The sequence below is a fragment of the Pelophylax lessonae genome (assembly GCF_965119305.1).
Source record: "Pelophylax lessonae genome assembly, chromosome: 10".
NCBI lineage: Eukaryota > Metazoa > Chordata > Amphibia > Anura > Ranidae > Pelophylax > Pelophylax lessonae.
In genome coordinates this window covers 226,433,675-226,577,853 of record NC_138777.1, presented here as the reverse complement: position 1 = coordinate 226,577,853, position 144,179 = coordinate 226,433,675, and the positions used below count along the sequence as shown (strand labels likewise).

Below are 144,179 nucleotides of genomic sequence, written 5' to 3'. Positions count from 1 at the left end.
CCCAACACCTTGCTGAATCTATGGCAAGAAGAATGAAGGCAATTCTGAAGGCTAAAGGGGGTCCAACCCAGGTACTAGCAAGGTGTACCTAATAAAGTGGCCGGTGAGGCCGGTATATCTCACTCATATCACCAAATATTCTTTGAAATTCCTCTTCTTCTGTTCCTCTGACGTTTTCTTGCTCTGCATTCATTGAACCTTTTTCTTTCCTCACTTGATCTTACTCTTTCTTTCCTATAATTTACACCTCACCAATAAATGTTTAAAGTGTGCTAAGTGCTTCACTCATTGAACCGAGACGTGTTAGGTGCCGCCCTGCGGACCCTTTTTTTTGACACTTTTAAGTTCGATGGATGAAGCACTTAGCGCACTTCAAACATTTATTGGTGAGGTGTAAATTATATGGAATTTACAAAAGATGATTGTCCATCTGGCTTCATTTATGTCAAGAGTAAGTTACTGAAGGCAGCGCACAGCTCACACTACTTGCAGCTAGGGGGCAGTAAAAACACACGTGGTTGGGCAATGTCTTTAGGGCTCCACCTAAGCTACAAAGGCAGCCGTACACGGGGTGTTCACATACAATTATACACAAAAAGTATCCCTGCTGTTGCCCCTGGGTGGGCAATAATGAACAGGACCCATTCAAGCGAATGGGAGCCGCAGCGCAACTGCCCTGCAACCGCATGCATTGCACTGCGCAGTGGTGTGGACTTTAACCACTTGCCGACCACTTGCTGCAGATATACTGCGGCAGGCTGGCTCGGTTGCGCAAATTTACATACCTATACGTTGGTTCGCGGGAGCGCTCCTGGGCCGTGCCTGGCCCCCCCATTAGGCAGCGGGGAAGCAGATCCACAGGGCCAGCTGTCGCGATTACCGCCGGGCACCCGCGATCGCTCCCCGCTGAGAGAGAACGTTCTTCTCGCTGGAAAGAACACAGAGAGCCTGTGATCCTTCTATTTAGGATCACAGGTCTCTGTGTTCATTTCACAAGCCCATCCCCCATACAGTTAGAAAACACCCCATAGGCCAGGGATGGCGAACCTTGGCACCCCAGATGTTTTGGAACTACATTTCCCATGATGCTCATGCACTCTGCAGTGTAGTTGAGTATCATGGGAAATATAGTTCCAAAACATCTGGGGTGCCAAGGTTCAGCATCACTGCCCTAGGCTCACATTTAACCCTTTGATCACCCCTGGGTTAACCCCTTCCCTGCCAGTGTCATTAGTACAGTAACAGTGCATATTTTTAGCACTGATTACTGTAGTAATGTCACTGGTACCCCCAAAAGTGTCAAAAAAGTCAGTTAGGGGTCCGATCTGTCCGCCGCAATGTCGCAGTCCCGCAAAAAATCGCAGATCGCCGCCATTACTAGTAAAAATAGTAAAAAAATAAAAATGAAATAAATCTTTCCCCTAGTTTGTAGACGCGATAACTTTTATGCAAACCAATTAAAATACACCTATTGCGATTTTTTTTACCAAAAATATCTAGCAGAAAACAAATTGGCTTAAAATGTTTTTTTTTTAGAATGTTATATAGCAGAAAGTGAAAAATATTATTATTTTTTTTTTTTCCGAATCGTCGCTCTTTTTTTGTTTAACCACTTGCCGACTGCCTAACGACAATTTACGTCGGCAGTCAGCCCCTCACAGGCAAAGTGACGTAGATCTACGTCGCTAGCCTGTGACTGAGGGTCTAGGGAGCGAGCGTGCGCCCCCGGAGGCGCGCTCCCGCGTGGTCACGGACCCCCCCCCCCCGCGCATGTGACCGGCGGACCTGATGTCCGCCGGTCACTCTGCGATCACCGCTGCAGAGGGAGAAAGGCAGGCAGCTGATGTAAACAAGCCGCCTGTCATTCTCCCCTGTGTAGGAATGGTGATCACACGGTTCTACTATGTAGGACCATTGATCACTGTTCCTACAGCCCAAGCCACAGCCAATCACAGTTAAAATCCCGCCCCTAGGGACACACACAGCCCGTCCCTCTCAAAAAAAGTTAACCCCTTCACTGCCAGTGTAATTTTAGAGTAACAGTGCATATGTATAGCACTGATTACTGCAGTAATGTCACTGGTAACCCCAAAAGTGTCAAAAATGTCAGTCAAGGGTCCGATCTGTCCGCCCCAATGTCGCAGTCCCGCAAAAAAAATCGCAGATCGCCGCCAATACGCGTTAAAAAAAAAAACAACAAAAATGACAAAAATCTTTCCCTTTGTTAGTAAACGCGATAACTTTTGCGCAAACCAATCAAAATACGCTTTTTGCCATTTTTTTTTTACCAAACATATATAGCATAAAACAAATTGGCCGAAAATGTAAAAAAATTTAGATTTTTACATTTTTTGGGGGGGAATTTCATATAAAAAAAAGTGAAAAATATTGTTATTTTTGCAAAATTTAGGTTCTTTTTTTGTTTATAGCGCATGATCAAAAAATCGCACAGGTGATCAAATACCACCAAAAGAAAGCTCTGTTTGTGGGAAAAAAGGACGTCAAATTTGTTTAGGTACAGCGTCGCACGACCGCGCAATTGTCCGTTAAAGTCACGCAGTGCCGAATCGCAAAATACCCCCTGGTCAGGAAGGGGGTAAAATCTTCCGGGGCTTAAGTGGTTAAAGTGCAAAAAATAAAAATCGCACAGGTGATAAAATACCACCAAAAAAAGCTCTATTTGTGGGAAAAAAAAGGACATCAATTTTATTTGGGTACAGCGTCGCACGACGCACAATTGTCCGTTGCCTGGTCATTAAGGGAGAACATCTTCCAGTCAGAATTGGTTAATTTTGTTATTATTTTATTTAAAAAATATATATTTTTACACTGTCTATTTTTTTTTTTTATTATTATTATTTATTTATTTTTTGTATTGATATTGCAAGGGATTAACAAGATCCCCTGTGATAGCATGGGGTATGACAGGTCCCCTTTATAAAGAAATTTGAGATTTTATTTTATTAAAGAAAAAAAAAAAATATATATATATATATATATATATATATATATATACAGTCTATTTTTTTTTTATTCATTTAATTTTAATTTTTGATTGTTATCACAAGAGATGGACATCATCCCGTGTGATAGGATGGCATGGGACACATGACTTTATGAAGAGATTTTGGGTTTTATTTAAAAAAAAAAAAAAAAAAAAAACTATATTTACACTGTGTTTTATTTTACTTTTTAATTGCTATCACAAGGGATGAACATCATTCCTTGTGATAGCATGGGGAATGCCAGGTCCTCTTTATGAAGAGATTTGGGGTCTTTAATTTTGTTTAAAAAAAATTATATATATATATATATATATATATATATATATACTGTCTCTCTCTCTCTTTTTTTATAATTTTTTTTTATTTTATCAATTTTATTTATATTTTTTATTGCTATATTACAAGGAATGAACAACATCCCTTGTGATAGCATGGCGTCTGACAGGTCCTCTTTATGAAGAGATTTGGGGCCTTTTTTATTTTAAAAAATGTATATTTTAACACTGTTTCTCAATTTTTATTTTTTCTATTTTATTATTTTATTTATTTAATCATTTTATTGCTATCACAAGTGATAAACAAAATCCCTTGTGATAGCATGGGGTCTGACAGGTCCTCTTTATGAAGAGATTTGGGATCTTTTAGTTTATTTAAAAAAATTTATAATTTTACACTGTTTCTCATTTTTTTTTTCTTAATTTTATTTATTTATTTATTTATTTATTTATTTATTATATTGCAATCACAAGTGATAAACAGCATCCCCTGTGATAGCATGGGGTCTGACAGGTCCTCTTTATGAAGTGATTTGGGGTCTTTTATTTTATTTTCAAAAATGTATATTTTTACACTGTTTCTCAATTGTTTTTTTTTTTTTTATTAATTGTATTTATTGTTTTATTATATTGTAATCACAAGTGATAAACAACACCCCTTGTGATAGCATGGGGCATGACAGGTCCTCTTTATGGACAGATCTTTTAGACCCCAGATTTCTCCTCTGCCCTCCAAAGCATCTGATCAAACACCCAACGTGTTTCGAGAAAGTTCCTTTACCCTCTTCCTCAGGGGTGTGTAGAAAATAATGGGTCTCAAATAAAGCTACTTAATGGGAAGCCGGTGTTCTGCCGAAAACTCCAACTTGCCGAGATCTCCAACGGCGTTACTTCCGGTGAGTGTACTCCCGGAATAATTGGAGATTTCAACCACTTGGTGTTTTCACACAACACCGGCAGCCTATACACTCCGGTAGATGCGGGCATGTTTTTGGTTACTAGCGGGCGGACTAACAATCTGCACTAATTATAACATGTACCGGAATGTAAAGGCTGCCGGTGTTGGGTGAAAACACCAAGTGGTCAAAATCTCCAATTATTCCGGGTGTACACTCACTGGAATTAACGCCGTTGGAGATCTCATCAAGTTGGAGTTTTTGGCAGAACACCGGGGTGGGCAGAAAGGGGTTAAGCCTTGGAAACACTTCCCAAAATCTTGTTGTACGCATGGCTCTTATTCAAGTGGAAGAACAAAGCCCAGAACAAAACAAAAAAACGTTCTGTGTCGAGTGGGCCGAGGTAAAATGAGATCCAGCTCCCTATTGTGGAGGACATCCCTTTGTAGGCAATCCTATCTTCTCTGTATCTTCGTACTCCATTGACATGCAATATGGATGAGACAGATTTTCCATCACCGTGTCATTTCCCGAACAATCGCAGAACGCGCTAATGACAGCGGCGATATGGAGATGTATACAAACGCCTGCCAATCCCATTGCCGTGTATCCTGGCACTCGCTGGCAGAGCCGCGTTCCTTTCAGAGATTTGGACGGATTCTCGAGAAAATAATCATCGGAGATGAAAGGCTCCTGGTGAAGGGTTGGGATGCCTTTCCGGAACATGAACATACGGGTTCATTCATAAATCTTGGAGCCACGCAGGAGCCTTCCGTGTCACGTCACTCCGCCATGGCTGGGAAGCCCAATTTTCCAAAAGAAAGCCTCTGCAGCTAAAAAGCAAAAGACTTCTCCGAGAACTTCATTGTCAGAAGATAGACTGGACCTTTACCTTGTTATAACCATGAAAAGGGCTCTGAGCAGTTCCGGGATGTGCACATGGCAAAACCTCAACAAACCCTCCATACACCACCGGAACATTGGTGCCAATGGTTTTCTGTGCAGAGCTCCCAGTGCAGAGGGCAATGCCCACCATAAGGTCCCCTCACATCAACCTTCCTTTGTGACCCTCCCTGTTACCCATGTATAATTCCCTGTAACCCTAACACTAACAACAACCTTCACACTAGTCCTCCTAAGAGAAACCCTTTCTATAGTCCCAATCCTAGCAGTAGCTCTTAGAAAAATGATTCCTGTAACTCTAACACTGTCTTATTGTAACCCTAACACTAACCCCAAGACCAACCCTCCCTGTAATCCTAAAATCACCCCTAACACTAACCCCAAAACCAACCCTCTCCGTAATCCTAACATCACCCCTAACACTAACCCCAAGACCAACCCTCCCTGTAATCCTAACATCACCCCTAACACTAACCCCAAAACCAACCCTCCCCGTAATCCGAACATCACCCCTAACACTAACCCCAAAACCAACCCCCCCCCCGTAATCCTAACATCACCCCTAACACTAACCCCAAAACCAACCCTCCCTATAATTCTAACATTACCCCTAACACTAACCCCAAAACCAACCCCCCCCCCGTAATCCTAACATCACCCCTAACACTAACCCCAAAACCAACCCTCTCCGTAATCCTAACATCATCCCTAACACTAACCCCAAGACCAACCCTCCCTGTAATCCTAACATCACCCCTAACACTAACCCCAAGGCCAACCCTCCCTGTAATCCTAACATCACCCCTAACACTAACCCTAAAACCAACCCTTTCCGTAATCCTAACATCACCCCTAACACTAACCCCAAGACCAACCCTCCCTGTAATCCTAACATCACCCCTAACACTAACCCCAAAACCAACCCTCCCCGTAATCCGAACATCACCCCTAACACTAACCCCAAAACCAACCCCCCCCCGTAATCCTAACATCACCCCTAACACTAACCCCAAAACCAACCCCCCCGTAATCCTAACATCACCCCTAACACTAACCCCAAAACCAACCCCCCCCCGTAATCCGAACATCACCCCTAACACTAACCCCAAAACCAACCCTCTCCATAATCCTAACATCACCCCTAACACTAACCCCAAAGCCAACCCTCCCATAATCCTAACATCACCCCTAACACTAACCCCAAAACCAACCCTCCCTATTATTCTAACATCAACCCTAATACCAACCCCCCCTGTAATTCTAACACCACCCCTAACATTAACCCCCCTGTAATCCTAACACCACCCCTAACATTAGCCCCCCTGCAATCCTAACATCACCCCTAACACTAACACTCCCTGTAATCCTAACACCACCCCTAACACTAACCCCAAAACCAACCCTCCCCGTAATCCGAACATCACCCCTAACACTAACCCCAAAACCAACCCTCTCTGTAATCCTAACCTCACCCCTAACACTAACACTCCCCGTAATACTAACATCACCCCTAACACTAACCCCAAGACCAACCCTCCCTGTAATCCTAACCTCACCTCTAACACTAACACTCCTTGTAATCCTAACCTCACCCCAACACTAACCCCAAAACCAACCCTCCCTGTAATCCTAACATCAACCCCAACACTAACCCCAAGACCAACCCTCCCTGTAATCCTAACATCACCCTTTGTGATAGCATGGGGTCTGACAGGTCCTCTTTATGAAGAGATTTGGGATCTTTTAGTTTATTTAAAAACATTTATAATTTTACACTGTTTCTCATTTTTTTTTCTTAATTTTATTTATTTATTTATTTATTTATTTATTTATTATATTGCAATCACAAGTGATAAACAGCATCCCCTGTGATAGCATGGGGTCTGACAGGTCCTCTTTATGAAGTGATTTGGGGTCTTTTATTTTATTTTCAAAAATGTATATTTTTACACTGTTTCTCAATTGTTTGTTTTTTTTTTTTTTTTATTAATTGTATTTATTGTTTTATTATATTGTAATCACAAGTGATAAACAACACCCCTTGTGATAGCATGGGGCATGACAGGTCCTCCCCTAACACTAACCCCAAGACCAACCCCCCCTGTAATCCTAACATCACCACTAACACTAACCCCCCCTGTAATCCTAACACCGCCCCTAACACAAACCCTCTCTTATTTAGAAGTATGTACCCCTAATGTCCCCCCTTTCTGACACCAGTGGACCATGCCTGTGTAATGTGTTGTAAATCAGCCACTTGTAGCCTCCATTAGAAGGTCATGTGACCGGATTGCAGATGGGAGACAGGAACAGAGTGATGTCATCCTTCAATGGGAAGTTCCTGAACGATGACCCTTATGGCAGGATCACCGAGAATTCCTTTAGTGAATGCTGCACATTTTACAGTATTACCATCACTTTCACACAATGAAATTACTTTGACATGTTAAAGCTTTTATGAGATAATATATTGGATTTGTATATCCATACAGCCTTTTGTGTTGGGGTGTATATTGGGGTGTATGGTGGGGTGTATATTGGGGTGTATGATGGGGGTGTATATTGGGGTGTATGGTGGGGGTGTATGGTGGGGTGTATAGTGGGGGTGTATGATGCGGGTGTATGGTGGGGGTGTATATTGGGGTGTATAGTGGGGTGTATGGTTGGGTGTATGGTGGGGGTATGGAGGGGTGTATTGTGGTGGTGTATATTGGGGTGTATGGTGGGCTGTATATTGGGGTGTATGGTGGGGGTGTATATTGGGGTGTATGATGGGGTGTATATTGGGGTGTATTGTGGGGGTGTATATTGGGGTGTATGGTGGGGGTGTATATTGGGTTGTTTGGTGGGGGTGTATGGTGGGGGTGTATGGTGGGGTATATGATGGGGTGTATAGTGGGGGTGAATGATGGGGGTGTATGGTGGGGGTGTATAGTGGGGGTGTATGATGGGGGTGTATGGTGGGGGTGTATGGTAGGCGTGTATGGTGGGGGTGTATATTGGGGTGTATAGTGGGGTGTATGGTGGGGGTGTATGGTGGGGTGTATATTGGGGTGTATGGTGGGGTGTATATTGGGGTGTATGGTGGGGGTGTATGGTGGGGGTGTATGGTTGGGTGTATGGTGGGGTGTAAATTGGGGTGTATGGTGGGGTGTAAATTGGGGTGTATATTGGGGTATATGGCGGGTTGTATGGTGGGGGTGTATGGTGGGGTGTATATTGGGCTGTATGGTGGGGTGTATATTGGGGTGTATGGTGGGGGTGTATGGTGGGGTGTATGGTGGGGTGTAAATTGGGGTGTATGGTGGGGTGTAAATTGGGGTGTATATTGGGGTATATGGCGGGGTGTATGGTGGGGGTGTATGGTGGGGTGTATATTGGGCTGTATGGTGGGGTGTATATTGGGGTGTATAGTGGGGGTGTATGGTGGGGGTGTATGGTGGGGTGTATGGTGGGGTGTAAATTGGGGTGTATGGTGGGGTTTAAATTGGGGTGTATATTGGGGTATATGGCGGGGTGTATGGTGGGGTGTATATTGGGCTGTATGGTGGGATGGATACATAAAAGCCAATAATCCCTTCCAGCCTCTCCATGCTCTGGGTGCAATCTCAGCACACGGCATGGGGGAAGCTCGGCAGGGCTGGACATGAATTAATATTGATCATTGGGTGTCAGATTAATGATTCAGCCTGGAGACTCTTCGCAGATTGATAGGCCGGGTTAGCGGTGTTAGCGTGTGATTGAAAATAAATAATGACACCCGTGTAGTCATTGGCGGGGGATTCTCCGGGAACTCTCTGGGGACGCAGTCACTCCGCAGCTTTCATAATGAGCTGACTGCTCTTCTATTGATATTGATATGTTAAAGATGTGACGGCCGCGGCCCTCATCCACCGCGCTGCGTTGGCTGCTACACATTGGGGGCCTTGTAGACACAGTTAATGATAATCAAGATTTTTTATCAATGACAGCCAATGAGAATTAAAAATAACAGTCACATGGCTGAAAATAATGATCACTAAGTAAATATTTGTGTTGTAGAGAAGGGAATGGAGCCCGATGTGTTTTATGTAACATTGACCTTTCATTACCACTTCTGGACCGGAAGGATTTGCCCCCCTAATGACCAGGTCATATTTTGCGATTCAGCACTGCGTTATTTTAACGGACAATTGCGCGGTCGTGCGACGCTGTAGCTAAATAAAATTGATGTCCTTTTTTCCCACAAACAGAGCTTTCTTTTGGTGGTATTTGATCACCTGTGCGATTTTTATTTGTTGCGCTGTAAACAAAAAAAAAGCGACAATTCTGGAAAAAAAAAAAAATATATATATATATATATATATATATATATATATATATTTTTTTTTTTTCACTTTCTGCTATATAATATTCCCCCAAAAAAAATTAAAAATCAAATTTTTTCATCATTTTATGCTAAATATTTTTGGTAAAAAAAATCCCAATAAGCGTATTTTGATTGGTTTGCGCAAAAGTTATCACGTCTACAAACTAGGGAAAGGATTTATGTAATTTTTATTTATTTATTTTTTACTAGCAATGGCGACAATCAGCGATTTTTAGCTGGACTGCGACATTGCGGGGACAGATCGGACCTGCCATTTTTGACACTTTTGGGGGGACCAGCGACATTACTATAGCAATCAGTGCTAAAAATATGCACTGTTACTGTAATAATGACACCGGCAGGAAAGGGGTTAACACCAGGGGCCATTTAAAGGGTTAAATGTGAGCCTAGGGGGTGTTTTCTAAATGTGAGGGGGGTGGGCTTGTGAAATCAGTACAGAGACCTGTGAGCCTAAATAGGAGGAACACAGGAGCTCTGTGTTGATGGCTGAGAGAACAACGGTCTGCTGTGTTTACAACAACAGACTGAACTGTGACTCCTCAAGTAACTGAGTACCCATAGACATGCCAGGTACCCTAGTTACCCCATGCAGTGCAGATTCCCACTGCTGCCCAGGACCCTCCCCCCCATGATACTTTGACTTTAATACTATTGTCAGAACTAGAAGAGCCTGGAAGTCCTGGAAGCTTCCCTCCTTCATGCACATCCCTGTGACAGGCTGTGGGTGAGTACCAGTAGGTGTCGAAGCCTCCATCCCTGGGTGAGTGAGCTCACCATCCACTGTCTGTGACTGAAGACTCTCCCCTCTCTCCTGCGAGTGAGCACACTAAGGTAAGTGGGACTCGGATATAAGGGGTGCTCTGCAGACTCTGATGTAAGGGGGAATTGGGAACCCTGATTTAAAGGGAGGATGCTGGGAACTATAATGTTTGTGGGGGCTTTGGTAAGCAGAATCCCCCTTACACCAGGGTCCACAGCATTCCCAGCATTGTCACAACTAGAAGAGCCTGGAAGTCCTGGAAGCTTCCCTCCTTCATGCACATCCCTCTAAAAGGCTGTGGGCAAGTACCAGTATGTACTAATCGCCAAAGCCTCCGTCCTGGGTTAGTGAGCTCACCATTCACTGTCTGTGATTGAAGTCCCCCCCCCCCCTCCCCTCTCTCCTGCGAGTGAGCACATTAAGGTAAGGGGGACTCAGATATAAGGGGTGCTCTGCAGACTCTGATATAAGGGGGGCATTGGGAACCCCTGATTTAAAGGGAGGATGCTGGGAGCTCTGATATATGTGGGGGCTTTGGTGAGCAGAGTCCACAGCATTTCCCTTTACAAAAAAAAAAAGAAATTGCAGTGCGCCGCTAAAGTGTTTGACAACCCTAGGGGGAGTGCTGTGATCTTTGTGGGAGTTAATATTTGCTCTGCATGTGTTACAATGACATATTACTAAGTATGATACACCGGGTGTATTTACTAATGTTGTTTTAATGGAATGGGTATTAAAGCGATCTCATTCTGAGCATGCTCCTGCCCCCCCCCCCCCCCCGGAGCACGGTGATAGTGCTCACATACCATTATCATTCACTGAAAGCATCTGCACACAATGCTCCCCGCCAATAATGAGGGGAAATCTGGCTTCATAAATATGGATGCTGTCGAGGTCACCTAAACTCCCAGCTGCTGGCTGCTCTGCGATTTAATATATGTATGTAAACAGTGAATACGCGGCATTTCAATCCTCTGTGTCCTGTTAACAGCTGAAATATGGGATGCACGGAGAACGGGGGGAGCGCCGGCTGTGTGTAATAAAATAGGGATTAAAACGTAATGTCAAGGGTGACGCTGGGGACCACATGGTGCTGCGATTTAACCCCCTGCCTGCTGTAAAGTTACAAACATAGGAGGAAATTGGTAAAATCAGGGGATTTAAATAAAACAGGTGTAAAAGGTTTTTGTCCCAGGACTACCAGGGCAGAGGGCCCGCTATTGCCACCTGTAGACATGAGATCTCATTACATTGACTTCAGTGACTTTTATACCATATGAATTTTTAAAGAGTAAGTATATTAATTGGATATTTAAGTGATTCGTTGGATATGATGTGCTTATGGTCAGCCCTGAAGAAGGGGATGCGGATCAATAAAACGTGTCGGGTTAAAAGAAATTCTACATGATTAAAGTGGATATAGTATCAGATAGGCCGAATCTACCTGTAGACCTTTCATGATATTGACTTCAATGACAGGTATATAAATTTTTAAAGGGTAAGTATAACGTGTTTCCCAGTTATTTGGATATAATATATTTATAGTTAGCCCTAAAGGAAGGGGGTGCAGATCATTAAAACGTGTCGGATAAAAAAAAAAAATATATATATATATACATTTTTTACTGGCTGTAGCCTTACATTTGATCACTCTAAAGTTACACATGTAGGAAGATATTAGAAAATCAGGGCATTTAAATAAAACTGGTTTAAAGGGCCTTTGTCCCTGGACTACCAGGGCAGAGTGCCCGCTATTGCTACCTGTAGACATGAGATCTCATAAACGTGTCGGGTTAAAGGAAATTTTACATGATTAAAGTGTATATAGTATCAGATATGCCGAGTCTACCTGTAGACCTTTCATGATATTGACTTCAATGACAGGTATATGAATTTTTAAAGGGTAAGTATAATGTGTTTCCTGATGAATTTAATATAATATATTGATGGTCTGCCCTGAGGAAGGGGATGCAGATCATTAAAACGTGTCGGGTAAAAAAATAGAAATAAACATTTTTTTATCTGGCTGTAGCCTTACATATGATCGCTCTAAAGTTACACCTGTAAGAGGAAATTGGAAAATCAGGGCATTTAAAACACAGGTTTAAAGGGCCTTTGTCCCAGGACTACCAGGACAGAGGGCCCGCTATTGCCACCTGTAGACATGAGATCTCATTAGATTGACTTCAGTGACTTTTATATGAATTTTTAAAGGTTAAGTATATTAATTGGATATGGTTAAGTGATTCATTGGATATGATGTGTTTATGGTCAGGCCTGAGGAAGGGGATGCTGATCAATAAAACGTGTCGGGTTAAAAGAAATTCTACATGATTAAAGTGGATATAGTATCAGATATGCCGAATCTACCTGTAGACCTTTCATGATATTGACTTCAATGACAGGTATATGAATTTTTAAAGGGTAAGTATACTGTGTGTTTCCTGATGCATTTAATATAATATATTTATAGTTAGCCCTGAGGAAGGGGATGCAGATCATTCAAACGCGTCGTGTAAAAAAAATAAAAAAAATAAAAAAAATGTTTAACTGGAGACATGAGATTTCAGACATACATAAGATTTCATAAAGGGTAAGTATAACGTGTTTCTCAGTTATTTGGATATATTATATTTATAGTTAGCCCTGAGGAAGGGAGTGCAAATCATTAAAACGTGGTGGGTAAAAAAAAACAACACATTTTTTAACTGGCTGTAGCCTTACATATGACCACTCTAAAGTTACACCTGTAGGAGGAAATTGGAAAACCAGGGCATTTAAAACACAGGTTTAAAGGGTTTTTGTCCCAGGACTACCAGGGCAGAGGGCCCGCTATTGCTACCTGTAGATATGACATCTCATTACATTGACTTCAGTGACTTTTATATGAATTTTTAAACGGTAAGTATATTAAGTGGATATGATTAACTGATACATTGGATATGATGTGTTTATGGTCAGCCCTGAGGAAGGGGGTGCAGATCAATAAAACGTGTCGGCTTAAAAGACATTCTACATGATTAAAGTGTATATAGTATCAGATATGCCGAATCTACCTGTAGAACTTTCATGATATTGACTTCAATGACAGATATATGAATTTTTAAAGGGTAAGTATACCGTGTGTTTCCTGATGAGTTGAATATTCTGTAATATGTTTATGGCGACATTCTCTCCCATACCGTACCCCCTTAGTACCCTCCTGAAAGTTGTGTCTGGAGTTGGATAGGGGTGAGAGGGATGGAGATAGAGAATGAACAGTTGTCCCTCCCTCCACCCTACCCTTCCCATACTCCCCCCCCCCCCCACGTCACCCCCTACCCCCCCCCTTTTTTTTTTTTACTTTTTTTCTCTTTCTTTTCCCAACCCTGGTTGAATAATTATGAGTTACTAGAGCTTCCTATTAAAATCTTGACCTCTAATTGAAAGTCTAGCTGTTGTCGATAGCTGTTTCAAGGATTTAACTAACTGATGTTACTACTAAGCTTGTTGTAAGTTCCCTGCTTCTTTACCATGTTCTCATAAACTGTATGCAAGCATGCAATGGATGTTCGTATGCTTTTGTTATTGTCTTAACATATATACCTAATAAAACTTGTTTGGAAAAAAAAAAATAATATGTTTATGGTTAGCCCTGAGGAAGGGGATGCAGATCATTAAAATGTGTAGGGTAAAAAAAAAAAAAAATCCAATTTTTTTAACTGTTGACATGAGATTTCAGACATATAAAATAATTCATAAAGGGTAAGTATAATGTGTTTCTCAGTTATTTGGATATAATATATTTATAATTAGCCCTGAGGAAGGGGGTGTAGATCATTAAGATGTGTCGGGTAAAAAAAAAATATATATATATATATATATATTTTAACTGGCTGTAGCCTTACAGATGACCGCTCTAAAGTTACACATGTGCACATGTAGGAAGAAATTGGTTTAATCAGGGCATTTAAATAAAACAGGCTTGAAGAGCCTTTGTCCCAGGACTACCAGGGCAGAGGCCCACTATTGCCACCTGTAAACATGAGATCTCATTACATTGACTTCAGTGACTTTATATGAATTTTTAAATGTTAAGTATATTAATTGGATTTAATTAGGTGATTCATTGGATATGATGTGTTTAGGGTCAGCCCTGTAGAAGGGGATGCAGATCAATTAAACGTGTCGGGTTAAAAGAAATTCTACATGATTAAAGTGTATATAGTATCACATATGCCGAACCTACCTGAAGAAATTTGATTTGACTTCAATAACAGGTTTTTTTTCTTTTTTCTTTGTATGTTTTCGAGCTTCTATGGGCTTTTTTGAGCTTTTTTACACTTTTTCGAACGTTTTTGTACTTTTTGGGCATCTTTTCTGCTTGAAAGCTCCTTTCAAAAATTAGTTTGGTGTTTTGTTTTTTTTTTTTGGCTTTAAGACCATAGGCCTGTAAACTGAAAAAGCCATAGTGTGCATGTACACATTGGCTAACATAGAGGGGAGTTTCTAGGCAGAAAAAAATGAGAGCTCAAAAAAGTTTAAAAGCCCGTAGGAGCCACTTATTTGAGATGCAGAGTGCATCAGCCCAAAGGGTAAGTATAACATGTTTCAAAAATACCTCCATATAATATGTTTATGTTTAACCCTGAGGAAGGGGATGCAAATCATTAAAATGTGTCGGGTAAAAAAAAAAAAAAAAATGAGCTGTAGACATAAGATTTCATAACAATGACGTCAACGACATATATATGAATTTTAAAAGGATAAGTATAATTTTTTTCTCAATTACCTGGATATAATATGTTCATGGTTAGCCCTAAGGAAGGGGATTCAGGTCATTAAAACGTGTCGGGTAACAAAAAAAAATCTAAATTTTTTTAAAGAGGAAGTAAACCCTCCTCTGACACTTGTACCTATAGGTAAGCCTATAATAAGGCTTACCTATAGGTACTGTAAATATCTCCTAAACATGTACCGTTTAGGAGATATTTACCTTAGATGCATCCAGTGACGTCACTGGCGCATGTGCTCTGAAGGAACGGCCGCTGGTGCCGTTTCTTCAGAGCCCCGTGCCGTGACTGTCGGCTCCCGCGCGTGTGCGCGGGAGTGACGTCCCTGCGGCTCCGGCCAATCAGATGGCCGGATGCCGCGATCCTGGAAGACGGGCGACTGGACATGTCGCCCGTCATCCAGCTAAGCGGGCGGCACGGCGGGGGCTTGTTCTAAGGTAAGTATTTCATGCGATGCATACTAGATCATTATGTGTTTCTCTTGCAGGGTGAAAAAGAAAAAAAAAAAAAAAAAGGGTTTACAACCTCTTTAACGACATCAATATAATTTATATGAATTTTAAAGGGTAAGTATAATGTGTTTTCTCAATTATTTGGATATAATACGTTTTTGGTTAAGCCCTGAGGAAGAGAATGCAGAATATTAAAACGTGTCGGGTTATAAAAAGAGAAATCGACATTTTTGATATGGATATAGCATCACATATGCCCGCTCTAAAGTTAGGATTAGGATTAGTAGGATTAATTTGGTAACATCGAGTGCATTTAAAAAAAAAAACATAACAAAACAAAACAGGTTTAAATGGCATTTGCCTCCAAGGCAGAGGACCCACTATTGCTACCTGTAGACATGAGATCTCATGACATTGGCTTCACTGAATTTTATATAAAATTTTGAGTGGTGTGTATATTAATTGGATTTAATTAAGTGATTTTTACAATTATATGAATTAGGTATAACTTGTTTTCTGATTAACTGGATATAATTATTATTTTTTTTTAATATCTTTATGGTTAGCCTAGAGGAAGGGAATGCAGATCAAAATGTGTCGGGTTTACATTTTTTCTTTTTTTTGTACATGATTAAAATGCATATAGCATCAGGTATGTCCAATTAAAAGTTCTCCATGCAAGAAATTCTATTCTATAACGGATAAATACGGGGTTTAGTGACATGTTTACTCATTACATAAAATATCAAAAGGGTAAGCATGACATATGCAAGGATTAATTGGATATAAGATGTTTATAGGGGTAAGGGAAGCAGATCATTAAATAAAAATATATTCGACATGTTTAAAGTGGATATAGCATCACATATGTGCGCTCTAAAGTTACACATGTAGGAAGAAATTGGTATCATTGAAGCATTGAAATAAAAATGCTTAAAAGGTGTTTGATCCGGAAACCACCAGGGCAGAAGGCCCATTAAAGTGATTGTACACGATCACCTTATAAAACAACAAATTTATTTAAAAATAAAAGGCAAAACATTCAATTATATAGATTAAAAAAAAAACCTTTATAAATACCTTTTTCCTCTTTTTTTTTAACCACTTCTGGACCGGAAGGATTTGCCCCCTTAATGACCAGGCCATTTTTTGCGATTCGGCACTGCGTTATTTTAACGGACAATTGCACGGTCGTGCGACGTTGTACCCAAATAAATTTGATGTCCTTTTTTTCTCACAAATAGAGCTTTTTTTGGGGGGTATTTGATCACCTGTGCGATTTTTTTTTTTTGCGCTATAAACAAAAAAAGAGCGACAATTCTGAAAATATATATATATTTTTTTTTTCACATTCTGCTGTATAACATCCCAAAAAAAAAAAAATTAAAAATCAAAATTTTTAACATTTTAGGCAAATTTACTTTCTGCTACATATTTTTGGTAAAAAAAAAAAATCGCAATAAGCTTATTTTGATTGGTTTGCGCAAAAGTTATCGCGTCTACTAACTACGGGAAAGATTTATGTTATTTTTATTGTTTTGTTTTTTTTACTAGTAATGGCGGCGATATGTGATTTTTTGCGGGACTGCGACATTTTCGGCGGACAGATCAGACCCCTAACTGACATTTTTGACACTTTTGGGGGGACCAGTGACATTACTACAGTAACCAGTGCTAAAAATATGCACTGTCACTGGTCATTACACTGGCAGGGAAGGGGTTAACACTGTGGGTGATCAAGGGGTTGAGCCTAGGGGAGTGATTCTAACTGTGGGGGGGGGGGCGTGGCTTGTGAAATGATCATAGAGACCTGAGATCCTATATAGAAGGATCACATGGGCTCTATGATCATTCCAGGGAGAAGAACGGTCGGCTGTGTTTACAACAGCTGACCGTTCTTCTCTCTCAGCGGGAATGATCGCGGGTGTCAGGCGGCAATCGAAGCTGCCTGCCCTGTGCATCGGCTTCCCCGTTGACGAGCGGGGGCGGGAGCACACCACCGGCGGCGCGCGCTCACCCCCTAGCTGCCTGCGTGCGACGTATGTATACCTATGGCGGGCGATCGTAAAGTGGTTTAAAAAAAAAACGTTATAAATACCTTTTTCCGCTTTTTTTTTTTTTTTTTAAGCGATCACTTAACTTATGTTCTCAGCTGCATAAGAGCTGGGGGTGGGGAGAAGCAGCAGTGCACTGAGCTTCCCAGTGAATGGCTGTGCAGCGGGGGCATGTCTGATCACTGGAGGAGAGCACACTCACACTGAGTTCCCAGTATAGCTAGAGAACTAACCACGAGGTGCTCATCTGCTTAGCGTGGTCAGTTTTTATTAGGAAAGTAGAGGGAGTGGCAGGAACACCAGGGATTTCACATAAAAGAAGCAATACAAAGAGAACAGGCACACGTTAGGAATTTGAAATGTTGGGGTAACAAACACTTTAATGCAACCTAAATAAATATAAGATATAGGTAGGTTGGGACTTTGTGTATATACCCCCAGAAGTAAAAGCTTATATATTTTATAAAAGATCAAATTTTATTCTAGTATCAAAAAGACAACAAATACACAAAGACATTGTTTTTTTTTTTTTTTTTAAAACAACCCGGCTGTTAGTCATAAATCACATGCATGTATTCAATCACAATAGTCTAGAGATCCTTCCTAGAAATTTCCACTCAAGGTGTCCCAGATACATAAAAGGTGAGGTTGACACGTTTCGCGGGAATACCGCTTCCTCAGGACCTTAAAGGCTGTGAATACCTAGGTATATTGGATGTTTTATTTTTAATAAATTTGCAAAGATTTCGAAGAATCTTCTTTCACGTTCATTATGGGGGGATTGTTTGTAGAATTTTGAGAACAATAATGAATTTAATCCATTTTGGAATAAGGCTGTAACATAACATGTGGAAATAGTGAAGCGCTTTGAATACTTTCTGGATGCACTGTATATATAAATATGAGAGTTAATGTCTTTGACTTCAGTTACAATTTTATTCACTCCTTTTATGGATTATGAAAGGGTAAGCATGACATATGTTTCTCATTCTGTGTTTCTCTATTAGATGTATATATTATGTTTATGGTCAGCCCTGAGAAAGGGGATGCAGATCCCCAAAACGCGTTGGCTTAATAAATATATATATATATTCTACAAAAGTGGAAAAAGCATTTCAGGGATAAAGGGAAATTGAAAAAGAATAACAAGGACAGGAGTCCTTCTAATGCTACCCAATAACCATGAAACTTCATGAAATTGACTTTAATGACATTTATAGTCACTAGCTGTGTGCTTCTATACTGGCAGCCGCAAAACTTTAATTAGTGCAGTCTGCTTTAACCTTTGGTAAATATTACTGACTCATCTGACTAATGTTTAAAGCTGTAGTAACCGTTGAAAAAAAAAAAAAACTCTCCTTTCAAGGTAAAGGCATAATGTGCTAGTATGCATAGCATACTAGCACATTGTAAAAGACTTACACTGTTGCTGTCACTGTTGCAGAGGGTTCTATCTTCACCTGGTCTTCCTTCCGGGTTCACAGGCTGTGCCCCCTTGAATGGCTGAGCCGCAATGGCATTACGGCCGCGCCCAGAGCTCTGAAGGAATGGCACGGGTATGCTGTTTCCTAGAAGTGCATGCGCTGATGACATCACTGGCTGCTGCTCATTAGACTATCTGCTAAATGGTGCATGTTTAGGCGATTTTCATCTATCCTACTGCTGTACTTTATTATAAGCTTAACTGTAGGCAAAAATAAAAATAATGAGTTTTCTACCTCTTTAAGAGCTGTCACTTAGGAACCTAAACTGGAGGTAACATTTTTATAAGTCCAGAACACAAATGTGAGGTTTCCTCCAGAACTGATAATCTCCTGAAATTGTTGATTGCCTGACTGTTATCCTGGTCCTCCTAGGACCTAGTTCATTATTTTCTGGGTCCCTGTCTTGCAACTAGCATGCAGATCAGGAAAGTCAGAACAGAAGTCCTCATCTGCCTACTTGATGCAGGTCAGTGACCTAAAATATTTATGTTCAGCCAAGAATCTAGCATTTTCAGCTAGAGGACAGCAGCAACAACCTCTATCAATAGTTGTTTTTTTTTTTTTCAGATTAGGCTCTTTAAAGGCATCCCTGGCTGAAATGCAATCAGTGATCTTTCCCCATCTGGTAGGCTTGCCGACTCTCTCTTCACAGGTTGCTCTAGGGCGGTGCTGAGAAGGCAGCTCTTGACTTACCCTGCCTGGAAGGAGTGCTGGCTTTCTCTCTGGTAGGCAGTGGCGTAGCGTGGGTTGTCAGCACCCGGGGCAAGGCAAGTAATTTGCGCCTCCTAACCCGCGGGATTTTAGCACTCGAGTCTCTTCCACTAGATTAGTTAAAGAAACCCTTACCCCCTAAGCACATGTATTATTTGTTATGAAAATACTGATGTAATTAAAGTAAAATGCATCTAAATACAAGTTTGAATAACAAGCGTGCCCCCTTTCAATGCAGAGAGACCAGCGTGCCCCCCTTCAATGCAGAATGACCAGCGTGCCCCCATTCAATGCAGAATGACCAGCGTGCCCCCTTTCAATGCAGAATAACCAGCGTGCCCCCTTTCAATGCAGAGAGATCATCGTGCCCCCTTTCAATGCAGACAGACCAGCGTGCCCCCCTTCAATGCAGAGAGACCAGCGTGCCCCCTTTCATTGCAGAGAGACTTACCTGCAGCGGGGGCTTCTCCTCAGTTCCCCACATCTTCTCGAGTCCTCCGTGTCTCCTCGAGTCCTTCCGCCTCCTCCAGTCCTCCCGCCTCCTCCTCGGCCAATGGCATGAGTTCGCCTTTCGGCCAGTCAGGAAGCGGGTCTTGGACCCGCTTCCTTATTGGCCAGGAGGAGGATCCGTGTGACAATAGCCAATTTCCATTCGCTATTGTCACACAATGGGTGGGCTCGGGGTGCACTGCTCTGCGCCCTGGGTCCACCCTTTTTTGAAGCCTATTAGAGCCTCTGGCTCTAATCAGGCGATTAAAAAAAAAACCCACTCTGTGACAGCGCCAGGCTGCTGACTCACTGCTAAACTGACTGAGCAGTGAGGAGAGGGGGCATAGGTGGGGCTTGGCTTGCAACGCCACCCCACCCTACACAAATGGACAGGTGAGGCACAGTCCAGCCCCGTCCCGACCTGCCATTTTCATCCATAGGGCGGCCGCACTGGACATTTCCCAGCCTAAAGTTGCAGGCAGCCGCAGACAGTGTGTGAACTGTGTATGTCCGAGTCAGACAGACAGAGTGACACTGCGGATGCGCCCCCCCAGATGTTGCGCCCGGTGCGGCTGGCCCCCCCTGCACCCCCCATGCTACGCCACTGCTGAAAGGTGATGCTAAAAAGACAGCTCCTCTTTTGCCAGCTTGATATTAGTGCTGGCTCTCTTTTTGCAGGCTGCTCTGGGGTGGAACCGAAGGAACATCTTCTTTCTTACCTCCTCTGGTATAATGATTGCTTTCTGTCTGCAGGTTGCTCTGGGCAGTGGTACCGAAGGGGCATCTCCTTTTTTATACCCCGCCTGGAAGGAGTGTCGCCTCGACTCTGCAGGCTGCTCAGGGGCAGTGCTGAGATGGCAGCTTTTGTCTTCCCCCACCTGGTAGGCCTGCCGCATCTCTCTCTGCAGGTTGCTCTGGGGAGGTGCTGAGAAAGCAGCTCTTGTCTCACCCTGCCTGGAAGGAGTGCAGGCCCCCCCCCCAAGGCTGCTCTGAGGCGGTACTGAGAGGGCAGCTATTGTCTCACCCAGCCTGGAAGGAGTGCCGGCTCTCTCTAAAGGCTGCTCTCTGGCAGTGCCGAGCACAGCTCTTATCTTACCCCGCCTGGAAGGAGGGCCGGCTCTATCCGCAGGTTGCTCTGGGTGGTGCTGAGAGGACAGCTGTTAGCTTACGCTGACTGGAAGGAGTGCTGGCTCTCTCGGAAGGCTTCTCTGGGGCGGTACTGAGTGGGCAGCTCTTATCTTACCTCGCCTGGATGGAGTACTGGCTCTCTCAGGAGGCTGCTCTGTGTGGTGGTACTGAAAAGGACGGCTCCTTTCTTACCTCCTCTGGTATAATGCTTGATTTCTGTCTGCATGTTGCTCTGGGGCAGTGCTGAGAGGGCAGCTCTTATCTTACCCTGGCCTGGAAGGAGTTGCGGCTCTCTCCAAAGGCTGCTCTGAGGAGTTGCTGAGAGGGCAGCTCTTGTCTTAAGACTTTTAACCCGCCTAGAAGGAATGCTGGCTCTCTCCAAAGGCTGCTCTGTGTGGTTCTACTCCTTTCTTACCTAGTCTTGTATAATGCTTGTTTTCTGTCTACAGGTTGCTCTGGGGCGGTGCTAAAAGCACAGCTAGTCTTTTACCCAGGCTGGCAGCTCTTGTCTTCCCCCACCTGGTAGGCCTGCTGCATCTCTCTCCGCAGGTTGCTCCGGAGTGGTGCTGAGAAGGCAGCTCTTGTCTCACCCCGCCTGGAAGGAGTGTCGGCTCTCTCAGAAGGCTGCTCTTGGGCGGTGCAGAGAGGGCAGCTCTTATCTTACCCCGCCTATGAGGAGTGCCAGCTCTCTCCGAAGGCTTCTCTGGGGCGGTACTGAGTGGGCAACTCTTATCTTACCCTACCTGGATGGAGTGCTGGCTCTCTCAGGAGGCTGCTCTGTGTGGCGGTACTGAAAGGACGGCTCCTTTCTTACCTCGTCTGGTATAATGCTTGTTTTCTGTCTGCAGGTTGCTCTGGGGTGGTGCAGAGAGGGCAGCTCTTATCTTACTCTGGCCTGGAAGGAGTGGCGGCTCTCTCCGAAGGTTGCTCTGGGGTGTTGTTGAGAGGGCAGCTCTTGTCTTAACTCGCCTGGAAGGAGTGCTGTCTCTCTCACCCTGCCTGGAAGTAGTGCAGTCTCTCTCCACAGGCTGCTCTGGGGTGGTGCTGAGAGGGCAGCTCTTGTCCCATCCCGCCTGGAAGGAGAGCAGGCTCTCTCCACAGGCTGCTCCGGGCGGTGCTGAGAGGGCAGCTCTTGTCTTCCCTTGCCTGGAAGGAGTGCAGGCTCTCTCCACAGGCTGCTCCGGGGCGGTGCTGAGAGGGCAGCTCTTGTCCCATCCCGCCTGGAAGGAGTGCCGGCTCTCGCCACAGGCTGCTCTGGGGCGGTGCTGAGAGGAAAGCTCTTGTCCTATCCTGTCTGGAAGGAGAGCAGGCTCTCTCCACAGGCTGCTCCAGGGCGGTGCTGAGAGGACAGCTCTTGTCCTATCCCTGTCTGGAAGGAGAGCAGGCTGCTCCGGGGCAGTGCTGAGAGGGCAGCTCTTGTCCTATCCCATCTGGAAGGAGAGCAGGCTCTCTCCACAGGCTGCTCCGGGGCGGTGCTGAGAGGGCAGCTCTTGTCCCATCCTGGAAGGAGTGCAGGCTCTCTCCACAGGCTGCTCCGGGGCGGTGCTGAGAGGGCAGCTCTTGTCCCATCCCGCCTGGAAGGAGAGCAGGCTCTCTCCACAGGCTGCTCTGGGGCGGTGCTGAGAGGGAAGCTCTTGTCCTATCCCATCTGGAAGGAGAGCAGGCTCTCTCCACAGGCTGCTCCGGGGCGTTGCTGAGAGAGGGCAGCTCTTGTCTTCCCCCGCCTGGAAGGAGTGCCGGCTCTCTGAAGGCTTTCCTGGGTGGTGGTGCTGAAAGGACAGCTTCTGCTTGCTGCTAGAGGGAGAGACGTCTCATATAGACTTTCTACACCAATACTCTCCCTTTACAGAGAACAATTGCTCCTCTAAGAGGGATGATGGGAGTAAAGCATGATTGCTGTGTGGTGGCAGTAAAGGGGTTAAATAAAAGCAATCCCATATCCTACTTAACGCAATGCTATAAGTGCTATATATATATATATATATATATATATATATATATATATATATATATATATATATATAGTGCTGTGGCAGGGAAGGCAATGGAAGAAATGTATACCAGAGATATACCTGTGCTGTGGCACTGAGCCCCCATGTGCTGAATGGTGCAGTGCCAGGCGTGCATTGCCCATATACTGTACTGTGCCAGCACAAGGGTTAATGTGACCACAGGCATTCATGGCCTTTTGTGCTCTGTAATGGACAGTGAAGGGTTATTATGGGCTGGTTGTTAGTCCAGGTTCTCTCCCTGCATGCTACTGAAGCTTTGGGAGAATAATGAACGTATTTAAAGGAAAACTCCATACACAGTGCTGTTGCACTGAACGGGTTAATATATTTATCTTGCTTAGAGTTCAGTGCTGTACACATAGAATGGGTTAAAGCTCTGGTAGGATGTTTGGTGCACAGCTCACCTCTAAGATTGAATGGGTTACATTTTAGCAGAGCTGGGGATGGATGATAGTCATTGTATAGGATATTCCCCTGATAATGTGTTACAGTATGCTACATTCCTTTTTTGGAATCGCACAGATTAATCAACAGATGCAGATGAACTCCCTATAAACTGCTTCTCTCTGACAGTGAACAGGTTAATAGTCTCATGGAATGCATGTGTGATATATTTTGGCATATAGGACATGGAGCTTATTCTTATTTGCACAGCAAACAGTTAAAACCAGATGTACACCAATTCCACATAGTGTGTTATGGATTTGTCGTCCCTGGCAGTGAAAGGGTCAATGGGATATGGATGATATATGTGTCCCCCTGACCTGTGCTCACAATTTAAAGGGATACAGTCTATGTGTTGGTGTGTGTTTGTATAGCTATGCTGTACTAGTGAGGGATGGAAGGGAAGCAGTTAATTTAAGGAGTCAGTGCAGATGCTGAAATAAAAGATGTAGAAGAAGAAGAAGAAGAAGAAGGAGAGAGAGAGAGAGAGAGAGAGAGAGAGAGAGAGAGAGAGAGAGAGAGAGAGAGAGAGAGAGAGAGAAGAGGATGAAAGAACAGACACTGGAAGGAGAGAAAGAGAGAGAAAGGACAGTCTGGACAGACGCAGTGGATGGAGAAAAATAGAGAGAGAGAAGAAGAGGATAAAAAATAGGAAGAGAGAGAGAGAGACAAGGAAGGACAGACACTGGAAGGCGAAAAGGAAGGAAGGAAAGGCACTGGAAAGAGAAAAAGTGAGAGAAGGAAAGACAGACACTGGAGGGAGAGAAAGTCGGATAAAATGGACGAGTAGACACTGGAAAGAGAGAAATAGAAGGAATGAAGGACAGACACTGGAAGGAAAGAGAGAGAGAGAAAAGAGGATGAAAGAACAGACACTAAAAGAGGGAGTAAAATAAAGAATGGAAGAACAGACACTGGAAGGAGAGAGAGAGAGAGAGAGAGAAGGAGGGAGAGAAAGAGAGAAAGCGAGAGAGAGGATGCAAGAACAGACACTGGAAGGAGAGAGAGAGAGAGGAGGATGATAAAAAACACACTGGAAGAAGAAAATGAGAGAGAGAGAGAGAGAGAGAGAGAGAGAGAGAGAAAGAGAAAAGGAGGGAGAGAAAGAAAGAAAGAGAGAGAAGGAGGGAGAGAGAGAGAGAGAGAGAGAGAGAGTGAGAGAAAAGGAGGGAGAGAGAGAAAGAAAGAGAGAGAGAAGGAGGGAGAGAGAGAGAGAGAGAGAGAGAGAAGAGGATGAAAGAACAGACACTGGAAGGAGAGAAAGAGAGAAAAAGGACAGTCTGGACAGATGCACTGGATGGAGAAAAAGAGAGAGAGAGAGAAGAAGAGGATAAAAAATAGGAAGAGAGAGAGAGAGACAAGGAAGGACAGACACTGGAAGGCGAAAAGGAAGGAAGGAAAGGCACTGGAAAGAGAAAAAGTGAGAGAAGGAAAGACAGACACTGGAGGGAGAGAAAGTCGGATAAAATGGAAGAATAGACACTGGAAAGAGAGAAATAGAAGGAATGAAGGACAGACAGATACTGGAAGGAAAGAGAGAGAGAGAGAGAAAAGAGAAAAGAGAAAAGAGGATGAAAGAACAGACACTAAAAGGGGGAGTAAAATAAAGAATGGAAGAACAGACACTGGAAGGAGAGAGAGAGAAGGAGGGAGAGAAAGAGAGAAAGCGAGAGAGAGGATGCAAGAACAGACACTGGAAGGAGAGAGAGAGAGAGAGGAGGATGATAAAAAAGACACTGGAAGAAGAAAATGAGAGAGAGAAAGAGAGAGAGAGAGAGAGAGAGAAAGAGAAAAGGAGGGAGAGAAAGAAAGAAAGAGAGAGAAGGAGGGAGAGAGAGAGAGAGAGAGAGAGAGTGAGAGAAAAGGAGGGAGAGAGAGAGAAAGAAAGAGAGAGAGAGAGAGGATGAAAAAACAGACACTGGAAGGAGAGAAATAGAGAGAATGAAGGACAGACTCACTGGATGGAAAAAAAAAGAGAGAGAAAAGAGGATAAAAAAAAAAACATTGGAAGGAGAAAGAGAGAGAGAAAAGGAGGGAGAGAAAGAAAGAGAGAGAGAAGGAAGGACAGACAGACACTGGAAGGAGAGAGAGAGAGAGAGAGAGGGGGGGGGGGGTGAAAGAAAAAACAGTTGAGGGAAAGAAAGGGAGGTGTTGAAGGAAGGACAGACAGTCGGACACTGGAAGTAGAAGGAAAGATGCAGAAGATGGAAACACAGGAATTGTATATAGACAGAGAAAAAGTGGATAGGACAGACAGACATTGGAAAGGAGAGACAGACTAATACAGATGGGAGGACTAATACAAGGGTTGAGAAAGATACAGACAGACAGACACAATGTATATAACGATGGACAAACACAATGAGGAAAACTACAGACAAATGACGGACACCTTGGGTAGAAGAAAGGACAGACAGACACTGCGAGGAGGGACAGATGCTGGATGGAGGGAAGGATATTTGTAGGGACAGACACTGGATTAGGACAGAGTTTATTGTACAATAATGGTGATGAATACAGTAAAGTTTGTGGGTAAAGATAATTGGGGGGATGGATAGAAAAGTCCTGTACAGGACAGAGGGTGAGATATTGCAGTCTTCATTCACGAACAGAACACACACTGTGTGGAGGACAGAGGGGTTCTGAAAAGACATGTTGGATGGATGGATAGATAGATAGAAGGATGGATAGAAGGATGGATAGGAGGATGGATAGGAGGATGGATAGGAGGATGGATAGGAGGATGGATGGATGGTTTGATAGAAGGATGGATAAGAGGATGGATGGGAGGATGGATAGGAGAATGGATGGATAGAAGGATGGATAAGAGGATGGATAGGAGAATGGATGGATAGGAGAACGGATGGATAGGAGAATGGATAGGAGGATGGATAGGAGGATGGATAGGAGAATGGATGGATAAGAGGATGGATAGGAGGATGGATAGGAGAATGGATGGATAGGAGGATGGATAAAAAGATGGATAGGAGGATGGATGGATGGTTTGATAGAAGGATGGATAGGAGGATGGATACGAGGATGGATGGATGGGAGGACGGATAGGAGAATGGCTGGGAGGATGGATGGATGGAAAGGAGGATGGAAGGATGGATAGGAGGGTGGAAGGATGGGAGGATGGATAGATAGGAGGATGGAAGGATGAATGGGAGGATGGATGGATGGATGGATGGATGGATGGATGGGAGGATGGAAAAACAGTAGGATGGAAGAATGGATAGGAGAATGGAAGGATGGATGGGAGGATGTATGGGATGGATGGATGGATAGGAGGATGGATAGATCGGAGGATGGAAGGATGGATAGAATAGGAGGATGGAAGGATGGATGAAGGATGGATAGGAGGGTGGAAGGATGGATGGGAGGATGGATGGATGGATGGGAGGATAGATGGATAGGAGGATGGATGGATAGGAGGGTGGAAGGATAGGGGGTGGAAGGATGGGAGGATGGATGGATAGATAGGAGGATGGATGGGAGGATGGGAGGATGGATGGATAGGAGGATGGATATGAGGGTGGAAGGATAGGGGGCTGGAAGGATGGGAGGATGGATAGATAGGAGGATGGATAGGAGAATAGAAGGATGGATGGGAGGATGTATGGGATGGATGGATAGAAGGATGGATGGAATGGATGGATAGGAGGATAGAAGGATGGATGGGATGGATGGATAGGAGGATAGAAGGATGGATAGGATGGATGGATAGGAGGGTGGAAGGATAGGGGGGTGGAATGATGGGAGGATGGGAGAATAAAAGGATGGATGGGATGGATGGATGGATAGGAGGACAGACATCTCCATAGGAGGCTGAGCAGCTGTGAGTGGCTCCGCTGGATGGAGAGTTGGGAGGGCGCATGCGCAGTGGCAGCTCCTCCAGCTTCTCATCCTAAATGAGGCACATTTGTTGGCAACTCTTCATTAAGCCGCCAGCTCCAGTCTCCTGCACCCCCTCCTCCTACCCTGGACATCCTTCTTCCTCCCCCGCCAAGGATGGCAGCCCAGCATCGCCCCCCAGGACACAGCTGAGAGGGGGCACCCAGGGGGGGTCACCCTGATGGATTTGGGTACCTGTGGGCAGTGGTGTGAAGTGCTGCCAGGGCTGCAGATCTCCAGCACAGAGCCCCCCCTCTGCCCAGGGCTGCTGGTACTCTTCAGGGGTTGTGGCACCCGGAGACTCTGAGCACACAGGACCCCCCCCACCCCCCCCTTCCTGGAGACCCATGGGGGGACCTGGCATGGAATGCCCTCTGGCTGTGGATTTCTGACCTGCCACTGGGGCACCACAAACCTCATCTGACATTTGGATTATAAGAGGCTTCACCATGGCACTGGAGAAAGTCTACTTTATCCTAGAAGGTATGGATCCGGGGGGGGGGGGGGGGGGGGCACCGGGGGGCACCCTCATCCTACATACACTCCCCATCCTACATAAACCCCTCATTCTACATACACACCCCCCACCCTACATACACCCCCTATCCTCCATAAACCCCCCATCATACATACACCCCCCATCCTACATACACCCCCCTCCTCCATACACCCCCCACCCTACATACACCCCCCATCCTACTTACACCCCATATCCTACATACACCCCCCACCCTACATACACCCCCTATCCTATATACACCCCCCTCCTCCATACACCCCCCCTCCCATCCTACATACACCCCCCACCCACCCTATTACACCCCCCAAACCTACATACAACCCCATCCTATATACACCCCAACCCTACATACACCCCCATCCTATATACACCCCCCATTCTACATTCACCCACATTTACACACCACACTGCCATGCATTGACATGACAATTGATAGTAGGTGTCATTATGGGATGTAAGCTGCTTAGGACTGAGATGATCAGGCATTGCACTGTGATGCCAGGCAGTGGGGTTTCTGTGCCCTGCTCAGGCACACAGGCTGTGACATCGATGCACCCAGGTTGGTGCTGTATAATGCCATATACAGGTATTACTCCCCATACCAGTCCCTAAAACATTGCTATTCGGTCTTTGACTGCCCTCTAGTGGACAAAAAAATCCACCTCTAACTGATAAGGTGTATAATAGATCAATAAAATAAAGGATCAGCAAAATGAGAAACATATCAACAGCGATCTACAGGGACCCCTAGCACCTTAGCTACTGTTTCTATACCCATGGCATGCACAGTATTGGGTGCTCTATACATAATACATGTTGTACTCATTTATTGATCTGGGCTAGCACCATGTGCAAAGTCAATGCTCAGTGTACAAAACAACAACTCAGGCTTAGTAACACTGGAAACATTACCATAACTATATATCCAACTACATGAACCCCTGGCACCTTACCTACTGTTTCTAAACCCATGGCGTGCACAATATTGGGTGCCCCATGGGTAATACATGTATTCCACATTGGGCTAGCACCATGTGCAAAGTCAATGCTCACAGTGCAATAACCTACAGCAACCAGGGCTTAGTAACACTAGAAACATACCTATAGCCAGCTACAGGAACCCCCTGCACCCTAGCTGCTGTTTCTAAACCTGTGGCATGCACAATATTGGGTGCTCTATACATAATACATGTTTTACACATTTATTAGTCTGGGCTAGCACCATGTGCAAAGGTAATACAGTGCAATAACCTACAGCAACCAGGGCTTAGTAACACTAGAAACATAACTATATAGCCAGCTACAGGAACCCCAGCACCCTAGCTGCTGTTTCTAAACCCATGGCATGTACAATATTGGGCGCTCCATAGCTAATACATGTATTACACATTTATTAAATTGGGCTAGTACCATGTGCAAAGGCAATGCTAAGAGTGCAACAATCAACAGCAACCAGGGATTAGTAAATCTATATATATATATATACAGGAACTTCTGGAACTTCAGCTGCTCTTTCTAAACCCATGGCATGCATAATAGTGGGTGCTCTATAATTAATACATGTATTACACATTGGGCTAGCACCATGTGCAAAGTCAGTGTTCACAGTACAGTAACCTACAGCAACCAGGGCTTAGTAAATCTGGAAACATACCTATAGCCACCTGCAGGAACCCCTGAAACTTTAGCTGCCATTTCTGGTTCCTGGTCCCATGGCACACACAGTGTCCCAACTCAATATTGGGTGCTCCATAACTAATACATTATTAAATTGGGCTAGCACCATGTGCAAAGGCAATGCTCACAGTGCAATAACCTACAACAGCTCAGTTACACTAGAAACATACCTATATAGCCAGCTACAGGGACCCCTGGCACCTTAGCTACTGTTTCTATACCCATGGCATGCACAGTATTGGGTGCTCTATACATAATATATGTTGTACTCATTTATTGATCTGGGCTAGCACCATGTGCAAAGACAATGCTCACTGTACAAAACAACAACTCAGGCTTAGTAACACTGGAAACATTACCATACCTATATATCCAACTACATGAACCCCTGGCACCTTAGCTACTGTTTCTTAACCTGTGGCATGCACAATATTGGGTGCCCCATGGGTAATACACGTATTACACATTGGGCTAGCACCATGTGCAAAGTCAATGCTCTCAGTGAAATAACCTACAGCAACCAGGGCTCGGTAACACTAGAAACATATCTATATAGCCAGCTACAGGAACCCCCTGCACCCTAGCTGCTGTTTCTAAACCTGTGGCATGCACAATATTGGGTGCTCTATAAGTAATACATGCATTACACATTTATTAGTCTGGGTTAGCACCATGTGCAAAGGTAATACTCACAGTGCAATAACCTACCGCAACCAGGGCTTAGTAACACTGGAAACATATCTATATGCCAGCTACAGAAACCCCCTGCGCCCTAGCTGCTGTTTATAAACCTGTGGCATGTACAATATTGGGCGCTCCATAGCTAATACATGTATTACACATTTATTAAATTGGGCTAGCACCATGTGCAAAGGCAATGCTCACAGTTCAATAACCTACAGCAACCAGGACTTAGTAAATCTAGAAGCATACCTATATATATATATATATCTACAGGAACTCCTGGAACTTCAGCTGCTGTTTATAAACCCATGGCATCCATAATATTGGGTGCTCCATAATTAATACATGTATTACACATTGGGCTAGCACCATGTGCAAAGTCAGTGTTCAAAGTACTGTAACCTACAGCAACCAGGGCTTAGTAAATCTGGAAACATACCTATAGCCATCTGCAGGAACCCCTGGCACTTTAGCTGCCGTTACTTGTTCCTGGTCCCATGGCACACACAGTGTCCCAACTCAATATTGGGTGCTCCATAACTAATACATGTATTACACATTTATTAAATTGGGCTAGCACCATGTGCAAAGGCAATGCTCACAGTGCAATAACCTACAGCAACCAGGGCTCAGTAAAAACTCGAAACATACCTATGTAGCCAGCTACAGGAACCCCTGGCACCCTAGCTGCTGTTTCTAAACCCATGCGATGCACAATATTGGAGGCTCCAAATATAATACATGTTGTACACATTTATTAAGTTGGGCTAACACCTTGTGCTAAGCCAGTGCTCACAGTGCAGTAACCTACAGCAACCAGGGCTTAGTAACACTAGAAACATACATATAGCCATCTGCAGGAACCCCCTGGCACGTTAGCCTCTGTATCTAATCTCATGGCATGCACAATATTGGGTACTCCATAGCGAATAAAGGGATTACACATTGGGCTAGCACCATGTGCAAAGTCAGTGTTCACAGTGCAGTAACCTACAGCAACCAGGGCTCAGTAAATCTGGAAACATACCTATAGCCATCTGCAGGAACCCCCTAGCACTTTAGCCTCTGTGTCTAGACCCATGGCATGTACAATATTGGGTACTCCATAGCTAATAAAGGGATTACACATTGGGCTAGCACCATGTGCAATGTTCGTGTTTACAGTGCAGTAGCCTACAGCAACCAGGGCTTATTAAATCTGGAAACATACCTATAGCCATCTGCAGGAACCCCCTGGCACTTCAGCTTCTGTATCTAATCCCATGGCATGCACAATATTGGGTACTCCATAGCTAATAAAGGGATTACACATTGGGCTAGCACCATGTGCAATGTCAGAGTTCACAGTGCAGTAAACTACAGCAACCAGGGCTTAGAAGATCTAGAAACATACCTATAGCCATCTGCAGGAACCCCCTGGCACTTCAGCTTCTGTTTCTAAACCCAGGGCATGTACAATATTGGGTACTCCATAGCTAATACACGTATTACGCATTGGGCTAGCACCATGTACAATGTCAGTGTTCACAGTGCAGTAACCTACAGCAACCAGGGCTTAGTAAATCTGGAAACATACCTATAGCCATCTGCAGGAACCCCCTGGCACTTCAGCCTCTGTTTCTAATCCCATGGCATGCACAATATTGGGTACTCCATAGCTAATACATGTATTACACATTGGGCTAGCACCATGTGCAAAGTCAGTGTTCATCACAGTGCAGTAACCTACAGCAACCAGGGCTCAGTAAATCTGGAAACATACCTATAGCCATCTGCAGGAACCCCCTGGCGCTTTAGGTGCTGTTTTTAGTCCCTTGGCACACAGTGCCCCAACCCAATATTGGGTGCTGCATAATTAATACATGTATTACACATTTTTTTTTCAAATTCTTTATTTATAAAGTCACTCGTATAGTACAGATAGTTAAGACATTTGTACAGGATTGTGAGATAGCAAGCAAGAGTCAGGAGAACACAAGTCTGCATATATTGTCATCCATGAATGGACCAGAAACCACACATTTTAATGAATTGGGCTGGCACCATGTGCAGCCAGTGTGTTTGGTGTAGTAACCTACAGAAATCGGGGCTCAGTCAAACTGGAAACAGATCTTGAGCCGTCCATAGGACCCCCCGACACTTTAGCTGCTGTTTCCAATCCCATGGCACCAACAGTGTCTCAGCCTAATATTGGTAAACCATACAGTAACTCATATCTGTATTACACATGCAATAAAATGGGCTAGTGCCATGTGCAAAGCTAAGGTGCACAGTCAGTGCAATAACCTACAGCAACCAGGGCTCATAAATCTGAAAACAGATCTTGAGCCATCTACTGGAACCCCTGACATTTTAGTTGTTTATAAATCCATGGCATGCACAGTGTCCCAGCCCAATATTGGATACCCCATAACTAACATCTGTATTACATTTGATAAATTGGACTAGCGCCATGTGCAAAACCAGTATTCACAGTGCAGTAACCTACAGCAACCAGGGTTGAGGTAATGTCATTAGTTTATTAAATTGGGCTAGCAGCATGGGCAAAGCCAACGTGCACAGCACAATCCCCTACAGCCAACAGGGCTCATAAACAAATGGAATCATATAGAGAACCATCTATAGGAGCCCCTGGCACTTTATCTGTTTCTAAACCCATGGCATACATAGTGTTACAGCCCAGTAATGGGTGCCTCAGAACTAATACCAGTATTACACATTTATTAAACTGGGCTAGCACCATGTGCAAAGCCAACGTCCTCAATGCAATAACCTACAGCAACCAGGGCTCAGTAAATCTGGAAACAGATCTTGAGTCATCCACAGGAACCCCTGGCACTTTGACTGTTGTTTCTAATTCCATGGCACACCCCATGTCCCAGGCCAATATCAGTTACTCCATAACTAATACCAGTATTACACATTTATTAAACTGGGCTAGCACCATGTGCAAAGCCAACGTCCTCAATGCAATAACCTACAGCAACCAGAGCTCAGTAAAACTGGAAACAGATGTTGAGTCATCCACAAGACCCCCTGGCACTTTGACTGTTGTTTCTTATTCCATGGTACACCCCATGTCCCAGGCCAATATCAGTTACTCCATAACTAATACCAGTATTACACATTTATTAAACTGGGCTAGCACCATGTGCAAAGCCAACGTCCTCAATGCAATAACCTACAGCAACCAGGGCTCAGTAAAACTGGAAACAGATCTTGAGTCATCCACAACACCCCCTGGCACTTTGACTGTTGTTTCTAATTCCATGGTACACCCCGTGTCCCAGGCCAATATCAGTTACCCCATAACTAATACCAGTATTTCACATGGATTAAATTGGGCCGGCACCATATGCAAATCCAATGTGCACAGTGTAGTAGCCTACAGCAATCAGGGCTCAGTAAATCTGGAAATAGATCTTATACCATCTACAGGACCCCCTGGCACTTTAGCTGCTGTTTCTAAACCCATGCCATGCACAGTGCCCCAGACCAATATTGGTTGTTACTCAATACTTAACACCCACATTACAGATTTATTAAATTGGGCTAGCACCATGTACAAAGCCAGTCTGCTCAGTGTAGTAGCCTACAGCAACCAGGGCTCAGGAATCTACAGGACCCCCTGGCATTTAAAGCTGGTGTTTATAACCCCATGACATGTACAGTGTCCCAGCCTAATATTGTATACCCCATAACTAACATCTGTATTACATTTGATAAATTGGACTAGCACCATATGCAAAGCCAATTTTCACAGTGCAGTAACCTACAGCAACCAGGGTTCAGGTAATGTCATTCGTTTATTAAATTGGGCTAGCGGCATGGGCAAAGCCAGCATGCACAGCACAATCCCATACAGCCAACAGGGCTCATAAACAACTGGAATCATATCTAGAACCATCTATAGGAGCCCCTGGCACTTTATCTGTTTCTAATCCCATGGCACACACACAGTGTTACAGACCAGCAATGGGTGCCTCAGAACTAATACCAGTATTGCACATTTATTAAACTGGGCTAGCACCATGTGCAAAGCCAATGTCCTCAATGCAATAACCTACAGCAACCAGGGCTCAGTAAATCTGGAAACAGATCTTGAGTCATCCACAGGACCCCCTGGAACTTTGACTGTTGTTTCTAATTCCATGGTACACCCCGTGTCCCAGGCCAATATCAGTTACCCCATAACTAATACCAGTATTTCACGTATTAAATTGGGCCAGCACTACAGTATATGCAAATCCAGTGTGCACAGTGTAGTAACCAACAGCAACCAGAGCATAGTAAATCTGGGAACAGATCTCAAGCAATCTACAGGACCCCCTGGCACTTTAGCTGCTGTTTCTAAACCCATAGCATGCACAGTGCCCCAGACCAATATTGGTTGTTACTTAATAATTAACACCTAAATTACAGATTTATTAAACTGTTCTAGCACCATGTGCAAAGCCAGTCTGCTCAGTGTAGAAACCTACAGCAACCAGGGCTCAGTGAATCTGGAAACAGATCTCATACCATCTACATGACTCCCTGGCGTTTTAGCTGTTGTGTCTAGCCCCACGGCATGCACAGTGTCCCAGCCCAATATTGGATACCCCATAACTAACATCTGTATTACAATTGATAAATTGGTCTAGTACCATGTGCAAAGCCAGTTTTCACAGTGCAGTTACCCACAGCAACCAGGGTTCAGTTAATGTCATTAGTTTATTAAATTGGGCTAGCGGCATGGGCAAAGCCAACGTGCACAGCACAATCCCCTACAGCCAACAGGGCTCATAAACAACTGGAATCATATCTAGAACCATCTATAGGAGCCCCTGGCACTTTATCTGTTTCTAAACCCATGGCACACGCACAGCGTAGCAATTATTTTTTTTCTACTCATAAGGCTTCATGTACGCGGGACGTTTGAAAACCTCTCCCGAACGCTGGAACTTGACAGCTAGTAACCGGCGGTTAAAAACTTCAGTTTTGCCACGTTTGCTTTTAGAAGCGTTCTCAAATTGTAAAATGGTCAGAAATGTATCTCCAATGAAAACACCTGTAAACAAAATGCTTATAAACGCGAGTTACCATGTTTAGACCTGTTTGCACGCTGTTACGATGCCAATAAACTTCCGTCTGAACGCATTTTTTTTGCTTTCTAAAAAATGCCACTAAACTCAACTCCCTCTAAACTCCTATAAAGGTGGCAGTGTACATGGAGAGATAACATGGAGGGGAGTTCAGGGGCTGCTGAAAAAGAACGCCCAACTGCTCCCAAACGTCCGTTTATCAGCAGCAGTATACATGAGGCCTAAAAGCTTTTGGAATATTTAATATTGTGGATTCTTTTTTGTGAGCACTCAGGTTATTGTTTCTTGTGGGGTAGCCCAACTGTGTTTGAAAAAAATAAATAAAAAACATATATATATATATATATATATATATATATATGACTATATTGTCAAAAGTATTGGGACACCTACCTTTACATGCACATGAACTTTAATGGCATCCCAGACTAAAGCCCCGTACACACGATCAGATTATCGGACAAATTTTCGTCCGTTTTTTGTTGCATGTTAGTCTCATATGGAAAGTGAAGAGGTTACTTTCATACGAAAATTCTTGTACATCAGAATTCAACTTCACAAGAGGTGTCATGTGTTGAATTGTTTTGTTGTCATGTGTTGGATTGTTTTGTTGTCATGTGTTGGATTGTTTTGTTGTCATGTGTTGAATTGTTTTGTTGTCATGTGTTGGATTGTTTTGTATGTGTTCTTTCGTTTCTGAGCATGCCTAGTCTTGCTCTTGTGATTTTTTGGGGACGAAAACTGTACTAATTAAACGAAAATTGGACGTTGTATTCACATACGATAATATTTTTATAGCCTGCACATCCAGTTCTGAAAATTTAAAAATTAAAAGTCAGCAGCCACAAATATCTGTCCAAGGACCCAGTTGCATCCTCACCCGGGCCGGTTCTTCGCTGGTCTTTGGGTCCCAGCGCCGGCATTTTTAGAGTGGGCTTCCCACTGCACATGCACAAGCTGTGCTGCGCTGTGTGAATAATTCTGCAGCCTCCTGGAACCCGTGTCCCAAGAGGCTGCGGGCCGGGTGGAACTTCCATTGTATTCACCTCGTGATCGGACCAGAAGTGGGTTGTGAGTACCTACCAAAACTAGGTGCCCACTAACCCCCATAAGTGATCCCCCTTGGTATCCCCTATAACTGATCCCCCATGTTACCCCTATACTTGATCCCCCATAGTACTCCCATAACTGATCCCCCATAGTACTCCCATAACTGATCCCCCATAGTACTCCCATAACTGATCCCCCATAGTGCTCCCATAACTGATCCCCCATAGTGCTCCCATAACTGATCCCCCATGGTGCTCCCATAATTGATCCCCCATGGTGCTCCCATAACTGATCCCCCATGGTGCCCCCATAACTGATCCCCCATGGTGCTCCCATAACTGATCCCCCATGGTGCCCCCATAACTGATCCCCCATAGTACGCCCATAACTGATCCCCCATGGTGCCCCCATAACTGATCTTCCATGATGCCCTCGTAACTGATCCCACATGGTGTATCCATAACTGATCCCTTATGCTGCCCCCATAACTGTTTCTAAGGGTGTCCACATTACTGATTCCCCATAGTGCCCCCATAACTGATCCCTAATGCTGCTCCCATAACTGATCCCCAATAATGCATTATTACTGATCGCCAATGGAGCCCCCATTACTGATCCCCCAAGGTTCCCCTATAACTGATCCCCCATGGTGCCCGTATAACTGATCCCCCATGGTGCCCCCCATAACTGATTTCTCATGCTGTCCCCCTAACTGATCCCCAATGGTGCCCCCATTACTGATCCCCAATGGTGCCCCCATTGCTGATCTACCATAGTGCCCCTATTACTGTTCCCCAGTGGTGCCGCTATAACTGATCCCCAATGGTTCCCGTATAACTGATCCCCCGTGGTGCCCCCATAACTGATTTCTCATGCTGCCCCCCTAACTGATCCCCAATGGTGCCCCCATTACTGATCCCCAATGGTGCCCCCATTACTGATCCCCAATGGTGCCCCCATTACTGATCCCCAATGGTGCCCCCATTACTGATCCCCAATGGTGCCCCCATTACTGATCCCCAATGGTGCCCCCATTGCTGATCTACCATAGTGCCCCTATTACTGTTCCCCAGTGGTGCCGCTATAACTGATCCCCAATGGTTCCCGTATAACTGATCCCCCGTGGTGCCCCCATAACTGATTTCTCATGCTGCCCCCCTAACTGATCCCCAATGGTGCCCCCATTACTGATCTACCATAGTGCCCCCATTACTGATCCCCCATGCTGCCGCTATAACTGATCCCCAATGGTGCCCGTATAACTGATCCCCAATGGTGCCCGTATAACTGAGCCCCCATGGTGCCTGTACAACTGATCCCCCCATGGTGCCCGTATAACTGAGCCCCCATGGTGCCCCCATAACTGATCCCCAATGGTGCCCCCATTACTGATCTACCATAGTGCCCCTTTTACTGATCCCCCATGTACACGCGCACCCAGAAGCAGGCAGAGGCATACAGGCGGTTCACATGTGGTTAAATATCAATGACCTTAGTTTATAATAGGAGTTTTTGTCATATTTGAGAATGTCAGTAAAAAATGTGCTCCGTCAGTAAACTTTTCATTTTTTGTCAGTAAAAAAAAAAAAAAAAAAAGGGGGGGGGGGGCGCGGGGGCCTGTTGGCAACACTGTTGCTAACTTATAACATACTCGAGGCTTGATTGAAGTCCGGGGTGGTTTGGTACAGAATACAACAGCTATAACTCTATCCTCAGTATTATCAGCTCTGCTGGACTACAGAACACCTCCCTCTTATGTTATGGTAGTTAGAGGTGGGGGGTTCTCTTGGCCACCAGGGCAGAACAGAGACAGGACTGGCAACACTGCTGCGTCAGCTCACGATTTCTGGCAGATCAACAGGTATTTCCTGTACTTAGTGTTCTTAAAGAGACAAAACATTGGACAATGCATGTGTACTGCAGAGATGTACTGCAGAGATGTGCTGCAGAGATGTGCTGCAGAGATGTGCTGCAGAGGTTTTTTTTTTTTTTTTTTTAAATCTAGCTCAGACATACACTTTAACCACTTCAACACCGGGCATTCTCACCCCCTTCCTGCCCAGGCCAATTTTCAGCGCTGACACACTTTGTATGACAGTGCACGGTCATGCAACACTATACCCATATGAAATGTTTAGCATTTTCCTCACACAAATAGAGCTTTCTTTTGATAGTATTTAATCAGTGCTGGGTTTTTTATTATTTTGCTAAAAAAAATGAAAAAAGACCACAGATTTCGAAAAAAAAAAAAGTTTTTCTTGGTTTATATCAGAAAATTTCGTAAAAAAAGTAATTTTTCTCCTTCTCTGATGTGCACTGATGAGGCGGCACTGATGGGCACTGATGAGGTGGCACTGATGGTAACTGATGAGGCAGCACTGATGGAAACTGATGAGGCAGCAGTCATGGGCACTGATGAGGCGGCGCTGATGGGAACTGATGAGGCAGCAGTCATGGGCACTGATGAGGCGGCACTGATGGGAACTGATGAGGCGGCACTGATGGGAACTGATGAGGCGGCACTGAAGGGCAGTGATAGGTGGCATTGATGGGCACTGATAGGTGGCACTGATGGGAACTGATGAGGCAGCACTCATGGGCACTGATGAGGCGGCACTGATGGGAACTGATGAGGCAGCACTGATGGGAACTGATGAGGCGGCACTGAAGGGCAATGATAGGTGGCATTGATGGGCACTGATAGGTGGCACTGATGGGAGCTGATAAGGCGGCACTGTTAGATGGCACTGAAGGGCACTGATAGGTGGCATTGATGGGCACTGCTAGGTGGCACTGATGGGAACTGATGAGGGGGCACTGAACAGCACTAATAGGTGGCACTAATAGGAACTGATGAGGTGGCACGAAAGGGCACTGATAGGTGGCATTGATGGGCACTGATAGGTGGCATTGATGGGCACTGATGGGGTGGCACTAATATGCAACACTGATGGGCACTGATAGGTGGCACTGATATGCAGCACTGAAGAGCACTGATAGGCAGCACTGATGGGCACTGATATGCGGCTCTCACGGGCAATGATAAATGGCACTGATGGGTGGCACTGATGGGCACTGATAGGCGGCACTGATATGCGGCTCTTGAGGGCAATGATAGGTGGCACTGATGGGTGGAACTAATGGGCAGGCACTGATGTGCACTGAAAGGCAGCATTGATTGGCATAACTGATGGGCACAGACTGGTGCCACTGATGGGCACTGTTGGGGCTACATTGTAATCAGGACACTGGTGATCAGCGCCCTGATTACCTTTACACATATTCTCTGTTAAGAGATGCCGCTGATCAGCTCTCCTCATCTCACACTCTGTCAGTATGAGAGAGGAAAAGCCGATAAACAGCCCTTCCTTGTTTACATGTAAACGGCTGTGATTGGACACAGCCGATCACATGGGTAAAGATCGGGGGGCGCGGCTCTTTGCCGAGATCGGCTGAGTCATATAACGTCATCCCAGAACGAGAGCCGCTCCACCGTCATTTGTCGGGTTGCAGAAAGTGGTTGTAAACCTTTCCATGTTCCCAGTGAAGTGACTTGTCCCAAGCGATACACAGAGATTAAACAAATCCTCCTACATAAGTTGTACCCTTTTATCTGCAGTATTCTCTTCTCTACATCCATTCAAAGTCCAGAATGTATACAGCTTGTCTGAGCTGTCAGAAAAAATGGGGCGGGGAGCTGAAGTTACACACTGCAGAGCTGATTGAGGAGAGGTCTGAGAGCTGATTGGAGGAAAGGGACATCCCCCCCCCCTCTTCACAGAGCTCATGGGAACAGAGCTGAGGCTGTCAATCACAGGCTGTGTGCTGGAGATCCCTCCCCTGTCACCTTTTTTCTCTTGGTGTCAGGAAAACTTGTCAGAAGTGACTCATGCTGATAGCAGAGGAAGGAGGCAGCAGACAGAAATGACACTTAGTGCTCTGGATTGAGACAAGTGCACACTATAGAGGGCTATGCTTTGTTCAGATTTCATGTCTGAGATTTACAACCACTCTAACTCCTCTGTGCAGTTGTTTTGGGCCGGTTTCCATATTAGCATTCCCTGGTTGTGTAGAACAAATGTGCAGAGCTCTGTGTTTCCAGATGTTGTTCAGTTTTATTCATCAATTCACATTAATGTCAGAAGTGTTCAATTCCACCCAGACATCCCATTCACCAATCCTTTCCTGACACCAGAGATTTTCCCCGCCCCCAACGCATACGCACTAAATAACCATAAATATTCCATACTGCCCTACTGCCTAAGTGGGAGATATCTCAGTAAAGCAGATGGGCTCAGGGGAAGAATGAATACGGCTTCATCTTTGGATCTATCTTGGGACGGATCAGCAGTTCAAAGGAGAAAATTTCCTAAAAGAGAACAGAAACAATGGATTACAACCCTGCAGATAAAAGCTGAACCTCTTCATTAGTAGTCATCCATAAGACAAAGTCCGACAGGTGGACAGAGGACTTTACGCATTTCGCCTATGATCAAGCCCTCGTTAGCATGAAACGCGTAAGCGGTCTCACCACCTGCTGGGCTTTGCCTTATGGATCTGGAAACAAATAATAATCAGCGCAATCTAAAAACAATATCTATGAAGTGTATAGTGCATAAATATCCAGCTGCCAACACTTCACATAGACATAATGAATAAATATCAAATAGTGCCGCGCCAGAAAAAACGGCGAAAAATGTGAATAATTCAACAATAATCACATCAAATATTAATACATGTAAATGATGTGAAGAAATAATCCATAAAGTGCAAAAAAGTGCTAGCGATATTAATATTAACTCCTTTACGGCCTTTACGGCAGACAGCTGCTCCTGGACGAAACGTGTACGGCGCTCGTTCCCGGGAGCTCGGCAGCCGATGCAGCGGGCAGGCAGCTCCAATTGCCGCCAGACACCCGCGATCGCTCCCCGCTGAGAGAGAAGAACGGTCGGCTGTTGTAAACACAGCTGACCGTACTTCTCCCTGGAATGATCACAGAGCGCCTGTGATCCTTCTATATAAGATCACAGGTCTCTATGGTCATTTCACAAGCCTCGCCCCCATACAGTTAGAATCACTCCCCTAGGCTCACATTTAACCCGGTGATCACCCATAGGGTTAACCCCTTCCCTGCCAGTGTCATTAGTACAGTGACAGTGCATATTTTTAGCACTGATTACTGTAGTAATGTCACTGGTCCCCCCAAAAGTGTCAAAAATGTCAGTTAGGGGTCCGATCTGTCCGCCGCAATTTCGCAGTCCCACTAACAATCGCAGATCACCGCCATTACTAGTAAAAAAAAAAAAAAACAATAAAAATTACATAAATCTTTGCCGTAGTTAGTAGATGCGATAACTTTTTGCGCAAACCAATCAAAATACGCTTATTGCAATTTATTTTTTTACCAAAATTATGTAGCAGAAAACAAATTGGCCCAAAATGTTAAAAGAATTTGATTTTTATTTATTTTTTTTTTTGGGAATGTTATATAGCAGAATGTAAAAAATATATATATATATATATATATTTTTTTTTTCAGAATTGTCGCTCTTTTTTTGTTTATAGCGAACAAAATGAAAATCGCACAGGTGATCAAATACCACCAAAAGAAAGCTCGATTTCTGGGAAAAAAAGGACATCAATTTTTTTTGGGTACAGCGTCGCACGACCGCGCAATTGTCTGTTAAAATAACGCAGAGCCGAATCGCAAAAAAATGACCTGGTCATTAAGGGGGGAAATCTTCTGGTCCAGAAGTGGTTAAAGGAGAGATCCCTAAAAGAGAACAGAAAGAATGGATGACAACACTGCAGATAAAAGCTGAACCTCTTCATTAGTAGTCGTCCATAAGACAAAGTCCGGCAGGTGGACAGAGGACAGAGGCCACTTACGCATTTCACCTATGATCAAGCACAATGAAGCTCGTAAGTGGTCTCTCCAACCTGCTGGACTTCGCCTTATGGATGATCACTAAAAAAAGAAGTTCAAATTCTGGAATGCCACCATCCATTCATTCCAATGGGTAGGTTTTTGGTAACCAGCTGGACAAGCATTGGGCGAGGGTGTATGGGCGAGGGTGTACCGGCCTGGAGCCGCAATGTACTGTGATTGTGTAAACTGGGATAACTGTCCATTCTTCCATGGCTTGGTTACATGACATGCTAGACATTTTTTTTGTTTTTTACGCATTTTGCTTACGATCTTTGAGCTTCTTTTCGCGCGTTTCTTATGTGCAATTTTGGCACGTTTCTTATGCGCGACTTACACTCTTTTGTACAGCAAATTTGAGCTTTGGCATTTTTTTATTAGCCAATAGAGAAAACTATCATCTGTTGCATCATTTGTTGCTAGGCATTTCAGCTTTTTTTTTAGCTTTTCCATCATACCATTATTTATTTTTTATTATTATTATTCATTTTTTTTTTTTTTTTCGTTAGGGTAAGGGGTTAGAATTAAGGTTAGGTTAGGGATAGCATTAGGAAATACATTAGGGTTATATATTATTATTTTTTTTTTATTATTATTAGGGTGTTAATACAACTACTAATAATAATATTAATAAATAAATGTAAAAAAATACACAAATAAATAAAAATAATCATAAATATTAATTAATAAATACATCCAATAAATGAGTACTAAGTAATGATAAATAAAAAAATAAATAACCCCTAAGGCTCCTTTCACATTGGCGGTGCACCCGACGGAGTCCGTTTTGCTCAGCGGGGATCAATCCGCCGATCCCCGCTGAGCAGGTGGATGACAGCTCCGTCTCCGCTCTGTGTGCAGAGATGGAACTGTCAGATCCCCGCTCTCCTCTATGGGGAGATTGGATGAGAACAGATCGCCTGTCCTTTCTCATCCAATCCCATCCGATCATCCAGACGGATGGAAAAAAGGGTTTCCATCCATCCGGATTTCACGGACAGGATCGGATAGCAGCAGGTGTCAGCGGAGATGTCTCCACTGACATCCGCTGCGCCATAGGGCTGCATGGAGCATCCGATCCGCCTGAAAAACTGACAGGTGGATCGGATCGGAAAGCCCATGTGAAAGGGGCCTAACTTAAACCGTCCACAGGTGTCAAACTGGTGGCCCTCCAGCTGTTGCGGAACTACAAGTCCCATGAGGCATTGCAAGGCTGACAATTACAAGCATGACTCCCACAGGCAGAGGCATGATAGAACTTGTAGTTCTGCAACACAGTCTAACCCTTAAAAAAATAAAATAATATTAATCAATAGCTAAACACCCTAACCCTAACACAAAATAAATAAATAAATACATTGATATTCTAGTAATTTATTTATTTTTTGGGGGTTCTGTGTTTCTGTATTATTTTATATTATTATTATTATTACTAATAATAATAATAATACTAATAATAATATTAATAATAATAATTTATGAATATTTTTTTAAGGTTAGGGGGTAATTATTATTTATGTATTATTACATAGTATTCGTTTATTTTATTTATTTATTTAATTTTTATGATGATTTTTGTAATTTCTGTATTTATTTTACATTTATTTATTCATATATTTTTTACTATTTTTTTTTTTTACATTTTTTAATTTGAGCAGAAAATCGCGCAAATACGCACGTCAAAAACGCGAAAATGCGCACAAAAATGAGCAAATGATGCGTTTCCATTTATTTCTATGAGAATAAAAATGTGCAAAAATGCTCAAATCAGCCCAATTCGAGCTACAAAAAAAAGCTCCAGAACTTGTTTGGCTTCAGGCGACTTAGAGTGGAGATGTGAACCATCTTCATAGAGAATAATTGATTTTTTTCTCCTCCGGCATTTTGGAGCTTCGAGCTACAAAATGCTGAGGTGTGATTGGGGCCTAAAAATCTCTCCACCTGCTGGATTTAGAAAAATTAGAAAAAAAAATGTTTTATTTTTTTTTTTTCCTGGAAAAAAATTGAAAGAAAAAAAGTGTGGAGTATATTCTTTTAGCCACTTAAGCCCCGGAAGATTTTACCCCCTTCCTAACCAGGGGGTTTTTTGCGATTTTTTACTGCGTGATTTTAATGGACAATTACGCGGTCGTGCGACACTGTACCTAAACGAATTTGACGTCCTTTTTTTCCCCATAAACAGAGCTTTCTTTTGGTGGTATTTGATCACCTGTGCGATTTTTACTTTTTGCGCTATAAACAAAAAAATTTGCGTAAATTTTGCAAAAATAACAATATTTTTCACATTTTTTTATATGAACTTCCCACCCAAAAAAATGTAAAAATCAAAACTTTTTAACATTTTTGGCCAATTTGTTTTCCGCTACATATGTTTGGTAAAAAAAATCGCAAAAAGCGTATTTTAATTGGTATGCGCAAAAGTTATTGCGTCTACTAACTACGGGAAAGATTTCTGTAATTTTTGGTGTTTTTTTTTTAACGCGTAATGGCGGCGATCTATGATTTTTTTGCGGTACTGCGACATTGCAGCAGACAGATCGGACCTTTGACTGACATTTTTGACACTTTTGGGGGTACCAGTGACATTACTGCAGTAATCAGTGCTATACATATGCACTGTTACTGTAAAATGACACTGGCAGGGAAGGGGTTAATTTTATTGGGGAAGGGGGGGTTAAGTGTGTCCCTAGGGGCGTGCTTCTTACTGTGATTGAACATGGCTACTAGTGTAGGAACAGTGATCAACGGTCCTACATAGTAGAACCGTATGATCACCATTCCTGCACAGGGGAGAATGACAGGCGGCTTGTTTACATAAGCCGCCTGCCTTTCTCCCTTCACGGAGGACGATCGCCGAGTGACCGGCGGACATCGGGTCCGCCGGTAACACGCACTGACTTCCCAGGGAACGAGCCGGGGCGCGCGCTCGCCCGCTATTGGCTCACAAGGAAGTGACAGGCTAGTGACGTATATATACGTCACTTTGCCTGGCCGGGGCTGACCGCCGCCGTATATAGTCGTGCGGTGGTCGGCAACCGGTTAAAGTGATAAATAATACACTGTATTTCCAAAAGTCAAGCAAAAGGACAGCCGGCAACTCTGTGCTGTGCTGTGACCAAGGCTCATTGCCGAAACGCGTTAGCCACCTTGTCTATTTTACTCACTGATGTGTGATAATAAATAATTAGAAGCTTAACAGAGTTGCTGGCTGTCCTTTTGCTTGACATTGTATTCCATGGTGTTTGAAGAGATCACCGCTGCCTGTGCACCTTTACCTGATGGTTCCACTGTTCAGAGTGATGTATTTTTGTCTGCTGATATTTCCAAAAGTATTGGGACGCCTGCCTTTACACGCACATGAACTTTAATGGCATCCCAGTCTTAGTCCGTAGGGTTCAATATGGAGTTGGCCCACCTTTTGCAGCTATAACAACTTCAACTCTTCTGGGAAAGCTGTCCACAAGGTTTAGGAGTGTCTATGGGAATGTTTCACACCATTCTTCGCATTTGTGAGGTTAGGCACTGATGTTGGCTCACAGTCTCCCAAAGGTGTTCTATCGGGTTTAGGTCAGGACTCTGTGCAGGCCAATCAAGTCCCCCCCCACTCCAAACTCACTCATTTATGTCTTTATGGACCTTGCTTTGTGCACTGGTGGGCAGTCATGTTGGAACAGGAAGGGGACATCCCCAAACTGTTCCCACAAAGTTGGGAGCATGAAATTGTCCAAAATGTCTTGGTATGCTGACACTTTAAGAGTTCCCTTCACTGCAACTAAGGGGCCAAGTCCAACCCCTGAAAAAACAATCCCACACCATAATCCCCCCTCCAACAAATGATTTGGATCAGTGCACAAAGCAAGGTCCATAAAGAAATGGATGCACGAGTTTTGGGTGGACAAGCTTGACTGGCCTGCACCTAAACCCGATAGAACACCTTTGTGATGAATTAGAGTGGAGACTGCGAGCCAGGCCTTCTCATCCAACTTCAGTGCCTGACCTCACAAATGCACTTCTGGAAGAATGGTCAAACAATCCCATAGACACACTCCTAAACCTTGTGGACAGCCTTCCCAGAAGAGTTGAAGCTGTTATAGCTGCAAAGGGTGGGCCGACTCAATATTGAACCCTACGGACTAAGTGCACAGTCTATTTGCCTTTAGTAAATCAACCCCAAGCTGTAGATTGAGGTGCAAGAGAGAGTGATCACACACTGAGGAATTTGATGACATTTGCACAACAGATATCACGGGACACACTGATTTTGTTCTGCCATGGACACTATTATATGAAAATCAAGTCACCAAATTGTATTGTTTTTCTCACTTTCTCACTGTATTGATTACCGTATATACTCGAGTATAAGCCAACCCGAATATAAGCCGAGACCCCTAATTTTACCACAAAAAAGTGTGAAAACGTATTGACTCGAGTATAAGCCTAGGGTGGGAAATGCAGCAGCTACTGGACCCAACTGGACCACTACAAGACACAAAACAGGGGCTGCGGGCATGGTACAGGAGATGGCGCAGGGCATAGTACAGGCATTGCACAAGTCATGGTAAGGGCATGGCACAGGTAAGGGCACAGGTGATGGTACAGGCATGGCACAGGTCATGGTATAGGCATGGCACAGGTCATGGCACAGGCATGGCACAGGTCATGGTACAGGCATGGCACAGGTCATGATACAGGCATTTCACAGGTCATTGTACAGGAGATGGTATAGGCATGGCACAGGTGATGGTATAGGCATGGCACAGGTCATGGCACAGGCATGGCACAGGTCATGGTACAGGCATGGCACAGGTCATGATACAGGCATTTCACAGGTCATTGTACAGGAGATGGTATAGGCATGGCACAGGTGATAGTATAGGCATGGCACAGGTCATGGCACAGGCATGGCACAGGTCATGGTACAGGAATGGCACAGGTCATGATACAGGCATTTCACAGGTCATTGTACAGGAGATGGTATAGGCATGGCACAGGTGATGGTATAGGCATGGCACAGTAAGTACAGGCATGGCACAGTAAGTACAGGCATGGCACGGTATGTACAGGCATGGCACAGTAGGTATAGGCATGGCACAGTAAGTACAGGCATGGCACAGGAGATGCAGTGCTGCGGGCATGGTACAGGAGAATGTCCTGTACCATGCCCGCAGCACTGCATGAGGAAATGCAGGGGCTGCAGAGGAGTCTCACTTACCTGTCGGTGAGGTGTATTCGATTTAAAAATCGCACCACCCGGCGCCGCCAATACGTCACCGCAAATGCGCCGCCGATGCTCGGGAAAGGCCGAACACGTTTGGCTATTCCCGGGCATGCAGCACATGCGCAGTGACACGTCGGCGCCGAGCGGCGCCATTTTTGAAAAGACACTCTAGCCAGTGACTCGAGTATAAACCGAGGGGGGCATTTTCAGCATGAAAAAACATGCTGAAAAACTCGGCTTATACTCGAGTATATACGGTAATGTTTAAAGTGATTGTCTCATTTTAAGAAAAAAATAAAAAAATAAAATAACAATTGTGTTATACTTACCTCCTCTGTGCAGTTGGTTTTGCACAGAGCAGCCTGGAAACTCCTCTTCTCGGGTCCCTCTTCAGCTCTCCTGGCCCCTCCCTCCTGTCGAGTTCCCCCACAGCAAGCAGCTTGCTATGGGGGCACCCGAGCTGAGCTGCAGCTCCATGTGTCCATTCAGACACAGAGCTACTGTTAGACCCCGCCCCCTCTCTCCTGATTTACTGACTTTGATTGACAGCCAATGGCCAAACTGCGTTTGATGTAACTGACACGCATGCGCAAGGTGTCATGGTCACAGCACAGCTCTCTCAATGGATGGTATGCTGTCCATTGAGAGCGCAGTGCACATGCGCTGGTGCTATCACCGGCTGCTACGTTTAGGAGATATTCACTGTACCTACAGGTAAGTCCTATCATAGGCTTACCTGTAGATAGAAATTGAGTTTACTACTGTCAGATCAGTTAGTAAATGGGTAAATAGAAGGAGTTGATACATGGATGCAGAGGGAACTGACAGTGTAGGGGGGAAGAACCAAAGTTGCATAGGTCAGGAAGCAGTCTGGGGGAGAGGAGGGGGAAGCCCAGCTACATAAAGCACACTTAACTGCACTGGGACAAGATAACAGGCAGCTATGGAACCGGTGTAACAGTAAATTCTTCACCCCATAGGAATGCAGCTGATCAGCTGTGACGGAAGACAGAGCAATGGGGGAGAGAGATGAAAAAAATATACAGGCTGGGACAAGAAGTATAGGAAGAACGGCAGGGAGAGAAACAAAGTTACAGAGATAACAAACTCAGGAGCAGAGATAACATTAGAGCCAGCGCTGAGAGGGGGGGCCACACAGGGAGGGGTATTAGAGAGGGATTAGTGACAGACGACAATTGTGTCTCTCTTCCTCTAGCAGCTGAAAGCTGGCAGCAGGGAGAGGGGGAAGAGAGCAGCTTTCATCTGCTGAGGAAGAGAGATACAATTGTCGTCTGTCACTAATCCCTCTCTAATACCCCTCCCTGTGTGGCCCCCCTCTCAGCGCTGGCTCTAATGTTATCTCTGCTCCTGAGTCTGTCACTAATCCCTCTCCCTGTGTGCTCGGGCCCCCTACAAGAGGAACAGTGGTCCCCCCTATCATCGGCCCTGTGTGTAGCAGCCCCTAATACTTACCTGTGCCCCCTCTCTATCCAGCAATGTCCATGAGTCCCTCTGCCATCCTGGGACTCTCCTTCCTGATACAGACGTACTGCCATTGGCTCCAATAGCTTTTGCGCAAACCAATCAAAATGTGCTTATTGGGATTTATTTTTTACCAAAAATATGTAGAAGAAAACAAATTGGCCTAAAATGATGAAACAATTTAGATTTTTTTTTTTTTTATTGGGAATATTATATAGCAGAATGTGAAAAAATATTGTTTTTTTTTTCAGAATTGTCGCTCTTTTTTTGTTTATAGCGCAAAAAATAAAAAATCGCAGAGGTGATCAAATACCACCAAAAGAAAGCTCTATTTGGGGGGAAAAAAGGAAAGGACATCAATTTTATTTGGGTACAGCGTCGTACAATTGCGCAATTGTTAGTTAAAGTAGCGCAGTACCGAATCGCAAAAAACAGCCTGGTCATTAAGGGGGCAAATCCTTCCGGTCCAAAAGTGGTTTAAAAAAAAAAAAAAAAAGTGAGAAAAATATAATTAAGGGGCTCATTCCCGCAGGTACTCTGGCTGTGTGAAAGAGTGGGTTGGGCTGGAGCCGCCTGTCATTGTACGGGGATGCAGCGCCTGTATGAACACAGCCGCAGGCCCTAATTGGACAGGTGTACAGGTGAGCGTCCCCCAAATGCACAATGCCTATGTTCGGGCCGTACACCCGCATCCCCTGCGCCTGTCAGATTAGGACCTCTCAGCTGTGTTTGTACAGATCCAGGGGGCTCAAGCCACATAAATGATCCCCTGATTCACAGACCACAGCACCCATGTGCATGACCCCCGACTTCCCCCTCCCCCACACACACAGATTTATTTATCAACTCACATTTATCTTTTAGATTTAGCAGGAATTATGTTGTATTTGTGTCTGCTGATAATAATTTTAATGCATTTTTTATAATGCATTTATTTTTTAATGCATTTATTTTATTAAAATAAAGCTTTAATATTTTCTTGGGGGGGCTGTCAGGTAGTCTGTACGGGACCCCGCAATTTCTATCAACAGCCCTGTCCACACACAGATGGCTTTTTATGTTAACCACCTCCGGCCCCCCACCACAGTTTTACGTCGGTAGTTTGACATTGAATACCGGGGTTATGGCTGCAGATAGCTGCCATAACCTCTGTATTTTCTTACAGGGCGGGCGGTCCGCTTTCACATAAAAGTGGTCCCAGCTGCAGGTTCGTCACAGGATCACTTTTATAGGCGGCGGGAGAGGTGCCCCCCTACTCGGTCGTTTTCCCCGCTTACTGGAGCGGGGAAACGATCCAGTCCATCCATGTCCCAGGCAGGAAGTCGAGTGAAGGCAAGATGGCCCCCACTCAACTCTATGGCCTTGGAGGACCGGAGCGACATCATATGTCGCTTCCTCCCAACGGCCTTAAAAAGGACAATTTTTATATGCTGAAAAAAATATGACATTTTTTTTTTTTTTTCAGTGTAGATGTGAGGTCTGAGGTCTTTTTGACCCCAAATCTCACATTAAAGAGGACGTGTCATGCTTATTTCTATTACAGGGGATGATTACATTCCTTGTAATAGGAATAAAAGTGATCAACATTTTTTTTAAAAGGGGCAGTGTAAAAACGTAAAAAAAAAATAGAGGGGATTTTTTTTTTTTTTTTTTTTTGGGGGGTGGGATTGTGCTACTAGGGATGATTGGGGAGTATTTGTGCTAGGAGGGGAAACTTGTGGGAGGGATTTGTGCTAGGATGGGGGATTGGGGGAAGGGGCTTTGTGCTGGAAGGGGGGGATTTGGAGTGGTGGAGGTGTGGGGGAGGGGGGATTTGTTCTTAGAGGGCAAATTTTAAGGGTAGATGATTCGCGCTAAAAGGGGCAAATTTTTCAGGAGGCATTTGTGCTAGGATGGGGCGTTGGGGGGAGGGGGCTTTGTGCTGGAAGGAGGGGATTTGGATTGGTGGTGGTGGTGGTGGGGGTGGGGGGGATTTGTGTTTATAGGGGAGATTTGAAGGGAAGATGATTTGCACTAGATGGGGCAAATTTTTCGGGAGGGCTTTGTGCTAGGATAGGGGACTGGGGGCTTTGTGCTGGGGGGGGGATTTGGAGTGGTGTTGAGGGGGGGAGGTGATTTGTGCTTAGAGGGGACATTTGAAGGGTAGAGGATATGTTCTAGAAGGGCCAAATTTTTCGGGAGGGATTTGAGCTGGTGGCATATGGGGAGAGAGAGGATTTGAGCTGGGGGGGAGCAAAGATTTGTGCTGGGAGGGGGATTTCAGCAGGGGGGGGGGGTTGATCATGCAGAATAGTGCTCAATTTGTTTTTTGCGGGGTGAGGGGGGGGGATTTTCGTTGACACATAATGCTCATACATCTTGGGAGAAAGGGGGACGCGATTTGACATGGTTGCCCTGAGCTCTAGATCACCTTTTCCCGGCACTGCCCGCACCGCGCGGCACAACCAAGTCTGTATGATAGCATTAGGAAGGAGAATGTGAAGTTGTTTGGATGTTGCAATAGATGTATTGCCATGGAGATATCAAAGAACTGTAAATAGAATTACTTTATTCAGTAATGGAGTTTCTGGTTAAGTGAGATGTCTGCTCTGAATTGCTTGAGAAGAGAATGTGCTTACAATGTATTAAAGAACTGGAGAACAAAGAGTACAAAACGAGCGAACCCTCGAGGTTATGAAGTAAGGAGCTTCAAAAAGTAGAAGCACCCAACTCAGGAGAGGAAGCAGTAGTGGCCAGTGACAGAGGTTCCATAGGAAAGGGTAGCCTGCAGGGAAGGACTTGGCCGAGGGGCAGGGGGGCAACAGCCCCCCCCCCCCCCGGCCACTCTGATGCTCCGTAAAAAGGCTGCACCGCTTCTGCCACAGACATGCCCAAAGAATTCCTGGTGATGAGAACTATAAAGTCCCCACTGCTGACTTAATGAGTGTGGGATGAAGAGAAGGACAGAGCGCAGACCCCCCCCCCCAGCATGGATGGTGTAAACCAGGGGTCTTCAAACTATGGCCCTCCAGTTGTTTGGGAACTACAATTCCCATCATGCCTAGTCATGTCTGTGAATGTCAGAGTTTTACAATGCCTCATGGTATGTGTAGTTCCACAACAGCTGGAGGGCCGTAGTTTGAGGATCCTTGGTGTAAACTGTGTCTGAGCAAAGGCCAGTTCCATGACCCACTGGAGATTCTCCTCCCCCAGGCAGCCTCGACCGAGCTGCCCCAGCTCCACCCAACTGTCCCTTGCTGACCAGGTTGGGAACCTGGATTCGGCCGGTGAGTAGAGAGTACATCCGAGCTTCAGCCTGGAATGGAGGCCGGAAAGAGGAAGAGTGGGTGGGGAGCCAAGCCACTGCACCATGGGCCTCTGGTTTATACTTGCCCCCTGGGCTGAAAGTTACCAGTCAGCCCCTGGTAGCCTGGCACTTGGCATACCACCCCCCGAGCAGCTGAGGAACAGAACCCTCCTAGAGACTGAGCCAGGAACCATGTGTATGCAAAGCCTTGCAAACTAGGTGCGGTGGCTCCACTCTTTGCCTTCAGGCTGAATATGGGTAAGAGTAGTCCACAGTGTTGTTGTTGTAACGCTCTTGCGTTTTTAGTATAGGCTGGATTTGCAGCTGCAAAATCTCCACTCAGTAGTCATGTAGAGATGTGTTGAATACCAGATCCAACTCTCCAGGACTCATCACCGTGGGCCCGTCAGCTTCAGCATACAGATATATACACACTCAATGAGATGTTCCTGGAGTGATAGGATGTATATGATAGTATGAAGGTGATATGCTGAAGGGACAGGTGTGAACAGTGACAAGGATGGTAATCACTTGATAGGTTTGTATAGGAGAGTTCAAGATGGTATTTAGGAATGCAGATAGGTTAGTATCGAGTATGCTAACAGGTGGTGAGGACAGCAGATGACAAATACAGGATAGACTAACCCAGTGCAAGGATAGATAGTAGTAGACAGGAGAGCTAGAAATCTATGCAGCAGTGCAGATGATAGATGGTAGTAGGCTCAAGAGCTAGCAATCTATGTAACAGTGCAGATGATAGGATAGTATGGATAGGTAGTAACAGTCCTTAATGTGCATAGGTAGACAGTGCAATAAGGTTATGGAGGGTTCCCCTGCGGGGTACTTATCACTTGTAATGTTAGTAGTTTAGAGAGGTCCAGTAGATAAGGAATGATCCGGTAGTGAGATACAGGGATCAGTAGCGAGGTTCCGGTCTGCTCCAGGTAAAGGGAATAGCTGGAGGTTCCGATCGAGAGACAGGCTTGAAAGCATGTGGATAACAAGGCAGGTTGAACGAACAATGTGAGTGAGACCGCCGGCGGTTGAAATAGCTGCTCTGTGGCGCTCAGCAGTGACATCATCGTTCTTAAAGGTATATGCGTACCACCTGAAGAGAAAGGTGGGACGCATTACAGAGAAAGTGGTGATTAAGGGTACCGGAGGTACCAGAATCTTACAGTTGTGAAGAACTGGTGGAGGACAGTCAGCACTCAGTGCTATTCCCCTTACAATGTCTCCGTAGTCAATGCTGGGACAGAGGTCACTGGCAAGGTGATAAGACGTCATCCTTCTGTATGTGGGGCCTGGTGAAGCGTAGCCTTCTGGCCATGAGGGGCGCTAACCCACATGTTAGATAATATCATGGGTGACCGCATAACTTTTTTCAGGGGGGGCATCATTTTAAGGTTACCCATGCTCCTCCCCTTTTCAACAGTGTCATGAAGGGGAGGGGCTTAGTCATTATACTTATTTTGAGTATTTATTTTTAAAGAGCAAACAGCAGCATTTATTTTTAAAGCATTTGTTAACCTAAAAAATAACAATTGATCCTGTTCCCTTAAAGCATGTTAAACAGCACAGTGCTTTGCTGTGTAATTTGGCCCCTTCTATCATCTAAAATACCTGGCTGATCCTGCCTGGCTATGCCCTCCCCTTTGTAAACGGACCACGGTATACCATGGCTGCTGAGCCCTGATACTGTGGTCAGTTTATGTGCCTTCGTCATCCACAGCCATCCTGTTCTCCTCTGTCCTCTCTCCCTCCCCCCTCCCTCCCTGCCTGTCTGCTCCTGTGTCAGTACCCCCCCCCCCCCCCCCCTCCTCTCCTGCTGCTGTAGTTTCATTTAAAGTTTCATATCCTGTCTACAGTCAGTTTAATAATCCTGTGTGTCTGTGTTTTATAAAAATAAGCCATTTACAAGTTTTCAGAGCGCTCCTCGTCACTCACGTGACCCGCCGCCTCTCTCCTCCCCTCCCAACTGACATCAGTGAGGAATCCTTGGCCCCGCCCACTGCAGGCAGCTGTCAGACAGGGAGAGGAGAGAGCCGACGGGTCACGTGAGCGGTGCTCGACCCTCTGAAAACTGGTAAAGAACATATTTTATTTTTTTAAAACACATACACAGACACACAGGATTATTAAAAAGACCAGACAGGACGGTATAAAGTGGCTTAACAACCACTTGAAGGGGGGGGGGGGCATTTGCCCTCTCTTGCCCTTACCTGCGGACCATGGATAATATCATTGTATCAGCATTTAGTTCCCCCATGCTGTCTACATGTACACATAACAATCTTATTGTACAATCTCATGTGGAATTACCAGCATCTATAGAGTGTAAGGACTTACTTAAAGCATAGCTCCACTTTTGTTGAGAAAAAAACATTCCCCTCTGGGTGATCTCTGTACATTGCAGGGATTTTAACAAACTTTGTTGCAGATTCTTATCTTTTTCTTATTCTGAAGAAATCATTGTCTGTTCCTCTGTGCCTCTGTGCTGAGTGGGTCTAATGGGAGTGGTTTCATATTTATCAATCAGCTGTGGCACCTGCAGGGCTCTAATGAGGAAAGCTGTTGGGCCTGCATCCCTTTAGACGTGTTCCTATTGGGAGTATCTCACCAAAAATGACATTCTTGTTGCAGGGGATGCCAGAAATCTGACTTGTATCTTAGTGCAGACTTCTGGGAAAATTGGTGAGCCAATGACAAAAGCAGGAAATGATGTTTCTGGGGGAGGGGTCAGTATACATTCTGTGTACAGAGCGCCTCCAGGCGGCCATATTGCATTTTCAGAAAATGACAGCGGCTGCAGATTGAAAAGGAAAGGTCATTTTTCATAAAATATAATTACATTATGATTTGTGTCACAATTGTATACGCTATATTATATTGTATACTCTATATAATATATATTTTTTTCTTTATTTGCTATTTTTTTTCTCCACGAGAGTGGAGTGGAGTTACCCTTTAATCCCCACTGGGGTTTTTATTTTTTGCTAAACAAACAAAAAAAAGACCAAAAATTAATAAAAAAAAAAAACAAAAAAAAACCCAAAAATGTTTTTCATAGTAATAAAATTTTGCAAACAGATAAATTTTATCCTTCGCTGATGTGCGCTGATGAGGCGGCACTGATTGGCACTGATAGGCTGCACTGATGGGCATTGATAAGGCGGCACTGATTGCCACTGATAGGCTGCACTGATGGGCATTGATAAGGCGGCACTGATTGCCACTGATAGGCTGCACTGATGGGCATTGATAAGGCGGCACTGATTGCCACTGATAGGCTGCACTGATGAGCACTGATAGGCTGCAATGGTGGGCACTGATAGGTGGCACTGATGGGCACTGATAAGGCGGCACTGATTGGCACTGATGAGTACTGATAGGCTGCACTGATGGGCACTGATAAGGTGGCACTGATTGGCACTGATGAGGCAGAACTGATGGGAGAACTGAAAAACGCCCTGAAAATGATATGCTCAGGTGTGAATGGAGCCTTAATGGGGATAAATCGATCGTCATTTCCGACCATAGTGATCTAAATGAGACCATACCACCAGTGGAATTTCATTAGAAAATTTTTGTTTTCAGAATCTTTGTGTTGTTTTTCTCATGGTTAGTGGGGGTCTATGATGGACCTCCTTGCACCCGGCTTGGGTGCTTCTGTCATTTTCCTCCAGTCTGGAACCAGGCATTCTAGCTGAATATTGCTCCCAAACACTAGCGAAGCCTTTTTCAACCAGGGTTCCCTAAAGGCTCCTTCAGGGGTGCCTTGGCAAAATGCCTAAAAATGTATGAAATATCGAATACAAGCCGGCAGGTGGATCAAACAAAGCACAAAGCCACAAGTTTTCATTATGCACCATTACGACTTTCTAGACACTGGCATCCTAACAACCTAAGACATCATCAGGATGTCTGTTGCCTCCACAGCATCCTTGTTTGACCCTCCTGTGCCCCTCTCCCTCAGCACTGGGATCACATTAGCTGACTGATGGAGAGAAATTGAGGAAGAAGAGAAACACTAGACCAGGGGTCTGCAAACTATTGGTGCTTTTCCACTGCATGGAACCGAATGGTTCGGCTCGCTTTTGTGCTTTGCCACTGCATTGTACCGCATGGTACGGTGTAGGAACGGTTCGGTGCGGTACGGTACGGCGGAGCTTTTCCACTACATGGAACTGAACGGTACGGCTCGCTTAAACAGTAGCACCTCAGTTGTGGTTCCAAGAGGGCCGTGCCGGTACCATATCCCACAATCCTTTGCATGCAGCCTTGACTGTTTGTCACTACTAGCCACTGATTGGTCAGAGAATCATTGTTATCCCACCCACTTACTTTAGTACTACTTTAGTGGAAAAGCAAACCATACCGTACCGTACCGAACCGTTCCAACACCGTACCATGCGGTACCATGCAGTGGAAAACCAAACCGGGCCAAGCAGGGCCAAGTGGAGCCGAGCCGGTACTTGCAGTGGAAAAGTGCCATATGGCCCTCCAGTTGTTCAGGAAATACAATTCCCATCATGCCTAGTCATGTCTGTGAATGTCAGAGTTATACAGTGCCTCATGGGATGAGTAGTTCCGCAACAGCTGGAGGGATGTTTGAGGATCCTTGCTCTACTCCCTCCGTTTTTCTCCATCACTCATCTAATGTGACCCCCAAAGTTGATGGAGAGAGGCAAGGGAAGATCAAACATTAATGTTATGTAGGCAACTAACATGCGCCTTATCAACTGATGATACCATTGGTCGTTAGGAGGCCGGCAGGTAGAAAGTCATAATAGTGCACAATGAAAACCTGTAGCTTTGTTCAACTATAAGGAAGGTTTTATCCACCCGCCGGGTTCTATACAATTCTTAGGCAATTTTTAGGCATTTTATCAAGGCTCCCCTGAAGAAACCTCAAGGCACCCCAGGGTGCCAGGGCACCCTGATCGAAAAAGGCTGATTTAGGGTTCCCGTCTACTCTAGCGGTTGAGTACAGGCTCATTTACAGACGGCTTTGCTTGCAGAGAAAGAGGAGATCTCAAATGAATTAAAAGAAGGGTTAACAGCGACGGCGGCCAGATAATCTGGTCTTGGCTGATGTAGGATTCTCCATCCCTTCCCAGCACACATCATTAACTTTCCTGCTATGTCAGTTCAGCTCTGTTCAGTGTGTGCATGGCAGCATAATGGCGCCTTTGTCTGAGCACCTAGACTCCGCCTTCTTTGGCCTAGAAAAAGGGCCCCGTCTGGGGGTCACGTTAAAAGGAATGAAATATTGGGATGCTGCCTTGTTGTCTCTTCTATAACAAACAGATGTTGTGAAGGATGCGGTCATCAAAGGACTAGGAGTCTCAGCATCCCCTATAGTACCCACAACCCTGATCAAGCTTGTTTTTTTTTACTATTATTTTATATCGTCATTTATTTATTTATTTATTTTGTTTATTCCTCACCATATTTATAGCACATTGTAGGAAACATCCAACTGGTTACATCCGTTCTTGGTCCCCCCCCCAAAGAGCCTCATAATTGAATGTCCCTATTGCAGTCACATCTGCACATTCTGCTGATTAACCTTCCAATTTCCGCCAGTAACCTGCTCCGCGGGGCTTCCAATTCAGAAGCATAAAAAGGTTCTTTTAAATGCATATTTTTTAACACCAAAAAAAAAAAAAAAAACTGAGCAACATTTTAGATCAGTATCAGTCCTTTCAGCAAAAATTAAAGCGGTATAAAAGTGATACTGAATCTAATTTTTTATTGCCTAAACCTCCTCTGTGCAGTTGGTTTTGCACAGAGCAGCCCAGATCCACCTCTTCTCGGGTCCCTCTTCAGGTCTCCTGGTCCCTCCCCCTTGACAAGTGCCCCCCATAGCAAGCTGCTTGCTATGGTGGCACCTGAGTCGAGCTGCAGCTCGATGTATCCATTTAGACACGAAACTGCTGTTAGACCCCGCCCCCCTCTCTCTTGATTGGCGTGCTTACTTTGATTGACAGCTGCAGGAGCCAATGGCACTGCGGCTGTATCTCTGCCAATCAGGAAGGAGAGTCCCAGGACGGCCGAGGGACTCATGGAGCCGAGCCACAGATCTGTGTATCCATTCAGACACGGAGCCCCGGCTAAGCCCTCCCCCCTGTCTCTCCCCATTGGCTCACTAACTTTGATTGACAGCAGCGGGAGCCAATGGCGCTCCGCTGCTGTCCCAGCCAATGAGTAGGGAGAGTCCCCGCAGCCGAGTCTCTCCTGCAACAACGCTGGATAGAGATTGGGCTCAGGTAAGTATTGGGGGGGGGAGTGAGGGGGGCTTCTGCACACAGAAGGCTTTTTTATCATAACCACTTGCCGAACACCCACCGCAGGTTTACTGCGGCAGGCTGGCTCGGCTGTGCGAATCAATGTAGGGGTACGTCAGTCGCGGGAGCGGTGCTGGGGGGCGATCCACCGGACAGGCAGCCGCGATTGCTGCCGGGCACCAATGATCGCTTCCCGCTGAGAGAGAACGACGGTCCGCTGCTGACCATTGTTCTCTCTGAAATGATCACAGAGCACCTATGATCCTTCTATATAGGATTACAGGTCTCTATGATCCTTTCACAAGCCATGCCCCCCACAGTTAGAAATAACACCCCCTAGGCTCACAATTAACCCTTTGATCACCCACTGTGTTAACCCCTTCCCTGCCAGTGTCATTAGTACAGTAACAATGCATATTTTTAGCACTGATTACTGTAGTAATGTCACTGGTCCCCCCAAAAGTGTCAAAAATGTCAGTTAGGGGTCCAATCTGTCCACTGCAATGTCGCAGTCCCGCTAAAAATCGCAGATCGCCACCATTACTAGTAGAAAAAAAAAACAATAAAAAATGACATAAATCTTTCCCGTAGTTAGTAGACGCGATAACTTTTGCACTTATTGCAATTTTTTTTTTTTTACCAAAAATATGTAGCAGAAAACAATTTGGCCTAAATTTTTTTTTTTTTTTGGGGAATGTTATATAGCAGATTGTGAAAAATATTTTTATTTTTTATTTTTTTTTTCAGAATTGTCGCTCTTTTTTTGTTTATAGCGCAAAAAATAAAAATCGCACAGGTGATCAAATACCACCACCAGTTAGAATCACTCCCCTAGGCTTACATTTAACCCCTTGATCACCCACAATGTTAACCCCTTCCCTGCCAGTGTCATTATTACAGTAACAGTGCATATTTATAGCACTGATTACTGTAGTAATGTCACTGGTCCTCCCAAAAGTGTAAAAAATGTCAGTTAGGGGTCCGATCTGTCCACCGCAATGTCGCAGTCCCCGCTAAAAATTGCTGATCACCGCCATTACTAGTAAAAAATAAATAAAAAATTACATAAATCTTTCTCCTAGTTTATAGACGCGATACCTTTTGCGCAAACCAATCAAAATACGCTTATTGTGATTTTTTCTAACAAAAATATGTAGCGGAATACAAATTGGCCTATAAAGATTAAAAATTTAGATTTTTTAATTTTTTTGTTTGGGAATGTTATATAGCAGAAAGTGAAAATTTTTTTTTTTTTTTTTTTTTTTTAGAATTGTCGCTATTTTTTTTGTCTATAGCGCAAATAATAAAAAAAATCGCACAGGTGATCAAATACCACTAAAATAAAGCTCTATTTGTGGGGAAAAAAGGACATAAATTTTATTTCGGTACAGTGTCACACGGCTGCGCAATTTTGCGTTAATGTAACGCAGTGTCAAATCGCAAAAAATGGCCTGGTCATTAAGGGGGGGAATCCTTCCAGTCCAGAAGAGGTTAATGCATAGAATGCACCTTCTGCCTTTACAATCACTTTAAACCCAAAACCAAGAATGTCATATATTGCAGCTTGAAAAACTATGTAAAAATGATTGCGTTAATGTCCTAATAAGCATCAGCTGCTAGCACTACAATCCAAAAAAAAATTGTGTAGCAATCTAAAGAAATTTCAAAAGTGCAGTGCTAAATATGAAGCATTATAAACATTTAAATGGCTATACGTGAATAAAAATAATGACATAAATCACATCAAATTCCAGTAGTGTAAGGCCCCTTTCACACATACGGTCCGTTCACTTCAGTCACTTCAAAATGTATCAGTTTTTCATCCATTGTCACCCGTTTTTAAATAGAGATACATTGATGACCGTTTTTCATCCGTCAACAGATGGATGAAAAACGGAGAACGGGCCATATGTGTGAAAGGGGCCTAAAAGTCCACTGGACTGGGGACACTGCAGTCATAAAGGGATGGACACGGTCAGCAACAATACTCAGGTAGGCCGTGGTGTTTAAACTAGGGATCGATCGATTTTTGTTGCCGATACCGATATTTTGCCCATTGAATATCGGTACCGGCCGATATTGGCCGATTTTTTTGTACATTTAAAAAAATGTTTTATTTTTACACTTCACAGGTACTGTTGTGGAGGGATCTGGGGGGTCAAAAAGACCCCAAACCCCTCCTCTGCACTTAAAAGCATTCAAAACAGCCAAGTTTGGCTGTTTTGAATGCTGTCATTATTTTGAATTTGGCGCAGAGTACCCGGAAGTGATGTCAAGACATCACTTCCGGGTTTTTACTTGGAGACCCGATCAGAGCCGAATGCAGCTTTGATCGGGTCTTCACTTCGGCGGCCGTGCAGGCTGGTTGCCTGGGTCTTCTGGTGGGACGGGGGACCCAGGCGAGCCGCGGATGGCGGAGGGGGCGTCCCCTCCCGCTCCTTGTAATGACAGCCGAGCGGCTTCTCAGCCACATCGGTTGTCATTTCAAGACAGCCGACCGTCGGCTATGGATACCGGTACTGGGGTGATGCCGGCAGCTTTCCGAAATATTGGTAATATCGGTAACCTCAGGGGCCGATTCCGATATATTGGGGAAAGTGCATATCGGCCCTTGAGATATCGGCTTTGCCGATAATCAGTCGATCCCTAGTTTAAACCATGCTCAATTGGTACTAAAGGGGCCCAAGATGTGCCAAGATCCCCCACACCATTACACCACCACCCCCAGCCTGATCCGTTGATACAAGGCAGGATGGATCCATGCTTTCATGTTGTTTATGCCAAATTCTGACCCTCCCATCTGAATGTCACAGCTGAAATCGAGACTCATCAGACCAGGCAACGTTTTTCCAATCTTCTGTTGTCCAATTTTGGTGAGCCTGTGCGAATTGTAGCCTCAGTTTCCTGTTCTTAGCGGACAGAAATGGCACCTGGTGTTGTCTTCCGCTGCTTCAAGGTTGGATGTGTTGGGTGTTCAGAGATGGTATTCTGCATATCTTGGCTGTAACAAGTGGTTATTAGAGTTATTTGAGTCTGCCCATTCTTCTGTGACCTCTGACGTCAACAAGGCATTTTCCTCCACGCATCACTGGATATTTTCTCTTTTCCCCACCATTCTCTGTAAACCCAAGAGATGGTTGTGTGTGAAAATCCCAGTAGATCAGCAGTTTCTGAAATACTCAGACCAGCCCGTCTGGCACCAACAACCATGCCACGTTCAAAGTCACTTAAATCCCCCTTTCTTCCCCATTCTGATGCTCAGTTTGAACTGCAAATCATCTTCATGTCTAGATGCCTAAATGCATTGAGTTGGTGCCATATAATTGGCTGATTAGCAATTTGTGTTACCAAGTAATTGACTAGGTGAATTCTACCTAAGAAAGTGGCCAGTGAGTATAAACAACAAACATATTATCGAGAGGTGTGGATCCTGAGGAAGTGACTTGTTTGCGAAACACGTTGATTCATTTTATGCCATTCATTATACTTTATAAATGTTTGATGATATGGGCACATGGCATGGATATGTAGTATTTTATTGTGTATTCAGCTTCAGATGCCTTCCCTTTCACAGTTTTGGACACACCTTCCACTATTTCTATTTGGAATCTTTCTTTTCCAATAGTATTTCGATGGCTAGTCACTTTTCTCCTTTGTTTGTACTTCCAGCACTGCCTTCTGGCACACTATGACATGTACCTGTCTTGGTCGTGACGTTTCTTTAGTGCTCACACTTCACCTATCTGGACTATTTGATGCACAGCTGTATAGATCTTGTTTCTCCCCTTTGTTGGTCTTGGGCTCATTTATTCTACCTATATACCCATATGGTCTTCATTTTATACTCATTATCGTTTTGATACATTCCATTAGAACCTTACCTGACCACCAAGTCTGAGACCTATTATGGAAATTCACGCTATGTTTATGGACCTTGCGCTTCGCCTTGTGCGGGGATTTTGCCCCCCCCCCCCCCCTCAGTTCCCATCCTGGACGTATTCCTGGGTGACCAACAGCCTCATTGATAGTTATTATGTTACTGTAAGTCATACTCCTTATTTAATTTTTCAGTACACCCCTCCATTGGATGCAATACTATTCATGTTATATATGTTTTTTTTAGAAACCAAAATTGTGACTGCTCCTGATAAAGTGAAATCCTTTTCACGAAACGCGTCGGGCCAAGGAGGCCATTTAAATGTAATTGCCAATTCCATCTTGCATCCAACTATCATTTTTTACCTATACTCTACGTTTGTTGGTCAATTCTGTTATTGTTTTTATTATTTATTATGGTCTTATCATGTTACCCATTTGTATACTTTGTACGTCCCCTTTTATTGGTTGTGTACTTATTGTACTTATGTAAACTGCTATAGAACATGTTAATAAACACGTGATGTTAATCATATGCTTCTTTATGCTTACCAGCCATTACATCATTATGTGTACACTGGCCACACCTCATATAAAGTCCCACATTTTTTTTTTTTTTAAACACTATGTGTTCCCATGCTCATCTTGGTTTATAAAGACTTATCTTTTACATTTATCTTGATTGTATTCTCTCTGGTGGCACAATGAAACTACTAATTTATTTCTGTCCCCTCCTACCTTCTTGGTAGAGGTGAAGGGGGAAAGTTGCTTTCATAGTAGGGATGGCGCCCCATTGCGACAGTTGAATATATTCACCGTGACCGTCCCACCATTACTTTTTTTTACCACTTCTGGACCGGAAGGTTTTACCACCTTAATGACCAGGCCATTTTTTTTTAATGGAAAAATTGCGCGGTCATGCGACGCTGTACCCAAATAAAATCGATGTCCTTTTTTTCCCACAAAAAGAGCTTTCTTTTGGTGGTATTTAATCACCTCTGCCATTTTAATTTTTTTGCTCTTTAAACAAAAAAAAAAAAAAACAAAAAAAAAACAAAAAAAAAAAAATATCTTTCACATTCTGGTATATTACCTTCCCAATAAAAAATCCCAATAAGTGTATTTTGATTGGTTTGCACAAAAGTTTTCGCTTCTACAAACTAGGGGAAAGATTTGTCATTTTTATTTATTTATTTTTTACTTTACTAGCAATGGCGGCGATCTGCGATTTTTAGCGGGACTGCAACATTGCGGCGGACAGATCGGACCCCTAATGACATGACATCACTTCCGGGTACTGGCGGCGCCGGATTTAAAAAACTTACAGCATTCAAAACAGCCAAACTTGGCGTTTTGAATGCTTTTAAGTGCAGAGGAGGGGTTTGGGGTCTTTGAGATTCCCAGATCCCTCCACCACAGTACCTGTACATTTAACCACTTGCCAACCGGTCACGTTGACCGTACTGCGGCAAAGTGGTTCGTTATCGTCCAGCACCGTAGTACTACGTCGCTGGACTCCTCCCCCTGTAGGTGGCGCTCGCGTGCCGCCGGAGGCTCGCTCCCGCTGTTTTCATTCACAGCGGGAGTCGGGCCAGGGGAGGAGCGGCGGCGATCGCCGCTGCTCTTCCCCGATCGTCGGGGAATCCAGTTTGGAGATCCGCCCGCCTGTGTAAACAGAGCGGGCGGATCTCCTCAGTGACAAGGAGTGACAGATTGCAAGGTTCAGCATAGCTGAACATCCGATCTGTCCCTGACTCACACAGTCACCTCCCCCCACACGTCAGTAAGCACCAGGCATACATTAACCCCTCCCTCTCCTATAAAATTAACCCCTTCCCTGCCAATGTCATTTTTACAGTAACAGTGCATATATATAGCACTGATTACTGCAGTAATGTCACTGGTAACCCCAGAAGTGTCAAAAATGTCAGTCAGGGGTCCGATCTGTCCGCCGCAATGTCGCAGTCCCGTAAAAAAAAAACGCAGATCGCCGCCATTACTCGTTAAAAAAAAAACACCAAAAATGACAGAAATTTTTCCCTTAGTTAGTAAACGCAATAACTTTTGCGCAAACCAATCAAAATACGCTTATTGTGATTTTTTTTTACCGAACATAGGTAGCAGAAAACAAATTGGCCAAAAATTTAAAAAAATTTAGATTTTTACATTTTTTGGGGGGGGGGGGGGGGATTTCATATAAAAAAATGTTAAAAATATTATTATTTTTGCAAAATAAACGCTCTTTTTTTGTTTATAGCACAAAAAGTAAAAATCGCACAGGTGATCAAATACCACCAAAAGAAAGCTCTGTTTGTGGGAAAAGAAGGACGTAAATTTGGTTTGGGTACAGCGTCGCATGACCGCGCAATTGTCAGTTAAATTCGCACAGCGCCGAATCGCAAAAAGTGGCCCAGACGTAAGACAGCAAAATCCTCCGGTGGTAAAGTGGTTAAAAATATATATATATATATATATATATATATATATATATATATATATATATTTTTTTTTTTTTTTTATATATATTTTTTTTTTTTTTAATGTCCGAAAATATTGGCCGATACCGATATCCGATGACCAAAATATCGGTATCAGTGGTAAAAAAAAACAATATCGGACGATCAATAATTTTAATCCATTTTGGAAAAAGGCTGTAACATAACAAAATGTGGAAAAAGTGAAGCGCTGAGAATTCTTTCCCGAATGCACTGTATATGATTCATAGGTGACAGGAAAATAAAGTAATTATGGGGGGGGGGGGGGTCAGAGGCAGAGGGGGTTAAAGCAATTTTGTTGCTCTGCCCTGAATTGGCAAGGCAAAGGTTTGCTTTGAGGTTAGGTTTGGTAGTTAGTTTGAGGCTTCAGATTAGGGTTAGGGGTTACGTTGACTTTGAGGTTAGAGTTTGGGGTAAGGTTCAGTCTAAGGCCCCTTTCACACTATCCGTCCGTCGGACGGACTCCGTTTATCTCAGCGGGGGATTGATCCCCCGGTGTGCGGAGACACAGCTGTCAGTTCCCCATACATCTCTATGGGGAAATCGGATGGGAACGGACCGTCGGTCCGTTCTCATCCGATCCCATCCAATCCGATCCGCTGGACGGATGGAAAATAGGGTTTCCATCCGTCCAGATTTGACGGATTGGATCGGATCGGATGTCAGCGGACATGTCTCCGCTGACATCCGATCCCCCATAGAGATGCATGGGGGGACCCTTCAGATCCGCCAAAAAAACTGACAGGCAGGTCTGAACGGTCAGCCTGTGTGAAAGAGCCCTAAGTCCCGGTTCACACTGATCCGACTTGTCAGGCGACTTGGTCGCCTGACAAGTAGCGGTCCATGCTGTGCAATGGAACCGTTCTAATCAGAGCGACTCAAGTCGCTCCGACTTAGTAAAAAGGTTCCTGCACCTTTTTTTTGCAAAGTCGGAGCGACTTGCTTTGACTTCCATTATGTGAAGTCGTTACAAGCCGCGCCAAAGTCGCGTTGCACGGGCGACTTCATTAGTTGCCCGAAGTCGGCGCGACTTCGAGTCGGATCAGTGTGAACCGACTGTAAAAAAAGCTACAGTTTAGAGATTATGTTGCATTAAACTTATTGTTGCGAGTTAGGTTTGGTTTTAGGCTCCATTCAATCTACCGCGACTTGTCAGGCAACTTGTCAGTCTGACAAGTCGCGGTCCGTCGCGGTCCATGCAGTGCTACAGGACCTGTTCTAATAGGAGCGACACAATTCGCTCCGACTTAGAAAAAGGGTCCTGTACTACTTCAGGGCGACCTCGGAGCGACTTGCATAGACATTTATTATATGAAGTCCGTGCAAGTCGCGCCGAGGTCACGGTGCACGGGACTTTTACAGGTCGCCCCCGAAGTCGTGCCGCGTTAGTGTGAACCGGCACTTAGGTTAGGTTCAGTTTGACATCATATTTGGGAGCTAGAATAAATCTTCAGGATAGATTTCAAACAAACCTCTTTCATGCTGTCATTATGGGGGATGGTTTGTAGAATTTTGGGAAGAATAATGATTTTAATCCATTTTGGAATAAGGCTGTAAAATAACAAAAATGTGGAAAAAGTGAAGCGCCGTGAATACTTTCGGGATGCGCTGTACAATCTGCAATACAATAAACACATTTTTCTGACACCTACGCAAGGCGTTCTGCTCCAGTTTACTTAGCGGCTCTGACAATAAATCTAATCAGGAATTATAATTGAGTTTTTTTTTTTTTCAAAAGAGAATCGCCGCTCCGCTCTGCCATCTTTCATTCCCATCGATTGAAAGTTTTGTCTCTAATTAAATGTTCTGAACCCAAGGAAGCGCCATTAATTCCCATTAAACCCGCAGTAATTGTTTCTATATTATTAAACTGCACAATTCATAACAGGCTACTGGAAGCTCATCTCTTTAAAGACTTTGTAATAAAATGATGGAACGGCGGCGGGACAGCTGTCTGGTGACAGTGCTGGGGAATAACTTTGTAAGGAACTGGGCGTCCAGGGAGAGCGCGGCGATGATACCGCTTGGCACATAGGATAGCCGTGAATGCTTGCAAAAGCATAAAGGAATCCAATCCAATGCAATATTACATGAGCTGTGACAGCAGACTACGATTAACCCCTTCACTCCTAAGGGTAAAACAAATCTTAATGCCTAAGCACAACTTTGCAAGTTTGACATGTGTTAGAAAAACTGTACACAGGGCCGCTGATAGGGGGGGGACCACCAGTCCTCCTGTAGGGGGCCCGGGCACACAGGGGGGCCCCAACAGCACGGGGAATCGGTGCGGTTGTGCAAGGGGGGCAGTTACAAAAGGAAGCCCTGTGCGGCTCTCTGCAGCAGCTGAAAGCCAGTTTCTCCCCCTCCTGACAGCTTTCAGCTGCTGCAGGGAAAGACACAGACACAGGGCATCATTCCTGTAATTGCTCCTCTGACACTGATCCCCCCCCCCTCGTTCTGCCTGCCCCCCTCCTGTGTGTCCCCTTTTCACTGTGATTGATTCCCCCCCGCAGCGCTGCAGGCTTCCACTGCCCTGTGAAAAAAAAAATGTAAAAAAAATAATCATTACACATTGTAATAAAGAATTTTAATAAATTGTAAATAAAATAATTGTAAAATATGTTAACATTTAAAAAAATATTATACATTTTTTTTTCTTTAACCTCCCTGGCGGTATGATTATGTCAGGAATTATGTGCCAAAAGCGGTACAATTTTTTTTTTGATATTTTTAATTTATAATATATATATATATATATGTATATATATATATATATATATATATATATATATATATATATATATATATATATATTATAAAATATAAATATATTATAAAATATAAATATTATATTAATAATAAATATATTATAAAATATAAAATATATTATAAAATATAAATATATTATAAAATATAAATATTATATTAATAATAAATATATTATAAAATATAAAATATATTATAAAATCTAAATGTTATAATATATATATATATATATATATAATATATATTAATAATATAATTTATAATTTACAATTTATAATATTTGATATTTTTCTGATACTAAGGTGATACAGTGTAATCCTCTCAGATTACACTGTATCACCTCCTTTTTATGTGTTTGTGTTTTGTGCAACATTTGAATTTCCCTCCCAGTTCCGCTCCCATGCACCATTGCTTCTGCAGGGAACGGAACCAGGAAGTCATCAGAGCGACGGCTGAGCGGCGGGGATCTCGGCGACGATCGCAGCAATGGGAGATCATCGCTGGATCGCCAGGAGAAGGTAAGGAACCCCGCTGCAGGCTCTGCACATCTACCCCGAGCGTGACTCGGGGATACCGATAATAGCATGAAAAATCCACCCCGAGTCACGCTCGGGGTTACCGCTAAGGGAGATAAAGTCTCTGTTATGTTTGTGTCCGCTAATAATGATGTTACTGTATTTTTAGTGACAATATTGTCTTGATAAATTCGGTGGGGCCCTGCCAGGTAGGCTGTACGGGGCCCCGCCGTGATTTCTAACAGCAGCCCTGACTGTACATATCAGACCTGCTTACTGTATCCTAGTGGATTATACCTTTTTTTTATCAGGACAAATTGGACTTTCTTTTGCTGGTAAATAGTAACGGATATCTCCTGATTTTTTTTTTTTCAGGAAAACTGGCCCAAATTAGTTAAAACAAAACATTTTTTTAAAATGTAACTGTATATTTTTTGCTATTATCACAATTTACCACCAAAGAACAACCCAAAATAAATTCCCCGGCTCCGGATGATTGAAGTGTTACTGCATATGTGTTTGTTTAACCACTTTAAGACCGGAAGGATTTGCCCCCTTAATCCCTTAATGACCAGGCCCTATTTTGCGATTCAGCACTGCGTTACTTTAACGGAATAATTGCGCGGTCGTGCGACGCTGTACCCAAATAAAATTGATGTCCTTTTTTTCCCCCACAAATAGAGATTTCTTTTGGTGGTATTTGATCACCTCTGTGATTTTTATTTTTTGTGCTATAAACAATAAAAAAAAAAAAAACCCGACCATTCAGAAGAAAAAAAAAACAAAATTTTTCACATTCTGCTATATGACATTCTCAAAAAAAAAAACTTAAAAATCTAAATTTTTTTAACATTTTAGGGCAATTTGTTTTCTGCTACATATTTTGCAATAAAATTATTTTGATTGTTTCGCGCAAAAAATATCGCCTCCACTAACTACGGGAAAGATTTATGCCATTTGTATTGGGTTTTTTTTTATTTTTTTACTAGTAATGGCGGCAATCTGCAATTTTTTGCGGGACTGCAACATTGCGGTGGACAGATCGGACCCCTGACTGATATTTTTGACACTTTTGGAGGGACCAGTGACATTACTACAGTAATCAGTGCTAAAAATATGCACTGTTAATGTAATAATGACACTGGCATGATCAAAGGGTTAAATGTGAGCCTAGGGGAGTGATTCTAACTGTGGGGGGGGGGGGCTTCTGAAATGACCATAGAGACCTGTGTTCCTATATAGAAGGATCACAGGGGCTCTGTGATCATTGCAGGGAGAAAACGGTCAGCAGTGTTTACAACAGCCGACCATTCTTCTCTCTCAGCGGGGAGCGATCGCGGGTGTCAGGCGGCAATCGGAGCCGCCTGCCCCGTGCATCGGCTTCTCCGCTGAGGAGCGGGGCGGGAGCGCGCCGGCGGCGGCGTGCGCTCGCCCCCTAGTCTCCTGAGAACGAGCGACATATAGCTACATCGCTTTGCCCAGGAGCGGCTGCCTGCCGCAGTATATTTGCGGTGGGCGGTCGTAAAGTGCTAGAAGGCTAAAAACAAATCTTCATGCCTAAGCACAACTTTGCAAGTTTGACATGTGTTAGAAAAACTGGACATATCAGACCTACTTAGTGTATCCAGGTGGATTATACCTTGTTTTTATCAGGACAATTTGGACTTTCTTTTGCTGATAAATAGTAACGACAGCTCCTGATTTTTTTTCCCAGGAAAACTGGCCCAAAATAGTTTCAAAAAAATTGACCGTGGATGTATTCCAGAGATAAGACTATAATCCTTCCACTTTATAAAACTCTGGTCCGACCGCATCTGGAGTATTCTGTCCAGTTCTGGTCGCCAGTCCTCAGGAGGGATGTGTTGGAGCTGGAGAGAGTCCAGAGAAGGGCAACTAAAGTAATTAGGGGATTGGAGGACCTTAATTATGAGGAGTGTCTGCAATCACTTGATTTATTCTCCCTGGAGAAGAGACGCCTGAGAGGGGACATGATAGCAATTTATAAATATCTCAATGGTGATCTCAGCATAGAAAAAAAGCTATTCAGTCGAAAGTTAGGGCTACAAGATTGTGGAATTCTCTACCACAAGAGGTGGTTTCTGCGGGAAGTATGGTGGCTTTCAAAAGACTCTTAGACGTACATCTCAATGATCAGAACATTCACCTCACCTACTATGTAACTATTTAATTATCGCTGCCACTGACCACCAATGAAAGGGGTGGAGGAATCAATTATTGCTGCCACTGACCACCAATGGAAGGGGTGGGGGAATCAATTATTGCTGCCACTGACCACCAATGGAAGGGGTGGGGGAATCAATTATTGCTGCCACTGACCACCAATGGAAGGGGTTACATAGTTACATAGTTACATAGTAGGTGAGGTTGAATAAAGACAATAGTCCATCCAGTTCAACCTGTGTAGGTGTGTGTGACTGTAATCATCTAACATAGCCCTCAATCTCCTGATCCTTGAGATGTAAGTCTAAGAGTCTTTTGAAAGTCACCATACTACCCGCAGAAACCACCTCTTGTGGTAGACAATTCCACAATCTTGTAGCCCTAACAGTAAAGAACCCCCCACGTTGCCTGAGGTTAAAACGCTTCTCCTCTAATCGCATTGTATGTCCTCGAGTCCTCATGCAATTCCTTCGAATGAACAGCTTTTCTTCTAAGCTGAGATCCCCATTAAGATATTTATAAATTGCTATCATGTCCCCTCTCAGACGTCTTTTCTCCAGGGAAAATAAATTGAGCGATTGCAGCCGCTCTTCATAGGTAAGGTCCTCCAACCCCCTAATCAGTTTAGTTGCCCTTCTCTGGACTTTCTCCAGCTCCAACACATCCCTCCTGAGGACTGGCGACCAGAACTGGACAGAATACTCCAGATGCGGTCGGACCAGAGTTTTATAAAGTGGAAGGATTATAGTCTTATCTCTGGAATACATCCCTTTCTTTATGCATGCTAATATTCTGTTGGCTTTGGAAGCTGCCGCTTGGCATTGCATGCTGTTGCCTAATCTATCATCAACTAAGACTCCCAGATCTTTCTCCATTTTTGATTCCCCCAAGGGTTCCCCTCCTAACGTGTATTGTGTTTTTATGTTTTTGGTCCCCAAGTGCAAAACCTTACACTTCTCCACATTAAACCTCATTTGCCATGTCGTTGCCCACTCCGTAATTTTGTCCAGGTCATTCTGTAGGATATCTGCTTCATGCTGTGCAGTTATTGCCCTGGCCAATTTTGTGTCATCTGCAAAAACTGATAACGAACTACTGATCCCTTCCTCAATGCTGTTTATGAATAAATTGAACAAGGTTGGTCCCAGGACTGAGCCCTGGGGCACCCCGCTTACTACCTCAGACCAGTCTGAGTATGCGCTGTTTATTACTACCCTTTGGACACGCCTTTTTAGCCAGTTCCGTATCCATGAGCAAACCCTGCTGTCGATACCTGCAGACCTTATTTTATAAATTAAGCGCTTGTGGGGAACTGTATCAAACGCCTTAGCGAAATCCAAGTACACCACATCCACTGGTCTCCCCCTATCTAGCTCACAGCTCACTTCCTCGTAGAATGCTAAGAGATTGGTTTGACAAGAACGCCCATTTGTAAACCCGTGCTGGTTACTACTGATGATGTTGTTGTCTTTAGCATACTCTACGATATAGTCCCTTATCATCCCCTCCAAAAGTTTACATATTATTGATGTCAGACTGACAGGCCTATAATTTCCCGGGATATGTCTCTGGCCCTTTTTGAATATCGGAATCACGTTAGCCTTCCTCCAATCCCCTGGTACATCTCCTGTCCTAATACTGTCAGCAAAGATCAGGAACAGTGGTCTAGATATAACCATACTGAGTTCCTTGAGCACTCTCGGATGTACGCCATCCGGGCCTGGTGATTTGTTTGTGTTAAGTTTATCCAGTCTTTCCCTGATTTCCCCCTCTGTTAGCCATAGTGGCAAGTCCTGTGTATTACTACTAACCATACAGTCATGGTCAGTGTACCCTTCCTTTTCCTGCGTAAAGACTGACGAGAAAAAAGAATTCAGCACGGTTGCTTTTTCAGTGTCCTCTGTAACCATCCTCCCATCATCACTAATTATGTGTGCAATATGCTCTGCCCTAGTTTTTTTGCTGTTGATATATTTAAAGAATTTCTTTGGGTTTTTTTTACTATCCTCCGCTATTTGTCTCTCAAAGTTGATTTTAGCCATCTTGATTTCGTGTTTACACTCCTTATTTTCCTCCTTGTATTGCTGGAAGGCCGATACGGTGCCCTCTGATTTATATTTCTTGAAGGCCAATTTTTTTCCCCTAATAAGTTTTTTAACGCTACGGTTTAGCCAGCCAGGTTTGGCTTTGTCTCTTCTAAATTTATTCCCCATAGGAATGCACTGCAAGATGCCTTTGCCTAATATGTTCCTAAAGCATTCCCATTTTTCCTCTGTGGTCAGGGATCCCAGGGTTTGGTCCCAGTTTACCCTTTCCATCAATGAGTACAATTTTGGAAAGTCTGCCCTTCTGAAGTTTAGGGTTCTTATGTTCCCCACTTGCCTTTTTATATTGTTATTTATACTAAATGTGATCATCCTGTGATCGCTAGAGCCCAGATTGTCCTGGACTCCTACCTCCGAGATTATGTCTGGGTCATTAGTGATCAATAGATCCAGGATAGCATTCTCTCTAGTAGGGGAATCCACCAACTGCGACATGTAGTTATCCTGTAAGGTTTCCGTGAATAGCCGGGCCTTATGCGAGTGTGCAGTCCCCTCTTCCCAGTCAATGTCGGGATAATTGAAGTCCCCCAATATGATGACTGATCCTAGTTTTGCCGCTTTACCTATTAGTGCTAAAAATTCCAGCTCTACCTCCTCCCCTTGGTTAGGTGGCCTATAGCAAACCCCCACAACTACTTTTCCCTTATCTTCTTCCCTATCGAGTTCAACCCACACAGATTCTAAATCCATGCTCATCCCATCCGTAATGTCACTCCTTTCTAGCACCTTTATATTGTTCTTGACATAGAGACATACCCCTCCCCCTCTTTTACCAACCCTGTCCTTCCGGTACACCGAATACCCTTGGATATTGGCCAGCCAGTCATGTGAGGGGTCGAACCAAGTCTCCGTTATTCCCACAAGGTCTATGTCCTCCTCATGTACTAACATGTCCAACTCATCCATCTTATTAGCTAGGCTCCTGGCATTAGCATATACCCCTCTTAGTTTTACGGAAGTTAAACGTGATTGGCGGTTTTGTTTATTTCTGTTTGGTCTGCTGTTCTCCCGCACAGACCCGCCAATTGATGTTGTTGACCTACTGTCGCTATTGACATTAGGTCAAGGGTGGGGGAATTGATTGGTGGTAGGTAGGGTGGGGGAATCAATTATTGCTGCCACTGACCACCAATGGAAGGGGTGGGGGAATCAATTATTGCTGACCCTGACCACCAATGGAAGGGATGGGGGAATCAATTATTGCTGCCCCTGACCACCAATGGAAGGGGTGGAGGAATCAATTATTGCTGCCCCTGACCACCAATGGAAGGGGTGGAGGAATCAATTATTGCTGCCACTGACCACCAATGGAAGGGGTGGAGGAATCAATTATTGCTGCCCCTGACCACCAATGGAAGGGGTGGAGGAATCAATTATTGCTGCCCCTGACCACTGTACGGGATCAGAGGGGTGAACAGCCAGCTCAGAGACAGTCCAGTGAATTTAAATATGCTTTTATTCAGCAAAAGGAAAATCAAACAGGAAAACGACAGGTTTGTCTTGAAATAAATCCACAGAAAAGGTAAAGCACAATCTTTACAGCAAGAAGGTTTAAAGCAACTTTTAGACAGCTCTAACCAGAGCTACAGTCTGTCATAAGGCTTGGCTCACCCAATACAGGTCACAGACAGCAATGGAGCTTCCCTCTCAGCGTGCTGGTATTCACTCCTAGCAATCAGCTCCTCACACAGCTCCACTGATAGTTTCAGACCAGCTGCTTAATAAACATGTCTGAAAGGGAAGTACCTGCCCTCTATAATTAACCCTCTCTTCATCCTGTCCCAGGCTAAATCTCTACACCACCAATGAAAGGGGTGGGGGAATCAATTATCCCTACTATTGACCATTAATGATAGGGGTGGGGGAATCAATTATCCCTACTAGTGACCATTGATTATAAGGTTGGGGGAATCCATTATCACTGCTACTGATCACCCATGAAAGGGGTGGGGGAATCAATTATCGCTGCTATTGACCATTAATGAAAAGGGGTGGGGGCATCAATTAGCACTGCCACTGACAACCAATGAAAAAGGTGGGGGGATTATTTACCGTCAATGAAAGGGTGGGGGAATGAATTATTACTGCCACTGACCACCAATGAAAAGGGGGGTGGATGGATCAATTATCACTGCCACTGACTGTTAATGAAAGGGGGGTGGATCAATTATAACTGCCACTGACCGCCAATGAAAGGGTTGGGGGAATCAATTAGCCCTACTATTTACCATTGAGGAACATAGACTAAAAAGGTGTGGGGCACAAGTCGGGACTTTTTGGGGTACCGTTTATGACCAATAATAGTGGTATGGTACTAATACAAGGAATTAGATAAAAAAGTGTTTATTTTTATTATACATCAATAAACAAAAAGGAAGAGACAGGAGGGCAAAATTTAAATACAAAAACAGACATTCAATATAAAAGCAGATCGAACAAAGTTGTAAACCTCATATAGTTGAAGTTGTATTGGAACCACCGGGAAGTATCATAGGGCCAGATTATCTGGTGATCACCCACGTACTTCCTTAGGTGCACAACTACCCACTACCCTACATGTTTCGCGGTGTGATCCGCTTCTTCAGGGGTACAGGGGTACATAAAGATGTTCAGAGGGACAACTGTAGAATAATCAAGACAGAAAATGAATTAAAGATACATCTTTTACATCAGTTTTCATTGAACATTATTAACAGTTATTCAACTAGTTACGCGTGTTGGGGAGGGGACAGAAAACACCCCCATCCTCCACCCACGCATATTACATATTCAGAAATATTATAGACATACATTTGAATAGATCACAAACAATATATCATATGGACATGAAAGCCAAAAAAGGACATGGATGCTCCCACCTAATGTAACCTGTAACCTATTATTGATTTTCTAAAGTGAGCCATTTTTGAATCGATACTTTTTACCATTGATAATAGAGGTGGGGGAAGCAATTATTACTGCTATTGACCATCAAAGAAAAGGGGTGGTCAAATCAATTATCACTGCCACTGAGTACCACTGAAAGGGATAGGGGAATCAACTGCCATCAATGAAAGGGGTGGGGGAAATCAATTACCATCAATGGGGTGGGGGAATCAATTACCATCAATGGGGGGGGGGGGGTGATCAATTACCATCAATGGGGTGGGGGAATCAATTACCATCAATGAAACGGGTAGGGGAATCAATTACCATCAATGGGGTGGGGGGGGATCAATTACCATCAATGGGGTGGGGGAATCAATTACCATCAATGAAACGGGTAGGGGAATCAATTACCATCAATGGGGTGGGGGAATCAATTACCATCAATGAAACGGGTGGGGGAATCAATTACCATCAATGGGGTGGGGGAATCAACTACCATCAATAAAACGGGTGGGGGAATCAATTACCATCAATGAAACGGGTAGGGGAATCAACTACCATCAATAAAACGGGTGGGGGAATCAATTACCATCAATGGGGGGGGAATCAATTACCATCAATGAAACGGGTAGGGGAATCAATTACCATCAATGAAACGGGTAGGGGAATCAATTACCATCAATGGGGTGGGGGAATCAATTACCATCAATGGGGTGGGGGAATCAATTACCATCAATGGGGGGGGGAATCAATTACCATCAATGGGGTGGGGGAATCAATTACCATCAATGGGGTGGGGGAATCAATTACCATCAATGAAACGGGTAGGGGAATCAATTACCATCAATGGGGTGGGGGAATCAATTACCATCAATGGGGGGGGGGGGAATCAATTACCATCAATGGGGTGGGGGAATCAATTACCATCAATGAAACGGGTAGGGGAATCAATTACCATCAATGGGGTGGGGGAATCAATTACCATCAATGGGGTGGGGGAATCAATTACCATCAATGAAACGAGTAGGGGAATCAATTACCATCAAAAGAAGGGATGGGGGTATCAATCATCACCGCTACTGACCATCAAAGAAGGGGGGGGGGCAATTATTACTGCGAATATCCTTGCTCCTAGACTGAGTTTTGTACAGATAGATACATGGGATGGAAATGTGATCATAACCTATTCCATCCAATAAGAATGCAGCAACACTTACCAGGGGCGGGCAGTACATACCACCAGGGGTCATACTGGACAAAGTGCTAACAACCCTCAGGCATTTATTCATTGGAAGATCAAGCGGCTTCACTGCTCAGCAAACCTTTGATGGCTGTTTCAAGCAGGGCCGGGACAAGGGGTGGGCAGGAGGTGCGGCTGCCCTGGGCACAATGGTTTATTGCAGGGATAGGGGAGCCCTGACTCTAACCGTAAGGGGGGCGCAGTTTGGCCCTGGGCGCTGGTTGACCTTGTCCCGACACTGGTTTCGGGATCTTCATTGGCCTTAACAAAGCTACTTGTAGTCTCCTTTTCAGGGAGTATATGTTAGTTTTTTATATCAACGTTGCATAGATATCAGTTCAGGAACATATAAGAATGCCACGTTGGCTCTCCTATACCATTTGCAATTTTAAATTTTTGCTGATGATGAAAAGTATAATCTGGAATGAAAAGATTGCGGCGGGTAATCGGGGGGATACAGACGGCGATAGCACAATGCTGTGTCTGGGTTGAGGTATACACAGGATTCTTCTCTCTATCCCTCTAATCTGAATGTACTGTGTGGCAGATTGATTTCATAATACACTCCATCATCCGGCGCGGGTTTAGTGAATGATTCTCTCTTAAGGGTGACATTTCTCCGCCACATTACCGCTACCTCAATAGTCGATCAAATTTGTTTTTCGTGAAAGGCGCCTGACATTTACCTTGCTCCCAACGTTTAATAAAATAAATGAGGACTAAATCCTGAGCGCTGAAGAGAAAAAAAAAATGAATTTACAGGGCCTTGAAAAAGTATTCACACCCCTTGAAGTTTTCCACATTTTCTCATGTTACAACCAAAAACGTAAATGTATTTTATTGGGATTTTATGTGATAGACCGACACAAAGTGGCACATAATTGTGAAGTGGAAGGAAAATGTATAAATGGTTTTCAACATTTTTTACAAATAAATATGTAAAAAGTGTGGCTGCATTTGTATTCACCTCCCTGAGTCAATACTTTCTAGAACCGCCTTTCCCTGCAATTACAGCTGCAAGTCTTTTTGGGGATGTCTCTACCAGCTTTGCACATCTAGAGAGGGACATTTTTGCCCATTCTTCTTTGTAAATATCCCAAGCTCTGTCAGATTGGATGGAGAGCGTCTGTGAACAGCAATTTTCAAGTCTTGCCACAGATTCCCAATTGGATTTAGGTCTGGACTTTGACTGGGCCATTCTAACACATGAATATGCTTTGATCTAAACCATTCCATTGTAGCTCTGGCTGTATGTTTAGGGTCGTTGTCCTGCTGGAAGGTGAATCTCCGTCCCAGACTCAAGTCTTTTACAGACTCCAGAGTGCAGGGTTCAGGAGTATGTAATGTACAGAGTGCAGGGGTCAGGAGTGTGTAATGTACAGAGTGCAGGGGTCAGGAGTGTGTAATGTACAGAGTGCAGGGGCCAGGAGTGTGTAATGTACAGAGTGCAGGGGTCAGGAGTGTGTAATGTACAGAGGGCAGGGGCCAGGAGTTTGTAATGTACAGAATGCAGGGGCCAGGAGTGTGTAATGTACAGAGTGCAGGGGCCAGGAGTGTGTAATGTACAGAATGCAGGGGCCAGGAGTGTGTAATGTACAGGGTACAGGGGCCAGGAGCTTGTAATGTACAGAATGCAGGGGCCAGGAGTGTGTAATGTACAGAGTGCAGGGGCCAGGAGTGTGTAATGTACAGAATGCAGGGGTCAGGAGTGTGTAATGTAAAGTTTGCTGGGGTCAGGAGTGTGAAATGTACAGAGTGCAGGGGTCAGGAGTGTGTAATGTGCAGAGTGCAGGGGTCAGGAGTGTGTAATGTACAGGGTGCAAGGGTCCGGAGTGTGTAATGTACAGGTTGCAGAGTTCAGGAGTGTGTGATGTACAGGTTGCAGGGTTCAGGAGTGTGTAATGTACAGTGTACTGGGGCCCGGAGTGTGTAATGTACAGAATGCAGGGGCCAGGAGTGTGTAATGTACAGAGTGAAGGGGCCAGGAGCGTGTAATGTACAGAGTGCAGGGGTCATGAGTGTGTAATAAACAGAGTGCAAAGGCCAGGAGTGTGTAATGTACAGGTTACAGGGGTCAGGAATGTGTAATGCACAGAGTGCGGTGGCCAGGAGTGTGTAATGTACAGAGTGAAGGGGCCAGGAGTGTGTAATGTACAGAGTGAAGGGGCCAGGAGTGTGTAATGTACAGAGTGAAGGGGCCAGGAGTGTGTAATGTACAGAGTGCAGGGTCCAGGAGTGTGTAATGTACAGGGTACAGGGGCCAGGAGTGTGTAATGTACAGAGTGAAGGGACCAGGAGTGTGTAATGTACAGAGTGCAGAGGCCAGGAGTGTGTAATGTACAGAGTGCAGGGGCCAGGAGTGTGTAATGTACAGAATGCAGGGGTCAGGAGTGTGTAATGTACAGAGTGGAGGGGTCAGGAGTGTGTAATGTACAGGTTGCAGGGGTCAGGAGTGTGTAATGTACAGCGTGCAGGGGCCAGGAGTGTGTAATGTACAGGTTGCAGGGGTCAGGAATGTGTAATGCACAGAGTGCAGGGTCCAGGAGTGTGAAATGTAAGTTTGGTGTCACTGTCACTTATGGTTCGGGAGCAGTGCCATGTCAAGTTGACAAAGACTTTGCATAGACACCAATGTTAGACAGGGAGCAGTGTCTTACCAAGCTGATCAAGATTTCCCATAGACACCAATGTTAAAAACTGGCAGCAGTGCCATGTCAAGCTGACCAAGCTGTGTCTGTACTCGCGAGTGTATGTAACGTGAGTGTACGTAAAACGGGGTATGCCTGTATCTGAATCGCATGTGATTTCCCCCACCACTCCTGTGTGTGTGAACCCAGTAAAGAAAGTGAAGCGCCATGTAGTGCAGCAATAGGCAGTTTATTAGAATGTTATAACAACTCACAAAGTAATAATCTGGTGAAATCCATATCTGCAGTGTCCCCCGCCCCGCCGCCGAAGATCGCAAACCTAAAGACACTGGACTGCTGCACCTGCCGCAGCAGCCGGGAGCTCAGTAATTTCAGCCTTAGTGCTGCCCCCCCCCCCAACCCCCAACCGATTCTACATGAGAAAAGCTGAAAAGCCTAAAAGGCGTAAATGCTACAAAAAAGCTAAAAAAGCCCAAATCTGATATTTTCCTCCAGTAATTTAATATCTGGAGTTATTTAGAAGGTGATCGCGGTGAACATCACTGGCACGGCTCGCACCGTCAGCCTCTTTCCTCTGGTTCAGACAATGTTCTCGGAGTCTGGAGGACTCAGCGGGATGTTGGGAACAGGGGCTGCAGAGTGTTTGTATGAACGCAAATAGCGGAGTTAGCGGAGGCTACGTGCGCGGCACGGTGGACGAGAAATGAGACACAGAAACATGACGGGCAGAAAATTCCAGAGCACTCTCAACAGGAAGCCACTAACAATGAGAATTATGATCGGAGTCGTAACTAAGAGCCACAGGACGCCGTCGCCGGGGAAGAACGAGGTTCTCCTCTTATCAAGTTCAAAACCACCTTTGTGGCTCCTCGGCAGCCTGTGGACCGATCGATTTCATTTAAGAGAAACAAACTATTCTTTTTTAACCACTTAAGGACCGGGCCTATAAGCTAAAATCTGTTTTTTTTTTGCTAGAAAACTACCCCAAAATACCGACGTAAAAGACGGCGGGCAGTCGGTAAGTGGTTAATACAGTTTCCACAGTAACGCCCCCAAAAATCAAGAAAATCACAAATTCCTCCCGTGTCCATTATCTCAGAAATTTCTGACTTTGGTGTTAAAGCTGAACTCCGGGGAGATATACAAGAGCCCAGGGGGAGACTGGCAACTTTCAGGCCCAGGGGGGCAAGTACAAACCAGAGGCCCATGGTGCAGTGACTCGGCCCCCCTCCCACTTTCCCTCACCCCCCTCCCACTCTCCCAATCCTCCTCCTGACCCCCATTCCAAGCAAAAGCCCTGCTCTAGGGAACTCTCTCCTTACCGGCTGAATCCTGGTTCCCGACCTGGCCAGCAGGGGGCTGGGAAAGCTCTGTTGGGGGTGGCCGGGGCAGAAGAGTCTCCAGTGGGGCATGTAACTGGCCTCTGCTCAGACACAGTTTACACCAGTTTACTCCTGACACACTCTTGATCCCTGCACTCTGTACATTACACACTTCTGGCTCCTGCACTCTGCACATTACACACTCCTGGCCCCTGCACTCTGTACTTTACACACTCCTGGCTCCTGCACTCTGCACATTACACACTCCTGACCCCTGCGCTCTGCACATTACACACTCCTGGCCCCTGCACTCTGTACTTTACACACTCCTGACCCCTGCATTCTGTACATTACACACTCCTGGCCCCTGCACTCTGTACACTATACACTCCTTGCCCCTGCACTCTGCACTTAACACACCCTGGCCCCTGCACTCTGTAAATTACACACTCCTCACCCCTGCACTCTGTACTTTACATACTCCTGACCCCTGCACTCTGCACATTACACACTCCTGGCCCCTGCCCTCTGTACATTACATACTCATGGACCCTGCACTCTGTACATTACACACTCCTGGCCCCTGCACTCTGTACATTACACACTCCTGACCCCTGCACTCTGTATATTACACACTCCTGACCCCTGCACTCTGTATATTACACGCTCCTGACCCCGGCACATTACACACTCCTGGCCCCTGCACTCTGTACATTACACACTCCTGGCCCCTGCACTATGTACATTACACACTCCTGTCCCCTGCAACCTGTACATTACTGAGAGGGGGAGGCCCCCCTGCCCCCTGGCCCAGTCCTCCCACTGCAAGAGCCTGATTATTGCAGCTCTGTGATTATTAACCACTTGCCACCCGGGCCAATTTTGACATTTTTCACATACATGTAAAAATCAGCATTTTTTTTTTGTCTGCTAGAAAATCACTTAGAACCCCAAACATTATATACTGAAAGCAGAAGCCCTGGAGAATAAAATGGCGGTTCTTGCAATTTTCTGTGTATGCATATTTGCTCAGCTGTTTATCAAATGCAAATTTTCAGGAAAAAATATAAATTTTGGGTCCTTTCACACAGGCAGTCCACTCAGTGGACTCTGCTTTGCTCAGCGGTGGATCGATCCGCCGATCCCCGCTGATCAGGTGGATGACAGGTTCGTCTCCGCTCACTGTGCTGAGATGGAGCTGTCAGAGTCCAGCTCTCCTCTATGGAGAGATCAGATGAAAATGGACCGCCTGTCCGTTTTCATCCGATCCTCCAGACGAATGGAAAAAAAGGATTGGATTGTCTGGATTTGGCGCACAGGATTGGATCGGATAGGATAGCGGCAACATGTCACTGCTGACTTCCGCTGCTCCATAGGGGTGAAAGGAGGATCCAATCGGGTCCTCCTGAAAAACTGACAGATGGATCTGATTGGAAAGCCTGTGTGAAAGGGCCCTTACAGCGCCTTGAAAAAGTATTCACACCCCTTGAAATTTTCCACATTTTCTCATGTTACAACCAAAAACGTAAATGTATTTTATTGGGATTTTATGTGATAGACCGACACAAAGTGGCACATAATTGTGAAGTGGAAGGAAAATGATAAATGGTTTTCAACATTTTTTACAAATAAATCTGTGAAAAGTGTGGCTGCATTTGTATTCACCCCTCCTAAAGTCAATACTTTGTAGAACCGCCTTTCACTGCAATTACAGCTGCAAGTCTTTTTTGGGGATGTCTCTACCAGCTTTGCACATCTAGAGAGGGACATTTTTGCCCATTCTCCTTTGCAAAATATCTCAAGCTCTGTCAGATTGGATGGAGAGCATCTGTGAACAGCAATTTTCAAGTCTTCCCACAAATTCTCAATTGGATTTAGGTCTGGACTTTGACTGGGCCATTCTAACACATGAATATGCTTGGATGTAAACCATTCCATTGTAGCTCTGGCTGTAGGTTTAGGGCTGTTGTCCTGCTGGAAGGTGAACCTCCTCCCCAGTCTCAAGTCTTTTGCAGACTCTAACAGGTTTTCTTCTAAGATTGCCCTGTATTTGGCTCCATCCATCTTCCCATCAACTCTGACCAGCTTCCCTGTCCCTGCTGAAGAAAAGCATCCCCACAACATGATGTTTCCACCACCATGTGTCACGGTTGGGATGGTGTGTTCAGGGTGATGTGCAGTGTTAGTTTTCCGCCACACATAGTGTTTTGTTTTTAGGCCAAAAAGTTAAATTTTGGTCTCATCTGACCAGAGCACCTTCTTCCACATGTTTGCTGTGTCCCCCACATGGCTTCTCACAAACTAGACTTCTTATGGCTTTCTTCTTGTCACTCTTCCATAAAGGGCAGATTTGTGGAGTGACGACTAATAGTTGTCCTGTGGAAAGATTCTCCCTCCTGAGCTGTGGATCTCTGCAGCTCCTCCAGAGTTCCCATGGGCCTCTTGGCTGCTTCTCTGATGAATGCTCTCCTTGCCCGGCCGGTCAGTTTAGGTGGACGGCCATGTCTTGGTAGATTTGCAGTTGTGCCATACTCTTTCCATTTTTGGATGATGGATTGAGCAGCGCTCTGTGAGATGTTCAAAGCTTGGGATATTTTTTTATAACCTAACCCTGCTTTAAACTTCTCCACAACTTTATCCCTGACCTGTCTGGTGTGTTCCTTGGCCTTCACAATGCTGTTTGTTCACTAAGGTTCTCTAACAAACCTCTGAGGGCTTCACAGAACAGCTGTATTTATACTGAGAATAAATGACACACAGGTGGACTCTATTTACTAGTTAGGTGACTTCTGAAGGCAATTGGTTCCACTAGATTTTAGTTGGGGGTATCACAGTAAAGGGGGGTGAATACAAATGCAGGTCACATATTTATTTGTCAAAAAATTTGAAAACCATTTACAATATTTCTTTTAATTAACAATTATGTGACACTTTGTGTCGGTCTATCACATAAAATCCCAATAAAATACATTTACGCTTCATGGTTGTAACATGACAAAATCTGGAAAATTTCAAGGGGTATGAATACTTTTTTAAGGCATTGTAAATGCATTTTAGGGCACACAAACACAATATAATACCTAATTGTTTGGTAAAAGATAAAAGATGATGTTGAGCCGACTAAATAGATTTCAAATATGTAATGATGTAACATTTCGTATGCCCGTGTGATGCATGTGTGTTGCAATCTCTGTTTATATATACATGTGGGATCTACATGCGCATTTGCATTTGCGCATGAAAACAGAAGACGGGGGTGCTTTTATTTTTTTTTTTAAATACAATTAACAGCCTTGTTGGGGGCCCTTTGGTAAAATATGGGTGTATACAGACAGCCTCAGCTGCACTGGGCAGTAAATGAATGGGAAGCACACTGAGGCTCCCAGTTCATTCACAAACAGAAGCATAGTAAATACAGTTTACTATGCTTCAGAGATGAATGGACACAGTGAGCGATCAATGCCAATCGCTCACTGTGTTCATTCAGGAAAGGAAGGGGCTGGTAAATAGAACATTTTTACTGCACACTCCCTGCTCCCCATTCTGAAACATTACCCTGTGTGCCTTCAGCAGCTACCAATCCCCATGTAGCACAGCTGGAGGAAGAAAATGGAGGAGATGCCTGCAGAGCTGCAGTGGGCGATACAAGAGTTGGAAATAAGGCAGTACAGCCATCTCTCCTGCTCAGCAGATGCCTGGGCTCAGTAAAGCTGGCTGTACTGCCTTATCAGCGGCCCTGAATGTATGAGGTTGTCCAGTAAGTGGCAGCATCTCCCAGGGAGGGCACAGATGGTATGTGGAAGAATGTGTATGGTGTCCTAGGGGGTCGCTAGAAACCACCAGTCAGCTTTTTCCCTGAGCTGCACTAGTGATGATATCACAAGTAATACGGTTGTGGCAACGCATTTCAGAAGAGGCATGACAAAGGGGTAACTGCACCCGAAATCTGTTACCACGCTCCTGCATTACATCTCTAGCGACCTCCTAGGACTTCATACACAGCTGTTTTTCTATATACCATCTATGCCCTCCCTGGGGGATGTCTGCCACCTGCTGGACAACTTTATAAGTTATTGGTTACACTCATGTCATGTGAGTGCATTTGCTTTTACGTTTATGATTTAATATAACTACTACACTGAGCTTTTGTCTTCTGTTATTTGTTTTATATGGTTGCTCAGCAAGGGTTGCCCAGATTTTGCTTTTGATGAGAGATGCAGACGCTGCCATTGTTATCCAGTGCTTCCTGTCCTATGGAATTGTGACACACCTGATTGGTTGTTCTTTACAAAGTGAAGCTTCACCACATTTACTAAGATCTGAGGAAAAGGAGTGCAACTGCACATGCAAAGCACACAGTCTATTTGCCTTTAGTAAATGGACTCCAATGTTTTTATTGCAGTCCTGACCTGGTGTCGAAACCACCCATCATTTCTAGGGAGGGTGTCACAGGGACAGGAAGTCCTGGTATCGAAACCACCCATCATTTCTAGTGAGGGTGTCACAGGGACAGGAAGTGCATGGGCGTCCGCATGGGGGGGGGGGGCAAGCGCCCCCCCCCCCCGGAATCTCAACTTCCCCATTAAAGTGGTTGTTAAGCCACTTTTACTATCCTGTCTGGTCTGTTTAATAATCCTGTGTGCCCGTGCCCCTGTGTCTGTGTTTTAAAAAAATAAGCCGTCCTTTACCAGTTTTCAGAGCGCCTATTGCCGCTTACGTGACCCGCCAGCTCTCTCCTCTCCCTGTCTGACAGCTGCCTGCAGCGGGAGGGGCCGAAGATTTCCTGCTGACGTCAATTGGAGGGGTAGGAGGAGGCTGAGAGGAGGAGAGAGGCGGCGGGTCATGTGAGCGGCGATCAGCGCTCTGAAAACTGGTAAAGAGCAGCTTATTTTCCCCCTTTAAAAAGAAATACTCGCGAGTCGCGGTTTGCGTGGTGACTGACACCAGCAGCCACGCGGACCACTGTCCTCAGCCCCAGGCCTTGGTGCTATCATTCCAGGAGACAGGGAGCCCCGGGGCAAGGAAATTGAGGAGACTTGTGGCCCCGTGCACAGAGGCACGGTATGTGACGTCACAGCACGTACTTACATCACGTGCGTGGATGCGTCATCTGCATGAACCCAAAACAGAGAGGGTCAGCTTTGCTTTTGCATCAGGTTTCTGAAACCTTTGAATGCCTGCGCTTTATGTGATAATGACTAAGCCCCTCCCCTTCACGCCATTGTTGAAACGGGGCGGAGCATGGCTGACCTTATAATTATGCCCCCCCCGGAAAAAGTTCTGTGGACGCCCATGAGGAAGTGGGAAAGATTTCCCCCAATGGGGTCACAGAGGGTAGTAAAAACAGAAAAATAAATGTTATCTCTTCCACATTCCTATCAAATCTAGAAAACAGTGGCTGCAATTAGACTCGAAAGAGATATAAATAGAGTCAGACCTCCCTGCAGCGTCGTAGCTGACATCAGCACCTATAAATCGATCCCTAGCACGTAAAACCTGGCCGATTGACTGCTAGAATCACTCAGCTTCGCCAACGATCTCATGAAATGCCGGGTAACAGATTAGACCGTTACCGTGAAATTGTTTCAGTCAGCAATTCCATGATCTATACCTCCCTGAGCGTGACGCCTTCACACGTGATTTATACCAAACCCCTGAGAGATCACCTTAAAATCCATAAAACACCGCTGTTTGATTACAATCCGATAAACAACCGGACGCGAGCTTTGTGATCAATGCACTTAATCTAATTAATGGGAACCTGAAACTGTTGCTGTTTAACATATACACTTTAAAAAAGTCCATTCTACCAACTTATATCCTTCACTAAGAAATCCAACAACAATCATGCATAGTCAGTAGAAGAGGACTTTAAAGCTAAACTACAGGCACTTGTAAAAAAACGACCATTGGTAGCTCCCCCTTCTCTATGAAGGGTCCAATAAGCTCAAGTGTAGGGGGCTATACTCTGGAGCACATGTGTCAAACACAAGGCCTGGGGCCCAATCCGGCCCTCCAAGCCATTTCATGTGGCTCTCGGACCTCTCTTGTAGCTGCGGCAGTCCCCTTGTTTCTGCCCCCACCTTGTCTCAGCAGTCAGCAGCAGAAAAGAGAACAGAACTCCTCCAGGTCCTGCGCTTCTCGGGTGTGGGGAGGCTTGCCTCTGCCCCCCTCCCTGTCTCAGAAGTCGGCAGCAGAGAGGAGGACAGAAATCCTCCTACCTCAGGATTCCCATCAGAGTGCCCTCTTACATCAGGGTCCCCAACAGAGTTCCTGCTTTCACTAGGTTCCTAACTATAGTTCCCCTTAGAGCGTGACAGTAGCAGCAGAGTGGGAGGTAGAGCAGGTCAAGTCCTCATAAGGGTGCCCCTCTTACATCACAATCCATATCAGAGTGCCCATCTTACATCAGGGTCCCCATCAGAGACCCCCATTTACATCAGGTTCTCATCAGAGTTTCCCCTTATATCAGGGTCCCCAACAGAGTTCCTGCTTTCACTAGGTTCCTAACTATAGTTCCCCTTAGAGCGTGACAGTAGCAGCAGAGCAGGAGGTGGAGCAGGTCAAGTCTTCATAAGGGTGCCCCTCTTACATCACAATACCCATCAGAGTGCCCCTCTTACATCAGGGTTCCCATCAGAGACCCCCATTTACATCAGGTTCTCATCAGAGTTTCCCCTTATATCAGGGTCCCCAATAGAGTCCCCTCTTACACTAGGGTCCCAATTAGATTCCCCCTTGAAGAGTGACAGTAGCAGCAGGGTGTGAGCTGGAAGGTGGAGCAGGTCTGAATGGAGGAAGTTCCTAATGGAACCAACAGCGAGGAAGATGACAATACAGAAAGGGGGAACCTGTGCTGGGAAGGGTTGGGGGGAATGGGTGGAGTGGAGACCATAGATAGCCTCTGCTGACCTGAATTGTCAATCTGTGCACACCACCGGTCCTGTCCATGGGCCAGGTACATTTTTGCAACAGGCTGGATCTGGCCCTGGGCTATAGGTTGGAGGCCCCTGTCCTGGAGAATAACAGGGTGTAGGGATTTACAAGACTGGTTTCGCAGAAATGCCAATATTTTGTTGGGTAAATATGTATTTTTAAGTTAACTGTGTGTTTAGCTGTTAGACAGTTGCCCTTGTTTCAGATATCCCTTGGTGGATCTTCATTCAATGTCTGCTGTAAAAATGTGGATTTCCCATCACTTTCTGCTATAGGGTTATATAGAGAGGGTGAACCCCCCATGGCCTCTCTACTTGTACAGGTGGACAATGATACAGAAAAAACGCATCTTATATATTCAGTTTCTAACAAGTTAACTGATCCTTATTGATGATACAGCAAAGTTGTAAAGAATAGGCTTCAGGAAGCAGACATACCCATCTGACATGGGGGGATCTGTATGTAATCTGGTTGTTGTGCATTACAGAGCTTGAAAATTAATGAACTTTCTGACTAGCGTGATTTTAGAGTTTCCAAGATGTTGTTTCTTGAACTAAATCTAGCAGTCTGGCTCCTCTCATTATTTCTACCACATCTTTCCCCCTAGTTCTCTAGGTGAATTTAGCATCTAATGTCCGGAGTTGGCCAGAACTGAATAACAAAGCTAAGCCTTATAAGTATATTCAAGGCCTGGTGCCCTTACCCTGTGGTCCCAGCCACTTGCCCACAAATGCCATTATGGCATATAAAGTTGTGAGATGCTCCTGAAATGCAATAAAAAAGGCAATGTTTTCTGTAAAAAGTCAAGCAAGTCAAGCTTGGCCCCATCCTCTTCCACTTCCTGAGCTTCCTGGTTGGGCACCTAATATGATGGTCAATGTTGCTGACCAATAGAGAGGCGCAAGTGTACAGAGCAAAGCTTGATTTTCAAAGTATTAACCAAATCAAGTTTGATCCCACCCTCTCCCATTCCCTGAGACTCCAGCTTGGACTTTTTTATTTGATGGACAACCTTGCTGTCCAACAGGGAGACCCCAGGGTATGGAGCTCGGCTTGACTTTAATGTTACCAAGCAAGTCAAGCTTGATCCCACCCTTTCCCACTTCCTGGGTTTCCTGGTTGGGCTTTTAATATGATGGGCAACCTTAAAGGCCAATATGGAAGCACAAGGGAGCCAAGCTTGACATTCACAGTACCAACACAACGGTATGGAAATGAAGCTTGACTTTAACATTATCAAGCAAGTCAAGCTTGATCCCACCGTCTCCTACTTCCTAAACCTCCTGGTTGGGCTTTTAATATGATGGGCAACCCTAATGACCATTATGGAGGCACAAAAGAGCCAAGTTTGACTTTCAAAGTAGCAAGCAAGTCAAGCTTGGCCCCATCCTTTTCCACTATCTGAACTTCCTGGTTGGGTTTTTAATATGATGTTCAACATTGCTGACCAATACGGAGGTGCAAGGGTACAGACCCAAGCTTGATTTCTATAGTATCAACCAAATCAAGTTTGATCCAACTCTCTCCAATTCCCTGAGACTCCAGCTTGGATTTTTTTATTGTGATAGACAACCTTGCTGACCAACAGGTAGACCCCAGGGTATGGAGCTAAGCTTGACTTTAACGTTAACAAGCAAGTCAAGCTTTTAATATGATGGGCAACCCTAATGACCAATATGGAGGCACATGGGAGCCAAGTTTGATTTTTAAATTACCAAGAAAGTCCACCCTCTCCAACTTTCTGAGCCTCCTGATTGGGCTTTTAATATGATGGGCAACCTTACAGAGCAATATGGAAGCACAAGGGAGTCAAGTTTCACTTTCACAGTACCAACACAAGGGTATGGGGCAAAGCATGACTTTAACATAACCAAGCAAGTCGAGCTTGATCCCACCCTCTCCCACTTCCTGAGCCTCCTTATGTGGTTTTAATATCATGGACAACCAATATGGAGACACAAGGGAGCCAAGTTTGAGTTTCAAAGTATCAAGCAAGTCAAGCTGGATTCCACCCTCTCCAACTTCCTGAGCCTCCTGGTTTGGCTTTTAATATGATGGGCAATTCTAATGACCAATATGGAAGAACAAGGGAGTCAAATTTGACTTTTAGAGCACCAAGCAAGTCAAGCTTGATTCCACCCACTCCAACTTCGTGTGCCTCCTAGTAGGAAATTTATTCCATAGGCAACCTTGCTGATCATTGGGAAGACACACAAGGTACAGAGAAGGCACACAAGATTCAGATATATTGGGCAGACTAGATGGGCCAAATGGTTCTTATCTGCCGACACATTCTATGTTTCTATGTTTCTAGAGCCAAGCTTGACTTTTACAGTACCAAGCAAGTCAAGCTTGATTCCACACTCTCCCACCCCCTGGGCCTTCTAGTTGGGGTTTTAATATGATGGGCAACCATACTGACCAGTAGGGAGCACAAGGATATTGAGTCAAGCTCAACTTCCACAGTACTTGTCTCTATTTGGTAATAACACCAGCTACCCATAACTTTGTTCTACCAAATGTTTGGATGCATGGTTATTACTGAGCTTGCACTCTTCTATTGTTTTACCACCTGAACAGTTTGAATAGTCCATGTTTATGACAGGTTTAATGACTGCTGAGCCTCAGGGCAATGTCACATGAGCGATTTTGTAGCAGTGATTTGTAGCAGCTAAATAGTGTCCTTGTTATGGGAAGAGTAAAAGTCAGTCCATAAACGGCCTGCGTCACAGCAGTTTATTTTTTTCCAACATTATACTGTTGCTATATATTGTGACATTGAGGGAATTGATTCCTGAAAACTTGTAAAGTTACTGAAAGATCGCTTTAATATCTGCATTTCTTTTTTCTCTCCGTAGTTCTCCTGATTACTATACTGGTTGTAGAAGGGATTGCTGTGGCTCAGAGGACGCAAGGTTTGTACATAGCCAGTTCACAGCGCCTGCTGTGACTTATTTTTGATTTGTCAGTTTCAAGGCAACGTTCTACAGCTCTCAATAAATACAGTATAATACCAGATCTAATTACATTTTTCATAATAGAGACCCTTTCAGTGTTGCCCTGGCAGCAATTATTAAAATAACGTTGCCTGGCCGTTAGATAATTATTCCAAATTTATAATTCGGCACTTACAGGAGTTCTATTCTATTCATGGCAAGCTTGCAAAATATATTTGGTTTTATGATTAATCATAATATTAATATTTGTGAATGACCTTGATCAGGTGATTAGTGATAAGGTTCTTCATCTGAGATGAGGCAGTAAAATGTCAAATATTTCTGATGTATGTAGCTAGTTGGAGGATGACATATAAGGTAGCTGGTATAGAATGTCATGGGAAGTCAAGAATAGACAGGATCTACAGTATCTCACATTTTTAAAAAAATGTTATTATATCTTTTCATGTGACAACACTGAAGAAATGACACTTTGCTACAATGTAAAGTAGTGAGTGTACAGCTTGTATAACAGTGTAAATTTGTTGTCCCCTCAAAATAACTCAACACACAGCCATTAATGTCTAAACCACTGGCAACAAAAGTGAGTACACCCCTAAGTGAAAATGTCCAAATTGGGCCCAATTAGCCATTTTCGCTCCCTGGTGTCATGTCACTCGTTAGTGTTACAAGGTCTCAGGTGTAACTGGGGAGCAGGTGTGTAAAATTTGGTGTTATCGCTCTCACTCTCTCATACTGATCACTGGAAGTTCAACATGGCACCTCATGGCAAAGAATTCTCTGAGGATCTGAAAAAAAGTATTTTTGCTCTACATAAAGATGGCCCAGGCTATAAGAAGATTGCCAAGACCCTGAAACTGAGCTGCAGCACGGTGGCCAAGACCATACAGCGGTTTAGCAGGACAGGTTCCACTCAGAACAGGCCTCACCATGATCGACCAAAGAAGTTGAATGCACGTGCTCAGCGTCATATCCAGGGGTTGTCTTTGGGAAATAGACGTATGAGTGCTGCCAGCATTGCTGCAAAGTTTGAAGGGGTGGGGGGTCAGCCTGTCAGTGCTCAGACCATACGCCGCACACTGCATCAAGTTGGTCTGCATGGCTGTCGTCCCAGAAGGAAGCCTCTTCTAAAGATGATGCACAAGAAAACCCGCAAACAGTTTGTTGAAGACAAGCACACTAAGGACATGGGTTACTGGAATCATGTCCTGTGGTCCATTGAGACCAAGATAAACTTATTTGGTTCAGATGGTGTCAAGCGTGTGTGGCGGCAACCAGGTGAGGAGTACAAAGACAAGTGTGTCTTGCCTACAGTCAAGCATGGTGGTGAGAGTGTCATCGTCTGGGGCTGCATGCCGGCACTGGGGAGCTACAGTTCATTGAGGGAACCATGAATGCCAAAATGTACTGTGACATACTGAAGCAGAACATGATCCCCTCCCTTCGGAGACTGGGCCGCAAGGCAGTTTTACAACATAACGACCCCAAACACACCTCCAAGATGACCACTGCCTTGCTAAAGAAGCTGAGGGTAAAGGTGATGGACTGGCCAAGCATCTCTCCAGACCTAAACCCAATTGAGCATCTGTGGGGCATCCTCAAACGGAGGGTAGAGGAGCGCAAGGTCTCTAACATCCATCAGCCCAGTGATGTTGTCATGGAGGAGTGGAAGAGGACCCCAGTGGCAACCAGTAAAGCTCTGGTGAACTCTGGTGTCCAAGAGGGTTAAGGCAGTGCTGGAAAATAATGGTGGCCACACAAAATATCGACACTTTGGGCCCAATTTGGACATTTTCAGTTAGGGGTGTACTCACTTTTGTTGCCAGATACTGTAGCTTCTAGGAGCAGAAGAAAAACACTAGTGTGCATGAAGCCATAAGGAGGTTGGTAAAAAGAGAGAGGAGCCTGTATGAATTGGCATTGTCATTCCTTTATGTAACATATTTGTATTTATTTCAGATGGACCAGTTATGGGAGCGAAACACATCCCTGTGACCCAGTGCGGAAGCTGGGTCAGAACTAGTAATGGAGGACACTTTGCATCCCCAAATTTTCCCAACACTTATCCTCCGAACAAAGAATGTGTCTATATATTAGAAGGTCGGTGCAATGTTTAAATCTCTCTTTTAGAACTCGCTTAGTTTGTTCCTGGGTGCAATAATGTGCGTTTTTTGGTGCTGTGTTGATTTAATTTTTTTAATGGGCCCTCAAAGCGTGTCCACCTGCCAAAAACTGAACCTGCCTCACCAGGGGAGGCTGCATTTCTTTGGTCCATGCAGGGACAGGACAAGGGGTGGGCAGGAGAAACGGCTGCCCTGGGCACTGTGGTATCATGTGAGGTGGGGGGCGCTGCAAGGACATTGGGGGGAAGGGGATTTGTGTTGTAAGTAGAGATGCACCAAAAATATCGGGTGAAAATGGTGTTTTACGCATTTTGCTGACAGAGAAAAAAGTGTAGATAATAGTGCCAAAAACATGTGATTTTTCCATGATTTTACCGAGATTTTGATGCGATTTTACCGGATTCTGCCTCAATTTTGCCATGATTTTACTGTGCTTATGGTGTGTTTTTCATAGGTCATGTGACTCAAAAAAACGCATCAAAAACTTAACAGGGGTGCGGTATTGATGTGTTCTTACTGTGTTTTCAATGCATTTCAATGGGAAGGTGTGTTTTTTTTTTTTTAACTGACCAAAAATGCAGCAAGCGAGATTTTCAACACCGCAACGGAAGCGCAAGGGACCAGCGTGAAGTCATACATAGAATTTAAAGAGATGCATTTTCCTTTTTCTTGCGCTAAAGGTGCCAATAATGGCTGACAATAAATTCTTATTAATTTAAATTCATGATCTTATTTAAAAAGTCAATTATAATACAATTATATATAAAAATATAAAACATTTTTTTTTTAAACTGTTATTTACGGTTTCAGTTTTGGTTTCGGCCAAGCGCATCCTGATTTTTCGGTTTCGGCACCAAAATTTCCATTCGGTGTACCTCTAGTTGCAAAGGGGGAATTTAGAGGGCAGCGGGGGGGGGGGGGGGTGAGTACTGTTCTAGGAGGGGGAATTTAGGGGGTAAGGGTGCTAAAAGTGGTGATTTAGGGGGATTTTTATTGGAAGGAGGGATGGGGGAAGATTTGTGCTAGGAGGGGAGATTGGGGGAAGGGGATTCGTGCTGGGAGGGGGGATTTGGAGTGGGGAGGAGAAGATGTGTACTCAGAGGGAAATGTTAGGGGGAGATGACTTGTGCTAGGAGAGGTGATATTTTTTGGGATGGGGGGGATTTGTAATGGGAGGGGGGGGAGATTTATGCTTAGGGGGTAAGAATGCAGATTAGTGCTGTTTTTTTTGTTGGAGGGGGGATCTTTCTGACACAAATACTAATACATCTTGGGGGGGGGGGGGGGATGAATTTGGAAAAGAATAGAATAGAATAAAACAGAAAAGACTAGAATAAAAAAAAAAATAATAAAATAGAATTGAAAATAACTGAAAAGAAAAGAATAGAATAGAAAATATTAGAATAGATTAGAATAGAATAAAATAGAAAGACTATAACTATCTTCCTAAATTCGAATTTCGAATAGAATAGAACCAGACATTCTTCACAATGAATTCGAATCAATATGATATCTTCCATTCAAATTCAATTAAAATACAGTAAAACCTTGGATTGTGAGCATAATGCATTCCAGAAACATGCTTGTAATCCAAAGCACTCTTAAATGAAAGTGAATTTCCCCATAAGAAATAATGGAAACTCAGATTATTCGTTCCACAACCATTGCAAATCACATGGCTGATGAAACAGGAACATCTAAGTATGCCGGCATCCGGGGTAAAGCTGTCCACATAGACCGTCCTCCTCACCACCGCCTCTCATCGTAGTCAGTCTGCAGTCGTGACCGGGAAGACTACCCTGCAGAAGAGCGATCTGAAAGCGAGGCTTGATTCGCTCGTGGAGCGCAGTGTGGAAGGAATGACGTTGATGGCAGTGAGGAGGACGGTCTATGTGGACAGTTTTACCCCAGATGCCTCCATACTTAGATGTGCCTCTTTTAATCATCAACCATGTGAGTTGCTAAATGTTGAACCTTCATTAAATGTAACCATATTGCTACACTTAAGGCGCTTTTCCACTGCATGGTACCGCTCGGTTTGGCTCAGTTTGGCGCTTTTCCACTGCATGGTACCGCATGGTACGTGTTAGAATGGTTCGGTACGGTACGGTACGGCTCGGTACTGCTCGCTTAAAACAGTACCACCTCGGTTGGGGTTCCAAGCAGGCCGTACCTATACCATATCCCACAATCCTTTGCATGCAGCCTTGATTGTTTGTCACTACTAGCCACTGATTGGTCAGAGAATCGTTGTAATCCCACCCACTTACTACTTTAGTGGAAAAGCAAACCGAGCCGAGTAGGGCCTAAACAGTGCTGAAAGGTGCCGACTCGTACCACGCAGTGGAAAAGCAAACTGAGCCAAGCTGGGTCAAGCAGTGGCGAGTGGAGCCGAGCCGGTACTTGCAGTGGAAAAGTGCCAATAGAGACGCCCCTCTTCTCTATTATACTCAGTTGTGGCATGATGCTACTTAGGGCTGGCCCAAGACATTGTCCTTCCTGGGTCCAAGAATGAAATGCTGTCCCCCCCCCCCAAAAAAAAATCACGCCCAACAAAAGGCCCCCACATTCATTATTATATATAAATATAGCATTTAGAAAATATTATATATACTGTTATCTTCTTCCATAACTCACCACCGGACCGGTCCACCAAACACTCACTGTCTGCCCTCAGTCCTCCTGTCACTCCTGTGTTTGCCGTGACCACCGCCCTAGAAAATCCAGCCTGCCCTGCGTGAGATGTCTGACGTCATTACGCACACCACAATTACGTGAGGGACGTTCCCCAGAGGAGACGCTCCGCCCCCTCATACTCATCAGTTTGCACTATGGGCGGCAATATGAGATGGGGAATTGCCGCCCGTGACGCCCTGCTAACTAATGACACACAACTGCTGAAAAAAAAATATTGGGAGTCAATTTGCTGCCCCTCTCTAAGTTCTGCCTGGGTCCAATGGACCCAGTGGGACCCATGGTAGGGCCGGCCCTGACGCTACTTGTATATAGACATCGCTTGTTTATCAAGTCAAAATTTATTTTTAAAAAAATTGCTCATCTTGTAAAACACTCGCAGACCAAGCTACTCTCCATCCAAGGTTTTACCATACTTCAAAACCGATTGGAAAAATTAAAATCCGGTCGAAAACGAATAAACAAAACAAAATGAAATGAATTTCTTTACAAATGCAACAAAACTAAATTAGTAACTTAACAAACCGATCCGAAACTAAACCCATTTTTTCGTTCTGCACATGCCTACGGAAGTCCATGAAGAAAGAGATTTTAGCACAGTTTAAAGTAGAACAGAGCAGCCTAAAACCCTCGCAGCTGGGAACCACAAACAATTGCGAAGTTCAGGGCTAACCAGAACCGTCTCTATCCATAGCTGGGGACCATGTGGACTGCAGCTCAGTAATTAGGCTCTACTCAAAGACTCGTTTAGAGAGATGCAGAATTTAAGGGTTCTGTCCATAGCTCCATGTAGTCCAGCAGCCAGTCCTGGATGGCTCCAGGGGCAAGAAGCCCCCTGAAGCATCAGCTGTCCATCCCCGGGTAGGTAGGACCAGACACAAACTAACTCCTTTGCCCAGGCTTCAGCCTATTTACCCCCTTCCCTGTTCCCTGGCCACCTACTGGACACACCTCCCCCAGGGATTGGTCAGCAGGTAGTTAATATTCAAGCTGATGATTTTTATTGCCCTGCCCTAGGCTCCGGAAGTTTCTCAACAGAACAAGGGGGGAGCAATCAATCCCACATTCCGTGGACCAAAACAGACAATTCCACATCTCTGACTACAGAGTGAGCCAAGAAATAAACTTCCCTAGCACCTAACTAGGGGGCGCTACATCTATATCGTGTCTGGAAAGGGCTTCACATAATTTAATCAGCAGACCTTGCATTTGGGTGCAAGGTCCCCTGGAGAAGTTTGGTGTGTTGTGTATGATGTGGCATTGGTTTAAGATCTTTTATGTTTCTTATTTAATTAATTATAATTATAATTATAAAGTGATAACAGTACATTGTAACACTGTTGGGTTTCTTCCTTCAGCTGCTCCTCGCCAAAGAATTGAACTGACTTTTGATGAGCCCTACCACATAGAGCCTTCCTTCGAATGTCGCTTTGATCACCTAGAAGTACGAGACGGTCCATTTGGCTTCTCTCCGCTTATCGATCGGTACTGCGGGATCCGGAGCCCGACGGCAATCAGATCGACAGGGCGTTTCATGTGGATTAAGTTCACCTCCGATGAGGAGCTGGAAGGCCTGGGGTTCCGAGCGAAATATTCCTTCATCCCAGGTATGGAGAACAGGGAACCAAGGGCTTGTTCTGCTAGATCAGCCTTTCTCAACCTTTCCAACACAGAGGAACCCTTGGAATAAATTTCTGGTCTCGGGCAACCCCGAGCTAACCATCCGCTGCCATCCGATTTGCATCCTTTCCAATCAGTTCTGTTTTTTTGGAACGGAAGAGAACCCTATTTTTCTTCCGTTTAAAAAAACGTAACGGACGCAAAAACGGATGTCAGCGGTGTCATCCGCTGACATCCGCAATCCCATTGACATGCATTATCTCCGTTTATAATCCGCAAATGGATGGGATGATAAACGGACATACGGACCGGATGACACAAGTGTCATCCGTGTCCGTAAAAAAAAGTGCCGGAGCGGATCAAAAAACGGTCCGCCCCGTGTGAAAGGACCCTTAGGGTATTTCTTGTTTTCCCTGGAGTTCAGCTTTGACCCAACTGTAACTGTTGGTGAATATTACTATCACGCCAGAAGTAAAAAGAGGAATGCTGGCAGAAATAGAGAACTGATTTTAATGATTTGGCTTTTGTCCCTTGTATTTAGTGCATTTTGCTGATGTGTTTCAACTGAGACAGCAATAAAACCTGACAGAGGGTCTAACCACGCCTCCCCATCTCTACTTAAAATGTTATTTAGGAAAATGGTTTCAGTCTGAGGTTTTAGATATTACAATGCTCATTTCTTGTAGTTCTCCCTTTAGAGTCCTTATCCTTCATTGATCCTAAATGACCCTAATCAAACAAAGACAAGAAATGTAGCAGAGCACCCTTATATTAGGACAACCTTTCTCAACCTTTTTACTCCCAAGGAACCCACAAAATAATGTGCAGCTCTTGTGGGACCCCTTCTAAAACCAGTTCATCAAGTGTCAGTGGGAAGAATGCCCCTTACATTTTTTTTAGATAAAGAAAAAAAGAATTTTTTACTTTCTGCTATAAAACATTCCCAATAAAAAAAAAACTTTCAATCAAAAATTTTCATCCTTTTAGGCAAATTTGTATTCTGCTACATATTTTTGGTAAAAAAAAAATCCTAAAAAGCGTATATTAATTGGTTTGCACAGAAGGTATAGCGTTTACAAACGTTGTATTTTGGACTTAGTCCAAAGTCCAAATACAAATACAATGTATTTTGGACTTTTTATTTTTTTGTAGTTTTTACCAGTAATGAAGTAATGACTAGTAAAAATCAGCGATTTTTAGTGGGACTGCAACATTGCGGCGGACAAATCTGACACTAACGTGACACTTTTTGGGGACCAGTGACACCAATACAGTGATCAGTGCTAAATAATATGCACTGTTACTGTATAAATGACACTGGCAGGGAAGGGGTTAATACTAGGGGTGATCAAGGGGTTAAGTGTGCTCCTAAATTGTGCTTACTAACTGTGGGGGAGGGAGGGCTCTGTGAAAGGCACACAGAGATTGGTGTTTCAGCTTAGCTGTCTGACAGGAGAGCTGCCTGCTTTGTTTACATAGACAGGCAGCTCTCCTGTCAGTTTCCCTGAAGATCGCGGGAGGTCAGCGAGGCTCGAGCCCGCTCCTCCCGCGGTCTGGCTCCCTCTGTGTCTAATCACAGGCAGCGCGTGCTGCCGAGAACCACATGCACATAATCACGTAGATCTACGTGATTAAGCGCAGCTGAGCCACCCTGCCGCAGGAAATCTGCATGGGGCGGTTGGCAAGTGCTTAAGTGTCAGCCCAAAACTAGGGAACAAACGGTTCATAATTATTCTGTCTGTCTCATCTCCGGCTGTAGCGTCAAAGCCGCGAGTACGATTCAGATATGCACGATGGTGTCTTGCGTCCCAGCCCCGCCCGACTAGTTTCGTCATTTGACGTCCTCATGGAGTGGATATAATAGGATTGAGTAAAAGTTTGACACATTTAGAGACAATTTGCTAATTTCTCTGATTAGGGAAGGTAGATCTGCGCTGACCAATCCCTTTATCTATACACGGAATATCAGCCAGGGGTAAGGCAGCAAGCAAGGTCAGGAGTAAGCCGGGGTCATACATTGTAAATCAGGCAGCAGAGGAGTCCAGAAGAGCAAGCCAGAGGTCATACATGGGTGCAGCAGACAGGAGAGGAGTCAATGGAACAAGCGAGGGTAAAAGCAAGGAATGGAGATAAGACAGGTCAAAGGCAAGCCGGGTCAGTAACAGGAAATCCAATAGTTTGAAGGCCAGGAACACACGGGGGAGCTGAAGATCATCCAGCAACTAGTGTCTGATGCTGCTGGCTTTCAATAGGCCACTGGGCGCAAGCATCTGTCACACATTGCGTGCGCACTAGCACATGAATCGTCGTGGCCCTTCGTGCCCGTGTGCCAGGGCTGGCCCTACTATGGGTCCCGCTGGGTCCATTGGATCCGAGCAGATCTTTGAGAGGGGCAGCAAATTGAAGCCCAAGATTTTTTTTTCAAGCAGTGTTTTGTGTCATCAGTTTGCGGCGGGTTGCGGGCGGCATTTCCCATCTTATAAGGCCGTCTGTAGTGCAAACGGATGAGTATGAGGAGGCAGAGTGTCTCCTCCGAGGAACGTCCCTCGCGTGATCATGGTGTGCGCAATGACGTCAGACACCAGCGCGCTCCATCTCAAGCAGGGCAGGCTGGATCTTCTAGGGCGGTGGGCGCAGCAGACACAGGAGTGACAGGAGGACTGAGGACAGACAGTGGGTGTTTGGTGGACCGGTCCGGAGGTGAGTTATAGAAAAAGATAACTGATATATAATATATTCTAAATTTTATATTCATTTAGGTTATTAATTCTTTTTTTTTTTTGTTTGTTTGTTTTTTGTCCCTGTACCCCACAAAGCAGCCCCTTAGGCCCCGTTCACACTGGGGCGATCCGACTTCCCGGGGCGACCTCACAGGAGCGGCCGGCACGGACTTCATAACATTGAAGTCAATGCAGGTCGCTCCAGGTCGCCCCAAAGAAGCTCCGGACCCTTTTTCTAAGTCGGAGTGACTTGTGTCGCTCCTATTAGAAGGGGTCCATAGCTTCTGTATGGCAGGCGACCTATGGCGACCTGTCAGGCGACCAGGTCGCCTGACAGGTCGCCCCAGTGTGAACGGGGGCTTAACCTCCCTCACAAAGCAGTCCCTTAACCCCCCTCAAAAAGCAGTCCCTTAACCCCCCTCCCCACAATGCAGCCCCTATAAAAATTTGCACATGGACAAGGTGCTGTTGCATGTAAATCTGACTTGCTCATAAATCTAATTATAGTTTTCTTTCAAAAAACGTTTTATTGGTATTTCAACAGACAAAGCATACATAGCAAAAGATCTGGCAACAGTGCCAGACAATTAACTGTATTTTTACATGAACATAGTGACATAATAACATCAGAACTGTATGTTTGACGGACAGGGAATGCAGCAGGTAGCGTCAATTATATTGAATTGTAACAATTGGGCCCTGCGTAAAAGAAGTTATGGAGGACGCTTATGATGCCGGCGTCTTGGCCTCCCAGCAGTCCGGACACCCCCAAGGGGATCATGCTGTGCTGGACCAGGGGGGGGGGGAGGGAGTGGTTTGGGGGCAGTCCTACTGGAGTCGGGCAATCCGTCAGACTGCCAGTCAACTGAGGAATGTCCAGAAGTAGTGTAACGTATTTTATAAAAATGGTTAATTTCAGGGATATGTTAGAGTATCCATTATGAAGTGCATTCATGCAATGGGTTAGTGATAAAAGGTAGCAATAGCAATAGAAGGAAGGGTAGGTAGGGAGATAGCGAAGAGAAGAAAAAAGAGAAAATTAAAAAAAAAAAAAAAAAGGGGGGGGGGGGGTCGAAGAGGAGGGAGGCAATGGAGAGCTAAAGTGGACATTGGTCTGTTTGAGCAATATTTCGTGCTAATGTGTGATGGAGAAGCTGAACAACGTCGTCGGTTTTTTTTCTTTTTTTTCCTTTTTGAACGGGAGTGGTTCGTGATTCAGAGGAATTCTGCAGATTTGGTAAACTCTAGCCATGGGGCCCAAATATTGTAGAATTTATCAGGGGAATCTTTAGCTTGATGTAGCAGATCCTCCATTTCTGCTCTTCTTTTAATGCGGTTGAACCATTCGCCCACTGTGGGGGGGGGGGGGGGGTTGACATCCAGTGACATGGAACACACATTCTAGCTACTTTGTAATGTTTGCGACCTCTCTTATACGCAGATTGAGGTAAGGAGGTGTGATGAAGGAAATACTGAGCCTTAATGTTAGTTTTAATTATCATGGTAAAAAAAAATGGATGTGGGGACCTTTTGCTGGGCGTGTTTTTTTTGTTTTTTTTTGGGGGGGGGGGGCAGCATTTCATTCTTGGACCCAGGCAGCACAATGTTTTGGGCTAGCCCTGCCGTGTGCTCATGCGTATTAGCATTGGTGAATTTCTATGTGCCAATCTGGGATTCTGCTGGGCATTAGGAGATGTGCCAGTTCTTCTGCGGACTTTCTCTGACACATTCATTGTGGAAAATCGAGCTTCGGGCTTTCCTTTATCTACATGTTTCCTCGAGTGCTAGGAGGACACTACAAGCCAGTGCACCGACTGCCCACCACCTCGGGGAATTACTACAGGTGTTTTCTACTATATTTCCTCTTGGGGGCAGTACCTTGGCTTTGATGTTTCAGGAGGCCTATGTACAGCATCCTGCTGGTCCCACCCTCCAGCTATGACCTGCCTGCATTGCATAGAGCAGGGTTTCTCAACCAATGTTCCGTGGAACCCTAGGGTCTCCTCCAGAGGTTTCTTGGGGTTACATAGTTACATAGCAGTTGAGATTGAATAAAGACAATAGTCCATCCAGTTCAACCTGTGTAGGTGTGTGTGGCCGTAATCATCTCTCATACCCCTGAATGTTCTGATCCTTGAGATGTACGTCTAAGAGTCTTTTTGAAAGTAGCCATACTTCCCACAGAAACCACCTCTTGTGGTAGAGAATTCCACAATCTTGTAGCCCTAACAGTAAAGAACCCCCTGCTTTGCCTGAGGTTAAAACGCTTCTCCTCTAATCGCATTGTATGCCCTCGAGTCCTCATGCAATCCTTTCAACTGAATAGATTTTTTTGTATGCTGAGATCACCATTGAGGTATTTATAAATTGCTATCATGTCCCCTCTCAGGGGTCTCTTCTCCAGGGAGAATAAATCAAGCGATTGCAGACGCTCTTCATAATTAAGGTCCTCCAATCCCCTAATTAGTTTATTTGCCCTTCTCTGGACTCTCTCCAGCTCCAACACATCTTGAGGGTTCCTTGAGCAGTGAGAAATTTTTGCCTCTCAGATAAGACCCCACTGACACCATTTATCTATTTAACTATCTGTAAGGGGGTAGTTCTTCCCAACGACTTGACTACAAGTGTAAGGGGCATTCTTCCCGCTGACCATCACTCTAATGTATCATGAGTTGTAGATAAAGACTATTTTAGCAGGGGTTCCCTGAGATTGGAAACTTTTTTTCAAGGGTTCCTCTGTGTTGAAAAGGTTGAGAAAGGCTGGCATAGAGAAACACAGAGAGACTAAAAATGTAATAAAAGCAGAAAGGTTTTCTGTAAAAATTTGATTTGCATAACAAAGACAGGGGTGGGAGGTATAGCACAGTATATTACCGTTAAAGCAAGAAATAAACAGAGTCCGATATGATTTGTGTTTTTCTTGCAGACCCGGACTTCAGCTATCTCGGGGGTATTCTAAGCCCAATACCAGGTCTGTATGAGTTTTTTTTCGGAGCCTGATTGTCTGTTAATGAAAATCCCTTGTCGTTCTGCTGACCACCTTCCTTTGCTTTCTTCAGACTGTCAGTTTGAGTTATCAGGACCAGATGGAATTATCCGATCCAGCCAGGTGGAACAGGGGGATAAACTAAAGGCCGGTCAGGCTGTGGACTGCATATGGACTATAAAGGCAACACCAAAAGCTAAGGTGAGACTGTCGGAAGACTTGAGGATTTTAAAGAGACGTACCTTTAAACATTTCTTTAATTAATTTTTCAGCAGTGTATGATCTGAGCATAGTTTTCTGTATCACTCCATACAGTTTACATTAAAGGGTAACTCCACTTTTGTGGGGGAAAAAAATAGCAAAAAAAGAAAAAACAATATAGCGTATACAGATACTCCCAATAAGAACACGTCTAAAGGGATGCAGGCCCAGCAGATTTCCTCATTAGAGCCCTGCAGCTGCCACAGCCGATAGATAATCTTTTAACCACTCCCATTTGACCCACTTAGCACAGAGGCACAGAGGAACAAACAGTGATTTCTTCAGAATAACAAAAAGTAGAAATCTGCAACAAAGTTTGTTAAAATCCCTGCAATGTACAGAGATCACCCAGAGGGGAATGTTTTTTTTTTCTCAACAAAAGTGGAGTTACGCTTTAACCAAATCTGGAAATTTGAACACTGTGCTTTCTGATCGACCTTTAAGGGTCATGGAGCTTTACACGGTTATCTTCCCCAAAATTGTATTAATTCCTTTTCATTAAGGGCCAACTACAATATTGTATTTGTAAAAATGTTGTATCTACAGTATTGTTTCTTTTTGGTTTGCTAAAGATTTATTTTGAAATCAGGATTTAATTACCATGAAATCTACGCGTGCATCTCATAAAATTAGAATATCATGAAAAAGTTCATTTATTTCAGTAATTCAAAGTGATATATTTCAAGCATTTCTTTCTTTTAATTTTGATGGTTATGGCTTACAGCTAGTAATAACCCAACATTCAGTATCTCAGAAAGTTAGACTATTACATAAGACCAATAAAAGAAAAAGGATTTTTAATACAGAAATGTTGGCTTAGTGAAAAGTCTGTCCATGTACAGTATAGGATGCACTCAATTCTTGGTCGGGGCTCCTTTTGCATGAATTACTGTATCAATGCGGCGTGGCATGGAGGCGATCAGCCTGTTGCACTGCTGAGGTGTTATGGAAGCCCAGGTTGCTTTGACAGCGGCCTTCAGCTCGTCTGCATTGTTGGGTCTGATGTCTCTCATCTTCCTCTTAATCATACCCCACAGATTCTCTATGGGGTTTAGGTCAGGCGAGTTTGCTGGCCAATCAAGCACAGTGATACCATGATCATGTGAACGGGTATTGATAGTTTTTGCAGTGTGGGCAGGTGCCAAGTCCTGCTGAAAAATGAAATCAGCATCTCCATAAAGCTGGTCAGCAGAGGGAAGCATGAAGTGCTCTAGAATTTCCTGCTAGAGGGCTGCGCTGACTTTGGACTTGATAAAACACAGTGGACCAACAGCAGCAGATGACTTGGCTTCCCAAATCACTGAGTGTGGAAACTTCACACTGGACCTCGTGCAACTTGGATTCCGTGCCTCTCCACTATTCCTCCAGACTCTTAGACCTTAATTTAAAAATGAAATGCAAAATTTTCCACAGTCAATGATGATTTTGGGAGCCATATCATCTGCTGGTGTTGGTCCGCTGTGTTTTATCAAGTCCAAAGTCAGCGCAGCCCTCTAGCAGGAAATTCTAGAGCACTTCATGCTTCCCTCTGCTGACCAGCTTTATGGAGATGCCGATTTCATTTTCCAGCAGGACTTGGCACCGCCCACACTGCCAAACCTACCAATGCCTGGTCACATGATCGTGGTATCACTGCGCTTGATTGGCCAGCAAACTCTCCTGACCCAAACCCCATAGAGAATCTGTGGAGTATTGTCAAGAGGAAAATGAGAGACACCAGACCCAACAATGCAGATGAGCTGAAGGCCGCTATCAAAGCAACCTGGGCTTCCATAACACCTCAGCAGTGCCACAGGCTGATCGCCTCCATGCCACGCCGCATTGATGCAGTAATTCATGCAAAAGGAGCCCCAAACCAAGTATTGCATACTATACTGTACATGGACAGACTTTTCAGTAAGCCATTTCTGTATTAAAAATACTTTTTTTTTTTATTGGTCTTATTCTAGTTTTCTGAGATACAAAATTTTGGGTTTTCACCATCTGTAAGCCATAATCATCAAAATTAAAAGAAAGAAATGCTTGAAATATGTCAATCTATGTGATGCATCTATATAAAATATATGAGTTTCACTAATTGAATTACTGAAATCAATTAACTTTTTCATGATATTCTAATTTTATGAGATGCAGCTGTATGTTACCCCTTTAAAAATCGCTACATCACAGCATGTATTCAAACAAAACAGAGGTTACATTTTAGTTGTTCACTACCAGACAGTAAAACATCTTTTTTTACACATGATAAAACATACCCAAATGTTTCCATAGCCAAGGATCACTTGAAAGAGCCGGGTAATGCAGGTGAGATGTTGGCATTGTATCTCAGCCACAAGCATGTACCCCAATATGGAACTTATATAATTATAAGTTATTTCCAACAAAACAACAGCAGCTTAATTTCATTGTCCAGCATTTGTTGCACAGGCCTTGTGACTGGAGATCTAAATCCAGCATTTCCAGAAAAGCTACCGCAGCTTAACTGCTTGATCCAGTGCTTATACAACTATTGTGACTTGACTGCTATATCCAGCCCTTATTATGCAACTATTGTGACTTGACTGCTATATCCAGCCCTTATTATACAACTATTGTGACTTGACTGCTATATCCAGCCCTTATTATACAACTATTGTGACTTGACTGTTATATCCAGCCCTTATTATACAACTATTGAGACTTCACTGCTTGATTCAACCCTTATTAGAAAACTATCATGACCCAGCCCTTGACAGCTTGATGCAGCCCTTAATATACAACTATTTTGACTCTATTGCTTGATCGAGCCCTATACAACAGTCATGACTTAACTTCTTGATCAAGCCTTTATTATACAACAATCATGACTTGACTGCTTGCTCCAGCCCTTATTATACAACTATCATGACTTGACTGCTAAATCCAGCCTTTAGTATACAACTTTTTTGACTTGACTGCTTGATCCAGCCCTTACTATACATTTATTGTGACTTTATTGCTTGATCCAGCCTTTACTATAAAACTATTTTCACTTGACTGCTATATCCAGCCCTTATTATACAACTATCGTGACTTGACTGTTTGCCCCAGCCCTTATTATACAACTATCGTGACTTTACTGCAATATCCAGCCTTTATTATACAACTATCGTGAGTTTTCTGCAATACCCAGCCCTTAATATACAACCATTGTGACATGACTGTTTGCCCCAGCCCTTATTATACAACTATTGTGACTTTACTGCTTGATCCAGCCCTTATTTTAAACTATTGTGAATTGGCTGCCTGATCCAGCCCTTATTATACAACTATTTTGACTTGACTGCTTAATCCAGCTCTATACAACAGTTATGACTTGACTGCTTGATCCAGCCCTTATTATACAACTATCATGACTTGACTGGTCACCCCAGCCCTTATTATATATCTATTGTGACTTGACTTCTATATGCAGCCCTTATTATACATCTATTGTGACTTGACTGCTATATCCAGCCCTTATTATACAACTATCGTGACTTTACTGCTTGATCCAACCCTTATTAGAAAACTATCATGATCCAGCCCTTGACAGCTTGATACAGCCCTTAATTTACAACTATTTTGACTCTACTGCTTGATCGAGCCCTATACAACAGTCATGACTTGACTGCTTGCTCCAGCCCTTATTATACAACTATCATGACTTGACTGCTTGCTCCAGCCTTTATTATACAACTTTTGTGACTTGACTGCTTAATCCAGCCCTTACTATACATTTATTGTGACTTTACTGCTTGATCCAGCCTTTATTATAAAACTATTGTCACTTGACTGCTTGATCCAGCTCTTATTATACAATTATTTTCACTTGACTGCTATATCCAGCCCTTATTATACAACTATTGTGACTTGACTGTTTGCCCCAGCCTTTAATATACAACCATTGTGACTTGACTGCCTGATCCAGCCCTTATTATACAACTATTTTGACTTGACTGCTTAATCCAGCTCTATACAACAGTTATGATTGACTGCTTGATCCAGCCCTTATTATACAACTATCATGACTTGACTGGTCACCCCAGCCCTTATTATAAAACTATCGTGACTTGACTGCTTGCCCCAGCACTTATTATACAACTATTGTGAATTGACTGCTCACCCCAGCCCTTATTATACAACTATTGTGAATTGACTGCTAGATCCAGCCAACTATTATACAACTATTGTGTTTTAAGTGCTTGATCCAGCCCTTATTATACAACTATTGTGACTTGACTGCTATATCCAGCAGTTAATATACAACATTCATGACTTGACTGCTTGATCCAGCCTTTATTATACAACTATCATGACTGAACTGCATGCCCCATCCTTTAATATACAATTATTTTGACTCTACTACTTGATCCAACCCTTATTGTAAAACTATTGGAACATGACTGCTTGATACAGTGCTTTTTATTCAACTTATGTGACTTGGCCGCTTGTTTCAGAGCTTATTATACAACTACTGTGACTTGACTGTTGATCCGGTGCTTATCATAAGGCAATTGCAGCTTAATAATGACTGCTCTCTGTTACGTTGTCATTACGGAAACCATGTTAACCTAGCAAAAAGAGTCCCACAACAGGGATAATGGTGGAACTTTGTCAACAAATCAGCCTCACACTTAACTGGATGCGTTAGGACAGCCTTTCTCAACTGCGTTAGTCCCATGGAAACCTAGGGTACCTCCAAAGGTTGGTAGGTCTCTTGAACTATGTCCAGTTTTTGCCTTTTCAGATAAGTAACCGCCGATACCAATTACTTTTTTTTTTGCTAACTGTAAAGGGAGTGTTCTTTCCACTGACCAGCAAGAAAAGGAGCATTCTTATCACTGACCCCTGAGCATAACAGGGTCTCTTTTCTAATGACCACCAATCTAAGGAGATACTTTTACCACTGATCGCCAATAGTAACTAAATAACATTAAATCACTATTTTACTTGAATGAATGCTGTGATGTATCAGTTGTTAAATATGTAACAGAGTATAACCCATGGTGAATACACTGTAAAAATACATCTTCCCGCTCGCAGCAAACATTATCATAGTTTTCCTAAAAGTGGTGAAGGTGACAACATTTTTGGCAATACTGCATTAACTTTATAATGGAGTATGTACAAGATAATTTCAGACTTCACTGTAATTTATTCATTACAGGTACTTCTATTGTCAATTTACTCAGCACTTTGCATATATATTGTGCATTCATATCAGTCCCTGCCCTCAAGGAGCTTACAATCAAAAGGTCCCCATCTCACATTCATATACTAGGGCAGCGATGGCGAACCTTGGCACCCCAGATGTCTTGGAACTACATTTATAATGATGCTCATGCACTCTGCAGTGTAGTTGAGCATCATGGGAAATGTAGTTCCAGAACATCTGGGGTGCCAAGGTTCGCCATCACTGTACTAGGGCCAACTTAGACAGGAGCCAATTAACCTACCAGCATGTCTGTGGAGTTTGGGAGGAAACCAGGGAAACTCACAAAGGCACAGGAAGAACATGCAAACTCTGTGCAGCTAGCACCATGGATGGGATTTGAACCGACGACCCTAGTGCTGTTAGGCAGAAGTACTAACCACTTAGCCACTGTGCTACATGTAACAGTTTTAAACTCCAGCCAAATGGTTAGAATTTATGTTCAGTTTTATGTCCCTTTTGGAGATTTCCCACCCTGTCCTGTACTGATGACCACTGGCAATGGCGTAGAAGGTGAGGGGGAATCTCTCTAGTGCAGACAAAACCAAAAACTCAACCGAGGTCCTGTTTTTACATGATTTAGAAAAAATGTTTATTTGGTGTTGGTGCCCCTGTTGGGTAGCTTTTCTCACATCCTGCCTAGGTGACCACAGTCATAAGGGCAGGATGTGAGGAAATATTCCTCAACAAAAGATTGTCAGGTTTTTACTGTTATCTGTGTTGTCATCCTGTTTGCTGGGGCATGACCTGGTTCCATTAACCACTTGCCGACCGCCGCACGACTATTTACGGCCGCGGTCGGCCCCTCACAGGCAAAGCGACGTAGGGCTACGTCGCTAGCCTGTGAGGCTCTAGGGAGCGAGCGCTCCCGCTCGGTCACGGACCCCCCCGCGTATGTGCCCGGCGGACCCGATGTCCGCCGGGCACTCGCGATCGTCCGTTACACTGGGAGAAAGGCAGGCGGCTAATGTAAACAAAGCCGCCTGTCATTCTCCCCTGTGTAAGAATGGAGATCAAACGGTTCTGCTATGTAGGACCGTTGATCTCTGTTCTTACACCAGTAGCCACATCCAATCACAGTTAGAATCACGCCCCTAGGCACACACTTAACCCCTCCCTCTCAAAAAAAAGTTAACCCCTTCACTGCCAGTGTCATTTTTACAGTAACAGTGCATATTTATAGCACTGATTACTGCAGTAATGTCACTGGTAACCCCAAAAGTGTCAAAAATGTCAGTCAAGGGTCCGATCTGTCGCAGTCCCGCAAAAAAAAAATCGCAGATCGCCGCGATTACTCGTTAAAAAAAAAAAAAAACAACAAAAATGACAAAAATCTTTCCCTTAGTTAAAGCAATAAACCAATCAAAATACGCTTTTTTGCGATTTTTTTACCAAACATAGGTAGCATAAAACAAATTGGCCTAAAATGTTAAAAAATTTTGATTTTTACATTTTTCTTTTTGGGAATTTCGTATAAAAAAATGTGAAAAATATTGTTATTTTTGCAAAATTGACGCTCTTTTTTTGTTTATAGCGCATGATCAAAAAATCTCACAGGTGATCAAATACCACCAAAAGAAAGCTCTGTTTGTGGGAAAAAAAGGACGTCAAATTAGTTTAGGTACAGCGTCGCATGACCGCGCAATTGTCCGTTAAAGTCACGCAGTGTCGAATCGCAAAATAGGCCCTGGTCAGGAAGGGGGTAAAATCTTCCGGGGCTTTAGTGGTTAAGATAGAAATTGAGTAATCCCAATGGGTACACACTGAGCAATAAAAACTTGACAAATGTTTTGGCTATTCCTCTCTATCTCTCAAAAATGTTTTGGCTGAAATCGAGTTTAGGAAGGACTTTTGGAAGGAAGTTTTGTAACTTTTATTTACCAACTTGACCGATTCACGAAAAAATTGTCTTGCATACAAGCGTGGGATCTCTCTGCCATAATGTCCACCCGGGAGTTTTTTGGATGTTTCTGTCCATCACTGTGTGTTCCAACTCCTGTTAAATTCTCCATAGTATAAAATAAATAAAAACATTTGGTAGAGATGGTGGGAACGTCTGATAATAGGCACAGCAGGTCTGCAGACCCAGGAATTCAGTGACATCTCACCAATAGAAACAATTGTAAGGATGGTTCAACTCTCCAACGTCTACCAAATATTGAAATATTAGTTTTGTGGTGGACTGACCCTTTGCTGAAAATCTTTTCCTCCAGATTTATTTGCGATTTTTGGACTACCAAATGGAACATTCCAATGAGTGCAAGCGCAACTTTGTGGCGGTCTATGATGGAAGCAGCTCCATAGAGAACCTCAAAGCCAAATTCTGTAGCACTGTGGCCAATGATGTCATGCTGCAGACAGGAACTGGGGTGGTCCGGATGTGGGCAGATGAAGGGAGCCGACTCAGCAGATTTCGAATGCTCTTTACATCATTTGTGGAACGTGAGTATGCTGGATATAATGTTACCCATACGGCATTGCCTTATGGTGGAATTATTGTACTTCTGATTACATACACTATAAGTCCCAAAGCATGTGGTCACTGAAAATGAGTTTGAAGAGAAGCATCAGTCTCCCCCCCCAAAAAATTAAAAATCAGCAGCTACAAAAACTGTATCTGCTGACTTTTAATATAAGGACACTTACCTGTCCAGGGATCCTGCGCTGTGCTTACCCGAGCCCATTTGTCAATCGGCTTTGGGTCGGGACACCGGCATCTTAACGCCGAGCTCCACCCAAAAAGGGGAAGTTCCGCTTTATGGCATCCTCCCTCCCTCCTTTGCATTACTTGCCATGTAATTTTGGAAGGGGGGATGCAGGTACCTGGTTTTGACAGGTACCAGCTTCCTCTTCTGCTCGGATCGCCTCCTTCCCCTTCCAGCAGTCTTCTGTGTCCATTCACAAAGCGCGGCTTGCATATGTGCAGTGGGTAGCCAGATGTGAAGCCAAAAGCCAGCTGGCCACAGTTAGGATGCCAGCGCCAGGAACCCAGGAACTAGTCTGGGTGAGGACGGCGCTGGATCCCTTAACAGGTAAGTGTCCATTTATTAAAAGTTAGCAGCTTTAGGATTTGTAGCTGCTGACTTATAAATTATTTTTACAGACTGAAACTCCTCTTTAACTAAGGGAAACCGGCAGTAAATCCTTGCGACTTCACAGGTGGCTTACCACTGCTCATATGCGATTTGTGAATGATCCCGTAGTCTTCTGGGACCTGTGATGAACTTTCGCATGGATCGCCGCGGTCGGGGGGGGGGGTATGCAAACAAGTGAAATTTCCCCTTTTTGGGTGAAGTACCACTTTAAGAGCCCATTCACACTAGCACGACTTGTGAGGCGACTTGTGTAGCCCCAGGTCGCCCCAGGTTGCTTGACATAACAAAAGCAATGTTAATCAATCAGTGCTGTCTTAATTGGCACTACTGAAGTCGCTCCGACTTCAGAAAAGGGTCCTGTACTACTTTGAGGCGACCTGTACTTGTCCTATATACTTCAATGGGAGTCGCCTCCTTATCTTAATTGAAGCGACTTGTTATCAGACTTTCCAGGAAGAAGAAAGAGATTAGCCAGGCATTCCCCACATTGCAGCCATGCCTAAATGGTATATGGTATATATATTCCATTATCTCTGCTTGGTCTGTGTAAGTGGCACAGGTGGACACAGATAAGTGGCACTGGTGGGCACTGATACGTGGCACTGATACGTGGCACTGGTGGACACTGATTGGCACTGGTGGACACTGATTCCTGGCACTGATACGTGGCACTGATACGTGGCACTGGTGGACACTGATTCGTGGCACTGATACGTGGCACTGGTGGACACTGATTAGTGGCACTGATACCTGGCACTGATACGTGGCACTGGTGGACACTGATTCATGGCACTGATACGTGGCACTGATACATGGCACTGGTGGACACTGATTCATCACACTGATATGTGGCACTGGTGGACACCGATTCGTGGCACTGATATGTGGCACTGGTGGACACTGATACGTGACACTGATACATGGCACTGATACGTGGCACTGGTGGACACTGATTCGTGGCACTGATATGTGGCACTGGTGGACACTGATTCATGGCACTGATACGTGGCACTAATACGTGGCACTGGTGGACACTGATATGTGGCACTGATACATGGCACTGATACGTGGCACTGGTGAACACTGATTAGTGGCACTGATACGTGGCACTGATACGTGGCACTGATGCGTGGCACTGATACATGGCACTGGTGGACACTGATTCGTGGCACTGATAGGTGGCACTGGTGGACACTGATTCGTGGCACTGATTCGTGGCACTGATACATGGCACTGGTGGACACTGATACGTGGCACTGGTGGACACTGATTCGTGGCACTGATACTTGGCACTGATACATGGCACTGGTGGACACTGATTCGTGGCACTGATATGTGGCACTGGTGGACACTGATTCGTGGCACTGATACATGGCACTGATATGTGGCACTGGTGGACACTGATACGTAGCACTGGTGGACACTGATTTGTGGCACTGATACGTGGCACTGGTGGACACTGATTCGTGGCACTGATATGTGGCACTGGTGGACACTGATTCGTGGCACTGGTGGGCAGTGGCACTGGTGGACACATACGTGGCACTGGTGGACAGTGGCACTGGTGGACACTGATACGTGGCACTGGTGGGCAATGAGGAAATGAGTAAAAAAAATATAAGGGGAATTAGGTCACAACACATCATATTCTGATTGACCAAATACAAAGTCGTCTGTCATATAAGTCACGCAAAATAATTCACAAGTCGCGCTGAAGTCGCGGTAAAATCGTGGTAAAATCGCGGTAAAGTCTCGGTAAAATCGCGGTAAAAAGTCGCTCCGACATGGGGCGACTTATGGTTGCTGCAGTGTGAACCGGCTCTAAGTGTTTCAGTTGAAGGGTTCAGTTGATGTTACATCCTACATTACATTTTGGACAATTGTGCATGTCCAGTCTTGTGAGAACACTTTGGGGAAGGCTCTTTTTTGCACCAGCATGACTGTTTTCCTGCGTACAAAGCCAGCTTCATAAAGACATAAGCCCCGTACACACGTACGGATCGTCGTCATACAAACGTTCGTCTTTTCTCCCCGGGATGTCGGTGTCTGTTGAAAAGTGCAAAGACAGCACAAGGACAGCACAAGAATTTTGTCCGCAGACTTCAGCTGACTGCAGAAGTGATGTCATGTAATGGTTAACTTTCCCTGTGTTTTTTATTTTCTGAGCATGCCCAGTCTTGCAAATCTGCGGTCTGTCGGCTGATTTCTGTACTGACAGGCGAACAATCGTCCGTTCTGGTGTCCGCAGACAAAAATTTTCATGTTTGCAAGAAAGACTCTTGTCCGCGGATTGTGTGCAGACATCTGTCGGAGGCACCATACTAACACGCATACAAATCGGCAGATCTTTCGTCCGCCGACGTTTGTATGACGACGATCCGTACGTGTGTACGGGGTTATATGCTCCATAAGGCCCCATGCACACAGGGCATTTTTGCAGCTGCTGTTAGGAGCATCAGACTTTTTTTTTTTTTGCAGCTGCAAAATGCACATCCATGTTATTCTATGGCCTTATGCACACATAGAGCTTTTAGGAGCTCCAAGTGCCATAGGCGTTTAATAGCTGCAAAAAAAACCCAGTACCAGTGCGTTCTGGAGCTGCAGCGTCAAGCTGTAAAAAAGGCCGACACTGCTAAAGGCTGAATAACGTTGCTTAACGTTGCTTATACAGCGTTAAGCCACGTTATACGTTAATATGAAAATCAATGGTTCCCTATGGAAGCCTATTGATTTGAATGGAAGGCCCATCGCAAGTCGGATCAGGACGATCCGACTTGTGCTCTGAGAATCTTGAGGGGGAACTCCACGCCAAAATGGGAAAAAAAAAACGGCGTGGGGCTCCCCTCAAAATCCATACCAGACCTGAAGGGCCTGGTTTGGAACCTGGGGGAGACCCCTGTGCCGTTTTTTTTCCTCCATTTTGGCGTGGAGTTCCCCCTCAAGATTCTCAGAGCGCAAGTCGGACCGCAAGTCGGTTCATCCTGATCCGACTTTTGATGCGACTTCCATTCAAATCAATGGGCTGAAAGCAGTATCAATGACGGCTCCTAGGCAACCATTGATTTTGAATGGAGGCAGAAAAAACGATGCTAAAAGCCGACGTGGCCAAACGTGCAATAACGCCAATGGAAAAAGCTTCTAAAAGCACGTTTTTACAGCTGCTTTTTCCTGGCGTTAGAAGAGGCTCTGCAGCTCGTTTTTTCTGACGCCCTGTGTGCATGGGACCTAACCTGAGCTGCCTACACAGAGCCCTGACCTCAACTCTACTAAACACCTTTGGAATGAATTGGAACATCAAATGCAAGCCAGGTCTTCTCACCCAACATCAGTACCTGACCTTACAAATGCTCTCTTGGCTGAATAGACAGAAATTCCTGCAAGCACACTCTAAAATCTTTTGGAAAGCCTTCCCAGAAGAGTGAAGGCTGTTATAGCTGCAAAGGGTGGAGGGCAACTCCATATTGATGCCCATAGTTTTAGAATGGGATGTCCAGTCAGCTCATATAGGTGTGATGGTCGGTGTACACCAACATTTGGTCATATTGGTTGATTTTTGATTATATTATGATGTGCAGGTCAATTAATGTTAAGGTTTCAGGGAGCGTTAGTGTGAGGGCTAGTGTTAGGAGTTACAGGCAGGGTTTCTATTGGGATTATGGGGTTTGCTAGTGTAAGGGTAACTATTAGGGCTAAAGTACACAGGGACAATAGAAAAGATCCAAAGAGTAAAAAAGTCAACACAGGCATTTGACCCACCAGGAGCCTTTTGGTTTTAATTTTATTTTCATTGACCTCTTTCTAAAGCCATAGGTGAGATTCTGTTGGATGTTGGCAGTATATCGGGTAGCAGATAGTACCTTAAACCCTGGGCAGACAGCTCAAAATAGATTTGAAATGCAAAGATGTGAACTGTTTTGTTTGCCAAATATGTGTCAATATTTGCAGTCACACCTAAGGATTAAGGGTGCAATTCCTATCCAAATCCGGTGACTCCCACTGAGGGTGCACGCTAGGGGAGAACCCATGTTGGAGGATCCCATGTTGGAGGATCCCCCGCAGGTGCCACACATCAAGAGTCCTTATAGTAAAAGCAGCCTCAGCCCAGGCTCCATCTAGACCACACCCTGATGCGTATCACCCCACCCACGGGGATTAGTTATGGAGGTCCTGGGTGGACGAAACACATTGGGGTGTGTCTTGGACAGAGCAATGGCTAAGGCTGATTTTGCTATAGAGACTGTTGGGCTTTGTTGGTGTATGGCACCTGAGGTGTTCCTCCTTCATTTTGCATTCTATGCATCCAGTTTTGTGATTTTGATAGCACAGCCTGGTTCTGGACCTCCACCTAAAGGGATAAACAGAGTGGTAGGGGAAAGCAGGAAAGGTGGGCTGTGGGGTGGGGGGCTTGGGGGCTTTGTAAAAGAATCTGCCACTTTGCTCTCAATAGTAAAAATGACTTATTCTGTATAATAGTATGGAGATATTGAAGCACAGAAAATGTTTTGATGTTGGCATACAGGTTAGTTAGGTTTGGGAAGTGCTTTAATACATTGTACTTTATGTACTTTTTTTTTGTTTTCATAGCTCCGTGTGGGGAAAACACCTTCTTCTGTCACAGTAACATGTGCATTAACAACTCCCTGGTCTGTAACGGCATACAGAACTGTGCCTACCCCTGGGATGAAAACCACTGCAGAGGTGAGAGCCATGAATTGTATGCTGGAATTTATAGACAAGGATGTCCTGATGGGGAAATTTCCCTTAATTTCATGTCCAGGAGATGCAATAGAAAGTGAGAGAAAATTTCTGCAAGCTGATAATAATTATTCTCTTGGTCAGTGGTCACAATGGTCACCAGGACAAATACTGTATAGAGGGTGATCCTCCCCCGAAGGAGAACCTGATAATAAAGTCCAAAATTCTCAGGTTGAAGAAACCTGTTTCTTTTTTTGACAATTTTTATTAATTTTTAACTTTTTCAAAACAAAGATAACAAGCGTTGACATCTTATATAAATGCAATAACAGACCAGTATAGAGAATGAGCATCAAACTACATGAGAGCTAAAATAGATCCAGTAAGACGGCATCAAGTTGTAGCTTTAGTGTAACATGCAAACAATGGTAAGAGCAGTCTAGCTGCATAAGCATTATCATTTGAACATTTTCCTAAACTAGGAAGGAGTCCACATTCCTGCTAAGTTCTCTTGCAAGATATCCAATAAACAGAAAAAGAAGACAGATAAACGGTGCGAGGAAAGATACAGAGCTCAATGCTCCCGGGTGTAGAGAATACCAATATCGCAGTCATTAGAGGTCTATAAAGTCTATGGGGGATCCTCTCTCAAATGCCAGGGTTCCCAGACCGCATTGTGATGTTCTATCGTGTCAGAAAGCCACACCGTAAGAGACTCCATGATTTCTACATTCTTAATCCTAGAGTACAACTTGGTGGAAGTCGGCTGTGTTTTCCGCTTCCATTTGAGAGCTACCAAGCATCTAGCTGATGTTATGATATCACATGTTAGTTTCTTGGCTAGTCTGGGCAACCTGTAAGGGAGTAACCCCAGTAAAATGGTTTGGAGGCAGAAGGGAATGTCTGTATCAAACAAACGTTGGATAGGATCGTGGGCCAAGCACCAGTACGGTTGTAGAAGTGGGTATTGCCAATAAATGTGAAGCAAGGTACCACAACTTCAGAAATGCCAGCAGCGATCTATAGCTGAGGGATATATGGCCTGAAGGCGGGAAGGAGTCATGTACCAAAAAATAGGACTCTGTACGTATTTTACTTACAAGAGTACAAATAGAGCTTTTAGCCATCTGGACCATATAATCCTTCACTGTTCTATAGAGAGTTCCCCCCCAAGAGCTTGTTCCCAGCTAAGCATGCACTTATGTTTACCCTGGGTGTCTACATTATACTCATTTAATAACTTTTAGATATCCAAAACTAGACTCTTTTGTGATGGACCAGCAAGGACAGTGCTCTCAAACAGGGTTAATTTAGAAAATTGAAGGTTAAGAGCAAAGGATAGAGCATAATGATGCAACTGAAAGTAACCAAAAAAAGCTCTATGGGGTCTGTCATGTTTCCCTCTGAGTTCTTCAAAAGATAATAATGTTCACATTACAGAGTTAACTAGATGGCCAAAGTGGAATAAATTGAGAGATCATTTGGAAGGTAAGGCTATCTGGAATCTTAGGGTGGAGGCATTTTCCTAAACACAGGCATTTAAAAAAGTCCCTCCATTGTCACCATGCAGACTACTATCAGTGTCTAGTCCATCATAACTTCACCCCTATACATCAGTAATTGGCTGGCCTAGGAACCACTAGAGTGGCTGCAGAGGCAATCACTCGATAAAACACCCGTCTTTCATGTACACCCCACTGTCAGTGATCATTACCCAGGAAAGTGACCACCCCAACCCTCATACTGAGCATGATTTATGAGAAGATACTGCTGGACTTTATAAACAAGGCTATCCCAGTGGGGAAATTTCACTTAATCTCTTGTCTGTGAGATTCAACAGAAGTAAAAGAATAAGTTCTGCAAACTGATTTAAATCTCCCTCTTAGACAGGTGTCATCGAAACAGGTGTTCCCCAGGTTTCTCAGTGACAATGGTCCCTAGAACAAATAGAGAAGATAGCTCTCACTAGAGGGGCCACAGACAGTCATAATTACTTGCCACTCTCTGTCTAAAAATGAAAAAGAGATTTTGCTTTGAGATACACTTTAATGACTCATGGCCAGGGGTCAGGCTTGGAGACCAGTAGAGAGGCTCCCATCGACCATCTGAATAAGCGAGCAAGCAGGTCACCCTGGTCGGTGACACGGGCTCACCTGAAGTGCGGGGTCTAAGTACTAACAGATATTCACCAGAGCTTCTCATGGTGGAGATGGGTTTTGCTGCATGTTAGTACCAAGTCGTGGTCCTCAGGATCACCCCACCAGCGGATGAACAGGCTAGGGTCCAGTAGCAGATATAGCAGGTAGGCATGAGACAGAAGTGTAGTCAGTAAACAAACCAAAGGTTGGTAACAAGTGTTTGCAGGCGGGGATCAAGCAGAAGCATAGTGGAGGAGCAAGCCAAAGGTCAGTAATGAGTGATAGCAAAGATATGAATGGCAGAAGGAGTGACAAGAGCAAGATAATGACTTGGAGAGAGCACAGTAATCTGGCAAACAGGAAGTGCAGAGACATGGCTTAAATCTGGAAGTTCATGGAAGGAGCAAAGAGTCCAAGGTTCATGAGAAACAAGACATAAGGCAAGGTTGTCTAAGCCAGCCTTTTTCAACCAGGGTGACCAGGCACCCTGGGGTGCCTTGAGGTTTCTTCAGGGATGCCTTGGCAAAATGCCTAAAAAATGCCCAAAAATTGAATACAAGCCGGTGTGTGGGTAAAGGATGGTAAAGTATTTTTAGTTACACTAGGTCACAGGTTGTCATTGTGCACCATTACAACCTTCTAGCTGTCGGTGTCCTAACGACCAATGGCATCAGTTGATAAGGAGGATGTCAGTTGCCTGCATAGCATCCATGTTTGACCCTCCCCTGCCCCTCCCAATCAGCATTGGGGTGACTGGAGAAAAGCTGAGGGAGAAGAGAAACACTCTTCTAGTCAGTATCAATTTGCCAAAGTATATTTGCTTTGGAAGAATAAATCACCTCTAACGTGGGGTGTCCTACTTGGACTTGTGGATGTTGCTGCATTATGTAAAACTATTAGAATATCTTTTACATTTTAGAATGGGGTGCCTTGAGACTGTCCATAATTTTTAAAGGGTGCCTTGGCTGAAAAAAAGGTTGAGGAACACTGGTCTGAGCAATCAATCAGGGAGCTGTCCAGCATCTCAGGTGGCTCAGCGAAAAGATTTACTGCCAGACACAGCAGAGGTCCTACTGTAGATTCAGGTTCAGGCCCTGATACAGAGGAGGAACGCGTACTCTCTCTTCAATCTTTGCATAGACAGGATATTTAGGTTTGCACAGGACACTGGTTTGCCAGCTGAAGAGCTTTTGTCTGAAATGCATAAGCAGCTTTATACCTGATATGGTCATAAAATAAAATATATTTGGATCCTGCAAAAGCATGTTGGAAGTTTTTACTCAGTAGAGCTTTAGCTATACTTCTTTAACTCCTGTTCTGGTTTGACACAGATGGCCTCTTGGGAATTACAGTGCTTTTCAAAAGTATTCGGCCCAATTGAACTTTGCGACCTTTTGCCACATTTCAGGCTTCAAACAAAAAGATATAAAACTGTAATTTTTTGTGAAGAATCAACAACAAGTGGGACACAATCATGAAGTGGAACGAAATTTATTGGATATTTCAAACTTTGTTAACAAATAAAAAACTGAAAAATTGGGCGTGCAAAATTATTCAACCCCTTTACTATGAGTGCAGTAAACTCTCTCCAGAAGTTCAGTGAGGATCTCTGAATGATCCAATGTTGACCCAAATGACTAATGATGATAAATAGAATCCACCTGTGTGTAATCAAGTCTCTGTATAAATGCACCTGCACTGTGATCGTCTCAGAGGTCTGTTTAAAGCGCAGAGAGCATCATGAAGAACAAGGAACACACCAGGCAGGTCCGAGATACTGTTGTGGAGAAGTTTAAAGCCGGATTTGGATACAAAAAGATTTCCCAAGCTTTAAACTTCCCAAGGAGCACTGTGCAAGCGATAATATTGAAATGGAAGGAGTATCAGACCACTGCAAATCTACGAAGACCTGGCCGTCCCTCTAAAATTTCATCTCATACAAGGAGAAGACTGATCACAGATGCAGCCATGATCACTCTGGATGAACTGCAGAGATCTACAGCTGAGGTGGGAGACTCTGTCCATAGGACAACAATCAGTCGTATACTGCACAAATCTGGCCTTTATGGAAGAGTGGCAAGAAGAAAGCCATTTCTTAAAGATATCCATAAAAAGTGTCATTTAAAGTTTGCCACAAGCCACCTGGGAGACACCAAACATGTGGAAGAAGGTGCTCTGGTCCAATGAAACCAAAATCGAACTTTTTGGCAACAATGCAAAACGTTATGTTTGGCGTAAAAGCAACACAGCTCATCACCCTGAACACACCATCCCCACTGTCAAACATGGTGGTGGCAGCATCATGGTTTGGGTCTGCTTTTCTTCAGCAGGGACAGGGAAGATGGTTAAAATTGATGGGAAGATGGATGGAGCCAAATACAGGACCATTCTGGAAGAAAACCTGATGGAGTCTGCAAAAGACCTGAGACTGGGATGGAGATTTGTCTTCCAACAAGACAATGATCCAAAACATAAAGCAAAATCTACAATGGAATGGTTCACAAATAAACATATCCAGGTGTTAGAATGGCCAAGTCAAAGTCCAGACCTAAATCCAATCGAGAATCTGTGGAAAGAACTGAAAACTGCTGTTCACAAACGCTCTCCATCCAACCTCACTGAGCTCGAGCTGTTTTGCAAGGAGGAATGGGCAAAAATTTCAGTCTCTTGATGTGCAAAACTGATAGAGACATACCCCAAGCGACTTACAGCTGTAATCGCAGCAAAAGGTGGCGCTACAAAGTATTAATAAAAGTTTGAAATATCCAATACATTTCGTTCCACTTCATGATTGTGTCCCACTATTTGTTGATTCTTCACAAAAAATTACAGTTTTATATTTTTATGTTTGAAGCCTGAAATGTGGGAAAAGGTCGCAAAGTTCAAGGGGGCCGAATACTTTCGCAAGGCACTGTAGCTATCCTATCTGTCCAGAATGCTGAAGTATGTTACTCAAGTGGAACAAGGAAGACACTTGGTAAAATGTCTTCAGTTATGCACACTAAGCCCAGTTTAAATGTGATTAACTTGCAAACAAGGGCTGCTTCATTATTTAAACAAAAGAAATAGGAGCCTTTAAATCAAGGATGTCCAACCTTTTGAACTTCCTGGGCCACATTGGAAGAAGAATTGTCTTGGGCCGGACATAAAAAACACCAACAATAAGGAAAGTTAACAATCACAGATATAGATAATCTACCTATCTTAGTAATAATTCTAAATTTTTTTTTTACTTTTTTTTTTATTATAAAAGTAAAAGAGTATATGTGGTGTGGGGTGCGCTAAACAACAAATAAATAATGAATATATAACATATATCTATGTGTGAACCAAATCAACAAAAGTAAATATATATAACATATATCAATCTGTAAAACCAATTAATAATGCAAATCCATTGGTGTATAAACATAAAAGTTCATAAGTGTCCATAAATATTTTGCAGGTGAGTAGAATTGTATTCTATCCGAATAATACGTGTATCCACCACCGAGTGAAATTCATCCTTACCAAACGGAAATAAATAAGGTGCAACTATATTTTCTTGTGCTGAAAAAATATCCAATCTCCTTGTGAACAAACACCACGTGTAAATCACCAAGAATTAGCCTCTTACCAGATGGTAATAGGTATGCACTTGTTCAGTGAAACCACCGCCTTGCTTCCTCTTTAAAATCCTGAAGTGGGATGTAGAACCGCTCTACCTTTCTTTCTCCACTAGATGGCAACGAGTACCAGCAAGAAACACAGCCTCATCCTTCTTTACAAGCTCACAAAACCACCGTGTATTAAAGGAAAAAAGAGGGCTAATAGTGTATTACCCTTGAGATTTATTCAAAAAACAGTTGATAATGCACTTACAATTAGATGTCTTGTATTCAGCATAAACATAGGCATACGAATTCCTGCAAAGGCTTGCGGCCGGCTGCAGCACGGACCGCAAGTTGTGTGTGACGTGTGCGCCTCCTAATCTGACCGGTTTCTTCCCATAGGACTTCTACTGAGACAGGAGTACTGGCGCATCGTCACTTCCGCTTTATTTATACAGGTGGAAGCAGATTGTCTAACTTCCGGTGTCTGCAGAGCAGGTATTATAAAACATCGATCCATAGCACATCCTGGTGACACAGGAAGTAAACACTTCACTTCCTGTCTGCACAGGAAGCAAACACTTTACTTCCTGTCTGCAGAGCAAGTGTCTGCAGAGCAGGTATGCTTTGGAACTTCTGGCTGATAGCAATTTAAGGCAAATTACTTAAATATGGGTAACTTTCCTTGTGTTAAAAGGAATGTATAAAAACATACTTTATTATTTGTTAAAAACAAATGTATAAAAACATCGATCTATAGCACATCCTGGTGACACCGGAAGTAAACACTTTCCTTCCTGTCCTACAACACACTGCTTTAGGAGCGTAGTGGGAAAGGGGTGACACCGGAAATAGGTGTATAATAAAATGTATTGAACTATATTAAACCATATGCTCCAATACAAATTTAAAATAAATGTTAAAAGATAACTAAAATATAAAACCTGCCAAAATATATGTGGGGATCAACAGTTATTAATGTGTGCGTTTATGTCCCACTCTATGTTGAGTCCCCGGGGTCTGGAGCAGCCGAGCTCATATATCCAGAAGGTTTCCCTCCTGGATATAGACCTCCTCAGATTGCTCCCCCTCCAGTGTGGTGTATATTTCTCAATAACGATGATTTTTAACCTCTTGGGATTTTTTCTATGACATTGGGCGAAGTGTTGGGATACACTATGCCCAGGAAAAGCTTTGTGTATGTTGGTCAGATGTTCTCCAATACGTATGGCGGCAGTACGTATGGTTCTTCCAACATACTGGTAATTGCACTCACACTGTAAAAGGTATAGAACCCCTTTCGTATGGCAGGAAATAAAATTTCTAATGGGGTACTCTTTACCTGTCACAGTTGAATGAAATGTATTAGTCCAGATAGTTTGAGCTTCTTTACACACTCTGCAACTCCTGCAGGGAAAGAAGCCCTTCATATCAGGAAAAAATTTTGGGATGGTAGGAGGATCAATGGGATTGGGGGCTACCAGATCTCGTAAGTTCTGTGCCTTCCTGTAAATGATAGGTGGAACTTCTGGTAGCATGGGTCCTAAAATTTTATCTTTCTGTAGGACTCCCCAGTGTTTCCGGAATACATGATTTAGCCACTTGTAGTTTTGTGAGAATCTCGTAATGAAAGCAAATTCAAACTTGGAACTGGTTTTTCCTGGGTTCTGAACTTTCTTAGGTTGTATCAAACTTCTTTGCTCAACTAACTCCAGGGTCTGAATTTCTTTCTCTAGCACTTCTGGTTTGTAGCCTTTTTCCAGAAATTTTTCTTTCAGGACCATAGCTTGTTTCCGGAATACTTGGCTGTCGGTACAATTCCTTCTGACTCTTCTGAATTGTGATTTGGGTACAGATCTGAGCCAGGCTGGATGGTGACAGCTGTCCAGGGCTATAAAGCCGTTCCTATCAGTCGGCTTATAATAGGTATGGGTGGAAAAACTGGAACCTAACCTGGATATGACTAGGTCCAAGAAGTTCACTGAGGTCTTGCTAAATTCATAAGAAAACCTGATCCCCCAATTATTACAATTCAGATCTCTCATGAACCTTCTCAGTGAATCTTCTTCTCCCTGCCATATTAACAGCGTGTCATCTATGTACCTTCTCCACATAACCAGTTGCCTGGGTCTGTTGGAATAAATGTTTCTATCTTCCCACAGTGCCATAAATAAATTGGCTAAGCTGGGGGCAAACTTGGCCCCCATTGCTACGCCCATTTTCTGTAGGTAGAACTTTTCGCCATAATAGAAATAGTTGTGCTCCATGCCGAAAATGAGTAGATCCAGGATGAACTTCTTCTGGTCCATCGGTATTTCATAATCAGTGTCCAAGAAAGTGCATACCGCTTCATATCCTATCTGGTGGGGTATCACGGTATATAAAGACGTCACGTCTGCCGTGACCAGCAGTACGTCTCCCTCCACCTCTAATTGTGTCACTTCCTGGATACATTGAGCCATATCTTTAAGATATGAAGGGGTTTCTTGGACCAGGGGTTGCAGAAAGTGGTCCACATACCTTCCAATCCTGGAGGTAACGGAATCGATTCCGCTCACTATGGGCCTCCCAGGTGGTCTAGTGAGGCTTTTATGTACTTTGGGAAGATAATATGTGGTCGGAATCCTGGGAGCCAAAGGTACCAAGAATTCCTTCTCTTTTTTGTTTATAATACCTTCCTCGTAATCTTTAGTCACTATTTTCTCCAACTGTTTCTTATATTTGAAGGTGGGGTCTTTTTTCAAAACTTCATAGGTGCCATTATCAGATAACAACCTCTCCATTTCTTCAGTGTATTGTTCCTTATTGAGAAGAACGATACCCCCACCTTTATCCGCCGGTCTTATCACGAGGTTTTTATTCTCGCAAAGGGATTTCACACCTTTTTTCAGATCTCTCTGCGGTTGTGATTTAAATTCCTTCTCTTCCAATTCCTTTAAAACTAGGTCCTTAAAAATGGTCACATGGTGACTCTGTACTCCTTGGGGGTTAAATAAGGAAGCATTCCTAAGACCTGTTGGAATGGAAGTGGTGGATGTATAAGAAACATGATTTCTTTCATAAGCATTGGACAAAAAGTGCCGCTTGACATTCAATTTTCTCACATACTTGTGGATGTCAATAAAGGTTTCGAATTTATTCAATTGTTTTTTTGGAGCGTACTTGAGCCCTTTATTGAGGGTATGCTTTTCGGAGTTCGTCAATGTGATCCCACTGAGATTAAAAATTCCATTGGTTTCTACATTGAGCTTCCGATTGGATCCCCCTCTACAGCCCCTTTTCACTTTTTTCGGTTCCCTTTTTTGGTACCCTGGCCTAAAAAATTCTTCTTTTTGGCACTGATTGGAGTCTTCTGTGGAGGTGTTTCTCTCCGATCGTTTCTCTCCTCGTATCTCTCATGTCTAAGAGGCTCATACCTGTTATGAGAACCAGTAGGATAAGGTCTAGGTGTATGTGGAGTGTCCAAGTAGTTTCCCATGTAATCTACCTGCACTCTTCTTGGAGATCTCGATCTGGAACGTCTCCAAGTCCTTTCAAATGAAGGATGACGATTTCTTTGATCCCTTGATCTTGAACGTCTCCGCGTCCTATCAGATGAGGGATGACGATATTCGTATTCCCTCCTATAATCTTGTACTTTAGGACGTCCTTTTTCATTATCACCTTTCCCTTTATTTTTACTTTTTTTCTGGTTATTAGATACATTTTCTTTCAAAGGCTTGAGCTTTATATTCTCTTTCGGCTTTTCTTGAGAATTCTCACTTCTTTTAACTGGCCTACTAGGTTCTCTAGAAGTAGAGGCTATAGCTTCTGCTTCACTGGCTCCTTCCTCCATAGGGGCCAGTTCACCATTAAGGATCTCTCCTCCTTCTAGAGCATTTTGCCATTTAAATACTCTAGAGGTTTTATAGTCCTCAAGATCTCTAAAGAACTTTTTCCTCTTCTTGATCTTTTGTTCTTCTTCCTCCATCGCCATAATTTCTCTCAACTCGTGATTGTAAATTTTATACGCCTCCTCCTGCATGGAGGGCAATAATTTTTCTTTTATTTCCAAAATCTCCTTATTTAATTTCAGTACTTTTTTTCTCTTCTTGTCTATTAAAAAATTTAGGAGGCTCATGCCGGCCCCGTTTCATCTCAGACTCCTTGGGACCATTTTTTCTTCCACATATTTTTCTAAAAAGGCAATATCCCATGAGGCATGTATTTCCGCCACCATCACATTTTTTAACCTCATAAATACACCTCTTAGATCGGAAACTTCCGATGGTTTTTTATCAAAAACCTCTTCTATTGCAAGTTTGCGCTTGCTATGATACTCAAAGATATCCATCTTATACTATCTGCTGCAACTCAATAAGATATTAAAGAATGTTGTAAGGGGGGATGGGTGCGCTGAAGCTGCTCCCGGTATTCAGTGCTTTTGAATATAGATAAATGTATATGTGGTGTGGGGTGCGTTAAATTGCTATCAGCCAGAAGTTCCAAAGCATACCTGCTCTGCAGACACTTGCTCTGCAGACAGGAAGTAAAGTGTTTGCTTCCTGTGCAGACAGGAAGTGAAGTGTTTACTTCCTGTGTCACCAGGATGTGCTATGGATCGATGTTTTATAATACCTGCTCTGCAGACACCGGAAGTTAGACAATCTGCTTCCACCTGTATTAATAAAGCGGAAGTGACGATGCGCCAGTACTCCTGTCTCAGTAGAAGTCCTATGGGAAGAAACCGGTCAGATTAGGAGGCGCACACGTCACACACAACTTGCGGTCCGTGCTGCAGCCGGCCGCAAGCCTTTGCAGGAATTCGTATGCCTATGTTTATGCTGAATACAAGACATCTAATTGTAAGTGCATTATCAACTGTTTTTTGAATAAATCTCAAGGGTAATACACTATTAGCCCTCTTTTTTCCTTTAATACACGGTGGTTTTGTGTGCTTGTAAAGAAGGATGAGGCTGTGTTTCTTGCTGGTACTCATTGCCATCTAGTGGAGAAAGAAAGGTAGAGCGGTTCTACATCCCACTTCAGTATTTTAAAGAGGAAGCAAGGCGGTGGTTTCACTGAACAAGTGCATACCTATTACCATCTGGTAAGAGGCTAATTCTTGGTGATTTACACGTGGTGTTTGTTCACAAGGAGATTGGATATTTTTTCAGCACAAGAAAATATAGTTGCACTATTATTTATTTCCGTTTGGTAAGGATGAATTTCACTCGGTGGTGGATACACGTATTATTCGGATAGAATACAATTCTACTCACCTGCAAAATATTTATGGACACTTATGAACTTTTATGTTTATGCACCAATGGATTTGCATTATTAATTGGCTTCACAGATTGATATATGTTATATATATTTACTTTTGTTGATTTGGTTCACACATAGATATATGTTATATATTCATTATTTATTTGTTGTTTAGCGCACCCCACACCACATATACATTTATCTATATTCAAAAGCACTGAATACCGGGAGCAGCTTCAACGCACTATCAGCGCACCCATCCCCCCTTACAACAAAAGTAAAAGAGTAGCAATTCTCAATAAATTCTCACTGTGCTCATCAGATATTTTTGTTTCTAATGTTGCCCTTTGTGTACTTCATCCTTGAAAATAGTTGCTCACAAATATAGGTGCTGCCGGAAACTGATATGGTTTGATTGTGAAGAATGGGATTTTTTTCTTTGGGAAGTAAGCTTATGTTGGGCGCCCCTGCTTTAGTTCCTCTAGGGAATATTCAAAAACATCAGAAAATATAAATACAAAGTACAGTGCCAACATAAAAACACAATTGCTGGGAATTTCAATGTGATGGAGATTCGCCCGAAACAGGCAAACCCATTAAAGATTTGGTTACTATGCCATTGGAGTTTCCTCTTTATTTTGAGGTACATGGTATACCAAGGTTGTCACCACTGCACTGCTCTGTTTGAATATTGGAGGCTTGCCTGTTTCGGGGGAATCCCATAAGATTGGATCCATCTATCCCAGAGGACCCCATCGGATATCTTCACCACATGCTCATTTGACCCACCTTAACCGGGGGTCATGAGGTTCTGGTAAGCAGGCACCCCTTCCATTTGGTGCACGCGGTGATCAATTTTTTACAGCTTCATTGCTTTCTTTCTGTGGTGTTGGACTATTACCTACAACCTTGGACTTTTATTACCTGCATTTGTTGGACTTTCCATCACATTGAAATTTCCAGCAATTGTGTTTTTATGTTGGCGCTGTATTTATATTTTCTGATCTTATTTTTATGTACTGGCAAGCCTTCGTGATTCAACTTTATCTTTGTATCCTGGGTGTGACCAAGCGCGGCTGGTTTGATCTATTTAATATTCAAAAACATACATACATTAACGACTGGACTTTGCGCATCTTTGTATCAGTGCCTAATTATTTATTTATTTTTTGGTTGCAGAAAGAAAAGAAGCTGGACTGTTTGAACAAATTACCAAGACCCATGGGACCATTATTGGGATAACCTCTGGAATTGTCTTGGTCCTTCTCATAATTTCCATTCTGGTCCAAGTCAAACAGCCCCGTAAAAAGATCATGGCCAGGAAGACCACGTTCAACAAAACCGGTTTCCAGGAGGTTTTTGACCCACCCCACTACGAGCTCTTCTCCCTCAGGGACAAAGAGATTTCTGCCGATTTAGCCGACTTGTCCGAAGAATTGGAGAACTACCAAAAAACGAGGCGCTCCTCTGCTACGTCTCGGTGTATTCACGATCATCACTGTGGTTCGCAAACGGCCACTCTGAAACACAGCAGGACCAACCTGAGCTCCATGGAACTTCCGTTTCGCAATGATTTTGCCCAGCCGCAGCCTATGAAAACATTTAACAGTACCTTCAAGAAAAGTACGTACGCGTTTAAACAGTCCCACGACTGTGCCGACAAAGGCATCGAAGACCGAGTCATGGAGGAGATCCCTTGTGAAATTTACGCACGAGGTCGAGAAGATTGCGCTCAGGGTTCAATATCAATTGACTTTTAACCTCTTCACAGATTTAAAAAAAAAATGAAGGTTTCGTTAAATAAAAGTGATCTATTTTTGAGACAATCCTCAACAAAATTACAGAGTTTTTTTCTAGAGACTTGAAGTTGAGACTAAACAAGGTGTGAAGAATTGTAACATAAAGCTCTCTATTTTTCGAGCAGGGATCACCATAAGTGAGCGTTTGCATGGCATCGATAATCTGTATTATTAGGATTCTATATAAACTGCACTCACCGGTTACAGAAGAAGACACATGGATTGAAGACGTCATTATGAATTCTTTGTACTTTTTTTTTTTCGTTTGGCCTTTTATGTTTTTACACTTAATAGAAGTTTGTTTACCTTCCAACAAAAAAAGTTCTAGGATTACTCATGGTGCTACAGTAGTGGGAAAGAAGTTAAAACACTGTCTTTAGTTACCCATTGCCAAGAAGCTCACAATCTACCCATCTTGTTTATTGTACTCAAACAAATTGGCCCATTTGGAGGTTGATGAGTGACAGATACTCTGTCAAAGGAAAATTGGTTTAAGACACTGGATTAAATCAAATCAATATTTTTGAGGAACTGTACCGAACATGTATAAAAATGTATAAGAAACTTAACGTCGAGCTGTTACTTCTATGAAAGTAGACGTTTGTGTTCTGTATTGATATTCTCATACTTTCCAAACTCCGAAAATTAAAAATTGGAATATATATTAGGCCCCAGTCCTATATCCTAGGTATTCAGTCCAATCCTTGCCCTTAAATGTACAACACTAAACAGGTTAGGTTCACATTAAAACCCCAAGATAATGGTTGGCTGACAAAAGCGCATCCACTGTCCAAAGGTGACAGATTAAAGGAAAATTTTAATAAATCTATATATATTACAAAATTTCTTTTTTTTTTTCCGGGTGGGGGGGGGGGGAAGGGGGGGATATAAAGTCTTGTGAATTTTTTTTTTAAAAAAGAAACATTTACAATTACATCTATTTACAAAAAAAAAGAAAAAAATATCATGTGAAATTTGTATAAAAAAATAAACATTTATTTGACCACAACATGAGTGCATTTTTTAAAAAATGATTAAATAATAAACGTATTCAATATATAATAAACTTGTACAATATAGAACTTATACAAGTTATTTATATTTTATTTTTAATTTATATCATTTTTTTAAGTCAAAATGCAGAAAATATAGAATGGAAATTAATATAGCCTAGACCACATGTGTCAAACACAAGACTGAATCTGGCGCACCAGGCCATTTCATGTGGCCCTCACCTCCAGCTCTCATCCTCTGCTCACTACAGTATGAGCATTATTCCTCTCTGCATCTCTCTGCCAGATCCCTGCCTGCCCTGCACTCACGGGGGGGGGGGGGGGGGGAATTGCAGGTGCAGTGTGGGAGGGGGCATCACATTGTAAGCTGCACTGCGATCGAGATCTGTGCCTAGATGCCGACCAATGATCTTGCTGCAAGTGATGGAGCCACAAGGTACTAGAGCCCGGCTGGGTAGGGGAGATGAGAAGAAGCCTGTTTTTTTGGGATGGGGGGGATATGTGTGCAGAAGTAGGATATGAGGAATGAAAGAGAGCCAAACCAGCACACCCTGAACTCAGGAATATATATGTAGCGCACTCCTGAACTCTGTACATAGCACATCCCTGAACTCTGCACTCTGGACATAGTGCACTCCTGAACTCTGCACTTTGTACATAGGACACCCCGGAACTCTGTACTCTGTACATACCGCACTCCTGAACTTTGCACTCTGTACATAGCGCACTCCTGAACTTTGCACTCTGTACATAGAACATCCCTGAACTCTGCATTCTGTACATAATGCACTCCTGAACTCTGCACTCTGTATATAGCGCACTCCTGAACTTTGCACTCTGTGCATAGAACATCCCTGGACTCTGCACTCTGTACATAGCGCACTCCTGGACTCTGCACCCTGTACATAGCGCAATCCTGGACTCTGCACCCTGTACATAGCGCACTCCTGGACTCTGCACTCTGTACATAGTGCACTCCTGGACTCTGCACTCTATACATAGTGCACTCCTGAACTCTGCACTTTGTACATAGAACATCCCGGAACTCTGCACTCTGTACATGATGCACCCCGGAACTCTGCACTCCGTGCATAGCGCACTCCTGAACTCTGCACTCTGTACATAGAACATCCCTGAACTCTGCACTCTGTACATAGCGCACTCCTATAACTCTGTACATAGCGCACTCCTAAACTCTGCACTCTGTACATAGCGCACTCCTAAACTCTGCACTATGTACATAGCGCACTCCTAAACTCTGCACTCTGTACATTGCGCACTCCTGAACTCTGCACTCTGTACATAGCGCACTCCTAAACTCTGCACTCTGTACATTGCGCACTCCTGAACTCTGTACATAGCACATCTCTGAACTCCGCACATAACGCACTCCTGGTCTTTATTGCCCCTTTAAGATCCTCCCACTGTTGGCCACACCCACCATTTGATGTGGTTTAGTGGGAGGCTTGGTTGAGTTCCTGCACCTATTCTCTGGGAAAAAAAACCCTGGATAAATGTCTTACACATACAACTGGCCCTTTGAGGGCAACCGTAATGCTGTAGTGGCCCGCGATGAAATTAAGTTTGACATCCCTTGCCTAGACTATAAATCTGAGAGAGGAAGAAGATGCAGCCCTCCCAACAAAAAAAAAATTATGCTAAAAAGAGAGAATAACAAGAGAATAATAGGCAGAACCCCAAAAATATTATTACAGTTTGATGGCTAACTGTAAAAAATGGGCCACATTTTTGTAAAATTACAGCAGGAAAAACAAAAACAAAACAAAGCTAAAAACAATTTAATTCTAGAAAATAACTAACGTTTCCTCATTATCCCAGTTTTGGAAGTCATTTTTTTAGTGCGAACGTTAGCACTGCTCCTATTAAAATCGTAAGTGGCAATTAAAAGCGTACTTTTACTGGTTCCATCTGGCTCTGTTGGAAAAAAAAAATCTAAAATGTTTGCCTTAATTACCTTATTCATCAACCTTGCGCCCGTAAAAAAAAAAAATTAAAAAAGTGAAATTTAGATTTGTTTTCAGCTCATTTATACCTAAGCATTTTTTGTTGATGGAGTGAACAATAAAACAGACGAATCCAGAAAATTATTGAGGGGCTCGATCTAAATATAACAAAAACAAGAAAAAAATGAAAAATAAAGTTATGCTTAACACTTGGTATTTGAAAAAAAATAAATATAACAAAAACAAGAAAAAATAAAAAATAAAGTTATGCTTAACACTTGGTATTTGAAAAAAATAAATATAACAAAAACAAGAAAAAATAAAAAATAAAGTTATGCTTAACACTTGGTATTTGAAAAAAAAAATAAATATAACAAAAACAAGAAAAAATAAAAAATAAAGTTACACTTGGTATTTGAAAAAAATAAATATAACAAAAACAATAAAAAATAAAGTTATGCTTAACACTTGGTATTTGAAAAAAATAAATATAACAAAAACAAGAAAAAATAAAGTTATGCTTAACACTTGGTATTTGAAAAAAAAAATAAATATAACAAAAACAAGAAAAAATAAAAAATAAAGTTACACTTGGTATTTGAAAAAAATAAATATAACAAAAACAATAAAAAATAAAGTTATGCTTAACACTTGGTATTTGAAAAAAATAAATATAACAAAAACAATAAAAAATAAAAAAAATAAAGTTATGCTTAACACTTGGTATTTGAAAAAAAAAATAAATATAACAAAAACAAGAAAAAATAAAAAATAAAGTTATGCTTAACACTTTGTATTTGAAAAAAAAAATAAATATAACAAAAACAATAAAAAATAAAAAATAAAGTTTCACTTGGTATTTGAAAAAAATAAATATAACAAAAACAATAAAAAATAAAGTTATGCTTAACACTTGGTATTTGAAAAAAATAAATATAACAAAAACAATAAAAAATAAAAAAAATAAAGTTATGCTTAACACTTGGTATTTGAAAAAAAAAAAAAATATAACAAAAACAAGAAAAAATCAAAAATAAAGTTACACTTGGTATTTGAAAAAAATAAATATAACAAAAACAATAAAAAATAAAAAATAAAGTTACACTTGGTATTTGAAAAAAATAAATATAACAAAAACAATAAAAAATAAAGTTATGCTTAACACTTGGTATTTGAAAAAAAAAATAAATATAACAAAAACAAGAAAAAAAAAATAAAGTTTCACTTGGTATTTGAAAAAAATAAATATAACAAAAACAAGAAAAAATAAAAAATAAATTTATGCTTAACACTTGGTATTTGAAAAAAGAAAAAATTATTTGCAGCAAGTCCTCGGTTCTCTCAGCGAACCCATGGAATGTGAAAGAATTTCCTAAGGATTGAGATTCCCGTTCCCTGGGGCATCAATTATTTCCCTTGAAAATCTCCACTCTGTCTTCTGAAATAAACCTGACCTGTGTATGAAATCCGAAGGTGCTAAATTATACCATGTTGCTTCCACACAAAGCAAAGGTGCCAAAGGCAGCGACTGTGATATAATAAATAGGTTTTTAGATGGGAAAAAATAAAATAAAAAATGACCCTTTTATTAGAATCTGTAGTGGTGGGTCCTGACCTGATCTCCGCTATCCGGCAACATGAGGAACTTCCTATTTTAGATTAACTGGTTGATGAGTTCATAGACCTGAAGCTAGCAGCAATGTTTGATATTGGGGTTTTTTTTTTAAAGATAATTGTGCACATTTTTATAAGAAGAGGAAGATAAGTATTATAGGTTTGCGCAGTCATTTGTATTAGGTTGTGCACCCCAAAGCTCAAGATGTGTGTATATATACAGTATCTCACAAAAAGTTAATACACCCCCTCACATTTTTGTAAATGTTTTATTCTATCTTTTCATGTGACAACACTGAAGAAATGACACTTTGCTACAATGTAAAGTAGTGAGTGTACAGCTTGTATAACAGTGTAAATTTGCTGTCCCCTCAAAATAACTCAACACACAGCCATTAATGTCTAAACCGCTGGCAACAAAAGTGAGTACACCCCTAAGTGAAAATGTCCAAATTGGACCCAAAGTGTCAATATTTTGTGTGGCCACCATTATTTTCCAGCACTGCCTTAATCCTCTTGGGCATGGAGTTCTTCCGCTCCTCCATGACGACATCACAGAGCTGGTGGATGTTAGAGACCTTGCGCTCCTCCACCTTCCATTTGAGGATGCCCCACAGATGCTCCATAGGGTTTAGGTCTGGAGACATGCTTGGCCAGTCCATTACCTTTACCTTCAGCTACTTTAGCAAGGCAGTGGTCATCTTGGAGGTGTGTTTGGGGTCGTTATCATGTTGGAATACTGCCCTGTGCCCCAGTCTCCGAAGGGAGGAGATCATGCTCTGCTTCAGTATGTCACAATACATGTTGGCATTCATGGTTCCCTCAATGAACTGTAGATCCCCAGTGCCGGCAGCACTCATGCAGCCCCAGACCATGACACTCCCACCACCAGTGGCGGCTGGTGCTCATAATTTTTGGGGGGGCGCAAAAAGAAAAATGTAATAGGTATTGCTTCGTGCCAAAAAACGCAGTAAAAAAAATTGCGTGACTTTGAAGTCATGGTACAGGCATGGCACAGGTGATGGTATAGGCATGGCACAGGTGATGGTATAGGCATGGCATAGGTGATGGTACAGGAGATGGTATAGGCATGGCACAGATATGGTATAGGCATGGCACAGGTCATGGTACAGGAGATGGTACATGCCCCCTTTCAATGCAGAGACCAGCGTACATGCCCCCTTCAATGCAATGAACACTGTGCTGTGCCCCCTTCAATGCAATGAACACTGTGCTGTGACCCCTTCAATGCAATAAACACTGTGCTGTGCCCCCTTCAGTGCAATAAATACTGTGCTGTGCCCCCTTCAATGCAATAAACACTGTGCTGTGCCCCCTTCAATGCAATGAACACTGTGCTGTGCCCCCTTCAATGCAATAAACACTGTGCTGTGCCCCCTTCAATGCAATAAACACTGTGCTGTGCCCCCTTCAATGCAATGAACACTGTGCTGTGCCCCCTTCAATGCAATAAACACTGTGCTGTGCCCCCTTCAATGCAATAAACACCGTGCTGTGCCCCCTTCAATGCAATGAACACTGTGCTGTGCCCCCACAATGCAGAGTTCAGCCTGCATGCCCCTTTCAATGCAGAGCGCCGCAGCATTGTCCCCAATCACTGCAGAGCGCCACAGCATTGTCCCCAATGATTGCAGAGTGCCCACAGCATTGTCCCCTAATGATTGCAGAGTGCCCACAGCATTGTCCCCCAATGATTGCAGAGTGCCCACAGCATTGTCCCCCAATCATTGCAGAGTGCCCACAGCATTGTACTCCAATAATTGCAGAGTGCCCACAGCATTGTCCCCCAATGATTGCAGAGTGCCCACAGCATTGTACCCCAATGATTGCAGAGTGCCACAGCATTGTACCCCAATGATTGCAGAGTGCCACAGAATTGTACCCCAATGATTGCAGAGTGCCCACAGCATTGTACCCCAATGATTGCAGAGTGCCCATAGCATTGTACCCCAATGATTGCAGAGTGCCACAGAATTGTACCCCAATGATTGCAGAGTGCCCACAGCATTGTACCCCAATGATTGCAGAGTGCCCATAGCATTGTACCCCAATGATTGCAGAGTGCCCACAGCATTGTACCCCAATGATTGCAGAGTGCCACAGCATTGTACCCCAATGATTGCAGAGTGCCCACAGCATTGTACCCCAATGATTGCAGAGTGCCACAGCATTGTACCCCAATGATTGCAGAGTGCCCACAGTATTGTACCCCAATAAATGCAGAGTGCCCACAGCATTGTACCCCAATAAATGCAGAGTGCCCACAGCATTGTACCCCAATGATTGCAGAGTGCCCACAGCATTGTACCCCAATAAATGCAGAGTGCCCACAGCATTGTACCCCAATGATTGCAGAGTGCCACAGAATTGTACCCCAATGATTGCAGAGTGCCACACATTGTACCCCAATAAATGCAGAGTGCCACAGCATTGTACCCCAATAAATGCAGAGTGCCACAGCATTGTACCCCAATAAATGCAGAGTGCCCACAGCATTGTGCCCCAATAAATGCAGAGACCAGCGTGCGTGCTCCCTTCAATTTAATGCACTTACCTGGCGGCGGCGGCGGGTTCTTCCCTCCTCGATCCAGTTCGTCCTCTCTGTGGCGGCGGCGGGAAGGTGAGCGGCTTCTCCCTCGTCCTCCGAGCGGCGGGGACGGTGAGTGACTGACTCACGCACCGGCACCACCCCCATTGTAACGTCAGGGATCGGATGTCCTGGATGATGATTGGTCCAGGCTGGAGACTGGACCAATCACAGCCAGGATATCAGAAAGTGGGGGTGTCCAATCGCAAAGACTTGCGCCCGGGTTACGCCCCCAGAAGGCAGCCAATCGGCGCCTCTTCTGGGACGTAAACCCCACCCCCCCCAGCCACCAGTTCCATCACAGAAGCCGGCGAACCCAATTTTTTTTTTACAACTTTATTTGTTCGCTTTGTAATTTTTTTTTTCTTTTTTTTTAGGGGTAGGGGGGGCGGCGCCCTGGCGCCCCCTATGCACGGGCCGCCACTGCCCACCACTGTGCTTGAGTAAAGCAAACACACTTGTCTTTGTACTCCTCACCTGGTTGCCGCCACACACCCTTGACACCATCTGAACCAAATACGTTTATCTTGGTCCCATTAGACCACAGGACATGGTTCCAGTAATCCATGTCCTCGGTCTGCTTGTCTTCAGCAAACTGTTTGCAGGCTTTTTTGTGCATCATGTTTAGAAGAGGCTTCCTTCTGTGATGACAGCCATGCAGACCAATTTGATGCAGTGTGCGGCGTATGGTCTGAGCACTGACAGGCTGACCCCCCCACCCCTTCAACCTCTGCAGCAATGCTGGCAGCACTCATACGTCTCTTTCCCAAAGACAACCTCTGGATATGATGCTGAGAACCTGCACTCAACTTCTTTGGACGACCATGGCAAGGCCTGTTGTGGAACCTGTACTGTTAAACTGCTGTATGGTCTTGGCCACCGTGCTGCAGCTCAGTTTCAGGGTCTTGGCAATCTTCTAATAGCCTAGGCCATCTTTATGTAGAGCAACAATTCTTTTTTTTTGGATCCTCAGAGAGTTCTTTGCCATGTTGAACTTCCAGTGACCAGTATGAGAAAGTGAGAGCGATAACACCAAATTTAACACACCTGAGACCTTGTAACACTAACGAGTCACATGACACCGGTGAGGGAAAGTGGCTAATTGGGGACAATTTGGACATTTTCACTTAGGGGTGTACTCACTTTTGTTGCCAGCGGTTTAGACATTAATGGCTGTGTGTTGAGTTATTTTGAGGGGACAGAAAATTTACACTATTAGGCTGTTTAGGCTTTAGAACCTTTATTTACAGCGGAAGTGCTGTATACTGGGAAGGGGGTGCAGGGCAGAAGGACTGGATGTGCTACACACGTCCTGTGTACAATGATGACCTTTTTTGGGCGTGTGTAGCACACCCAATGGGAAGGGGATGCAGGGCAGAAGGAATGGAAGTGCTACACACGTCCTGTGTACAATGGTGACCATTTTTGGGGCGTGTGTAGCACACCCAATGGGAAGGGGGTGCAGGGCAGAAGGACTGGATGTGCTACACACGTCCTGTGTACAATGATGACCTTTTTTGGGGCGTGTGTAGCACACCCAAAGCCTGCAACTAGTTAATGCAGTCTGCTGATTACATTTTTTTTTTAAACATCTAAAAACACAATAAAGTTAACATACTACCTTTAATAAAAGTGATTACAAATTCAGCTGTTTGCTCCTTGCAAGATCTTTTTTTTTTTTAGCGGCAGTAATTGATGGTAAACATTCTGCAAGCTGAAAGATTTAGATAATGATTATGTATTTTTCACGTCTCCATAACACCTCCGCAGACAAAAAGTATTCACCGGAGCCTCCATATCGCGGCACAAACAAGTTTTCTCGGGGATAAAGTAATTTTAAAGATAAAAAAAAAAAAAAAAAAAAAATCCGCTCGCAGCTGTGACAAGCGAAAGATTTAATCAAGCCTCTTAGATTTGGCTGGGAGAATTATCGGGGGATATTGAAATGAAGTCGAAGAAGCTGGGCCATTTATCAAGTCTATCAGCTCCAAAACTCACCGAAAATTACCTTGCGCAATTTATCAATGGAGAAAAAAAAAAAAAAAAATTACAGTGGCGCCGATCGAAAAGGGAAAACGTGTTTTTTATTTTTTTCCCTGACAAATGGTTTTGTGATGTTTCGTTCTGAGTGCCGAATGGAGACTTTGATAGAAGTTCTTGTATGAATATTCAATATGGTCATGTATCAGTGTCAGGGACAGAAAGCAAAACACAAGCAAGCTTCTATCATCTGTCTTGCTCTTGTTTCTTTGATAATTGATCGATCGTTCGATGTAAGAATTACAGAGAGCGGCTAAGTCTTTCATTCTTTTCTTAGTCTTAAAGGGGCGGTCCACCCAAAATCGATCATTCATTTTTTGGGAGGTCAGTTTAGGACAGGGGTCTTCAAACTATGGCCCTCCAGTTATTAAAGAACTACAATTCCCATCATGCCTAGTCATGTCTGTGAATGTCAGAGTTTTACAATGCCTCATGGGATGTGTAGTTCTGCAACAGCTGGAGGGCCGTAGTTTGAGGATCCCTGGTTTAGGATAAAGTAACACTTGGTGGAGACAGAATGAGACTCTGTTACAAATGGTGCATTCCACACCCAATCTCCATATCCATAATGAAGACTCGAAAAAAATCAAATCATAAATCCTTACAAATCGCCCAACAAATGTATGAAAAAATTGGTGCACAGATCAATATCTATTATACATGGAGCACCCTCCTATATAGGTGCTAGGAAAACCATAAGGGGAACCCTGTCTGCTTATCAGGGGGGCCTGATTGTTCAGCTAGGCTGGCATGTGTTCTCAGGTGTGTCTGTTGAGCTTAGGGAGTCTTCCCACTGTATCCAATAGGGGATATTGTTGGACAGTGGAGGAAACCTAACCAATAGCACACCGGGGCTCATATCAGTCCCAGTGGGTGGAACATGCCGCAATGCATCCTGGGATGGGGTATAAGTCTGAGGAGAGCAAATGACAGAGTGTCTTTGGAAGCAGAGTCCCAGGAGGAGGGTGACGGCTGTCTCTCCTGTCAGCGTCAGGAAAGTGTCCTTGGCGGTCGGCCTAGAGCAGTGATGGCGAACCTTGGCACTCCAGATGTTTTGGAACTACATTTCCCATGATGCTCAATTACACTGCAGAGTGCATGAGCATCATGGGAAATGTAGTTCCAAAACATCTGGGGTGCCAAGGTTCGCCATCACTGGCCTAGAGCAGTGGTCCTCAACTCCGGTCCTCAGGTCCCACTAACAGGCCAGATTTTAAGTATTACCTTAGGGAGATGCAGACTAGAATACTGCAATCACTAAGCAGCAAATTATATCACCTGGGATGTATTTCAGTTATCTTGCAAACCTGGCCTGATAGTGTGCCCTGAGGACCAGGGTTGAGGACCACTGGCCTAGAGGACAGAAGGTTGAGCTGAGCTGCAGAGAGGGATCCAGTGTGCTGTGGACCGTGTGGAGCTGCGGGGCAGGAGTTTCCAGGAAAGCAGTGTCGTGAGTAGTTGTAAACTGCCGCTGGGTTCTGCCTAGGAGAGGAGACCACTCCGGAAGGTCAGAGGGATCCGGGAGCCAGCTAACCAGTAGAGAAGGCTTAGAAAAGGGGGTGCCAGAGTCTAAGCCCTGAAGACAAGTCGGTAAAGGAGGGTGCCGGTGTGGGCCCTGAAGCGTTCAGCAATGCAGCAGATTACAAGTAGCTACCTCAACAAGGAATGCTAAAGGGAGCTTAACCACTTGCCGTCTGCTCACATTGCTACTACTGCGGCAATGTGGCTCGTTATCGTCCAGCGACGTAGTCCTACGTCGCTGGACTCCGCCCCTTGTGGGTGGCACGCGGGCGCCGCCGGAGGCTCGCTCCCGCTGTTTTCAGTCACAGCGGGAGTCGGGCCAGGGGAGGAGCGGCGGCGATCACCGCTGCTCTTCCCCGATCGTCGGGGAATCTAGTTTGGAGATCCGCCCGCTTGTGTAAACAGAGCGGGCGGATCTCCTCAGTGACAAAGAGTGACAGATTGCAGGGTTCAACATAGCTGAACATCCGTCAGTAAGCACCAGGCATACATTAACCCCTCCCTCTCCAATAAAATTAACCCCTTCCCTGCCAGTGTAATTTTTCAGTAACCGTGCATATGTATAGCACTGATTACTGTAGAAATGTCACTGGTACCCCCAAAAGTGTCAAAAATGTCAGTCAAGGGTCCGATCTGTCCGCCGCAATGTCGCAGTCCCGCTAAAAAAAAAAAATCGCAGATCGCCGCCATTACGCGTTAAAAAAAAAACACCAAAAATGACAGAAATCTTTCCCTTAGTTAGTAAACGCAATAACTTTTGCGCAAACCAATCAAAATACACTTATTGTGATTTTTTTTAACCAAACATAGGTAGCAGAAAACAAATTGGCCAAAAATTTAGATTTTTACATTTTTTTGGGGGGGGAATTTCATATAAAAAAATGTTAAAAATATTATTTTTTTCAAAATAAACGCTACTTTTTTGTTTATAGCGCAAAAAGTAAAAATCGCACAGGTGATCAAATACCACCAAAAGAAAGCTCTGTTTGTGGGAAAAAAAGGACGTAAATTTTGTTTGGGTACGGCGTCGCTCGACCGCGCAATTGTCAGTTAAAGTCGCACAGCGCCAAATCGCAAAAAGTGGCCCAGACGTAAGACAGCAAAATCCTCCGGTGGTAAAGTGGTTAAAGAGGAATTTGAGACACAAGGAAGTGGTCAGAAGTCAGTTCAGCGTTAACAGGCGTTGACCGGCATCCAGCCAGCGTCAAGTCAGCGCCAATAGGCATTTTTTCAGCTGTCCCCGGCAATTTGTGTAGAGTTGAGCCAGAAGAGTGTCCCACTCATCCCTTCTCCCATCCAAGTTCTCAATAAATATAAAAACCCAAAGATACTGGACTGGTCATTGTCTCAGTGCTCACACTTGGAGAACATGCTTAAATGTGCTGTTGTTGTCAGTGGTAACTCAGGTGGACCCATATCCAACAAAACGGCTGGGAATCCTCCTCTATACAGTATCTCACAAACTTGAGTACACCCCTCACATTTTTGTTTATGTCCCCAGACCTAAACCCTATTGAGCATCTGTTGGGCATCCTCAAACGGAAGGTGGAGAAGTGCAAGGTCTCTAACATCCACCAGCTCCGTGATGTCATCATGGAGGAGTGGACGAGGACTCCGGGGGAAACCTTTGAAGCTCTGGTGAACTCCATGACCAAGAGGGTTAAGGCAGTGCTGGAAAATAATGGTGGCCATACAAAATATTGTCACTTTGGGCCCAATTTGGTTATTGTCACTTAGGGGTGTACTCACTTTTGTTGCCAGCGGTTTAGACATTAATGGCTGTGTGTTGAGTTATTTTGAGGGGACAGTAAATTTACACTGTTATACAAGCTGTACACTCACTACTTTACATTGTAGCAAAGTGTCATTTCTTCAGTGTTGTCACATGAAAAGATAGAATAAAATATTTACACAAACGTGAGGGGTGTACTAACTTTTGTGATATTCTGTATCTATAACACCATAAAATATTTACACAAATGTGAGGGGTGTACTCACTTTTGTGAGATTCTGTATCTATAACACCAACCGCCACCAAACACTCAATGTGAAAACTCACCAGATAGTAGAACTTCACGGCATAAGGCTCCTTTCACAATTGTGCAACCAGGTCTAAGAGTGGGGAATCCTATTCTAACAATTGCCTATCTCTGAGCAGGTCTTGCCGACCGTCCGCTGGTAGGCTGGCTCGGCTCGGCTGTGCGAAACGACGTAGGGGTACATCGGTCGTGGGAGTGGTGCTGGGGGACGAGGCAGCGGGGATGACAATCCATGGGACCGGCGGCACCGATTGTCGCCAGCCATCCGCGATCGCTCCCCGCTGAGAGAGAAGGACGGTCTGTTGTTGTAAACACAGCCGACCATTGTTCTCTCTGAAATGATCGCAGAGCGCCTGTGATCCTTCTATATAGGAACACAGGTCTCTTATGATCATTTCACAAGTCCCTCCCCCATACAGTTAGAAAACACTCCCCTGGGCTCACAATTAACCCTTTGATCACCCCTTGGTTAACCCCTTCCCTGCCAGTGTCATTATTACAGTAACAGTGCATATTTTTAGCACTGATTACTGTAGTAATGTCACTGGTCCCCCCAAAAGTGTCAAAAATGTCAGTTAGGGGTCCGATCTGTCCGCCGCAATGTCGCATTCCCGGTGAAAAATGCAGATCGCCGCCATTACAAGTAAAAATAAATAAATAAATAAAAATGACATAAATATTTCCTCTAGTTTGTGGACGCGATAACTTTAAACGAATCAAAATACGCTTATTTCCGATTTTTTTTATACCATAAATATGTAGCAGAATACAAATTGGCCTGAAAGGATTTTTTCAATTTTTTTTATTGGAAATATTTTAGGAGTCCGATATGTCCGCCGCAATGTCGCAGTCCTGCTAAAAATTGCAGATCGCCGCCATTACTAGTAAAATAAAAATAAAACAATAAAGACGCGATAACCTTTGCACAAATCAAAATACAGTTATAGTGATTTTTTTTTTGTAGTAGCAGAATACAAATTGGCCTAAAATGTTAAAAAATTTAGATTTTTTAATTTTTTTTGGGGGGGGGGGGGAGTGATATATAGCATAATGTGAAAAATATTGGTTTTTTTTTTCAGAATTGTCGTTTTTTTTCTGTTTATAGCGCAAAAAATAAATCCTTAGTTTGTAGACGTGATAACTTTAAACCAATCACCATTTACCATAAATATGTAGCAGAATACAAATTGGCCTAAAATTTTAAAAAATTTAGATTTTTACATTTGGGGGGGGGGGGGGGTGATCTATAGCAGAATGTGAAAAAATCTTTTTTTTTTTTTTTTTCAGAATTGTCGTTTTTTTTTTTTTTCCTGTTTATAGCGCAAAAAATAAATCCCTAGTTTGTAGACGCGATAACTTAAACCAATCACCATTTACCAAAAAATATGTAGCAGAATACAAATTGGTCTAAAAGGAAGAAAAATGTTGATTCTTAATTTTTTTTTTTGGGGGGGGGGGGTTGATGATATATAGCAGAAAGTGAAAAATATTGTTTTTTTTTTTTCAGAATTGTAATTTTTTTTCTGTTTGTAGCGCAAAAAATAAATCCCTAGTTTGTAGATGTGATAACTTTAAACCAATCACCATTTACCATGAATATGAAGCAGAATACAAATTGGCCTAAAAGGAAGAAAAATTTAGATTTTTACATTTTTTTGGGGAATAATATATAGCAGAATGTGAAAAATATTGTTTTGTTTCAGAATTGTCGTTTTTTTTTTGTTTATAGTGCAAAAAATAGAAAATTCGCACAGGTGATCAAATACCACCAAAAGAAAGCTCTATTTGTGGGAAAAAAAGGACGTCAATTTTATTTAGGTACAGCGTCACACGACAGCACAATTTTCTGTTAAAAATAACGCAGTGCCGAATCGCAAAAAAAATGGCGATTAAGGGGGCAAATCCTTCCAGTCAAGAACTGGTTAAGCCAGCCATCTGGCGCTTCTGTGCGGCAAGCCCCCTACGTCGGTCTCAAGGGTACTACCAGACCCGGTTAAGAATAAAATCATTTCCAGCGTCCGCCAGCTTCATCTTGCGGCGGGGAGAGAGAGGGATGACACAAACACCCATTTGTCATTTTTGTGTGGCAAAATAAACGATTTATGAACAAAAGTCTTCCACTGCTGTGGGAAATATTACTGATGAAAAAGAGAGGAATTTAAGCGCTTCCATAGATCAAGTCAAAGTGCTGTTTTGCAAAATGTCACCCATCAGATCATTTTCCAGAATTGATTAATCTCCTCCTCGGGCGGCTTGGTAGATTTCCCAGCCAAAAAAAAATAAATAAATAAATAAAGTTTTCTTAAAAAACCAATGATTTATGAAGCAATGAGACTCCCTTATTTCACAGTCCGCACGTAATAACTATACAAATACACATCTTGCTCTCCATTATTCTTCACGAAAAGAAAGCAGCTAGAAGG

The 144,179-nt window shown here is 43.8% G+C and overlaps 1 protein-coding gene across 1 annotated transcript; it reads left to right on the top strand.

The window, feature by feature from the left end:
* Positions 1-27,546: 27,546 nt before the first annotated feature.
* NETO2 (neuropilin and tolloid like 2) lies at positions 27,547-129,625 on the top strand. Its single transcript, XM_082269957.1, has 9 exons — positions 27,547-28,131; positions 90,676-90,732; positions 92,734-92,874; positions 96,950-97,198; positions 102,858-102,902; positions 102,991-103,118; positions 110,604-110,832; positions 116,070-116,183; positions 128,338-129,625. The coding sequence occupies exons 1-9, from the start codon at positions 28,098-28,100 to the stop codon at positions 128,916-128,918; spliced, it is 1,578 nt and encodes a 525-aa protein (XP_082126083.1). The 5' UTR covers positions 27,547-28,097; the 3' UTR covers positions 128,919-129,625.
* Positions 129,626-144,179: the final 14,554 nt, after the last annotated feature.

Excerpts from the sequence above, each read along its gene's own strand:
- NETO2 (XM_082269957.1), top strand. The coding sequence starts at position 28,098 with ATGGCACTGGAGAAAGTCTACTTTATCCTAGAAG. Across the intron at positions 97,199-102,857 it reads GAAATATTCCTTCATCCCAG|ACCCGGACTTCAGCTATCTC; the intron begins GTATGGAGAACA and ends TTTTTCTTGCAG. Across the intron at positions 103,119-110,603 it reads AGGCAACACCAAAAGCTAAG|ATTTATTTGCGATTTTTGGA; the intron begins GTGAGACTGTCG and ends CTTTTCCTCCAG.